This window comes from Manis pentadactyla, chromosome X, assembly GCF_030020395.1.
Source record: "Manis pentadactyla isolate mManPen7 chromosome X, mManPen7.hap1, whole genome shotgun sequence".
Taxonomy (NCBI): domain Eukaryota; kingdom Metazoa; phylum Chordata; class Mammalia; order Pholidota; family Manidae; genus Manis; species Manis pentadactyla.
Genome location: NC_080038.1, coordinates 40,495,381 through 40,639,559, shown reverse-complemented (window position 1 = coordinate 40,639,559; position 144,179 = coordinate 40,495,381).

The following is a 144,179-nucleotide window of genomic DNA, read 5'->3' as shown; positions in this document are numbered from 1 at the left end:
TGCAGACACGTGGATGCCTGGGGTCAAGAGATTACAAGTAGAGGAATACAATAGAAATTCTAACACCTCAGGAAGAAGCTAGGATGAGATGTCTTGGGATATTGAGATATTTAAAAGCAGTGGGGGAAATAAAATTTTAAAAGTGTACACATAGACCCAGAGAGGACACATCCCAAGAAAAGACCATAGAAGACCTCAAACCTTCATTCACCCTGGGCTGATCCTAAGGCTCAGGGGTGCTCTGAACGGTAAAGGGCTTCCATGTCACTCTTCGAAGACTGGGACAGATGGGCATTGTTTTCAGATGCCTAATTTTCAACAAGGTATCAAAAAGCATACAAAAAAACAAGGAATCCTGGCTCATTCAAAGGAACAAAATAAATGTCCAGGAATCATTCTTGAAGAGATACATGCATCAGCATTACTAGACAAGGACTTTAAAAGAGCTTTTTTTATGCTCAAAGAGCTAAAGGGAAACATGAACAGAGAAGTACATGAATTCAGGAGTTCACTCAATTTTATTTGATGAAACAAGAAACTCAGATGTCAAGGTAACCACAATAACATACCAAGGCAGTGTTATTACCCAGCCATTAAATGTTAAAATCCTTCAATGCTCTGTCCCAACTTCTCTGTTTGTATGCCCTACACAGACAGGAGAATTTTTCCCACATCCAGAGCTTCAACTATCATTTATATGCAGATGCCTCACAAATTTGTCTTCAATTATCTTCATGAGATCAATTATTTCATGCCTCAATGTCCCCTCAAACTTGACACATCCAAGACCAAATTCATGATTGGTAACCCCTTAAGTGGTTATTTCCCATCCATCCAATGAGCAAGCCATAATCAGGAACTTCATTCTCCTTTACATTCCATATCCTGTTATAAGCTCCCTGTACTTGTTGCCATCACTCATCTCATTAGCGCTTGACAGTCATTTCTGTGGGTATTAATGTCTGTCTCCCACATTAGAGTGCACATTTCAGTTGAGCAGAGACTGTTTTTTCTCATAATCCTATTCCCAGAATATATCATAGTGTGTGCTCTTTACATGGGTGTTTAGTAAACACGTGTTGAATAAATGTATCTTTAATCTGAACTCATAGTTGGGAAATAAGTCTGATAAGAAAAATGTATAAATGTAATTCCTCTCCTTCTTACCTGTGTGAATATGTGTGTTATTCCCTAAGCAGAGTTAGTGGGTTTCAGTTTGACACTCACCTTGAGAGTTGCTGTTTTCACTTCTGAGTTTTTAGTTAAGCGTCATTTTGTACATTTACCTGAATTTCTTGAACATTTTCTAACTTGTCTAGTACAGTTGTTCCTGTATCTTTGACCTCTCATTAATACTGATTCAAATATACTGTTCAATTTCTTGCGTGGAAAATATGCAATACTTAATGCTCACAAGTCAGCAAGTGGAGGCAGAGGTCCTAAGGATGGAGATGAGGTTGAAGAAATGGTGGAGTTTGTCCCAGGATGGCACTCTGGATTCAGGTCCTGCTTGTGCTACTAGTTTCAAATAAGTTCACTTAACACTGAATCTGTTCCTGCATTTCCAAAAGCAGACGCAGTATTAAAAATACCTGTAGAACAAAATTACTGTGAGAGTTATATTGGAAAATGTCTCTGCAATTCGTTTTTAAACTGGACAATGACACAAATGTACATAATTGTCCTAATGTGAACAGAGCTGGAGTGAATCCTGTAATAGCAATAGGTGCGTGGATATTCCCGGCAAAGGCTCACAAACAGTGGGTAGATTTTACAGTGCATTTCTATCTTGTTCTTGAACGTGTTTTTGAAGTGAATGGTGTGGTTGAGACAAAGACAAACATGTCTTAAAGAAAAAAAGAAGGGAGGAGTGCTTCCAAAATCTTGTATTCCACCAGTCAGTTTGGAGTCTGTATTTCTACCACGTTTCAGCTTCCCGGGAATCCCAAATCCCCCATCATGCCTCAACTCCCCTCTCTTAACTACCTGACTCAGTGAACGCCAGCGGGGGCTACCAAGTGCCGGCAGGTCTCCCTCCCGCCGGTTTTGCGTCACCACATTGCGGTTGTGACGTAGCGAGCATGCTCACTGTGAGGTCAGGCCCCCTGCAGGCTATTTAAGGCTGGGCACTGAAGCACCCCTCACACCAGGCAGAGCGGGACTGGCCCGTGCCTTCCCTAGACCTGGTGGCTAGTGTCCCCCCACCTTCCGACCGAGAGCTGAGTGCCCGCATTCCAGAGAAGGGGGACGAGACGTTGCTCAGGAACCATGCACATCCCGTTGGTCTTACTGAGCGTTTTCTTCACCTTGATATTCCTTCTCTCCAAATGGTGGCTTGAGGTAAAGTGTACTTGGAATTAGGTGAAGCTAGATGAATACATGGAGGGTGGGCCGGGGAGGGGGGGCATGTGTAAGAGAGTAGAAAGGTAGTAAAATTGTAAAGTGTAAGGGAAGGTCAATTCATTCCTCTGTTTCTCCTGAGAGCCCTCACTCTTCCCTCACATTGGCAGACCATTCGACGGCTAGGGTCCATCATAAAAAGCCCCTTCGCTAAGTGATACTGTCAGCTTTTCACCCCCTTGAAGAGCTGAAAGTGCCCACTCGCTACCACTACCTCCCCCTTTAAGAGTGTGTACCTTCTCTATCTGTGGCTTCTACTGCCCCTTATGTCACTGCTTGCCTTTCCCCCCGTATTTTCCTTTTCAGCCATATTTATGAGAGCGTTTTGAGCATTCACAAATAATTCAGGTCAAAATGTGGGTTTCCTGGTGATATTTAAGGTTGCAAATGAAGTAGTTTTAGATATGGGTCAGACACGGTAAAAAGGCCTACTAGACTGCTCAGAAATGTGAGCCAAGGCTATGGCATTTAGGCATTAAAAGGCTGCCTTCGTATTTTAGTGTAGTCATTCAACAGATTTTTAATCTCTGATTCTTAGGGGAGGACAGTCGTGTCACTTTGGTAACCAAGACTCAGCATATTATTTGGTAGTATTAGAAATTGCTAAACTCAGTAAACTACATATGTAAATGTCCTTCCCTGCCAGAGACACACTGATGAAATACCCGCAAGGTCAACTTCTCTCACCGCCATAGGGCCGTCCTCTTCTGCTGGGTCAATTAACAGCAGTACTGATAAGCTTTCACTCAAGAATGTCTCTCGGGATAGTTTAAGTAATTATTCTCGTTCAAGAGCCACGCAGAAGCAAGTACTGACAGGCCTCAAGATGATGCGATACAAACTGGCTAAACTAGAACAACTCCTAGTTACCAGGGGTTTAAATCTTCCATCAGTTAGCTCGGCATCCACCGACGAGCTTACAGACTGTACTGATGATGAAGGCACTCATTAAACGCACTCTGAGTGGATTCATTTGACCGTATGTGTTTATACCAAATAAATTATTGTTTAGAAGGGGAGGGGATGCCAAGTCAGATACAAAATCCAGACATTTATCAATTTGTCTACTCACATTAAAAGAACTGGTTATAGGTTGCTAATACATATTACTGGGGAAGGAATGAAAACACAGTAGAGAAAGAAAAACAGTCCAAAAGCTTTTTTTGACATAAAATACAGTAAAAATATAGTTAAGATAGTGATTTTAATTTCACTCAGTGTGAAAAACAGTTTTGTCTAATGATTTACAATACTGAAGATGTCTCCAAGTTTGCATTAGATGGGATTTGATGAGATTTTTTCCCATTATGCAGAATACTTTTTCTTAACCACTGTTGAATCTGTGTGATAATAAGAGCAATCATTGAGCCCCCTAAAATATGCTAGGCACTGTTGCAATCTGTACTTTACAAGCTTGTGAAGGGAGTCACACAAACTTGTAGTCAGCTCTTGAAGGGGACTTCTTCCCCATCACCCCCCACACCCCTATACACAACAATTAGATATTATTTCAGTAGAAGTGTGTGTAAATCTTCCCAGAATTGTGAGCCACCTATAGAAAATTGCATGCCTTTTTCTATTTGGTGAAAAAATAGCACCCCTCAAATAGCACCAAAATATCACAGTGGAATGCATGTAATGTATTATGGATTCACGTTAAGAAAAAGTATTTCTAAGGTCTTGTCAGCCATCTATTTCAAGTAATATTTTATAAGCTCCAGTATAACTAAAGAATTAACAATCTGTTGAAGTTCACTAACATCATTTGACCTACCCTCAAAGAAAACCCTCAAAATATCTAACGTGAGTTCATTTAATCTACACTTGACCCTTGAGCGATAGAAGGGATGGGGCTGCCGACCCTCTCCCACCACAGTTGAAAATGTGCATATAACTTTTTTGACTGACTAAAAACTTAACTATTGGTAGTATTAGAAATTGCTAAACTCAGGGAAAAAATTCTGGAAGTAAACAAATTTAGTAAACACATTATTTTCAAATCTGGTTGACATTCTCCATGAGTCTCAGAGCATATGGCTAAGATATTGGTTGAAACAGCTTCCAGAATTTGTTTACTGAACTCCTGGGTGTGAACTCATTTTACTAGTTTGGACATTGCAGGAACTTACGGAATTTAGAATGCCAGAAAAGAGGCCTTTAATTCAAAAGAGATAAACCAGAACTTACTACTGGGATTTCTTAGTTGTCCCCGAGATTTAAATTTTTTTTCAATTTTTAAATTTAAGATTCTCCTAGGCGACGTTGGCATGGAGAAACCCTTTACACAAGACTAGCCTTATTCTCCAAAGTTCTTAATTTCAAATGTTTCCTGATGTTGGTGTGTGAAATGCTCTTTCATGTGGTTGGTTAAAGCAAATGATGAACTGTGGCCACACGGCGGCAGCAGACACTTGCTTTTCTAGCTTTCTCTCCTGAAACTGAAAGATGGAGTCTTACATAGGATTTTCTTTGATCTAAATTTCTTTTCCAGACTGCCGAAGTGAAATGACTATCCTTAAAATATTAAAAACATTTGAAACGCACTGTTAATTAGAGATTGGCCAAAGCTTGCTTTTCTTGTGCAGTTCTAAAGGCTTGTTTTCCAGAGGTCTCTGAGACTATTTCTTAGTTATGGGATAGCCTCAGAGCATAGTGCCGTGCATCTAGTGAGAGCTTCATGAATGTTGGTCAATGCTAGTGTTTTTAGAAGGTAACTGTTCCAACTCACTGAAGCATAATCTCTAAGCTCTCAGACCACCTCATCCAGAGAGGGCTGCATCTCTTCAGCTAAGGCTGCTCACGTTGTGTAGCAGATCTGCACATTTTCTACAGTTCTGCAGTCATGAATCTAGACATGATCCAGTCCCTGGCTTCTCAAGGCACCTTAGAGAATCAGTGAGTCTGAGAAAAACATATCTGACATTGTTACTTACTCTTTATCTACACGGTGCTGGGGCAAGAAATGTGATTGGAGGTCTGAGGGTGGTAGGTGAGGCTGGGAGGGCCAACACTGCTATCCTGCGCTTACTGCTGCCACTAGCCTGTCTGTTCCCCTCCAGCCATCAATGCCAGGACCTTGTGGATGAGGTACATGCTGGCACCACGAGCTGCCTAGCTCCTTAGCTCTTTTGCTGACTCTGCCCAGTTTATCGAGCTCATCTGTTGAATGCCTACTCTTCTTAGGAGCTGCTCAACACATATCTCATTTAATATTCCCTTGCATTATAGGAAAGCTAATTCATGCCTATTTTTGCAGGTGCTGCTCCTTCTGCCTGGAATCCTTGTCCTCTCCTCTTGCTCTAATTTCTATGTGTCTTTATAGTCCAGTTCAAGGCATGCTGTGTTCTGGAAACCCCAGTACAGTTTAGATATGGCCCAAATGGACTCTTACAGCACCTGGTCTTACCCTCAGCACAGTGCTAGATCACAGGCTTGTTCGTCTCCCTCTCCTATGAGACCATGAGCTCCCTGAGGCCAGAGTCCTGCCTCATTTGGCTTTGCAGTCCCAGAGCCTAGCAGTTTCTGGCACATTGGAGCCACACCATACATATCTGTGGAATGAGTAAATGAATCAATCCATTTATCACAGAATAAGATGTTTCCCTTCCCTTCCTTTCACCAATGAAAATGCCTTGATATTAAAAAAAAACGTTAGGAAATTATTTTAAAACCAAGCAGTCAGCTCCTACCTCCTATACAAGGAACATCAGAGAATACCAATGAATCATAATTTATAAGTGGGACTTGCTGAAGGAGGAAGATTGTCATGTGCACCTCTCAGAGTCCCAGGTACTGAGGATTCCTATGGTGATATGGACCAAGCTCCAGGAGTGCAGCTCTGGGAGATGCCCACATCAGGCTTCCAGAAGCCTTGCAGGGTTCTGAGGATGGTATTTGTCAATTCTCATAGTGTCTCTGAATGAAAAGCAGGAGAAATGGAAGATTTCTCTCATTTCTTCCTGCTCTCTCTCTTTTCCTTCTCACAGTTGGAGAGCTAGAACCCAGAAAAAGACCTACTTAAATTGCCTAGAGTCACTTAGAAGAGAACAGTCATGCCAGGACACACCCTGGTGCTCATTCCACAAAGCTGGGCTTCCTGTAACTTAAACAGGTCTGTGCTTTAATGAATTCAAGGCATATGGGTCATAATAATCAAAGTGCCTGGCATTTCCTGGAATTTATAGTCAGGTGGGGGATAGGTGGTTTTCTACTTTTGAATGAATTCCTGCATGCCTTGCTTTGGCGTTGAGAAACAAGACGTGAGTGAAAGCAGTTTCTGGAGTAAGTGATACTTCTGTGTTTGTTCGGCTCGCTATATACCCTTATCTTCTCTTTCTCACCTCCAACCTCGTCCCTGCCTGTGAACTGCTATCCCTGTTTCTTCCCTGACATCTTAAGAATGAATGCCAAGATACTGTTCTCAAAGCCTGCGTCATAGGGGAAGAAGTCCTTGCTGTCTTCTCTGTGAACCGACAAGTTCGCTGTTCTTCACCATCCCCTATCCCCAGCTGTTGGACACTGGTCTGTAGACAAAGAACTTTCCTTCAGACTTGGCTTTCATTTGAGTTTCATTGAGTTTCTCAGGAGGGCCTTTTAAAGGAAAGCTTCCCATGCTTTTTTTTTCTCTTTCTAATATCTTATATGTGCAGTTCTTACCAGCTTACAGGATGTTTTTAAAATGGAATCTCTGAGTATGTCAGTGAAATGCATTCTTTTCTGAGACAGACTGTCCTGGGAGCTATTTAGAGTCTGCATCATTCTGTTTTAGAGCTGAATGATACACTTTTCCAAGCACATTCTTTTTTTTTTTTTGAGAGAGCATCACTCATATTTATTGATCAAATGGTTGTTAACAACAATAAAATTCTGTATAGGGGACTCAATGCAGAATCATTAATCAACCACAAGCCTTATTCTCAACAGTCTCCAATCTTCTGAAGCATAACGAACAAGTTCTTACATGGTGAACAAATTCTTACATAGTGAATAAGTTCTTACATGGTGAACAGTGCAAGGGCAGTCATCACAGAAACTTTCAGTTTTGATCACGCATCATGAACTATAAGCAATCAAGTCAGATGATTATTCGTTTGATTTTTATACTTGATTTATATGTGAATCCCACATTTCTCCCTTATTATTATTATTATTATTTTTAATAAAATGCTGAAGTGGTAGGTAGATGCAAGATAAAGGTAGAAAACATAATTTAGCCAAGCACATTCTTAAACAACAAAAGACCACAAGGTTGCTGAATATTTCCAGACCCAGGCAATTTGTCAGTGAACTGTAGATTTTTAGGGCCTTCTTTGCCCTAGGAGCCCTTTAGAAGAACCACTGGAATTTCCAGAATGAGTCCTCAGCATGTTGAAGCTGCCAGCATGACCCCGGGTTCACTGGTATCCAGGAAAGTCCTTTTCTTTGTGTTGAAGTACCTTGGTTAAAATATTTGGAATTCCTACCCTAATATGATAATAAGGAAACCTCTAAGTTTCAAAGATCCCAGTTCATATGTAAACATCAGGAAAGCTAGGAAGTAAGTCTCCCGGGAAGTAAGTCTCCCGGGATTGCGATTCGTTACAGATGTGCTAGCCTTGGCATGTGGGGGTGGGGGGCTCTCAAAGTCCTCCTCTCAGTGCGGGGAGAACAAGAAACTCTTCCCAGGGAACTCAGTTCGGGCAGGTGCAAGTGTCTACAGTGGATCTTGTTAGGGCTTGATGGGGCAATAGGGTTCCCATGGTAATTCCCTGAGGTTAACTAGCTGTGACAGGGGAAAGTGATAGCCACATGATTCATGAACATGTAGTCCCAGGCAAGGTTCACGGGGTCACATAGGGACCAGTGTCTGAGGTCAGGTTTCAGGCGGCTACATATAGTGACCTCTCAACAGACGGAAAGAAAAGCAGTAAGTACTGACTTGAATAATACCCCAACCCATGATTCCTAACACCAGTTAGGAAGGAATTTGTAGGGGAATAAGACAAAGTGGTTTATTTTTTCTTTCCTTTCCTGTCTCATGAGAATGGACTAGGAGAAAAAGCAGAAAGCTCCTAAGTGTAAGCTGGTATCATTTAATTTATTTGGCTCTTGTAGGGCTTTTCAGATTCACAACTGACATACCTGGTTTTGAACTGATCATTTTAAAATGGGAATGATGGATGGTAACATTCCACAGTTCATTGTGGGAAGAATTTAGAAGGGGGAGCAATGACCCATGGTGTAAGGCCATAGGTATGTCAAAATCAGAATCTGTACTAATTAAAATAACTTCCTCTTGAATCTCAGATTACCTTGGGAAAGTGTGTGATTTTCTGTACCAGCATTTCAAAACATTTAAGCTTCTCTAATGCTGGGCTTAATTCCAAATGCATTACCTCCTACAGATAGAACATGAGAGCAGGAATTGACTTTGTAAATAGTACAGGCCAAATGAGGCCCAGTGACTTGCCCAAGCTAATGAGTGGCAAGACCAAGACCAGAAAACCAAGGTAAGGCTTTGTTTTCTGAGCAAGCTTGCCTTGTTTTCACTGCGTTTGGTCATCCCAATGGCGTTAAATTTTGACTCAATGCGTTTATTGAATGGATTCTTCTTCAGTCATTTAATTTTACTTTTTACTCCTTTTCTTAAAAGAGTATAGCAAAGAAATTTGATATTGTGTTTTCTGCTTTTTTATCCACACGAGGCACATACAAAACTGAAGATGTCACTTTTGTGTGCTTTTCTGGTGTTAGGTTTAGAAATCTTACCTTAGTGGAATGAGCATGTTTATAAATATTCTTGAATTTTTTTTAAGTACATTTAGTTTTATTTTAGGAAACTGCTATTCAAGCCAGTAAGTCAAAAAACTTGCTTTCCTGTAGGCATTGGCTTAGAATAAGCTGAGACCAGATTGAAGCAGGCTTATCAACTGAAGTTCAAGAGGCATTGCTGATCTAATATTAACATGTCTCCATTTTGCCATTTAAGTTAGTGAATTCTTTACTCTTTAACAGATTCTATTAGCAATGCTTTATTATTTGAGATTGTTTGATCCAGCATAAGTTTGCTCTGTATTTTCAACCAGTCCCACAACTGACAGAAAAAAGTCTTGGTTTATAATATGAGACAATGCCTTTCATTCATTTTATTTATTTTGGGGTTTTATTTTCAAGTAATCATTTTATATTTTTGCTTGTATAGGAATTGTGGAATGCCCTCTATCTTTTCTCAGAGGATGGAAATCTTATTTGTGTTCCATGACTATGTTAGTTCCTTTGTGAGGCATTATTGAGTTCTACCCCTCCACAGAAATCAGAATAAATTCCTTCCCCTTCAATATTCTCAAAACTGTTTCATATATTATTATGATAGCACATGTATTCTAGTACTTAATTGAAATGTGCCTTCTGGGTTCACTTATTTGTTGGCTACCACTATGTGCTACGCACTGGTCTAGACCTCGGGATGGAACAGTAAACAAAACAGTCGGAGCATTCAGGCCCTTGGAGATTCTATTCCAGTGGGTGTAGACAGACAATAAATGAGTAAGTACTGAGAGGAAGAGAAGGAAGCTGAGGGAGTGAGGGTGTGCTGGGGAGAGGTGGGACACTATTTTTTTGCTGGGTGGTTGGGGAATGCCTTGCTGGGAAGGTGACATTTAAGCAAAAATCTTAAGGAGGGGGTGAGCTCCACAGATATTTTGGGGAACAGCATTCTAAGCAGAGGGAAGAACAAGTACAAAGAATCTAAGGCAGGCTTGCCCTTGGCCTTTTTGAGAGACAGCAAGGACAATGACATGGAATGAGTGAGGGGGAAGGCAGAAGGAGATAAGATTGGGTTACGGAAAGGACTTGGATTTAACTCTGGGTGTGATGTGAAGTCACTGGAAGGTGTTGAGAGAAGGAGTGACAGGGCTGCAGTGCTGAGAATAGGCTGTTGGCGGGCAAAGGGAGAAGAGGAGATAATGGTGGCTTGCACTGGGAAGTAGTAAGAAGAGGTCATATTCTGGATATATTTTGAAGGAGAGCAGCATTGCAGAATTGATGGATTGGACAGGGGGCGTCAGAAATCAAGGATGACTCTGATGTTTCTGCCCTGAATGGCTGGAAAAATGGAATTCCTAAACACTAAGATGGGAAAGATGGTGCAAGGAGCAAGTGAGGGAGGCAAGATCAAGAGTTCTGTTTTGCATTTGTTCCTTTTTTTTTACTTCAAAAAATAATTTTTAACTGAAATATTACATTTTAACAGAAAAATACTCTTTGAATTTTCACAGTGTGACTACACCTATTACCTGCATCCAGATAAAGGAATAAAGAAGTAGAGATTTCAAACAGGCATTTGGATACACAGGTCTGTAGTTCAGGGGAGATGTAAATTTGAGACTTATCAGCATGTGGGTGGTAGTTAAAGCCATGAAACAGGATGAAATCACCTTGGAAGTGGATGTGGATAGAGAGGAGGAGAGGTTTGAAGACTAAACTGTGGGACCTTCTAATACTGAATGATTGCAGAGAGGAAGCAGACACAGCAAAGGAGACTGAGAAGGAGCAGGCAGTGAAGTAGGAGGAGACACTAAAAGAGAGTGAGAAGAAGGAAAGAGCACCTACTAAGTATAAGAATTCTGCTAGGTAATGGGAACAAAGCAGGGAACAAGATGGATCATGTGCCTGCCCTCTTGGGGCTTATGGCAACTGGGGCATGCAGACAGGTAAAAAAAAAAATTATCTCTATCTATCATCTATGTGTCTATGTATCTATTTATCTATCATCTTTCTATCTCGATCTCATGAGTATAATAGAGGCTCTGAAGGAAAAGCATAATGAAATTATTGGTGGGGGGATCTGATTTAGTTAGGAATGGCATCTCTGAGGAAGAGCTATTTAAGTTGAAGCTTGTAGGATGGAAGGGGATTTTCCACAGTAAAACTTGGGGGATGTATTGGTTTGCTAGGGCTGCCATAAAAAAATACTATAAACGGAGTGGCCTAAGACAACAGAATTTATTCTCTTAAGACAGTTCTGGCAGCCAGAAGTCAGAAATCATGGCACAGCAAGGCCACACTCTCTCTAAAGGCCCTAAGGAAGGAGACATGCTTGCATTGTTCAGCTTCTAGTGGACCCAAGCATTCACTGGCATGTAGCAGCCTAACTCCAATCTGTGCCCAGGTCTTCACGGGGTCTTCTTCTCTGTGTGTGTGTGTCTCTATGTCTTCTCTTTTTAAAAGGTCACCAGTTATTGGATTTAAGGCCCACCTTAAATCTAGCATTTCATCCTGAAATCGTTAACTAATTACATCTGCAAAAACCTTATTTCCAAATATGGCCACATTTTGAAGTTCTGGGTAGACATGAATTTGCGGGGGACACTATAGGACATAACCAGAAGAAATACCATGTTTAAAGCAGTGATATGCTGCAGTTGGCTTGAACCTATTCTCAAGAGCCAATTATGAAATTTCCAGCAATTTTGTATCTGGTTGACTTTGCATTAGTAGCTTGAAATTGGCCATTAGGGGAGTATTTACACCATGGAAACTGGCAAGTTCTATGAATCAGGTTTGCTTATTTTTCTTCTAGAGAGGCAATTGTTAAATACTCAACTAGTGCACCACTGCTCTGAAGGCCTGAGTCCAAAAGGAGATGTATCCAGGATGGCTGGATCATAATGAAGTGTGTGGGTGGAAAGGAGGTAAAGGCCAAGGCATATAGGGCCTCAGAGACCACAGCAAAGATTTTGGGTCTTAACCAAAGTGCACCTGGGGGCTAGCTGAGAGTTTTAATCAGGAGAGTGGTAGGGCCAGATTTGTGTTATTATTTGAGGTGTTCATATACAAGTCTTTCCTCTCAAAAATCCCAAATGTAGTTGTAGGATGTGGCAAATGAAGGAGGAGGCATGGAGAGCTGCACGCAGGCATGACTTTTTATAAATTAAATGTAAGTACAAAAATATTTGTTAGAGTGAGAGCCCAACTTGGGCTGGAGTTTAGATTTTTACATTGGCCTCGAATGCCTTAATCTTGAATTCACTTATTCATGGTGTAAGAATGGGTTAGCATGAGAACGGCCATCTTAAGGGCTGAGAAGCCATTTTTTTGAGTGTGTGACTCAGGAAAGGAGGAATTGGATAAGGCTTGATAAATAGGTTTTGAAGAACAAGTTAATCATGGACACCAGGTTGTGGGCAGCTACGACACTGGTCAGATAATCATGGACACCAGGTTGTGGGCAGTTGCAACACTGGTCAGCTTATCTTGGTAAACCACCCTAACATTTGAGGAGTGGTCTTATCTTGCTCTTGCTTAACCCCCAGGATGTGGCATAAGCCAAAAATTATGTACTTGTGGAAAATTACTGTGAGTAAGTGCTTTTTGAAAATGCTATATAAACCCTTGGCTTTGAGTGCTCTGGGTCCTTGTTGAAACCCGCTGCATTGGGCAGACACTTGGACCCCAGCTAGCTGGAAATAAACTTCTCTGTGTGACTTGCATTATCATGAGGGTCTTCTGTCTATCTGAGAGGTGGTCGACTCCAGACCCTAACAATGGAATTGTGTGCCTTTGATCTTTTAAGAAATAAAACACTCTGTTAAAGGCTCAAAAGGCTTCTGTTAGGGGAGATCAGTAAGCAACTCTTAAAACCTTTTGAAGCGGAAATGATTTGAACTACCCAATACTTCACTTATGGGGGAGGGGATTTAGTGAGGCTCAACCCTAGGGGCTGTCTTTGACTATACCCTTAATGCTGTAAAGAAGTGCAAAGAGCATCAAAAGTCAGGAAAAAGAACTAATAAAACCTAGGTAAACCCTAGAGCAAGAGCCACCCAGTTTTAGTAGAAACTGCCCGAAGCTAACATGCCTGCCCTAAGTTAGATAACCAGAGGTGGGCAGTAGCCTTGGGACATAACCCATGATAAGTCACGTAGACACGCTTGTGTGAGCTAGAGATTACGGGAAGCGGTTAGGTAACCGGGGCGTTCTTGTTTCAACTCCATTGGTTAAAATATAGAATATATAGAATGTGTTTTAAAATTATTGGTTGTAGAAATGTGCGGGCTTCAGTGCAACGGCTGTGAAAACCCTATATAATCCCTACCTAAAGTTGCCTAGGGGTTGGCAGCTCGGACTCGGCCTGCGTGTCAGGGGAGGTGCTGTCGGCCCCAGCTAGCTGGCTGAATAAAAGACTTTGCTTGGACTTACATCTCCGTGCCCGTGTGTTTTGTTCTCTCAGGAAACCCCCGGATTCCTGGACCCTAACATTGTGAAGGCTCGTCCGGGATACGAGCGGCTTCCCTGAGAACAAAGGACGGCTGGAGGCAAGGTCGAATTGTCCGGACGGGGCAGTGTAATTTGAGGGTCGCCCCCTCGTGTCTGCATAAATCCATTATAAAGCGGGAGTCGCCATCCCGTGTATGGTCTCAGGTTAGTGACCCCGAGTGAGGAAGTCCGGGTTGGTAGTCCCGGCCCCCAGGTTAGCGACCCTGGGTGAAGTCCAGGTAACCAATCCTGGCCCTGGGGTCCGAGTGACTCGGCCTTGGGAAGGCAAGTCCGATCAGCAGGAACCTGGCGCCCGAGGAGGAAAGGATCGAGCTCGTCACCCTGCGGCAGTCCAAGTGGACGCCTTTCGGGAGAATCACGAGAGTTTTTGAGGATCCTGAAAGTGGTGAGTGTGGTGCGCACCAGAGTGAGAGAAGGACCAGTCCGAGCGAGTGCGATCAGATGTGGTGTGTGTGTTTAGTGTTATTGTTTTATTGTGTTTTGGTTTATATTTCTTTCTGCGCTTTTCCTTTTAAGTTTCTCCTGTTCTTTCCGTCCCTCCTTTCTGCTACTAAATGATTCCCTTGCGGGCACGGGTCAGGCAATTAAGAGCCTTTAGGGTGCCCGCTGCTAGAAGACTCCCGTGACAGGATAAGGGGGTCACAGCCGCGAATCCCAGATAAATTCGCGTCCCCCGCAGAAGAAAAACTGTGCAATGACAGGCACCCGTTCACAAGCACATACACCAGTCATCTTGTTTAAAGTGGCATCTCTATCCCTCGCCTCTGTCTTCCTCGCATTTTCACTATGGGCCAGACTCAGGCTACTCCTAAAGGTCTGATCCTTTCCCATTTTCCGAAGGTCAAGGAACAGGCCTTAAATATAGGTCTTAGCATCAAGAAAGGTAAGCTCGACACCCTTTGCTCGGCCAAGTGGCCTTCCTTTGGAGTAGGCTGGCCAATGCAGGGGTCTCTTTCCCTGGACCTTATCAACAAAGTCAAAACCATCATCTCCCAGCCAGACCCTGAGGGCCACCCCGACCAACTTCCCTATATTCTTGTCTGGGAAAATTTGGCTGAGAATCCCCCTTCCTGGCTGAGGCCCTTTTTGGTGGGGAAACCTCACACCAACCCACTAAAGACCTCTGTCCTAGTTGCCCGGGAAGATTTAAAGCCCTCTGATCACAGGGCCAGAACCCCGAGTGCGCCACCCGTTCTCCTGGACAGTTTTCCCCTCTACCCCCTGCTGCCGATTGAGCGGCCACCCCCGTATGTGGCTCCGAGGGAGGAATGTGGTGAAGCCGCCTGGTGGGGTAGAAAATGAGGTTGGGGAGCCCAGCAGGGACCAGGCGGCCGCAGCTTCTCCAGATTCTTCAGCAAGAGAAGACAGGAGGCCAGGGAGAGCGGGAGGAATGGCCGCAGCTTTTCCAGGCTCTCCAGCAAGAGAGGGCAAGAGGCCAGGGATAGCAGGAGGAATGCAGTTAAGGCCTCAGGGGGCCAGGGAACAAGAAGGGGAGGCTCCCTCCTCCACCTCAGAAGGAGTAGTGCCGGTCCTGCCTGTGCGTGCCATCGGTGCAGGCAGTCCGGACGGAGCTCAACAATATCAGTACTGGTCTTTTTCATCTAGTGACCTCTATAATTGGAGGACTCAGAACCCTCCCTTCTCGGAGGACCCCAAGTGTCTTATAGGTCTGGTAGAGTCCATTATGTTTACCCATTGTCCCACATGGGACGACTGCCAGCAATTGCTCCGCACCCTCTTCACAATGGAAGAGCGAGAGCGTATCCTCAATGAGGCCAGGAAAAATGTCCTTGGAGAAAATGGAAGACCCACAACCCTCCAGCCCATCATTGACGTGGCGTTCCCACTTGCACGCCCGAATTGGGACTTCGGGACTGCAGAAGGTAGGGAGCGTCTCCGGGTCTACCGCCAGACTCTGATGATTGGTCTCCAGGCGGCCGCCGGGTGACCCACTAACCTGGCTAAGGTAAAAACTATTGTTCAGGGGGAAATGGAAAGCCCGGCCGGGTATCTGGAAAGGCTGTTTGATGCTTACAGGCAATATACCCCAATAAACCCTGAAGCAGAGGAACATAGATCAGCTGTAGTCCTCTCATTCATCAACCAGGCAGCCCCTGATATCCGGAGGAAACTCCACAAGCGAGATGACCTGGGGGAAATATCTATTAGAGAAATGCTGCAGCAAGCGGAGAAGGTCTTCAATGCTAGAGAAACTCCAGAAGACAGAGAGGAAAGGCTGAGGAAAGAGAAATGGGTAATGCAGGAGAAAAATAGGAAAGAAGACAGAGAATTTCAGAGGAGGGAGAATAAGAAGCAGAGGGAGGAGATGGCCAGGATATTCCTGGCCGGGGTGAAGGAGAGCCCTAGATCACCTCAAAGAACGGGGCCCCGCCAATCCCGACTAGGATGAGATCAATGCACCCTGTGTAAGAGATATGGGCATTGGAAGAGGGAGTGCCCCAAAAGGAGGGAACAAGGAGGAGGGAACCCCATTAAGACTCTACACCTAGGAGAGGAGAATTGACGGGGACGGGGCTCGGCACCCCTCCCCGAGTCCTGGGTAACTCTGTGCATGGAGGGGCTCCCATTGGGTTCATGGTAGATACTGGGGCACAATATTCAGTTCTCAACCAAGCCCACGGTCCCCTGAACCCAGGATGCACAAGTATAGTCCAAGGAGTGACAGGATCCAAGAGATGTGCCTGGACTACTAACAGAAAAGTGGACCTAGGAAGGCATCAGGTCGCTCATTCATTTCTGGTTGTACCCGAGAGCCCCACACCATTGCTGGGCAGAGACTTACTAACCAAGGTCGGGGCGTGCATCCATTTTGAACCCGAGGGGATAAAGATCATGGACAAAGAAGGGCAGCCCCTACAACCGGTACATGTGTTGACTCTATCCCTGGCCGATGAACATCGCCTGTTTCAGGCGGATCAAGAAGAGGGGAGCCAGGGAGAACAGGGAGAAATTGACTTTTGGTTGCAGAGGTTCCCTTCTGCATGGGCCGAAACCGGAGGAATCGGTCTTGCCAAACATCTGCCCCCGGTTGTTGTTCAACTCAAAGCCATGGCCCTACCCGTCCGGGTCCGGCAGTATCCAATACCGGAAGAGGCTAGGAAAGGGATAGCACCCCATATCCACAAACTGTTAGAAGCAGAAATCCTTAAACCCTGCCGATCTGCATGGAATACGCCCCTGCTTCCAGTAAGGAAGCCTGGCAGTGGAGATTACAGACCGGTGCAGGACTTGTGAAAGGTCAATGAGAGAATAGAAGACATCCACCCTACAGTGCCCAACCCTTACACCCTACTCAGCCACCTGCCTCCCTCATATGTGTGGTATACTACTCTGGACCTGAAAGACGCCTTCTTCAGTATCCCACTCTCTGAAGTTAGTCAGCCTTTGTTTGCCTTTGAGTGGCAGGAGCCAGGGGGAGGAAGAAATGGGCAGCTTACCTGGACTAGACTGCCACAGGGCTTCAAGAACTCTCCCACCTTATTCAATGAAGCCCTAAACCAAGACCTGGAGCCCTTTCGCAGGAGCCACCCCCGCGTGACACTGCTGCAGTATGTGGATGACCTGTTGCTGGCCACAGAAACCTGTGAGGAGTGCGAAGAAGCCACGGGGAACTTGCTGGCTGAACTAGGCGAACTGGGATATCGGGCCAGTGCCAAGAAATCCCACATCTGTCAGAGGTCAGTGGTCTACCTGGGGTACAAAATATCTAATGGAGCCAGGTGGCTAACAGGCCATGAAACGAACTATTCTGACTATCCCCGTCCCTTCCTCACCCCGGGGAGTGAAGGAATTTCTTGGCTGAGCCGGTTTCTGCAAGCTCTGGATCCCAGGGTACGCAGAAATAGCCCGACCGCTATATGAAGCGACCAAAGAAGGGCCGGGCTGGCAATGGAATCAGGAACAACAAGAGGCTTTTGACAGGCTAAAAGAAGCCCTCCTCCGGGCCCCTGCCCTATCTCTGCCAGACCCAGAAAAACCCTTCATCCTGTTTGTAGATGAGAAAAAGGGAGTGGCTAAAGGAGTCCTGGCTCAGCAGCTGGGCCCGTGGAAAAGACCTGTGGCCTATTTGTCCAAGCGGCTGGACCCAGTGGCCTCTGGGTGGCCACCTTGTCTGCATATCCTGGCAGCCATCGCTCTACTAGTAAAAGAGGCAGACAAGCTGACTTTTGGCCAAAACCGGAGGGTAACAACCCCACATACTGTAGAGGGGATCCTCAGGCATCCTCCAGGAAAATGGATGATGAATACAAGACTCACCCACTACCAATCGCTCCTACTAGATTCTCCACGAATTGTCTTCTCTGACCCGGAGACCCTAAATCCGGCCACCCTTCTGCCAGACCCAGATCTGTCGACCCCCATCCATGACTGTATGGACATCCTTTCCGGAATTATCCAGGTGCGAGCAGACCTGAAAGACACACCGTTGCCAAACTGTGAGCTAAATTGGTACACAGATGGGAGCAGCTTTGTGCAAGAAGGGGTCAGGAGAGCAGGGGCAGCGGTAGTGACCCACGAAGGGGAAGTTGTCTGGAGCGCAGCTCTGCCCCCTGGCACCTCAGCACAGAAGGCGGAACTTATTGCTCTCGCTGAGGCCCTGGAGAGAGCAGAAGGCAAGCGGGCCAACATCTACACAGATAGCAGGTATGCCTTTGGCACTGTCCATGTCCACGGTGCCATCTACCGAGAAAGAGGATTCCGTTCCGCGGAAGGAAAGGAACTGAAGAATCTACAAGAAGTCCAAAGACTACTAGCCGCTATTGAAAAACCAAAGGCAGTAGCAGTTATACATGTACCGGGCCACCAACCAAAGAAGACACCTGAGGCCATCAGCAACAACCATGCTGATGTGGAAGCTAGGAGGGAGGCCCTCTCGGACTCCCTTGTACTTGCAGCCCTTGAGATACCCATACCTGAACTGCCTGCTCTGCCACCCAAACCTGAGTATTCCTCTCAGGACCTCGAGTGGATTAGGAAACAAGTCTCGGGGAAAGTGTTTGGGGAAGGAAATTGGGGTAGGGACCAAGAAGGTAGATTGATTCTGCCAGAAGCATTAGGACAATATATGCTTGCTAATCTGCATAAGTCCACCAATCTAGGCTGGAAAAAGCTGCTCAGCCTTTTCCAGTCTGCACAGTTGGTGTTTCCCCACCAGAATGAGGCAGCTCATCAGATCACGAAAGAATGTAGTAGCTGTGCAATGCTAAGACCAGCCCCAAGAGAGCTGCACCCGGCAGGTATTCGGGAAAGGGGGAGGGCTCCAGGGAGGAATTGGGAAATAGACTTCACCGAAGTAAAACCAGGGATGTATGGATATAAGTATTTGCTGGTTATGGTGGATACCTTCTCAGGGTGGGTGGAGGCTTTCCCAACCAAGCATGAGACCAGCCAGGTGGTAGCAAAAAAAATAATTGAAGAGATCGTCCCCAGATATGGGGTCCCTGAAGCCATAGGTTCCAATAATGGCCCGGCTTTCGTTAGCAAAGTCCTGCAGGGACTAGCCCTGGCTTTGGGGGTAGATTGGAAGTTACATTGTGCTTACAACCCACAAAGCTCTGGGCAGATAGAGAGAATGAATCGGACCTTGAAGGAGACCCTTTCTAAATTGGTATTAGAGACTGATGGGGACTGGGTGACCCTCCTTCCCTTAGCCATCTTCCACGCTCTGAACTCCCCCTATGTACATGGTTTAACTCCATTTGAGATAATGTATGGGGCAACTCCACCCATAACTTGGCGAGTGCAGCTTCCCAGTGCAGAGGACCTGGCCCCTGACTATCTGAATGTGTTGCAAGCTCTTGCTAAAGTGCAGCAGGAAATCTGGCCCTTGATCAGAGCATATTATGAGGGCGGAAAAATTCCGAGCCCAGAACATGGCATAGTCCCAGGGGATATGGTATGGGTCAAGAGACACCAAGTGAGGACTCTCGAGCCCAGGTGGAAGGGACCTTATGTTGTATTGTTTACCACCCCCACTGCTCTCAAGGCTGATGGTATTGCTCCCTGGGTGCATCACACCCACGTTTGGAAGGTCCTGCCTCACAAAAATCCAGGGGCCCGCAAGGAAGAGTGGAAGGTGCAGCAGCATCCTGTGAATCCCCTAAAACTACACCTAAGCTGAAGATGAAGGGGATCCTGCTGATAAGCACCTTAATATGGACCTTCAAGGGAACCACGCTCGAAGGCACCAACCCCCCTCAGCCATGGGACCTGACCTGGATGCTGGTTAACGGCGCAACTGGGGAGGTCATCAGTACCACAGAACACACTGCGCCACTCGGAACCTGGTGGCCTGACCTGTTTTTCTGCCTTCGACGGATCAATCAAGGTTACTGAACCCTTTGGGGGCAGCCCAACGTCCCTCAAAACTTGGCTCGCTCCCATGGATTTTATGCTTGCCCAGAAGCAGGTAAAGGAGAGTCATGTGGGTGGGGGCCCTTCTGGTGTGCCAACATAGGGGACTGTGTAACCTCGAACGATGGGGATCGGAGATGGCCAGTTACAAAAAAGGATGCTGTCAAATTTTCTTATGTCAACCGGGGCATCCCTCGTCACATGCCTATGGACAAGGCTTGTGACCGAAGGGACCAGGATTGGGTACGAATTCAATTCACCGAGACTGGTAAAAAGACTGAGGTATCATGTTGGAGGAAAGGACTAAAATGGGGGATAAAGTACTATAAATATGGGGGACATGGGGAACATGAAGGCTCAATCCTTACCATCAAATTAGCCGTGTCAACTCCCAGCACCGCCGTAGGTACCAACCCGGTTATACATCCCCAGACACCTTCGATCCAGGACAAGGGCCTGGGCCAAAGGGACGAGAAAATGTCGGCCGGACGTATGCCTGCGCCTCACGCCCATCTCAGCTCCCCGAGGGGCGCCCTGGCGGGCACCGACGGCCACATCCACCAGCCAACCGCCGGAACACATGCCCTGGACCCACCTGTAGTAGTAGCCGGGGCCGTAGCCGTAATAGCCATTGTGCGAGTAGTCAGAACTGCCATAGCCTGGCCTGTAGCCCTGCTGGTAGCCATAGCCCTGGTTCCAGTAGGTGCTGTAGCCCTGATTCCAGAGCCCACAAGAGGACCGGGTCTGGGTCCCTCCAGGTCAGATAACCCCATGTGGGAAATGGTGCAGGCAGTAGCAGAGACTCTTAACCACACCACTCCCTCCCTCACCAATCCCTGTTGGCTATGCTACCCAGGTTCACCCCCCTTCTATGAGGCAACTGGGATAAATGGCTCCTACACTATCAGCAACTCCCATCCCACTTACTGGGACGGGAAACCGTGGGGACTTACGATTGCTCAGGTTTCAGTCACTGGTACATGTGTAGGCACAGTCTCGATGGCCCAGGGCCAGTTATGCTCTTCCTACGCTAACACCATGTGGGAGCAGGAAAAGTGGATTATACCCTCCTCGGGCTGGTGGCTCTGCTCAAAGACAGGCCTCACTCCAGCCCTATCCACCTCTGTGTTCAGTGCTAACAGTGAGTTTTGTGTGCTGGTGGCCATTCTACCTCGCCTAATGTATCATTCTCATGAATCTCTCCTTTCTTATTGGGAAAAAAGGCCAAGCCCCTACCGGAGCAAGAGGGAGGTTGTTACCGCCCTGACCATTGGGACCCTCTTCTCCCTAGGGATAGCAGGGGCAGGCACTGGGGTCGCAGCCCTTGTAACTCGGGAAAAAGGGCTCACAGCCCTGAGGCTGGCAGTTGACAGGGACCTAGAACAACTCTGACAGTCAATATCAGACCTGGAGCAATCCCTCACCTCCCTGTCAGAGGTGGTCCTACAAAACCAAAGGGGCCTAGACCTCTTGTTCTTAAAGGAAGGTGGACTGTGTGCAGCCCTAAAGGAAGAGTGCTGTTTCTATGTAGATAAGACAGGTGCAGTCAGAGATTCCTTAGCCAAACTAAAAACGGATCTAGAGAAGAGACATAAAGAATATTAAAGTAATGAAAGCTGGTTTGAGTCTTGGTTCAAATACAAACCTTGGTTCGCTACCCTTCTCTCAGCCGTTGCGGGGCCATTAGTTATCCTGCTGTTGTTGCTTACAATCGGTCCATGCATAATAAACAGGCTGCTTAGGTTTGTACGGGAAAGGGTTAACACCGTCCAACTTCTGGTCCTTCGTCAAAAGTATCAGGCCCTAGGTGCCACTGTGGAAGATTCCTCAGTCTGATCAAGAAAAGGGGGGAATGTAAAGAAGTGCAAAGAGCATCAAAAGTCAGGAAAAAGAACTAATAAAACCTAGCTAAACCCTAGAGCAAGAGCCACCCAGTTTTAGTAGAAACTGCCCGAAGCTAACACGCCTGCCCTAAGTTAGATAACCAGAGGTGGGCAGTAGCCTCGGGACATAACCCATGATAAGTCACGTAGACACGCTTGTGTGAGCTAGAGATTACGGGAAGCGGTTAGGTAACCGGGGCGTTCTCGTTTCAACTCCCACCGGGGCGTTCTCGTTTCAACTCCATTGGTTAAAATATAGAATATATAGAATGTGTTTTAAAATTATTGATTGTAGAAATGCGCGGGCTTCGGTGCAACGGCTGTGAAAACCCTATATAATCCCTACCTAAAGTTGCCTAGGGGTCGGCAGCTCGGACTCGGCCTGCATGTCAGGGGAGGTGCTGTCGGCCCCAGCTAGCTGGCTGAATAAAAGACTTTGCTTGGACTTACATCTCCGTGCCCGTGTGTTTTGTTCTCTCAGGAAACCTCCGAATTCCTGGACCCTAACAATGCTTATAACAGCTGGGAATTTAACCTAAAGGTATTTGAGCATATGTGTGTTTATGGGATCAATTAATATTTATTTAATTTTAGATAACTCAATTGAGAAAGACCAGAGGTATAAAAGGTGTGTGTGTGTTTACATGTCTGCATGGTACTCTTATTCTTAGTTTGATACCAGTCTAAGGAAACCTACTTGATCTGTGGAGAAGTTGAATTTGAGGGTAGAAGTTAAAGTTCTCCAGTTTTCCTAAATGCCTTGAAATCAGTCCTAATGAGACAGGACCATGGGTGTAGTCAGAATAGGGTGAAGGCCTCCGGGAAAAGCAAGGCAAGAGATTTACAGTCAGAGCAATGTAACTACATTCAAGGAAACCGCCTACCAAAACTCTGTGTTAAACATTAAGCTCTAGAGTCATTCTTCAGTGAGATCAGTTGATACTCCCCAGATAAAGGAAAGCAGCCCATGTTTTTATTATGCTAATTGTTTGTAATCATGTGTAAGATTCACTTTAGCATGCTAAAGGGGATTTAATATCTCATCAAGGACAAACATCCTAAGGCCGTTTTTAACAAGTCCACACCCTAAGCCCTTCATCAGTTCCCCCAAATCCTCAACTGCCTATAAATCCCCTAGGCAACGCATCACCCCGGGCTCTCTTGTCCCCCTCTGGTGGGAGCCAGGAGCTCTGTCCTCTCACTGTATCTCTCAATAAAAGCCTCTGCCCTGGCTCTTCTACCTTGACTGTTTGCTAAATTCATTCTTGGGCTCTGCAAACAAGAACCCTGGCATCACACATTTCCAGGGACAGAAAGACCGACAACCTTATAGTTTTATATTTAGGAAATCCTTCTGTGCCTTGGTTTGGAAAGAGCTTAGGAGTAACCTTTCATTTTTTTTTTGTTTGAACTGTTTGAAACTAGAACCTGATAGCAGAGAGACTTTGAAGATTTCTAAGGAAGGGGTAGACTCCTGTCTTATAGGAGTAGTGTCTGTGTCATGCTTTGTGGGTGTGGGCTAAGTCAGGGTTTTGAGATACATCTAGAGTGGTCTGCCCAATCATCCCTCACTCATGTTCTCAAGAGAAGGGACGGGGCTGGAAAAGGTTTTGCTTGGGTATCCCTTAATGGAATTCAAATATTCTGGGAGCCTGTCACACTTTTAATTCTGATCAATTAACAGGGATTAAGGAGATTGACACTAGAGTGGGTAAGATGGGAACCTAGGAGGGAAAAAAGGGATGATGTCAGACATGGTGGGCTCGTGCCAAAGGGTAGACTTTGACCGCTTCAGAGTTTTGCCTATAGCCCACTCCTCCATCTCTGATGCAGCAGGCCCTACATGACAGTGGTGGAGTATTTGGGAAGGGCTCAGGTTATTTTGACTAGATACTGGCTCTGCAGTGATGTCCTCTTGATGAAACTTTTTTGTTTGTGTTGTATGGAATAAATACCCACCTGACATCATCTTCTGAGACACTTCTCCCATGTGTCCAACAGCTACAGGATGTGTTTTTCCCCTCCAGGAGGTTGTACTGGAGGACCCATTCTCCTCATGTCTCCTTTCATCTCCCTTCCTGCTCTCAAAACTCCCTGGAGTCTACCTCCATGAGGAAAATTTGTCTTTCTTCCAGGATGGAAAATTTACAATGCAGGTACTGCTGGCAAACCAGGGAGGTAAGAGACAAGCAACTTGGCCTATGACATCAAACAGAGCTGGACCAAAAGTTTAGCTCCATGCTTACAAGGTCTGTACCATCAGGTCCCCTTTGTCAGTAAGAGTTAAGAGAACAAAACAGAAATCACTCAAAAATCGATCAAAAAGGGTGATAACACATAGCTTTAGGAGCTTATATGACTGTTGGAAGGGCTGCAGGAGCAAAGGTCAGGGACAGCCACTGCTAGCTCTCCAGCGACTCAGGAAGTTGCTTCAGCTGTCCAGGAAAGGAATTGCAGGAGACTGTCACCAATGGTCACAGCGGCCAGCAGTGTTAAGGAAGGTGATTAGCAGAGAAGCACCTGGAGACTAATGAGAAAAATTCATATCTGTTGACAAATAGAGGTCTACCTGCTGGTGTCTTTGCCTCACATACCACATTTTGTGCATATCTATGTCATTAGGGGAACCTAAAATCAATCCAGAATCCTACTGGCAAGGAAGTCTGAGAATCTGGTTCCCAGATTTCAAACTCCTGAAGACCAAGAAAAGCGTAAAAAGATGTGCAAAAAGTGCTGAGTGCCAATATAGTATATGTCCAGCACAACAAGGCCTTATGCCCTTGAGCCTGTGTCATCATCAGGAAAATAAAGAGATCATATCTGCAATTAGAGTTATCACCAAAAAAGATATGCAAGGTAATGGATACAGAGCTCAAACACCATTTGTATCTAGTCTTCCATTGGGAAAAATTAACATGTGATTGCAGAAAACCAAAACACTCTTTGAAAGGGTCTTTTGTGCTACTCATTTTTTAAAAATATAAGAATAATGAAGGTGTCCAGAGTATGCCACCCCAAAACATGCTACTCTGGCATAAGGGTGATTTTGAGCTGAAGGCAACTGAGAAGCAGCAGACACAAGAAAAACTCTCTGCCCAGGAAGATTCTTAATCCCTGCAGACAACTCCAGATCCTGTCAGCCCAGAGATGGCACCAGAGGGATCTCCATAACAAACGTGACTAAATAGCCCTTGTTTTCTGTTAGTTTCCCCCTATATTTACCTTCCCACAAATTACTGCCCCACAACAACTCACAGTCCTTTTCCTTTGTCTTGTCACTACTCTAACATATATTGTACTTTTGTTAAGATGCTGTATAAGCCCAATTGCTAACCACCCTTTTAGTTACTCGTCACTGAGTATTCCTGTGTATATGTGCAATGCACGTGTGAATAAACTGTTTTTCTCATGTTAATGTGTCTTTTGCCAGTCTAATTTGCAGGACCCCCAACCACAGAACCTATGAGGCTGGAGGAAAACAATCGAGTTTTTCCTCTCTTATAATATTGCTGATTGTAAAAATTTAAAAATACCATCAAAGACAAAATGAGGAGATGATTTTATCTTCAGGCTATTGCAAAAGGGAGAATGTTCATTAATTAGGAAACTTTTAAGGAAGAAAGGGAATACCTGAAGTTTTATAGAGACAAGTAGACAAGGGAGTCATGGGATAGGGTGGCCAGGGAGTCTTCTGGGAGTCATGAGGAGCCACAGAAAGGGTGCAGATGGGTCTTATCTCTGAGCACCAATGGCAGGGTGGTCCTTTGCATTTACTCTTTCCTGGAAAAAGACAGGCAATTTCTTAACTGTTGCTACCTTCTAGGACCACAGGGCCCCAATAAAATTCAGTGCGGTGAGTCCCCCGTTTTGTTCAAGACAAATATCATGAGTCACTTAACAACTCAGAGGTGATCATAAACCTCCCGAGTGGAGGAAGCAGGGGTTAAGAAATAGTCTTTCCAAGACTCTTGTTTGCATTGTTCCCGTAAAACCATTTAAGCTTTCTGTTGAGATTTGTTGACAAAGGTAAGTTGTTCTAGGGTCCTGGAGATTAGGCATTTCAAAAGAGGGTCGCCTGAAGTGAAACAGAACAACACTGATATAAAAATAAAAAGTTATGCTAAAGAGCCAGGAGTTGAACACTGAGGGTAAGCAGTCCCCCGGATTCTAAGAAATGGACAGAGGAAAATCTTTAGCTTGGGTGTCAGAACTGCAGATACTTGACAGATTTCTTTGCTGGCATCTTAAATGTGATGCCAGAAAAGTTTTGAGGAACAAATGTATAGCAGTTGCTTCCAGCTACTGCACATGCACCCTTGCTGGAGGTCAGAATTCTGTAAGCACCAGTCAATTAGGCAGCACAGCACATTGGCTCTCTTGAAGGTCTCGGGTTAATATGTTTGTGCTCTTGGTCATGTTGTCCACAGTCGTGGTTGCCTCTCCTGTAAGGGCATGCATGACCTGAGCATTTCACTGGACTTCCTTAGTGGTCTAGACAGTGGTTTGTCCATGCAGAATTCCAGCCCATGCCTCCCGGTCTGCTATGATAGTGAGTCATTCGAGGTTTATATCAAGTCTTTGTGATTCAGCTTGCAAGGTTCTGTCAAGTTCTAGAGGAAAAGGCCAGCTGCAAAGGGAGCCCAGAGTCTCAACAGGGATCTGCGCTGTCAGATTTTAGTTCTTGTTGATGCTGAGTCGGATGGGAGGGAGTAAATTGCATATGTTAATTCAGAGGACTGTAGCTAGATCTTGAAGAAAACAGGAACAATGACAATTTGGTAAGCTTGGACAGTTTGGGCAAAGTAAGAGGATCCAGTCCAATTTGCAAGTAGGAACCTAAACTGGTTTTTCCAGTGGGAGAGGAAGTCAGTTACATCTGTCAGACAAGGTAGAATTTGTACATCTATCAGTTATCTGCAACTTAGAAAGAGATGTAGACTAGTTCAAAGACAATGAACAGGACAAGAATCTGATAGCCCAGAAGTGGGTGCTATAAAGGATGCAGAATTCTCCACTGAAACAAAGTTTTTCTCTGTAATACAGTAAAGTATTCACTTGCCAATTCTGTGAACATTTTTTATATACTTGAGACCATAATGAATATTCAATTCAGTGTTTTGATTTATTCCTAATGTGCCTTTTCCTCTCAATTAAAAAGGAATTCTTTAGAAGGGGAAAATGTCGTGTATGTATAGAATGGCATATCACTCTGGAAACAGAATCTATTTTCAATGTCAAAAATCAGCAAACAAAGCTCAAAAAAATCAACAGGGTATAAATTGGGAAATAGAGATGAAGGAAATGATACAACAAAATGCCAAATATTTATGTTCTGGACTCTCACAAATGACTTCACATATTTATTTTTGCATCCTTTCAGCAGGAACATAGACTTCGGCACTGAGAGCCCTTTATTGAGGTACAGGCATGAATGTGTTTTGATCCTAATTGGAAACAGAATTTTGTCTGCCTCAGTGAAATGAGGAGCTGAAGAAACACAGCAGTCATTGTTCCTGCTAATTTGATGTTATGATTCAATACAGGGTTGGAAAATTATGCCCTTTGTGCCAAATCCAATTTTCAGGGAGAAAAACTCTTTTTCTCTACCGTGGTAGGTTCAGTACTTGGAGACCTGCAAATTAAATGGACAAAAGACAGATTAGTAAAAAGAGACAGATTTTTATTCACATAGGTACTCTGTAGTTCACAGAAAAGTGTGACTCAAGGAGGCAAAATTTGGAGTTTATATACCGTCTCAACAGGGAATGGGAAGGGGCAGAGGGGCACTCCTGGGAGGACAAATACCTTCTTAGAAGCAGGCTGAGGGGGCCATAAGGCTAGTAATGGAAACATAAATGACCTTTTGGAAAGATAAGTGGGTCTTTAGGAGAAGAGATGGGAGTTATGTTAGTTTTGTGACAATGTACGAGGCCCCATACTTGGAACATAACCTTTACCTCTGCCTTCCAGGGGTGTTTCTAGCAGGAGAACCAGAGGCAGGAGAGCTTGTAGTCTGAGGTGGCTCATGGAAGTGTTAGAACAGAGAAGGACCAAACAAGGGATGTGCATAGCCAAGGGAACAGGCACTGTGAGGATCGTCAGGAAAGGACTGTGGAGGAGGAATGATTTAAGTGATGCACAAAAGGAACTGATAGTATATGGAAGTAAGGATGGGAGAAAAAAAACACTCCACACAGGGAGAACACCATTCATTCAGTCGTTCATTTAACAAATATTTATAATGCACCAAAGTTTCTGTCTTCACAGAATTTAACATGTGAGATGGTGATAAGTGTTTTAAAGCAAAATATATTCTGGTAGGAGAATGCAAAGCATCTGGGGGAGTTGTTGCATTGTTTCCTGTGACCACAAAGTAGAGTTCAGGGTGATATGTGTTAGGAAGCCATGTTGTCTGGACAAATAAACAGAGACCAGACCATGGAGGACCTTTAATGACAAACTAAGAACTGTGTTTTGCTTTGCATTTTGTTTTGTATTGTCCTGCTTGTTTCTGGCTTGGCAATAGGGAACCCCTGGAGGGTTTGAAGGTGATCTGTAGTATTTATATTAATGGACTGATGTTCTTTAGAAGACAAACTCTGGCTTAATATAAGATAGAGTAGGAAGAACTAGGGGCAGAGAAGGAAGCCACTTCAGAGGCAAGAGTTAGGAAGGATCTGAACTAGAATACAGGTGGTTGCAACAGAAAGGGAGAGGGAAGCAAAACATTGTAGAGATAGAATTACAGTGATTAGTAATTGACATAACATGCATATGTTTCGGAGGCTTTAAGCATGAGGGAGAAGTTATTGTTATTCAAGATGCTGGAAGCACAGAGGGGTAAGTTGAGGTATGCATTATAATAGATTCTTCCCTGCCCAAGAACAATCCAGAACTTCACAATGCCAAGACTGTAAGCCTCATCTGGATATACCCACTAAAAAATGATTCAATTAGTTGTTCCCAGCTCTGGTTTGAGACTTCCTAATCTAAAAAAAATAATTTTGAGCACTGTCATGATATCTTAGCTTTGAAACCTATATTTTTTTCCATTTTAATTTAAAACAAAAATATCAGCTATACAACACTTTTAGGAATGGGATATATTAGCAAATAAAAAATGTACCCAGTCCTTAAGACATGGTAAATTAATGTTGGATTGACTGTGAATTTTATTTTTCATACTGATATTTTATAGACTTTCTCTAGCCTACAGAGAGCCTCTGATTTTTATAATGACATTTTCCGAGCAGTATGAGCTAATCATGATGGTGTCCTTTGAATGTCAGTGAAAGAAGAGACCATGAAGAGGTCTGGGAGTGAAGAGTCAGTTCCCAGCGCAGGGAGGCAGAGTTGCTTCAAGGGATGAGTCCGAAAGGCCTGGGGTAATGCCTGACTGTCCCTTGCTAGTCACGTTAGCATCTATACAGCAAGCTTGACAGATGAGTTAGCCTCTTGATGCCTCTGTCTCCTCATTTGAAGATGGAAATAAAAACACCTATTTCAAATGGTTGCCATAAGAGTTAAATGATCACATGCAGCTATAAAGCAGCTGGGGTAGGGCCTGGCTGATAGTAAACATCAGCTATGGCTGTATTCTGTTGGGTATGCTCAGCCCTGGGCTCATGATCAGGGCTGCTGTTGAAACAGGCTGTTACTGTGCGTGTCTCTGCCCAGTCAACCCAAAGGCTTCTCATTTTTGTTTTCTGCACGTCATCAATGTAATGAAGCAGAATCTTGGTGTGACAGCAGGAAATTCTTTTCAGAGATGTTATCTTTTTCTCCTTTTCTCTCATTTTCTCCTTTAAGTATGCTGTGTTGGCTCTGCTGTCTCTTTGGGGAAAATAGTTTAGGTAGGAGAAAGATTTTTTCTTGACAAGTTTGATTTTTACTTCCTGGTAGGGTTCTGTCCCCACATTTCCAAGTATAGCTAATCACTCTTACTTAAGCTCAGGTATTTAGAAGGCGAAATTGAGGCCAGTGTCAGGATGAGCTACCTACAGACTAATGCTTTAGAAAAGTCTGTGGTGAGTTTTTATGTCTTCAGTATGGATATTGTAACAGTTTGAACATGCCCATCCTCTCCCACTGTCACTTTCTACTTTAAAAGTTTGGGGTCAGTCTTCTAAGAATATGTCACCAGATGATATAAAAAGCCATCTTCCCACATTGCACATAAACATTGGTGTATTATTCAGGATTCTCTAGAGAAACAGAACCATGAGGAGTGTGGGAGGGCTGCAGTCCTGAAACTCATGCTATTGAAAGCTGGATAACTCTGGTCAGACAAGCCAAAAAATTAGAAGAAAAAGGCCTAATGCTAGAATTATCTCTTCAATGAAAATTCATCATCTTTCCCCAACTGGAGAAATAATTAACATGAACAGTCATATGGGCGTCAGTTGACTGTCAAATCCAAGTTGTTACCTATGTGTTCTCCCCACTATGTTTTCAGAGAATGGCAAGTTCTACCATTTGGGGGAGCACTGGCTTTTGAGATAAAGAGATTTAAAATAGGGGCAGAGCCAAGATGGTGGTGTGAGTAGAGCAGCGGAAATCTCCTCCCAAAACCACATATATTTTTGAAAATACAACAAAGAAAACTCTTCCTAAAAGAGAGACCAGAAGACACAGGACAACAGCCAGACCACACCCACACCTGTGAGAACCCAGCGCCTCAAGAAGGGGGTAAGATACAAGCCTTGGCCCAGTGGGACCCAAGCGCCCCACACCCCAGCTCCTGGGGGGAGGAGAGGAGGTGGAGCGGGGAGAGAGAGGGAGCCCAGGACTGCTAAATACCCAGCCCCAGACATCCGCACCAGAGCGCAGACACAGTGCATGCGTGAGGTGCTGGAAACTAGGGAAACAGGATAGTAAGACCTGTGAGCGGGTCCCTGCAGACCTTGCACCCGGGACAAAGAAAAGCGAGTGCTTTTTGGAAGTCTTAAAGGGACAGGGACCTCACAGCCAGACGGAAGCATCCTGGGACACTTAGTCCAGCAGCAGGGAATCTGGGGATCTCTGGGCACTCTAACCCCCTGGGCAACAGGGAGCACGGAGGCCCCTCACGGAGATAAATAGCCTCCCAGCTGTTCCCCCTCCAACACGGCTCCACCATATTGGAGCAGCTGCCCGAGGCAGGCCACGCCCACAGCAGCAGCAGAGATAAACTCCATAGCAACCGGGCAAGAATCAGAAGCCCTTTCTGCGTGCAGCTGCCCAGCACAAGCTGCTAGAGGTCACTGTTCTCCCAGGACAGGAAGGCCACAAACCAACAAGAAGGGAGGTTCTTCAGCTATCACTCGTCCCAGCTCTGCAAACTATCTCTATCACCATGAAAGGGCAAAATTACAGGCAAACCAAAATCACAGAGACAACACCAGAGAAGGAGACAGACCTAACCAGTCTTCCAGGAAAAGAATTCAAAATAAAAATCATAAACATGCTGACGGAGATGCAGAGAAATATGCAAGAGCTAAGGGATGAAGTCTGGAGGGAGATCACAGATGCTAGGAAGGAGATTACAGAAGTGAAACAAACTCTGGAAGGATTTATAAGCAGAATGGATAAGATGCAAGAGGCCATTGATGGAATAGAAACCAGAGAACAGGAATGCATAGAAGCTGACACAGAGAGTGATAAAAGGATCTCCAGGAATGAAACAATATTAAGAGAACTGTGTGACCAATCCAAAAGGAACAATATCTGTATTATTGGGGTACCAGAAGAAGAAGAGTGAAAAAGGGATAGAAAGTGTCTTTGAAGAAATAATTGCTGAAAACTTCCCCACCTGGGGGAGGAAATAATCGATCAGACCACGGAAGTACTCAGAACTCCTAACAGAAAGGACCCAATAAGGACAACACCAAGAAACATAATAACTAAAATGGCAAAGATCAAGGACAAGGAAAGAGTTTTAAAGGCAGCTAGAGAGAAAAAGGTCACCTATAAGGGAAAACCCATCAGGCTATCATCAGACTTCTCAACAGAAACCTTACACGCCAGAAGAGAATGGCATGATATATTTAATGCAATGAAAAAGAAGGGCCTTGAGCCAAGGATACTGTATCCAGCACGATTATCATTTAAATATGAAGGAGGGATTAAACAATTCCCAGACAAGCAAAAGTTGAGGGAATTTGTCTCCCACAAGCCACCAGTACAGGGTATTTTACAGGGACTGTTCTAGACGGGAGCACTCCTAAGACTAAACAGATGTCACCAGAGAAAATAAAATCACAGTAAAGAAAGCAGACCAACCAAATACTAACTAAAGGCAAAAAATAAAATCAACTACCCACTAAAAGCAGTTAAAGGAAACACGAAAGAGCACAGACTAAAACAAACAACATATAAAGAATGGAGGAGGAGGAAAAAGAAAGGAGAGAAGAAAAGAATCTCCAGACAGTATATATAACACCTCAATAAGTGAGCTAAGTTAGGCAGTAAGATACTAAAGAAGCTAACCCTGAACCTTTGGTAACCACGAATCTAAAGCCTGCAATGGCAATAAATACATATCTTTCAATAGTCACCCTAAATGTAAATGGACTGAATGCACCAATCAAAAGACACAGAGTAACAGAATGGATAAAAAAGCAAGACCCATCTATATGCTGCATACAAGAAACTCACCCCAAACCCAAAGACATGCACAGACTAAAAGTCAAGGGATGGAAAAACATATTTCAGGCAAACAACAGAGAGAAGAAAGCAGGGGTTGCAGTACTAGTATCAGACAAAATAGACTTCAAAACAAAGAAAGTAACAAGAGACAAAGAAGGACATTACATAATGACAAAGGGGTCAGTCCAACAAGAGGATATAACCATTATAAATATATATGCACCCAACACAGGAGCACCAGCATATGTGAAACAAATACGAACAGAACGAAACGAGGAAATAGAATGCAAATGCATACATTTTAGGAGACTTCAACACGCCACTCACGCCAACGGACAGATCCACTGGACAGAAAATAAGTAAGGACATGGAGCACTGAACAACACACTAGAACAGATGGACCTAATAGGCATCTATAGAACTCTACATCCAAAAGCAACAGGATACACATTCTTCTCAAGTGCACATGGAACATTCTCCAGAATAGACCACATACTAGGTCACAAAAAGAACCTCAGTAAATTCCAAAAGATTGAAATTCTACCAACCAACTTTTCAGACCACAAAAGTATAAAACTAGAAATAAATTCTACAAAGAAAACAAAAAGGCTCACAGACACATGGAGGCTTAACAACATGCTCCTATATAATCAATGGATCAATGAACAAATTAAAATAGAGATCTAGGAATATATGGAAACAAATGACAACAACAACACAAAGGCCCAACTTCTGTGGGACGCAGAGAAAGCAGTCTTAAGAGGAAAGTATATAGCAATCCAGGCACACTTAAAGAAGGAAGAACAATCCCAAATGAATAGTCTAATATCACAATTATCGAAACTGGAAAAAGAAGAACAAATGAGGCCTAAAGTCATCAGAAGGAGAGACATAATAAAGATCAGAGAAGAAATAAACAAAATTGAGAAGAATAAAACAATAGAAAAATCAATGAAACCAAGAGCTGGTTCTTCGAGAAAATAAACAAAACAGATAAGCCTCTAGCCAAACTTATTAGGGGAAAAAAGAGAATCAACACACATCAACAGAATCAGAAACGAGAATGGAAAAATCACTACAGACTCCAGAGAAATACAAAGAATTATTAAAGACTACTATGAAAACCTATATGCTAACAAGCTGGAAAACCTAGAAGAAATGGACAACTTCCTAGAAAAATACAACCTTCCAAGACTGACCAAGGAAGAAACACAAAAGTTAAACAAACCAATTATGAGCAAAGAAATTGAAGCGGTAATCAAAAAACTACCCAAGAACAAAACCACCGGACCAGACGGATTTACCTCGGAATTTTATCAGACACACAGAGAAGACATAATACCCATTCTCCTTAAAGTTTTCCAAAAAATAGAAGAGGAGGGAATACTCCCAAACTCACTCTATGAAGCCAACATCACCCTAATACCAAAACCAGGCAAAGACCCAACCAAAAAAGAAAATTACAGACCAATATCCCTGATGAATGTAGATGCAAAAATACTCAATAAAATATTAGCAAACCGAATTCAAAAACATATCAAAAGGATCATACACCATGACCAAGTGGGATCCATCCCAGGGAAGCAAGGATGGTACAACATTCAAAAATCCATCAACATCATCCACCACATCAACAAAAAGAAGGACAAGAACCACATGATCATCTCCATAGATTCTGAAAAAGCATTTGACAAAATTCACCATCCATTCATGATAAAAACTCTCAGCAAAATGGGTATAGAGGGCAAGTACCTCAACATAATAAAGGCCATATATGATAAACCCACAGCCAACATCATACTGAACGGCAGGAAGCTGAAAGCTTTTCCTCTGAGATCAGGAACAAGACAGGGATGCCCACTCTCCCCACTGTTATTTAACATAGTACTGGAGGTCCTAGCCACGGCAATTAGACAAAACAAAGAAATACAAGGAATCCAGATTGGTAAAGAAGAAGTTAAACTGTCACTATTTGCAGATGACATGATGTTGTACATAAAAAATCCCAAAGACTCCATTCCAATACTACTAGAACTGATATCAGAATACAGCAAAGTTGCAGGATATAAAATTAACACACAGAAATCTGTGGCTTTCCTATACACTAACAATGAACCAATAGAAGGAGAAATCAGGGAAACAACTCCATTCACCATTGCATCAAAAAGAATAAAATACCTAGGAATAAACCTAACCAAAGAAGTGAAAGACGTATACCCTGAAAACTACAAGACACTCTTAATAGAAATTAAAGCAGACACTAACAAATGGAAACTCATCCCATGCTCTTGGCTAGGAAGAATTAATATCGTCAAAATGGCCAGCCTGCCCAACGCAATATACAGATTTGATGCAATCCCTATCAAATTACCAGCAACATTCTTCAATGAACTGGAGCAAATAGTTCAAAAATTCATATGGAAACACCAAAGACCCCGAATAGCCAAAGCAATCCTGAGAAGGAAGAATAAAGTGGGAGGATCTCACCCCCCAACTTCAAGCTCTACTACAAAGCCACAGTAATCAAGACAATTTGGTACTGGCACAAGAACAGAGCCACAGACCAGTGGAACAGATTAGAGACTCCAGACATTAACCCAAACATATATGGTCAATTAATATTTGATAAAGGAGCCATGGACATACAATGGGTAAATGACAGTCTCTTCAACAGATGGTGCTGGCAAAACTGGACAGCTACATGTAAGAGAATGAAACTGGACCACTGTCTAACCCCATACACAAAAGTAAATTCGAAATGGATCAAAGACCTGAATGTAAGTCATGAAACCATAAAACTCTTAGAAAAAAACATAGGCAAAAATCTCTTAGACATAAACATGAGTGACCTCTTCTTGAACATATCTCCCTGGGCAAGTAAAACAAAAGCAAAAATGAACAAGTGGGACTATATTAAGCTGAAAAGCTTCTGTACAGCAAAAGATACCATCAATAGAACAAAAAGGTACCCTACAGTATGGGAGAATATATTTGTAAATGACAGATCCAATAAAGGCTTGAAATCCAAAATATATAAAGAGCTCACGCACTCAACAAACAAAAAACAAGTAATCCAATTAAAAAATGGGCAGAGGAACTGAACAGACAGTTCTCCAAAAAAGAAATTCAGATGGCCAACAGACACATGAAAAGATGCTCCACATCGCTAATTATCAGAGAAATGCAAATTAAATCCACAATGAGATATCACCTCACACCAGTAAGGATGGCTACCATCCAAAAGACAAACAACAACAAATGTTGGTGAGGTTGTGGAGAGAGGGGAGCCGTCCTACACTGCTGGTGGGAATGTAAATTAGTTCAACCACTCCAGCAGTATGGAGGTTCTCAAAATGCTCAAAATAGACTTACCATTTGACCCAGGAATTCCACTTCTAGGAATTTACGCTAAGGATGCAGCACTCCAGTTTGAAAAAGACAGATGCACCCCTATGTTTATCGCAGCACTATTTACAATAGCCAAGATATGGAAGCAACCTCAGTGTCCATCAGTAGATGAATGGATAAAGAAGATGTGGTACATATACACAATGGAATATTATTCAGCCATAAGAAGAAAACAAATCCTACCATTTGCAACAACATGGATGGAGCTAGAGGGTATTATGCTCAGTGAAATAAGCCAAGCGGAGAAAGAGAAATACCAAATGATTTCACTCATCTGTGGAGTATAAGAACAAAGGAAAAACTGAAGGAACAAAACAGCAGCAGACTCACAGAATCGAAGAATGGACTACTATGTACCAAAGGGAAAGGGACCGGGGGGGATGGGTGGGTAGGGAGGGATAAGGGGGGAAGAAGAGAGTTTGTATTATGATTAACATGCATAATGTGGGGGTGGGAGAAAGGGGAGGGCTGTGCAACACAGAGAAGACAAGTAGTGATTCTACAACATTTTGCTATGCTGATGGACAGTGACTGTAATGGGGTTTGTGGGGGAGACTTGGTATAGGGGAGAGCCTAGGAAAAATAATATTCTTCATGTAATTGTAGATTAATGATAACAAAAAAAAAGAGAAAGAAAAGGGGGATTACTCCCTGTTAGGATAAAACTAACTGCAAATCAGTGATTAATGCATGCTTTACATATCCTTAATTTTGATCTTTTAAAGGGTGTCAGATGATCAGCTATGGAAGTACATTTTTCTGATAATATTCCTTTCTCTTAAAAAAAAAGCAGTTCCTGTGTGGTGATCTCCAATAGGTTCTTCTCAATGGTATAAAGGTCATATCAAAGTGTGGGCGAAGGGTTTGTTTGTGTTTATACAGAGGATCAAAGCCTAATTTGGCTACACAGAAAACGAATTAAGATTTGATATGAAGAAGAACTCCCAACATCAACATCCTCTGGAAGAGTCATTCCAGAAGATGAACATCAAAAACCTTCAACAAGGATCCTGGCGCTGCTGCAGTTGTAGCTGCATTCATCCCACCGGTTCCTCGACTTGCCATTGGAATGAAGAAGGAGATATCTAAGCTGGCCTGTGCATACAGTAAAACAACAAATTTGACTGGATCTATACTGTCGGAACTCAACCAAGAATTAGGAGAAGTACAAGTTGCAGTGCTCCAAAATCGTGCGACTATAGACTATCTACTGTTAAAGGAACACATGGGATGTGAACAGTTCCCAGGAATGTGTTGTTTTAATTTGTCTGATTTTTCTCAAACTATACAAATTCAGTTAGACAATATCCATCATATCATTCATAAGTTTTCACAAATACCTAGGGTACCTAACTGGTTTTCTTGGTTTCACTGGATATGGCTGGTAATTGTAGGTCTGCTTTTGTTATGTAGCTCTATTCCTATTATGTTAATGTATGTGCACAATTTAATTAGTAGTTTAAAACCTATACATGCTTATGTTACCCTACAAGAAGATATGTCAAAGAAATAATCAATCTTCCCATGTTTTCTTCCGTCTGCTCCTCCTATAGCTTTTCTTCTTCCCTCCTAATTACAACCCTTTAGAAGAATTAGTGCCTCATATTGAAAATTACCGAGTATCACAATTCTTCCAAGTGGTAAAGATATCTCAAGACAAATGCTGGGCATAGAAGCCACAGGGCATAAATCTGCAAAGAAGTAAAAAGCTAACCTTTTCAAAGAATATTGCTTCTCTCTCACTTACCAACTTTACATTTCCCTGTATGGCCCCGGAAGATGACTGGTTAGCCAGAGACGGGTAAGATTCCTCAAGGGAGGAACAACCTAAGACAGGCACAGTCGCAGGGAGGCCATCAGGAGAGAAATTGGGGACCAACAGAGGTGAGGCTTAGAACCTCACCCCTCCTGTTTTGAGAGAAATCTTCTGCATCCGTGGATGTTTTGTTGCCCTTGTCTAGGTTGGATTAATACTTAGTCTATAGGCACAGACCTGATCATCTACATTTGCCCTCTTACAGCACTAAATTATGTTTTCTACATTTATCTTGCATCTACCTACCTTTTCAGCATTTTATTAAAAGTAATAATAATAATAAGGGAGAAATGTGGGACTCACATATAAATCAAGTATAAAAATCAAACGAATAATCATATCTGACTTGATTGTTTATAGTTCATGATGCGTGATCAAAACCGAAAGTTTCTGTGATATGATTGCCCTTGCACTGTTCACCATGTAAGAACTTATTCACTATGTAAGACCTTGTGCACCATGTAAGAACTTGTTTGTTATGCTTCAGAAGATTGGAGACTGTTGAGAATTAGGCTTGGGGTTGATTAATGACTCTGAATTGAGTACCCTATACAGAACTTTATTGTTGTTAACAACCATTTGATCAATAAATATGAGAGATGCCCTCTCAAAAAAAAAAGTGAGCAGAGATCTGAACATTTTTCCAAGGAGCACATACAGATGGCCATCAGGCACATGAAGAGATGCTCCACATCACTAATAATCAGGGAAATACAAATCAAAACCACAGTGAGATATCACCTCATACCAGTCAGAATGGCCACTATCCAAAGGACAAGCAGTAACAAGTGTTGGTGGGTATTAAGAGAGAAGGGAAACCTCAGGCACTGTTAGTGGGAATGTAAATTGGTGCAATGTGGGAAACAACATTGAGATTCCTCTAAAAATAAAAACAGAAAAAAAACATGTAACCCAGCAATTCCACTTCTGGGCATTTATATGAAGAAAGCAAAATTGTTAATTCAAATATATATATGCTTACCTATGTTCATAGAACCATTATTTACATACAGTAACCAAGACATGGAAGCAACCCAAATACCAATAGACTGATGAATGGACATAGAAGATTAGCACATATACCCAATGGACTATTACTCAGTCACAAAAAAGAAGGAAATTTGCCATTTGTGACATGGTTGGACCTAGTGGGTAATATGCTATGTGAAAAACACCAGGGAGAAAAAGACAACTACCATATGATATCACTTATATGTGGAATCTAAAAACAAAAAACCACAAATGAAAAAGAAATAGTCCTATAAACATGGAAAACAGACAGCAGTTACCAGAGGGAAGGACTGGATTGATGGGGGAAATACATGAAGGGGACAAAATGGTCCACACATTTTTATGCTAAATTATACTTCATTGTGACAATCAATTCCATGCATTATCCACACTTGCTACATGTCTTTATTCATTGGTTGAAAGACATTTAGCTGGCTGTTGTCTTTATTTTTTTAAATGAATTAAAGAATTAATTTAATTTCATTGACATACAATATTTCATTGGTTTCCAATGTACAACACAGTGGTTCAACAGTTACCCATATCACCAAATCCTCACCTGCACTACTAAAGTTACCATGTGTTTCTTTTAGTGAATAATCCTTGCAATAAACATAAAAGCACAGGTATAAGCTTAATATTAAACTGTCATAATGTTTGTATCAATTTATATTCTTATGAACAATGTAAAAGTGTTCCCTGTTCCCTGTATCTTCACCAACATTATGTGTTTTTTATTAATACAGGATATTGTAATAAAAAAAGAGATTAAAAAAAAGATGTGTCTAGAGCGAGATCTAGAAGGTTTTTCATGTCTTTTGCCTACTTTGAAATCAGAGCACAGTGTGTCTGAGGATGGTTAGCTGTGAGGGGGAAATTGTAAACTTTGCTCCCTGCCCAGATCTCATTTCTGTACTATTTTGAGCATGCTCTTCACTCAGAATTCTTGGTACAGTTAGGGGCAGAAAGTGATTCTGTTTATTCTTACTTGTATTAAGGCATGTTTAGCTTTTATATAGTCCTCATAACTGAATTTTAAGACCAACATTATCTCGTCTGTTGTAGCAATTGTATGTATTAATTTTTCTCTTCCACGTTGATTTGCATTTGCATTTTTTCCTCTCTCATGAGTATTCTTTGAGGATAACATCTCTACTGAAAACTCTTTATTTTCCCAGTTACTTTTGTGTGAATTAACTAAACCTGTATTTAACTCAACAAAATACTTCAGTTCATTTAACTGTATGAAAGTCGCTTTTCTCTTTCTTAGTGAGAAATAATTCTTTCCTCATCTCTTTAATATTGAATTTTCCTATTAGTTTCTTTGTTATTATGTAAGGGGGCCTAATTAATGACCTACAAAAGGTCATTCATGGGAATTAAGAAACTGACCTTGTCAAAGATGCCTTAAGGGGAGGAAAATTTGACGTCTTCCCCACGTGCAGCCAATGGTTTGGACATATTAGTTTATGTTCCTGGAGGCCTGGTTTTCTTGTTTTGTTTTTAAATTTGAGTTTTTACATTCTGTAAACAACCATCTCAGCTCATGCATGTATAACACACACACACACACACACACACACACACACACACACTCACACAACACAAACCAGCTCATTTGGTAAATGAAAATGAGAAACTGGACAGTTAGGTTTTTCAAAGTTGTGTTAGGTTGTCTGACACTTAAGGGGAAAAAAAGCTGTTATGCCATCAGTTTTTTGCTCAAAGGCAGGCATGAGGGAGTAGGGCCCCAAGTTCAGAGCAGCCATCCTGACGCTTGCTGATACATGTTACAGATTTCAGCAGAAGAAAGGCCTATACTCAAGGATGCTGTGATAATGCATCAAGCAACTGTGGAATGATGGTTCTGGAAACCAAAAATAGATATATTCTTCTTGTAATCATGTATTACTCTCCTAGAAACAATGGTTTGTGGGAGAGCAATTGTTAATCGAGCACATAAATCTTTATTTGAGGAAGACATTGTGAAGCTGTCTCTCAAAAGAAGCATTTCAAAAATAAAAAGGTCAACACTTGTAATAAAAGAGAGCTAGGTTACAATCTACTGCACATGTTTTTGTAGATATTTGACTTAAATGTTGACATTTTGGATCACTGAATATAAATGGAGAACAGCCATGAACAACGTTATTGATTGAGATCATATTTCTATTTCTATTATAATTTCAATTAAATGTTTAAAGATGAGTTCTCTTTAGTTTTATCTTAATGATGCAGCCAATCAGTAAGATAGGATAACAAGCTAATATTTCATATTTGCAGGAACTTAATGCTGTTTTCCTTCCTTAATACGAAACTATCTTCTATGTGTGTCGTGACTGAATGGCAGATTATTACCTGGCAAAAACATTACCTTTCTCAATTCATTCAACCAATCAGTGATACTTTCTGAGCACCTACTATGGTAAGGCACGGTATCAGGCACATTAAAGAATATAGTTGAGAACTTTTCCTGTTTCCTGCTCCTGGAACATGTCTTGTTCTTTTCTATCTCAATTCTTCATTTACTTCCCTCCTGTGCACCTAAATACCCTCTTCTCCATCTATCTAAATCCTACCTATTCCCTTTGACCTAAGTCAAGTATCTTCTTGGTAAATCCTTTCCAAAGTACTTCAGGGTTCAGTGATATCTCCCTTCTCTAAGTTTTCATGCAATTAACTAATTACTGGCAGCATTTCTTCTACCATGGAATATTTTTGTTTTGTTTCTTTGGCCTAATAGGAAAGCCCTTGGGTAGGGTGAGCATGAGGTGAGGGAAAGGGATAGTGTCATATTTGTGCTCCTCACAGTGACTTGCTCTCAGTGAATTGCCCCTGAAAAGTGATTTGGGAATTCAGAGAAGACAGTGATCCTGGGGCAAGGTCAGAGAAGGGTTCAAAATGGTGAGATTTGATCTGTACTTAGAAGGGTAGGTAAGATTAGGTAAGGAGAGAAGGTGGAGATCATATTTCAAAGGACTGTTGACTGAAGGACAAGTATAAGGGAAACTGAGGACTTTGAGTGCATCAAACAGAAATGTATACTCTCAAAACGGTTAAAACTTGCCAAAGAGATGTATGAGTTATGGAGCATACTGGAGCATTAGCCTCCTAAGCATGCGGTAAAGTATTTAACCCCAGAAAGTGATGCAGAACAAGAGTTGCCCCATGCAGTTTTTTCCCATTGGCTTTTTCTTATAGGACAGGCTCTGCTATATTTAACTCTCCTGGAATATACCATTTCTCTATCTCTTTGTTTCCACCTTGATTTAAGGGATTATTTACTTAGACTATTAGGTAAGGGATTCAAAGCTCTCCCATTTAATCATAGGATAAACTAAGAATGACCTTTTCATGAAAATAAATAATCCTTTGACTGATATACCCTAGAAGAGGTGTCAAGCCCTAGTTAGGGGCACACAGAACATAGAAACAGTTATTCAACAGTAAACAAGTTTTCTGATTCATTCCTGCTGGAAAAATAAGGGTTTTATGATATCAAAGGATAGCATGAAGTTCTACCTCCCTCTTGCCTTGAGTGCCGTGATGAAGAATGCTTATGGGCTTTTTAGAACAGGGAAGATGACAATCAGGATTAACAGAAGCTATGGGATTTGAAAAATTAAGGAGTTACAAATCAATAATTTTTCACCCACTAAGCTAGGGAAATTGCCACATAGATTTGGCAACACGAATTGAAGATGAATTAATTTGCCCTGGAAAAATCTGCAAGTAAATAATTATGTACTTCATCCATGTAAAATTTTTTTCAGTGGGACACCACCAGTGAAAATTTTTATGATACTCAAGAGTGAGAGGTTAAATACTTAAGGGAATAAAAAGATATCAAATATGTTTAGTTGTTTGTCATCAGCAAATTACTGATTTGCAATTGCTTGTCACTGCAAATTACAAACATATATCATGTCATCCTTGAAGCAGACCTCCTAATGATTTTCCTACTCAACTCTTTTTCTCAGTACAGCAGAGTTACCTGAAAGAAATGTTTCTGCCCTTCATTTGTTCACTTATTTGTTCATCCGAAAAACATTTATCTAATACTTACTATGTGTCAGGCATTCATTGTCCCAGCAGTTGGTGACACAGCAGTGGATAAGAAAAAGAATGTGCTCTCATGAAGCTTACTTCTAAGAACGAAAACAAGTACAAGAGAAAACCAATAAATATGTAATATAAAGTTGTGCTTTGTTGTTTACTTATGAAGAATAGAGCAAATTGAGGGGCTAGAGTATTACAAAAGAAGGGGGCAAGGATAATTTTTGATAGGGTGGAGAAGGCATCTCGAGGAGGTTACATTTGAGAAGAAAACATAGAAATATGAAAGTTTTATTGAACATTGCAGATTTATGGTGGGGAGAGCCAAAGCCTTTACAATATCAAGTCTTACTACCCAGGAACTTAGTATATCTGTTTGCTCCATCAGATCTTCTTTGATGAAGTTTCATACTTACTTTAATATAGGTCTATCCATTTCTTGTTAAAATTATTCTCAGGTTTTAAAATAGGTTTGCTTCAATTGTAAATGGAGTATTTTTTCATTAAATTTCTATCTGATAATAAGAATAGGAAAGCAATTATTTTTTTGATGTTTATTTTCTATAAGACAGTTACTCAGCTTACTAGGTCTGCCTTGGGGGGTGGCAACTGTATCATTTTTTTATTGCATTGGCTGTCTCTTGGGGCAAAGTGGAGTAATAGTGGCCATAATGATCATCTTTTTAAATTATCCTGACATTAACAGGAACCCTTATGATGTTTATTTCACCAATAAATGGGATGTTTAATGTTGCTTTCCTATATAAACTGTTTTTTTCAAGTTCAGAAAGTTTATTTTAATTTTTTGTTTCCTAAGAGATTTGGCAGGAGTGAGTGTGGAATTTTACTATACTTTTTGGTGACTTTTAATACTAACGTAAGATTTTTTTCTCATTTAATCTATGTGAGGTTTTAGATTAATTTATTAAATGTTGACACACTGTTTTGTGGGATAAACCATTTTTGGCCAAAATAGATGAATCCTGGAATGTAATGGGTAATGTTTTTTATTTGCTATATTTGCTAGTGAAATTGGTATATAATTTTTGGTTGTGTGTATGCTTGTATGCTGTGTGCTCACCATGTCTGATTTTGATGTCAGTTATGGTAGCCATATAGAACGAGTTGTGCATCCTTTAATTCTTTCCAGATTTAGATTGGAGCCTTTAAGTAACTGTCCTTGAAGTTTTGATAGAACTTTCCCATAAAATCATCTTTATGTGGTGTCTTTGTTTGGGAGAGCGTAGCACTTTGGGTAACTTCAAGTTTTCCTATGTCATTAGATAACTCAGGTGTTCTGCCTCATCTTAAATCAGTATTTGTGATTTGAATGGGAAGGGTTATTTGTAAGCATATGTGGCCGAAAAAAGATTAGTAGCCAGATATATAAAGAATGCTTCCAGTGGTTATTTTCTTCAATCTGGTTTTTTAGTTTGTTCCAACCCTTTTTATCTTTATTCAAATATTGATAAGAGGCTGGAATTAATTTTACTGAATCACAATTATGATTTTTCTCTGGGGTGAAAGCAAAGGGGGCATAGAGATATGCATCTTACAGATTTTGACACAATGGTGTCAAAATGGTGTCTTTATTCATAAATATTTATAAATATTTCATAAAATTTATTTTACTCAAATTTACTTTATTTATAAATATTTCAGTAAACACACACAGGTATCTTTATTCATAAATATTTCATAATTTCAGTTTTTATTGCTTCTTTAACTTGAGTCATTTAGCAGTTAAAAAAAATTATTTATAGTTTCTTAGCACATAGCTCCTTTTTGTCTGTTCTTTTGTTGTTAATGTCTAATTTTATCACATGTTGTGAAAGAATGGGCCTATATGATACTGACCTTTTGGAACTTATTGAGATTTTCTTTGAGCCATAATGCATGGTTTGTTTTAGTAATTACCCCATTAATTGAAAAGAGTAAGAAGTCTCTATTTGTTGGATTCTATATTCTATATGTATAGATTTGTTAAGTCAAGCTTGTTAACTGGGTTCAGGTCCTTTATATTCAAATGTATTTTAAGTCACTAAATCTTGTCTACATATGAGCAAGCACGTAAATTACCCTTTAGGATTCACTCATCAGTTCAACAAATATTTTTAGCAAGGACCTACAAGGTGCCCATCCCTGTTTTAGGTACTGAGAATGCAGCAGTGAATGAAACAAAGACTGTGCTCTCATGGAACTTATATTCTGGTTCAAGGAGACAGACAATAAATAAGTAAGCATAAATATCTGTAACATTTCAGATGGTAAGAAGTGGTAAGAAGAAAAATAGGACTGATAAAGGGGTAGAGAATGACAGGGATAGTGGAAATGAGAGATGAGTGCTCTTTCAGACAGGATGTGAGAACAGGCCTCTGTGATAACATATGAGCAGGAAGGACAAGAGAGATGCAGAATCCAGTACAAGTAGCTGAAACTCAGTGTTCCAGAAGGGAGTCCAAGACCCAATTAAGTTAAATACCAATAAAAATTCCATTAAATGTTTTTACCTCATTGCAGCTCCGGTGGGGAAAACCCTGGGGAAAAATACCATTGAAACCAAAATCAGTCAAACAGAGAAATAAAGTGGGAGAACTCCATTTATTGCCTACAAGCAGTCATCCACTTCTGCTCTCCTGTGTCTCTCATGACCTGGCTGCAGAAGAAGGGACCCCACCCAACCTCTCAGGTCCAGATATGCCCTAGCTCGCCCTTGTAATCACCTATTGATATGGAGATGGACTTCTCTCCACCCGCTGGAAACACCTATTGATATGGAGATGAACTAAGGTCAGGCAAGAGATTCTGGAAATATTACAATTTTACCCACACTCATCTATTTGTGCAGAGCCTTGAACCTGCTCTCAGGGGCTTAGCATTTGAGGAGAGACTTGAATAAAGGGAGAGAGGGAAGGCATGTGATTATCTAGGGAAGGATGTTCTAAGCAGAGGAAACAGTCTAGGCAAAGGTGGGGGTGAGAGTATGCTTGTTGAAATAGAGTGAACCAGAGGGAGTGTCGTCGGTACCATGGTGAGGGAGAGGTATGCCACGGCTCTGAAGGCCAAAGTAAAGTCATAGCAAAGCTTTGGATTTATGCTTTTGCCAGTTGTTTTCCTTGTATCAGTCAGTTTTTACTTTATATAGTTCAGTCCTCTTAAAAACGTTTTGGTCTGTACATACAGATTCAAGTCTTACATAGCTTCTTTGTAGACCATACTTTTACTGGTATAAAAATACGTTTCTTTCTCTAATGTTTTTTGACTCAAACTTAATTTCATCTGATGCTATTGCTTGTATTTGATAGAATTTTTATGGTATCTCATTGACAATTCATTTATTTTCATTATTTTGACATTTTGCCTTTTAAGATATCAAAAAGTCCAGTATTTCTTTTTGTTTCTTTAAATCTTAATTTGTTTTATAAAAAAAACTTTCATTGAAATATAATTGATAAACAATGTTATATATTACATTTCAGGAGGACAAATAGGACAAATGCCAAAAATGTCTGTCCTTACTTTAGAGGGCTTCAAAGAGGGGTGAGGTCACAGTCGATTGAGCTTCTTAGGAGAAGATAAACAGGTAGTATTTTAATGTAGTTGGAATTAATAGGGGAAGGAATAAGGAAAGGGGTAGGGAGAGCAGCATGAACTAAGATGAGTGGCAGCAAAGCCTGAACAGGCTGATTGATGAGCAAGTGGTCCTTTTAGGGATATATTTTACCCTTTAGGATTAACCCTTAGGATACGACCTTCTACCCTTTAGGATAGAAGATGGATTTAGGAAGACTCAGTAGAGGGATATTTGGCTGGAAAGGGTACATACTACAGAGGACCTTGAAGTCCTAGCAGTGATTTGGGTAGCACTTTGGTGAAAGGGATCAAGCAAACATTGCAATCTGGTGACCCCATGGTGTGGCACTTGTATAATTGTGCAAGTTGACATTGATGAACCCTAGGGGTACTATTTACATTATATTCTAAAGGAGTAATGCTTACCAGGTTGTGCAGTACACAGCCTACACAACCATACACAAAAACTCTGGCCCATAGGCTCTATTCAAAAGCTACACATGTTTAGCCCCTACACCAATGGCTTACATGGAGATTGTTTCAGTTAGTTGCCAGTATTTAAAGTAAGATATAACATAATAATCTAGATATCAGCATATTACTGCACACAAGTGGCGTACTCCATCCTTAGAGTCAGCCATTTCTCCAAGGAACCCAGGTTCCTTTTATTAGAGAATAGTATTTAAAAACCAAGATCTGGGCACGGGGTATTCTCACTGGCACTGAGGTGTCATTGGTTCTAGACTTTTTTGGCAGACAAAGCAAGGACATACATGTACGTATATTAACTCTTATATATACAATACCTATAATTCCATATCTATTTATCTGTAAATATATATTTATATACTTATTCTGATATTTCTGATTCTAATCCAGCACCTTAGGGTTCAGGCTAGCCTACCCCACTTGCTTATTTGTAAATTCTTTCTCTGACAGGGAGGGATCTGGGTCCTATTACCCACAATTTGTTTACTGCAGTCTCCTCTTATCCCTAGTTTCACTTTCTTTAGTTTCTGTTACTAAGAGTCAACAGCAGTCTCAAGCAAGAGAATCCTCCTAGCCTAACATTAGGTCAGCCATGCCTACGTCATTCACCTCACTTTATCTAGTCACATAGGCATTTTATCATCTCACATCACCACAAGAAGAAGGATGAATACAGTACAGTAAGATATTCCAAGAGAGGCAGGCCATAGTCACATAACTTTTATTATGGTAATTGTTATAATTATTCTATTTTATTCAGTGAGACTGGAAATTTGTATTTCACTTTATTTCACTTCATAAGTTATTTTAGGGTTGATAGGACACAGACATGCTGGAGAAGTTTTTCAAAGGTCGTAGTCAGATTTCTAGCATGAGATGAGAAACCAATGCTTGTATTCACCTTGCCTTTTTTCCAAAATCCTAGTGAAGCATCTGAATAAATATTGTAAAAAATATTGAGTCATGAAAGTTCATAAAAAAGAAGGGTACCCTCAGTGGACCAGAAATTTTAAGCAATTTTTGGAAGATGAAAAGTGGAAAGGTCCCTATCGATGGGAAAAACCAAAAGAGGACAGCTGCCTGGAGGGGACCCCCTTCTTTCCCAGAGACCCAAAGTCAGCCAAGCTGAGTCCACAAGCACAGGGAGGAAGAGTGGGGCCATTATTGTAGTAAGGAGGTACTCTAGCGAAGACATAATTTGTATATTTAGTGCCTCCTAGTTTATACGACACCTTTGTGTGCACAGAATGGTGCCCCTTCTGGCAAGTGAATTACAAAATGGTACATCTTCCTCATGAATTTGCCCACAGAAGGGCGCAAAGTTTTGAAAGGGGAATGTGACTGGATTTCAGCCCTACTCACTCACTGCCTCAGTGGGCTGCATCTGCTCAGGACAAAACCTCTACATGCAGGAGTTCCTCTATCTTTCCTAGGGGAGGTGATTCTTCAGCACTGTGTGGGAAGGCTCCTCTAAGGCAACACAGACAATATACTGTTTTTAACATCCTGGCCCTCCTTAGAGGCTCTCAAATCTATTATTCACTTGCAGTTCTGTCCAAGATGGAGTAGCCCACTCCTCCCAGGTCCTACTTCTTACACCTAGAAACCCCTGAAAATGGCACACAGACAAACATAGAAGACTTCGAAAGATGGAAAGAAGGCAGACTGCCTAGGGAACTCAGGATTTGAGGAGCAAGCAGCACGGTAGTACATTTCCTTCGCTTCCTTATTGCCTCCCATTTACCCTGGACAAGCTGCAGAAACCTCCAATCCGAAACTGCCCGTTGGGAAAAAAAAGCTCCATGAAAAGCCTGTGTCCGCTAGCCAAACGAACAGGAAAAGGGTGGCCTTACAGACCAGAAAGTCTTTCTGACAAGATCCACCCTGCGCCAGCCAACCACACCCCACCCCCACTGCGGTTTTGGGGGCAAGCATGGGGCTGATCTTCCAAGGAACACCCACCCCTGGACCTATGCAAGCAGGCAGTGGCACTCCAGTGTCCCTACCCAGTGGTGTCAGAGTGCCAGGCAGATGACATTATGTAGGACCTTTTAGATGATTGTTAAGGACTTGGATTTTTGCTCTGAGAAACCAGTGGAGGGTTTTGAGCAAGGAGTGACATGATCTGCCTTAGTTTTAACAGGATCTGACTGGTAAGTTGAGAAAAGACAGAAACGGGGAGGGACAGAAGCAAGTGGTATTTTCTTTGTTGAACTGCAAGACGAGGAAGTTGTCAGGGCACATTTTACCCTGTGGTTAAGATAACAGACTCAGAGAGGTAAGGGGCATGTTCAAGGTCACACAGTTAGAATAGGGCAGAGCTGCATCTAGTACCCAGATCATCAAACTTCTGTGAAAGGAGTAGCTAAAGTTACAGCATGCAGTATCACTTCAGAAAGATTTTTTAGGGTCCCTGCTAAAATACTGTTAAGTGTTTGTGAAAATTGCATCAGAAAGGAGGGAGAAGGGAGAATAGAGAAAGAACTGGGAGGAAGGATGCTAAATGTAGGCCTGCATTGTCTCCCTTCCACCATTAGATGGAAATTTTTTATCTGTTACACAGGAAATGGCACCAGTTTCCTTGGCAATTGACAGAAACGAAGGAATTAAGGGCTTGAGACTAATGAACAAGTGGATTGAGGCTTTGAAAAAACAAAATCCAATCGATCCAGTACATGTGTGGGGCGGTGGGTGAGGGGGATCAGGCCTTTGAGAACAGTGGTAGAATGAATAAAAATTGACAATCACAGCTGACAGCACAAATTAAAACAGTGATTTTCAAACAGGCTGTAAAGAAGAGTAGTTCTTCAAGTCATTTCAGTGAGTAGCAACTAGCAGTCTTTTAATTTAAAAGAACAGAATAAAATAGGAAATAACAGAATAACAAATGTCAGAATACACTGCATATAGTAAGATCAGAATTAATTTGTGGAAGTTGTCTGGGTTTACAACAAAAGACATGTGTGTATTGAGCCACAATGCAAAATGAATTTAAATTTTTAAAAAATCTTAAGTATGGTCCAAAATGTTGGCAAGACACTGGACTAGATGAAATGTAAATGAGCAGAAGGATTGTATCTAGTTGAATCACACATAATTTTTGGAGGTGTTTATCTTGATTATAACCTTTTTTTCCCCAGTCTCAGGGCCTGTTATGAACTGAATTGTGTCCCTCATCTCCCAGTTCATACACTGAAGTCCTAACCCCCAGTACCTCAGAATGTGACTGAATTTGGAGACAGGGTCTTTAAGGAGGTAAGTTAACATGATGCCGTTAAGGTGAGAGCCCTGATCCAGTCAGACTGGTGTCACAGGAAAATTTGAACATAAAAACAGACAACAGAGATGTGCATATGAGGACCCAGAGACCATGTGAGGACCCAGGGAGAAGGTGGCTGTTAATGAGTCAAGGAGAGAGGCCTCTGAAGAAACCAAACCTACTAACATCTTGATCTTGGACTTCCAGCCTCCAGAAGTGTGAGAAAATTAATATCTCTTGTTGAGCCACCCAGTTGGTGCCATTTTGTTATGGGAGCCTTTGCAAACTAATACTGGGCCAGAGTCTATTTCTGAGACCTTGGACAAGAAAAGACCCAGGCCAACTGAATGTCCAGCTGATTTCCAAATGAGAGTTTCTGGATTCAGTTCAGTTCTTCACAGAGGAAAGTGCATAATAAGCTCTTATTCCAAATGTACCTGCATTATTAGAGCCACTCCATCACTTTCATGAAGGCATGATTTTGGCTTGTTAACCTCTCCAAGATTACATTTCCTCATTTATAAAGTTGGACTAGTAATACCTTTCCTGCAAGGCTGATGTAAAGCTTAAGTGATGTAATTATCTAGAATCCCTAGCAGTGAATAAATCATTGAAGTTTTTCCTGTTGTCACTGTGGTTGATGTTTATTAGTGTTATTTATTCATTTTGTGGCTGTTGCAATTTCTGTCTTTCTTTCAAAGGTATGGTGTCTCCTGGAAACGTAAACCAAAATGGTTAAGACGTAGAAAGTGGCAATGACAGAAGCTGAAAAGAGCAAATATATTTGTTTCAATGTACAAAGGGTTGGCTGGGGAAAGAGATGGTTGTCACACGGTTGTGCAATGCAACACCAGTTCAAGAGATTAAGAGGTTGATTAGTAAGTGGATCAGAGATCTAAATAATAATACAGAATAAGACTATACAAAAAATAGAAGAAAATATGAATGAATTAATTTTTTTAAATTTTAAGATAATTGTGGATTCACATGCAGTTGTAAGAAATAATACAGAGAGATCTTGTGTACCCTTCACCCAGTTTTTCCCCAATGGTGACATCTTGCAAAACTATAGTACAAACAGCAAATTCAGAGACAGAAAGTAGAATAGAGGTTACCAGGGACTAGTGGGAAGGAAGCAATGGGGAGTTATTACTTAATGGTTATAGAGTTTTTGTTTTGAGTGATGAAAAAATTTTGGAAATACATAGTGGTGATGATTATACCACAGTATGAATATGCTTAATGCCACTGAATTGTACCCTTGCTCAAATGGTAAACTTTATGCTTTGTATTTTATCACAATTAAAAAAAACCATTGCAGTAGACTGAATGTTTGTGCCCACCCAAAGTGGGTATGTTGAAGCCACAACCCCAATGTGGTGGTATTTGCAGGTGGGGCCCTTTGCAAGTTAATTAGGTTTAGATGAGGTCATGAGAGTGGGGTCCCCTGGATGGGATTACAACCCTTATAAAAAGAGACACCAGAGCTCTCTCTTGGCCATGTGAGGATACAGCAAGAAGGTGGCCATCTGTAAGCCAGGAAGAGGGCCCTTACAAGGAACTTAATCTGCCAGCACCTTGGCCATGGCCTTCCCAGCCCTCAGAACTGTGAGAAAAAACTGTCTGTTGTTTAAGCCACTTAGTTTTTAGCATTTTGTTACAGAGGCCCAAGTTGACTAACACCTATAGGACAATATCACAACCAGGATATTGACATTGATACAGTCAAGATAAAGAACAGCTCATCTCTACAGGGATCCCTCCTGTTGCCTTTTATTGTCACACCCTCCTTATCCCTGATCTATGGCAACTACTAATCTGTTTCCATTTCTATAATTTTGTCATTTTAAGAATGTTATGTAGATACAATCATATACTGTGTTGCTTTTCGGGATTGGCTTTTTTCTCTTAGATTAATTCCCGTCAAATCTATCCAATTATTCTGCTTTCTTTGGGTTTATTTTGCTCTTCTATTTCTAATTTCTTGTTTTTACCCATTTAGATGTTCATATTTCCTTTCTGAATTTCCAAATGCTACAGATGCATTTCATGAAAAGGCTATTCTTCCTCCATTGAGTTTTGTTTGCACCTTTGTCAACAAGCAGTTGAACATATTTATGCAGGTGTATTTCTGGGTTCTTTGTTCTATTCCATTCATCTGTATGTCTTCCACCACCAATACCAACACTGTCTTGATTACTGTAACCATATATTAGGCTTTAATATTGGGGAGAGTCATTCCTGCCACTTTATTCTACTTTCCCAATATTGTTTTAGCTATGCTAGGGCCTGTGCCTTTCCAAATAGATTTTAGAATAAGCTTTTCTATGCCTACAAAAAACTTTATCGATATTTTGATTGGAATTGCAATAAGTCTATAGATTAATTTTGGGGAAAATTAGCATCTTTACTATGTTGAATATCCCAGTCAATAAACATTGTATGTTTCTCTATTTATTTAGTTTTCTTTGATTTCTTTGCTCAGCATGTAATTTTCAGCATGCAGATCTCTTACATGCTTTCTTAGGTGTATACTTAAGTATTTCCTTTTCTTTGGTGACAATGTAAATGGTATTATATTTTGAATATTGGTTTCTATGTTTGTTGTTAGTATGTAGAAATACAATCAGATTTATTTAATTTAAATTTTAACTCAAATTTCAAAAAATTTACATGAAAAAAATCAATGGTAATTCTATTAATTTTTAATAATTAAACAAAATTAATAATTTAATTTAAATTTAAATTTAAAAATAATTAAAATTAAAATTTAATCTGAAAACCTTAAATTAATTTTTTGTGCTGATCTTGTATCCTGCAAACTTGCTAAGTTCACTATTTCTAGGAGTTTTTGTATGTTCTTTAGGATTTTCTATATACATAATCATGCTGTCTGCAAATAGAGATAGTTTCATTTCTTTCTTTGCAATCCAAATGCCTTTTCTGTCTTTTTCTTGTCTTTTTGCAGTGGTCAAAACTTCCAGCACTTTCTGAGTGTGAGTGTTAAGAATGGACATTCTTGCCTTGTTCCCAATCTCAGGAGGAAAGCATTCAGTTTTTTACCATGAAGTAAGATGTTAACTATAGGTTTTTTTAGATATTCCTTAACAAATTGAGATGGTTCCCCTTTGTTCCTAGTTTGCTGAAAGTTTTTATCATCAGTGGGTGTTGGGTTTTGTCAAATGCCTTTTTGTGTCAGTTGATATGATCATATGATTTGCTTTCTCTAGGCTGTTGATGTGGTTGATCACAATGACTTATTTTTAAATGTTGAAAACCAGTCTTTCATACTTGAAATAATTCCCACTTGGTTGTAGTGTATAATTCTCTTTATATATTACTGGATTAGATTTGCTAATGTTTTATTTAGGATTTTTTGTGTCAAAGTTCATCAGAGATATTGTTCTGTAGTTTTTCTTTTCTGTACTGTCTTTGGTTTTGGTATCTGGGTAATATTAGTATCATAAAATGAGTTGGAAAGTGCTCCCATCTCTGCTGTTTTCTGGAAGACAGTGTGTAAAATTGGTGTTAATTTTTCTTTAAGTGTTTGGAAGAATTCTCCAGTGAAACCATTTGGAAGTTTTTAAATTACAAATCCATTTTTTTCAGAGGTTATAGGACTATTCAGTTGCCCATTTTATTGTGTTAGTGTGATAGTTTGTGGATTTGGAGGAATTGGTCCACTTTTAACTTTTTGAATTTATGAGCATATAGTTGTTCATAGTACTTTTTTATTATCATTTTAATGGCCTCAGGATCTGCTGTGATATCCTACACTTTATTTCTTATATTGGTGATTTGGACTTCTCTCTGTTTTATCTTTGTCTGTCTTGCTAGAGGTTTATCAGTCTTATTAATTTCTTAAAAAGAACTTTCTTTTTGTTTCATTATTTTCTATGTTGTCTGTTTTTGATGTTATTGATTTCTTTATTATTCCCCTTCTTCTGCTTTCTTTGGGTTTATTTTGCTCTTCTATTTCTAATTTCTTGTTTTTACCCATTTAGATGTTCATCTTTCCTTTTGGAAGTTCCAAGCCTTCTTCTGTTATCATTCTTTTCTGTTTGGAGAATCTCCTTTAGCCATTCTTCAAGGGTAGGCTTGCTAGTAATAACTTCTTTTGCTTTCCTTTGACTAAGAGTGTCTTTACTTCCTCTTCATTCCTGAATGGTATTTTCACTTAATATAGATTCACAATTGACAGGTCTTTTCTTCCAGTACTTGAAAAATGTACTATTTCCTGCCATGGTTTCACATGAGAAATACCTTGTGATTCAAATCAGTGTTCCACTGTAAGGAATGCATTATTTCTCTCTGGCTGGTTTCATGATTTCTGAAAAAAATCTCTTTGGTTTTCAGAGCTTTTCAGAAATTTTGTGTCTTGGCATGGATTTCTTTAGGTTTGTCCTGTTTGGGATTCAGTCAGGTTCTTGAGTCTTCTTGAATTTACCAAATTTGGGAAGTTTCCAGCCATTATTTCTTCAAATACATTTTCAGTCCTATTCCCTCTCTCTCCTTTCTGGTATCCCATAATAGTAATGTTAGATCTTTTGTTATTATTCCAGCAGTCCCTGAGACTTCTGTTCATTCATTCTTTTGTTCAAATTAGGGAAATTCTATGATGTATCCTCAAATTCACAGATTTTATATTCTGTCATCTCCACCCTTTCAGTTATTGTATCTTTTCAGTTCTATAACCTCTATTTGGTTCTTGCATATAACTTCTATTTCTTTGCCAAGATTTTCTGTATTTTTTAATTTGTTTGAAGAGAATTTGTAATTGCCTACTAAAACATTTTTATGATGGTTACTTTAAAACCCTTGTCAGATAATTCCATCATCTGAATCATCTTCATGTTGGTGTCTGTTGATTGTCTTTTCTCACTCATGTTGTGATTTTCCTGGTTCTTGGTATGATGAGTGACTTTTGATAATATCCTGTACATTTTGGATATTATATTAGTAGACTCTGGATCCTATTATTTTTTTTAGAAAAAATACAGGCAGTCCCTTGGTTGAGGTATAGCAGGAGGGCTGAGTGGATGTATATGTTCAGCTTCTCTTTGGTCTCTGATGATATTCCCCTGGCAAAAGTAGGCACTGAGTCTCTCTGCCTCATTGTAGATGTATGGGGTAGAAGTTCAGCTCTCACCTTGGCTTCATCAACACCTTCTCAATGAAAATGGGGTATTGACTCATGACACCTCTCTGCCTCCTAGTGTGGAGGTGAACTTGGTTCCCCACTGGTCCCCACTGACATTAGTGTGGAGGAAAGTTGAGGCTTGGCTCACTGTGTTTTTTGCTCTAGGATAGGGGCAGTAGCTCAGCTTTGTGCTGGGTCCCTCAGACACAAAGGGAGGGGATGGGGAAAGTAAAATGCCAACAAACCACCTCCTGCTGCCCCAGTGATGCCTGTTGGGGATGGAGGTTCATCTCCCTGCTGGGTCCACTGACACTGGGGAATAAGGAAGCAAAGTTTGGATTAACCCACTTGCACCATGTCATTCTGCCTCACTAATGCTGGGTGGTGCTGGAAGCCCACCTCTCTGCTGGAACCTGCTAATGCAGGGGTGGGGGGAAGAGGAATACCTACTAGACTTGTTTTATACCCTGTTATTCAATCTTGCTGCTACTGGGTTGTAGTGAAGATTCAGCTTCCTACTGGGCCCTGCCAACACCAGAGGCAGGGGAATAGTGGATAGTGGAGCATTGACTGGATCCAAATGGTACCAGGTAGCAGTGGATACTTAGCTCCTAACTGCTGGGCCCTGCTAACACTTGGGATGAGGGGCAATCCAAGTACTGACTAGCCCCATATTTCTCTGCCTCATTAAGTCCCCTTGCTGCCCAGTGGGGGTGGAGGCTCAGCTTGCTGCTGGACCTGCTGACACTAACCTGCAGATGAATCAGCACTGCCTACTTCTTCCCCAGGGATAGAAACTCAGCTCTTTGATCAGCTTCAGTAGCACCTCTACAGGGGAATCAGAGTACCACCTGCTTCTACCAGTGGGGGTGGAAGATTCCACAGGATGGAGGGGGAGAGTTTTTGGTTGGAATAGTGCAGGTATTGCTAAAAAAACCTTTCCTGTTGTTATGCCATACTTTTCCTGGTCCTTTAGCTAAGGGTATCAGGCTTTTCTTGGAGTTATTATTATTATTATTATTATTGTCTGTGCTTGTTGGTAGTTCTCTATTCGAGGTCGAGGTTTCTGTAGGGCCCTGTCTGGGTATAAGGGAGGCAATCAGGAAGCCCAGGGAATTCCATTTTGCTGTCAAGTTTGAAGCCCCTAGAAAATATGTCTTCTTTCCACCTTTCAGAGTCTTCCATGCTTGTTGGTTGAGTTAGGTCCAGGGTTTCTTAAGTTGTAAGGTGAAGGCACCAGGAAGAATGGGGTGCTCCATCTTGGCCAGAACTGAAAGTTCCTTGTATTTAATTTTAACATGGGAGTGGAGAAACCTTTTTGAACTATGACTCAAAATTTAGAATCAATAAATGAAAGATTAACAAATTTATTTACATGAAAAAACACAGAATCAAAATCAAGTATAAAAGGACAAACCTGGAGAACATATTTGACATGTACGTGGCATACAAAAGATTAATCTCCCTAACAAATAGAGAAGTTAGTTATTAGGAAGAAAAAGACAAAAATATTGATAGAAAAAATTGGCAAATGGCAGAGTTCACAGAGAAAAGCAAATGAACATTTGAAAAGACATTTACTTTCCCTCACAATAATAGAAATGCCAATTAAAACTACATGGTGGAGGGAGCCAAGATGGCAGCATGAGTAGAGCAGCGGAAATCTCCTCCCAAAACCACATATATCTATGAAAATATAACAAAAAGACAACTCTTCCTAGAATAAAGACCAGAGGACACAGGACAACATACAGACCACATCCACACCTGTGAGAACCCAATGCCTCGTAAAGGGGGTAAGATACAAGCCCCGGCCCAGTGGGACCCGAGTGCCCCTCCCCCCAGCTCCCGGTGGGAGAAGAGTAGGCAGAGCGGGAAGGAGAAGGAGCCCAGGACTGCTGAACACAGAGCCCCAGCCATCCGGGCCAGAGTGCAGACACAGTGCATGCACGGGGGGCCATGGATACTAGGCAAACAGGGCAGCAAGAACAGTGAGCGGGTACCGGAGGCCTGGCGCCGGAGGACATAAGAAAAGCGAGCGGCCATTTTTTTTTTCTGTTTTGTTTTGGTGAGCACTTTTTGGAAGTCTTAAAGGGATAGGGACCCCAATACTAGGGAAACAGGGCAGCAAGACTGGTGAGCAGATGCCTGAGGATGGCACCAGAGAATAAAGAAAAACGAGCGGCCTTTGTTTATTTTTATTTTTATTTTTTTATTTTTTTAATTTTAATTTTTTAATTTTTATTTTTTTGTGGTGATTTTTTTGTTTTGGCGGGTGCTTTTTGGAGTCTTAAAGGGGCAGGGCGGGACACTTAATAAAGAGGTAGAGAATCCGGGGATCTCTGGGCACCCTAATCCCCTGGGCTGCAGGGAGCTCGGAGGCCCCTCACGGAGATAATAGCCTCCAGGCCGCGCCCCCCTCCAATGCGACTCCACCATTTTGGAGAGGCAACCCGAGCCAGGCCATGTCCACAGCAACAGCGGAGATAAACTCCATAGCAGCGGGGCAGGAAGCAGAAGCTCTGTCTGTGCGCAGCTACCCAGCACAAGCCACTAGAGGTCGTTGTTCTCCCAGGAGAGGAGGGCCACAAACCAACAAGAAGGGAAGTTCTTCCAGCGGTCACTCATCTCAGCTCTGCAAACTATACCTAATACCATGAAAAGGCAAAACTACAGGCAGACAAAGAGCACAGAGACAACACCAGAGAAGGAGACAGACCTAACCAGTCTTCCTGACAAATAATTCCAAATAAGAATCATAAACATGCTGACAGAGATGCAGAGAAATACACAAGAGATATGGGATGAAGTCCGGAGGGAGATCACAGATGCCAGAAAGGAGATTACAGAAATGAAACAAACTCTGGAAGGGTTTATAAGCATAATGGATAGAATGCAAGAGGCCATTGATGGAATTGAAACCAGAGAACAGGAATGCAAAGAAGCTGACATAGAGAGAGATAAAAGGGTCTACAGGAATGAAACAATGTTAAGAGAACTGTGTGACCAATCCAAAAGGAACAATATCCATATTATAGGGGTACCAGAAGAAGAATAGAGAGGAAAAGGGATGGAAAGTATCTTGGAAGAAATAATTGCTGAAAACTTCCCCAAACTGGGGGAGGAAATAATCGAACAGACCACAGAAATACACAGAACCCCCAACAGAAACGACCCAAGAAGGACAACACCAAGACACATAACAATTAAAATGGCAAAGATCAAGGACAAGGAAAGAGTTTTAAAGGCAGCTAGAGAGAAAAAGGTCACATATAAAGTAAAACCCATCAGGCTAACATCAGACTTCTCGACAGAAACCCTACAGGCCAGAAAAGAATGGCATGACATATTAAATGCAATGAAACAGAAGGGCCTTGAACCAATGATACTGTATCCAGCACGACTATCATTCAAATATGATGGTGGGATTAAACAATTCCCAGACAAACAAAAGCGGAGGGAATTTGCTTCCCACAAACCACCTCTGCAGGACATCTTACAGGGACTGCTCTAGATGGGAGCACTCCTGAAAGAGCATAGCACAAAACACCCAACATATGAAGAATCGAGGAGGAGGAATAAGAAGGGAGAGAAGAAAAGAATCTCCAGACAGTGTATATAACAGCTCAATAAGCGAGCTAAGTTAGGCAGTAAGATACTAAAGAGGCTAACCTTGAACCTTTGGTAACCACGAATTTAAAGCCTGCAATGGCAATAAGTACATATCTTTCAATAGTCACCCTAAATGTTAATGGGTTGAATGCACCAATCAAAAGACACAGAGTAACAGAATGGATAAAAAAGCAAGACCCATCTATATGCTGCTTACAAGAAACTCACCTCAAACCCAAAGACATGTACAGACTAAAAGTCAAGGGATGGAAAAACACATTTCAGGCAAACAACAGCGAGAAGAAAGCAGGGGTTGCAGTACTAATATCAGACAAAATAGACTTCAAAACAAAGAAAGTAACGAGATAAAGAAGGACACTACATAATGATAAAGGGCTCAGTCCAACAAGAGGATATAACCATTCTAAATATATATGCCCCCAACACAGGAGTACCAGCATATGTGAAACAAATACTAACAGAATTAAAGGGGGAAATAGACTGCAATGCATTCATTCTAGGAGACTTCAACACACCACTCACCCCAAAGGATAGATCCACCGGGCAGAAAATAAGTAGGAACACGGAAGCACTGAACAACACAGTAGAGCAGATGGACCTAATAGATATCTATAGAACTCTACATCCAAAGGCAACAGAATATATATTCTTCTCAAGTGCACATGGAACATTCTCCAGAATAGACCACATACTAGGCCACAAAAAGAGCCTTAGTAAATTCCAAAAGATTGAAATCCTACCAACCAACTTTTCAGACCACAATGGCATAAAACTAGAAATAAACTGTACAAAGAAAGCAAAAAGGCTCACAAACACATGGAGGCTTAACAACACGCTCCTAAATAATCAATGGATCAATGACCAAATTAAAATGGAGATCCAGCAATATATGGAAACAAATGACAACAACAACACTAAGCCCCAACTTCTGTGGGACACAGCAAAAACAGTCTTAAGAGGAAAGTATATAGCAATCCGAGCATATTTAAAAAAGGAAGAACAATCCCAAATGAATGTTCTAATGTCACAATTATCGAAATTGGAAAAAGAAGAACAAATGAGGCCTAAGGTCAGCTGAAGGAAGGACATAATAAAGATCAGAGACGAAATAAATAAAATTGAGAAGAATAAAACAATAGAAAAAATCAATGAAACCAAGAGCTGGTTCTTCGAGAAAATAAACAAAATAGATAAGCCTCTAGCCAGACTTATTAAGTGGAAAAGAGAGTCAACACAAATCAACAGTATCAGAAATGAGAAAGGAAAAATCACGATGGACCCCACAGAAATACAAAGAATTATTAGAGAATACTATGAAAATCTATATGCTAACAAGGTGGGAAACCTAGGAGAAATGGACAACTTCCTAGAAAAATACAACCTTCCAAGACTGACCCAGAAAGAAACAGAAAATCTAAACAGACCAATTACCAGCAACGAAATTGAAGCGGTAATCAAAAAACTACCCAGGAACAAAGCCCCTGGCCAAGATGTATTTACCTCGGAATTTTATCAGACATACGGAGAAGACATAATACCCATTCTCCTTAAAGTTTTCCAAAAAATAGAAGAGGAGGGAATACTCCCAAACTCATTCTATGAAGCTAACATCACCCTAATACCAAAACCAGGCAAAGACCCCACCAAAAAAGAAAACTACAGACCAATATCCCTGATGAACGTAGATGCAAAAATACTCAACAAAATATTAGCAAACCGAATTCAAAAATACATCAAAAGGATCATACACCATGACCAAGTGGGATTCATCCCAGGGATGCAAGGATGGTACAACATTCGAAAGTCCATCAACATCATCCACCACATCAACAAAAAGAAAGACAAAAACCACATGATCATCTCCATAGATGCTGAAAAAGCATTTGACAAAGTTCAACATCCATTCATGATAAAAACTCTCAGCAAAATGGGAATAGAGGGCAAGTACCTCAACATAATAAAGGCCATATATGATAAACCCACAGCCAACATTATACTGAACAGCGAGAAGCTGAAAGCGTTTCCTCTGAGATCGGGAACTAGACAGGGATGCCCTCTCTCCCCACTGTTATTCAACATAGTACTGGAGGTCCTAGCCACAGCAATCAGACAAAACAAAAACATACAAGGAATCCAGATTGGTAAAGAAGAAGTTAAACTGTCACTATTTGCAGATGACATGATACTGTACATAAAAAACCCTAAAGACTCCACCCCAAAACTACTAGAACTGATATCAGAATACAGCAAAGTTGCAGGATACAAAATCAACAAACAGAAATCTGTGGCTTTCCTATACACTAACAATGAACGAACAGAAAGAGAAATCAGGAAAACAACTCCATTCACAATTGCATCAAAAAAAATAAAATACCTAGGAATAAACCTAACCAAAGAAGTGAAAGACTTATACTCTGAAAACTACAAGTCACTCTTAAGAGAAATTAAAGGGGACACTAACAGATGGAAACTCATCCCATGCTCGTGGCTAGGAAGAATTAATATCGTCAAAATGGCCATCCTGCCCAAAGCAATATACAGATTTGATGCAATCCCTATGAAACTACCAGCAACATTCTTCAATGAACTGGAACAAATAATTCAAAAATTCATATGGAAACACCAAAAACCCCGAATAGCCAAAGCAATCCTGAGAAAGAAGAATAAAGTAGGGGGGATCTCACTCCCCAACTTCAAGCTCTACTATAAAGCCATAGTAATCAAGACAATTTGGTACTGGCACAAGAGCAGAGCCACAGACCAATGGAACAGACTAGAGAATCCAGACATTAACCCAAACATATATGGTCAATTAATATTTGATAAAGGAGCCATGGACATACAATGGCGAAGTGACAGTCTCTTCAACAGATGGTGCTGGCAAAACTGGACAGCTACATGTAGGAGAATGAAACTGGACCATTGTCTAACCCCATATACAAAAGTAAACTCAAAGTGGATCAAAGACCTGAATATAAGTCATGAAACCATTAAACTCTTGGAAGAAAACATAGGCAAAAACATCTTAGACATAAACATGAATGACCTCTTCTTGAACATATCTCCCTGGGCAAGTAAAACAAAAGCAAAAATGAACAAGTGGGACTATATTAAGCTGATAAGCTTCTGTACAGCAAAAGATACCATCAATAGAACAAAAAGGTATCCTGCAGTATGGGAGAATATATTTGTAAATGACAGATCCGATAAAGGCTTGACATCCAAAATATATAAAGAGCTCACCCACCTCAACAAACAAAAAACAAGTAATCCAATTAAAAAATGGGCAGAGGAACTGAACAGTTCTCCAAAAAAGAAATTCAGATGGCCAACAGACACAGGAAAAGATGCTCCACATCGCTAATTATCAGAGAAATGCAAATTAAAACCACAATGAGATATCACCTCACACCAGTAAGGATGGCTACCATCCAAAAGACAAACAACAACAGATGTTGGCAAGGCTGTGGAGAAAGGGGAACCCTCCTACACTGCTTTTGGGAATGTAAATTAGTTCAACCATTGTGGAAAGCAGTATGGAGGTTCCTCAAAATGCTCAAAATAGACTTACCATTTGACCCAGGAATTCCACTTCTAGGAATTTACGCTAAGGATGCAGCACTCCAGTTTGAAAAAGACAGATGCACCCCTATGTTTATCACAGCACTATTTACAATAGACAAGATATGGAAGCAACGTCAGTGTCCATCAGTAGATGAATGGATAAAGAAGATGTGGTACATACACAATGGAATATTATTCAGCCATAAGAAGAAAACAAATCCTACCATTTGCGACAACATGGATGGAGCTAGAGGGTATTATGCTCAGTGAAATAAGTCAAGCGGAGAAAGAGAAATACCAAATGATTTCACTCATCTGTGGAATATAAGAAGAAAGGAAAAACTGAAGGAAGAAAACAGTAGCAGAATCACAGAACTCAAGAATGAACTAACAGGTATCAAAGGGAAAGGGACTGGGGAGGATGGGTGGGTAGGGAGGGATAAATGGGGGGAGAAGAAGGGGGGTATTAAGATTAGCATGCATGGGGGGTGGGAGAAAGGGGAGTGCTGTACAACACAGAGAAGGCAAGTAGTGATTCTACAACATTTGCTATGCTGATGGACAGTGACTGTAAAGGGGTTTATAGGGGGGACCTGGTATAGGGGAGAGCCGAGTTAACATAATATTCGTCATGTAAGTGTAGATTAATGATACTCAAAAAAAAAAGGCAGTTCCTGTGTGGTGACCTCCAATGAGTTCTACACAATGATATAAAGGGCATATAAAAGTGTAGGCAAAGGGTCTGTTTGTGTTTATACAGAGGATCAAAGCCTAATTTGGCTACCCCGAAAATGAACTAAGATACGATATGAAAAAGAACTTCCAACATCAGCACTCTGTGGAAGACTCATGCCATAGGATGATTATCAAAAAAAACCCAACAAAGATCCACACACTGCTACAGGTGTAGATGCACTCATCCCACCAGTTCCTGGACTTGCCATGGGAATTAAGAAGGAGATATCTAAGCTGGCCTGTGCATACAGTAAAACAACAAATTTGACTGGATCTATACTGTTGAAACTCAACCAAGAATTAGGAGAAGTGCAAATTGTAGTGCTCCAAAATCTTACAACTACAGACTATTTACTGTTAAAAGAACATATGGGATCTGAACAGTCCCCAGGAATGGGTTGTTTTAATTTGTCTGATTTCTCTCAGACTGTTCAAGTTCAGTTGGACAATATCCACCATATCATAGATAAGTTTTCACAAATGCCTAAGGTGCCTAACTGGTTTTCTTGGTTTCCCTGGAGATGGCTGGTAATTACAGGTATGCTTTGGTTATGTAACTATACTCCTATTATGTTAATGTGTGTGCGCAATTTAAGTAGTAGTTTAAAACCTATACATTCTGAAGTTACTCTACAAGAAGATATGTCAAAGAAATAATCAATCTTCCCATGTTTTCTTCCGCCTGCTACTTCTACAGCTTTTCTTCTTCCTTCCTAATTACAACCCTTAAATAGAATTCATGCCTCATATCAAATTTACCGAGTATCATAATTCTTCCAAGTGGTAAAGATACCTCAAGACAAATGCTGGGCATAGAAGCCACAGGGCATAAATATGCAAAGAAGTAAAAAGCTAACCTTTTCAAACAATAAGGCTTCTCTCTCACTTACCAACTTTACATTTCCCTTTATGGCCCCGGAAGATGACTGGTTAGCCAGAGACGGGTAAGATTCCTCAAGGGAGGAACAACCTAAGACAGGCACAGTCGCAGGGGGGCCATCAGGTGAGAAATTGGGGATCAACAGAGGTGAGGCTTAGAACCTCACCCCCTCTGTTCTGAGAGAAATCTTCTGCATCCGTGGATGTTTTGTTGCCCTTGTCTAGCTTGGATTAACACATAGTCTACAGGCACACACCTGATCATCTACATTTGCTCTCTTACAACACTAAACTATGTTTTCTACCTTTATCTTGTATCTACCTACCACTTTAGCATTTTATTAAAAAAAATAATAATAGAGAAATGTGGTATCCACATATAAATCAAGTATAAATATCAAATGAGTATTCATATTTGAACTGACTGTTTATAGTTCATAATGCATGAGCAAAACCAAAAGTTTCTGTGATGACTGCCCTTGTACTGTTCACCATGTAACTTATTCACTATGTAAGAATTTGTTCTCCATGTAAGAACTTGTTCGTTATGCTTCAGAAGATTGGAGACTGATGAAAATTATGCTTGGGTTGGATTAATGATTCTGCATTGAGCTTTGACTCCCCTATACAGAATTTTATTGTTTTTAACAACCATTTGATCAATAAATATGAGAGATGCCCTCACAACAACAACAACAACAACAACAAAAAAGTACACACTTCCAATTGTAAAATAAATAAGTAACCGGGATGTAATGTATAGCATAAGAAATATAGTCAAAATATTGTAACAACTTGGTATGGTGATACCTGGTACCTAGAATTATCATGTATATAAATGTTGAATCACTGTGTTGTACACCTGAAATTAATGTAATGTAATACTGTGTATCAACTACCCTTCAATAAAAAATAATTATCTAAAAAAAAAACAAAAACCAAAAAAAACTACATGTTTACCATTTTGCCCAAATCACATTGGCCAAAATACCAAAGTTGGACAAACCACAGTGTTAACAGGGCTTTGGAGAGCCCAGGACTCTCATATGTTGCTGGTGGAAGCTTAACATGGTAGGATTCCCAAGGAAGGGGTTTGGAAATATAAAAAAATTATACTTGCCCCTGACCCAGCAATCACACATCTAGAGATTTACCCCAAAGGTATGCTTCTATGACTATGAAATAATCAATGCATGGGATTACTTCTTGTGGCATTATTTTTTTGTATTCAGCTTTTTTCCTTATTGAAATATGGTTGACATACACTATTATATTGATTTCAGGTGTACAATATAGTGATTTGACAGTTACCTATACATTGCTAAATGCTCGTTATGATAAGTGCAGTTACTGTCTGCCATTACTTCTGATAATGAAGACTGGGACTGTCTGAAATGTCCACCAATAAAGGGCCTGTTCAGTAAATGAGGGAATAGCCTCACGACATGGGGCATGGGGTGTGGACACTCCAGCCTGATGGTTGCCAGTTCCCCCTCTTGCCAGTCTCTAGAGTAATCAGTGAGATGTACTCCCCAGGCTGGGGGCAGGGAATCAAGCCAGGCATCTCCCCTTCCCACGGCCTGCTCCCTCAACCCAATAGCTAATGGGAGATCTCCAAACATGTTGCAACCTCAGTGCTGGGATGCACTAGGGACCTGGATTGGTGGTGGGTGAGAGGCCACCCTTTCCAAGTTACCTGCTGAATGTGAGGTGGCACTGCTAGCCTGGGGTGGGGCACTACCACAATGCCTTGTCCCAAGATGTTGCAGGGCAAGTGCCCTCAACCCTGACCTGCCCTGCACTCACACACAGGCTCCCACTGGGGACAGACGGCAACAGTGATTGCTGGGAAAGGTTCAAGGTGGGGAGGCTGAGCAGGGATGAGTATGCTGGTCAGGGATGTAGCCATCAAGAACCTGTCTTAGGGAGCCGTGAATGTACCGATGCATGCTCCATTATCCCATTAGGTTCCACTTACCAGACACAATCATAAATATAAAATTTCAATGAATTTTAAGGCAGTGATTACAGAGCATTAAAGCTCAAGCACAAGGCCTTTCTGAGCATGAGTGCCAGAGTAACTGTACTGGTAGCTCACCCATGAAGCTGGTCCTTCTATTTCGTGGTGCTGTTCACTGGACTGGCCTGGAAGTAATGACATCCCAGTAGCAATAATCTAACACTGAAACCAGATCTTGGTTTCTAAAGACCATTCCCTAATAAAATGAAACAGTACTTCTTGGAGCAATGGCTTACTCCTGGCTTGGTATAGGCAAAAAGTATAAGGTTAGGCTGGGGCTTCTTATACCAGAAATCAAGGAAGCACACGAAGACCAAAGACCTGTGTCAAAAGGACAAAGGAGGCAGCTTAGAGGGGCTTTACTTTGTCAAATTTGGGTCAATTGAACATCAAAAAGAATAATGACCGTACTTGCTTATAATGGTTAAGTAAAACCATAAATCCATCATGTTGGTGAAAGTAGACAAAAACTTTTTAGTGACTGGTGATGACTATTATACCAATACTTTGTCCTGAACACTGGTAACTCAAAGATTAAAAAATTAAAGAGTTAAGCATTTACCCTTACTTTTTAGGAAAAGCTTTAGTTCATCTCCATTTGACTCTTCTTTATAGAGGAACGCCAGCTACCAGTTGCAAATGAATTTCCATAATAGTATTATCTTTCCATCTTCTAAGAATATAATGCACTCAAATTGGGTGACAGGTTGTTGGAGGCAGAAGCATACTTATGTGGTACGTAAGTATCACCCCTCAAATTTCTTTTTAATTGCAAAGGGAAAAAACTTCTCTTGGTTGTCATGACCTTAACCCAGTGATCACTTAACATCACTTATAGTGAGACAGCCTGATGCTGAATGATGTTGCATGATGTAATGAAATGTAAAGTGTGTAACATCACCTGAGTAGTATTCTTTACAAAAATGTTTAACCTGAATCTAATTGAGCCTCTAGACCTGACATCCAGTTTACAGGCATATTAGTTTGCTAGGGCTGCTGTAACAAAGTACCACAAATGGACTGATTTGAATAACAGAAATGTATCATCTCACAGTTCTGGAGGAACGTAAGATTAAAGTGTCAGCAGTGTTGGTTCCTTCTCAGAGTGGTGAGGGAAGGATCTGTTCCATGCCTCTTGCCTAGCTTCCTTCTGGTGGTTTGCTGGCTGCCTTTCACATGCCTTGATGTGTAGAAACATCTCCCTGATCTCTTCATCTTCATATGGCATTCTCCCTGTGTGAATGTCTGTCTCTGCACTTCCCCTTTTTATAAGGACACCAGTCATTTTGGATTAGGGAACCACCCTATGCAGTATGACCCGATCATAACTAATTACATCTACTACAACCCTATTTCCAAATAAGGTCACATTCTAAAGCACTGGGGTTTAGGGCTTCAACATATAATTTCAGGGGAGAACACAATTCAACTTACAACAACCAGAAATCTAGGAGATAGAAGAATAAGTTAAATACCACTACAAGGAAATAATTAGACAAATCCAGAATGTGGACTTTCTATGAAGTCTCTTCAAAAAGATAACATCATAAAAAAAGCAAGGGGACTATTACAAAAAGTCTAAAGAAACCAAATGTATGAACTATAATTGGATTCTGGTTTAAAAAAAGAAACTGTTATAAGACATGATGGAAATTGGGGAGAATTGAATATGGACTAGGTAGTCTGAGAGTTAAATGATATTAGGGAATTACTGTTAGTTTTCTAAGACGTGCTAATGGTATGATAGCTGTTAGCGTTCAGGACTCCGGGCCTTCTCCAGAGAACAAACCACACAGGCACGGAGATGTAAATCCAAGCAAAGTCTTTATTCAGCCAGCTAGCTGGGGCCGACAGCACCTCCCCTGACACGCAGGTCGAGTCCGAGCTGTCGACCCCCAAGCAACTTTAGGTATAGATTATATAGGATTTTCACAGCCGTTGCACCAAAGCCCACACATTACCACAACCAATGAAATTAAAACACATCCCATACTTTAACCAATAAAGTTGAAACGGGGACCCGCCGCTTGCCTGACCTTTGCACAAGCATTCCTTAACATCTTATCACGAGTTTCGTCCCATTTAGGGTTGCCCACTCCTAGTTATCTAGCTTAGGGCAGGGGTCAGGGATGTTAGCCTCGAGTATTTTCTATGGAAGCTGGGTGGCTCTTGCTCTAGGGTGTTTCCTGCATTCGTTTACATTCCCCCCTTTTCTTGATTAAACTGAGGAATCTTCCACAGCGGCATCTAGGGCCTGATACCTTTGACGAAGGACTAAAAGTTGGACAGTGTCAATCCTTTCCCGCACAAACCTAACAAGCCTGTTAATTATGCATGGGCCAATTGTAAGCAGCAACAGCAGGGTGACCAGTGGCCCTGCAATGGCCGAGAGGAGGGTAGCGACCAAGGTTTGTATTTGAACCAAGACTCAAACCATCCTTCGCTACTTTCATATTCTCTATGTCTCTTCTCTAGATCTTTTTTCAGTTTGGCCAGGGAGTCTCTTACTGAACCTGTTTTGTCTACATAGAAACAACATTTTTCTTTTAAGGCTGCGCACAGCCCACCTTCTCTGAAGAACAGGAGGTCCAGGCCTCTTCGGTTCTGTAGAACCACCTCAGACAAGGAAGTGAGGGATTGCTCCAGGTCTGACATTGTCTGTTGGAGTTGTTCTAGGTCCCTATCAATTGCCATCCTCAGGGCTGTGAGCCCTTGTTCCCGAGTTACAAGGGCTGCGACCCCAGTGCCTGCCCCTGCTATCCCTGGGGAGAAGAGGGCCCCAATTATCAGGGCAGTAACAGGCTCCCTCTTTCTCCGGTGGGGGCTCGACACTTCTTCCCAAAAAGAAAGGAGGGATTCATGAGAACGATATATTAGGCGAGGTAGAATGGCCACGAGCACACAAAACTCACTGCTAGCATTGAACACAAGGGTGGATAGGGCCGGGGTGAGGCCTGTCTTTGAACAGAGCCACCAACCCGAGGAGGGTATAATCCACTTTCCCGGCTCCCACGTGGTGTTATTATAGGAGAAGCATAACTGACTCTGGGCCGTAGGGACTGTGCCCACACATGTACCAGCGATTGAGACCTGAGCGATCGTAAGTCCCCTTGGTCCCCTGTCCCAAGGAGTGCGATAGGAGTTGTTGATGGTGTAGGAGCCATTTTTCCCGACTGCCTCATAGAAGGGGGGTGAACCTGGGTAGCATAACCAACAGGGATCAGTGAAGGAGGGAATGGTGTGGTTCAGAATTTCTGCTACTGCCTGCACCATCTCCCACAAGGGGTTATCTAACCCGGACGGACCCAAACCCGGTCTTCCTGCGGGTTCTGGAATCAGCTTCACAGAGTGGTTCCCTCGAAAGTCCATATTAAGGTCCTTATCAGCAGGATCCCCTTCATCTTCGGCTTAGGTGTAGTTTTAGAAGATTCCCAGGATGCTGCTGCACCTTCCACTCTTCCTCACGGGCTCCTGGATCCTTATGAGGCAGGACCTTCTGAACGTGGGTGTGATGCACCCAGGGAGCGATACCATCTACCTTGAGGGCAGTGGGGGTGGTAAACAATACAACGTAAGGTCCCTTCCACCTGGGCTCGAGTGTCCTCACTCGGTGTCTCTTGACCCACACCATGTCCCCTGGGACTATGCTATGTTCCGGGCTCGGAATCTTCCCGCCCTCATAATATGCTCTAATCAGGGGCCAGATTTCCTGTTGCATTTTAGCGAGAGCTTGCAACACATTCAGGTAGTCAGGGGCTGGGTCCCCTGCCCTGGAAAGCTGTACTCACTGAGTTTTGGGTGGAGGAGCCCCAAACATTATCTCAAATGGAGTTAAACCATGTACATAGGGGGACTTTCGAGCACGGAAGATGGCTAAGGGAAGGAGGGTCACCCAGTCACCGCCAGTCTCTAATACTAATTTAGAAAGGGTCTCCTTCAAGGTCCGATTCATTCTCTCTACTTGCCCAGAGCTTTGTGGGTTATAAGCACAATGTAACTTCCAATCTACCCCCAAAGCCTGGGCCAGTCCCTGCAGGATCTTGCTAACGAAAGCCGGGCCGTTATCTGAACCTATGGCTTCAGGGACCCCATATCGGGGGATAATTTCTTCAATTAATCTTTTTGCTACTACCTGGCTTGTCTCATGCTTGGTTGGAAAAGCCTCCACCCACCCTGAGAAGGTGTCTACCATAACTAGCAAATACTTGTACCCATACTTCCCTGGTTTTACTTTGGTGAAGTCTATTTCCCAGCTCCTCCCTGGAGTCCTCCCCCTTTCCCGAGTACCTGTTGGGTGGGGCCCTCTTGGGGCTGGTTTCAGCCTCGCACAGCTGCTGCATTCTCTTGTGATCTGACGAGCTGCCTCATTCTGGTGGGGAAACACCAACTGCGCAGACTGGAAAAGGCTGAGAAGTTTTTTTCCAGCCTAGATTGGTGGACTTATGCAGATTAGCAAGCATGTACTGTCCTAATGCTTCTGGCAGGATCAATCTACCTTCTTGGTCCCTACTCCAATTTCTCTCCTCAAACACTTTACCCAAGACTTGTTTCCTAATCCACTGAAGATCCTGAGGGGAATACTCAGGTTTGGGTGGCAAGGTGGGCAGTTCAGGTATGGGTACCTCGAGGGCTGCAAGTACAAGGGAGTCCGAGAGGGCCACCCTCCTAGCTTCCGCATCAGCATGTTTGTTGCCGATGGCCTCAGGCGTCTTCTTTGATTGGTGGCCCGGTACATATATAACTGCTACTGCCTTTGGTTTTTCGATAGCAGCTAGTAATCTTTGGACTTCTTGTAGATTCCTCAGCTCCTTTCCTTCTGCAGAGCAGAATTCTCTTTCCCGGTAAATGGCACCGTGGACATGGACAGTGCCAAAGGCATATCTGCTATCTGTGTAGATGTTGGCCCGCTTGCCTTCTGCTCTCTCCAGGGCCTCAGCAAGAGCAATAAGTTCCGCCTTCTGTGCTGAGGTGCCAGGGGGCAGGGCTGTGCTCCAGACTACTTCCCCCTCGTGGGTCACCACCGCTGCCCCTGCTCTCCTGACTCCCTCCTGCACAAAGCTGCTCCCATCTGTGTACCAATTTAGCTCACAGTTTGGTAATGGTGTGTCCTTCAAGTCTGCTCACATCTGGATGATTCCGGAGAGGATGTCGCTACAGTCATGGACGGGGGTCAACAGATCTGGGTCCGGCAGAAGGGTGGCAGGATTTAAGGTCACAGGGTCGGAGAAGGCAATTCGTGGAGAATCTAGTAGGAGCCCTTGGTAGTGGGTAAGTCTTGTATTCGTCATCCATTTTCCTGGAGGATGTCTGAGGATCCCCTCCACTGTATGTGGGGTTTTTACTCTCAAGTTCTGGCCAAAAGTGAGCTTGTCTGCCTCTTTTACCAGTAGAGCAATGGCTGCTAGGATACGCAGACAAGGTGGCCATCCGGAGGCCATGGGGTCTAGTCGCTTGGACAAATAGGCCACAGGTCTTTTCCATGGGCCTTGCTGCTGAGCCAAGACTCCTTTAGCCACTCCTTTCTTTTCATCTACAAACAGGATGAAGGGTTTTTCTGGGTCTGGCAAAGATAAGGCAGGGGCCCAGAGGAGAGCTTCTTTTAGTCTGTCAAAAGCCTCTTGTTGTTCTTGAGTCCATTGCCAGCCCTGCCCTTCTTTGGTCACCTCATATAGCGGTCGGGCTATTTCTGCGTACCCTGGAATCCAGAGCCTGCAGAACCCGGTTGAGCCAAGAAATTCCCTCACTCCCCGGGGTGAGAAAGGGACGGGGATAGTCAGAATAGTTAGTTTCATGGCTGGCGTTAGCCATCTGGCTCCGTTAGATATTTTGTACCCCAGGTAGATCACTGACCTTTGACAGATGTGGGCTTTCTTGGCACTGGCTCGATATCCCAGTTCAGCCAGTTCAGCCAACAAGTTCCCTGTGGCTTCTTCGCACTCCTCACGGGTTTCTGTGGCCAGCAACAAGTCATCCACATACTGCAGCAATGTCACGCGGGGGTGGCTCCTGCGAAAGGGCTCCAGGTCCTGGCTTAGGGCTTCGTTGAATAAAGTGGGAGAGTTTTTGAAACCCTGTGGCAGTCTAGTCCAGGTAAGCTGCCCGTTTCTTCCTCCCCCTGGTTCCTGCCACTCAAAGGCAAACAAAGGCTGACTAACTTCAGAAAGGGGGATACTGAAGAAGGCATCTTTCAGGTCCATAGTAGTATACCACACATGTGAGGGTGGCAGGTGGCTGAGCAAGGTGTAAGGGTTGGGCACTGTGGGGTGGATGTCCTCGATCCTTTCATTAACCTTTCGCAAGTCTTGCACTGGTCGGTATTCTCTGCCGCCAGGCTTCCTTACTGGAAGCAGGGGCGTATTCCATGCAGATTGGCAGGATTTAAGGACTCCAGCCTCTAACAGTCTGTGGATATGGGGTGCTATCCCTTTCCTAGCCTCTTACAATATTGGATACTGCCGGACTCGGATGGACAGGGCCGCGGCTTTGAGCTGAACAACAACTGGGGGCAGATGTTTGGCGAGACCAATTCCTCCGGTTTCGGCCCATGCAGAAGGGAACTTCTGCAACCAAGAGTCTATGTCTCCCTGGCCCCCCTTTTCTTGATCTGCCAGAAATAGGCGATGCTCGTCGGCTAGGGATAGGGTTAGCACATGCACCGGTTGTAAGGACTGCCCTTCTTTGCCCATGATCTTTATACCTTCGGGTTCAAAATGAATGTGCGCCCACACCTTGGTCAATAAGTCTCTGCCCAGTAACGGTGCGGGGCTTTCGGGTACAATCAGGAATGAGTGAGAGACGTGATGTCTTCCTAGGTCCACTTTTCTATTAGTAGTCCAGGCACATTTCTTGGACCCTGTTACTCCCTGGACTACACTGGTGCGTCCTGGGTTTAGGGGGCCGTGGGCTTGGTTGAGAACTGAATACTGTGCCCCCGTAGCTACCATAAACCCAATAGGAGTCCCCTTCACACACACGGTTACCCAGGACTCAGGGAGGGGTGCCAAATCCCGTCCCCGTCAATTCTCCTCTCCTAGGTGCAGGGTCTTAACGGTTTTCCCTCCTCCTTGTTCCTTCCTTTTGGGGCACTCTCTTTTCCAGTGCCCATATCCCTTACACAGGGCGCACTGATCTCGTCCTAGCCGGGATGGGCGGGGTCCCTTTCTTCGAGGAGATCTAGGGCTCACCTTTACTCCAGCTAAGAATATCCTAGCCATCTCCTCTCTCTGCTTCTTGTTCTCCCTCTTCTGAAATTCTCTGTCTTCCTTCCTATTTCTCTCCTGCACTTCCCATTTCTCTTTCTTCAGCCTTTCTTCCCTATCTTCCGGAGTCTCTCTAGCATTGAAGACTTTCTCTGCTTGCTGCAGCATTTCTCTAATAGAGATCTCTCCTAAGTCATCCCGCTTGTGGAGTTTCCTCCGGATATTGGGGGCTGCCTGGTTGATGAATGAGAGGACTACAGCTGATCTGTGTTCCTCTGCCTCTGGGTTTATGGGGGTATATTGCCTGTAAGCATCAAACAACCTCTCCAGATACGCAGCCGGGCTTTCCTTTTCTCCCTGAAGAATAGTTTTTACCTTAGCTAGGTTAGTGGGCCATCTGGCGGCCACCTGGAGACCAGTCATCAAAGTCTGGCGGTAGAACCAGAGACGCTCCCTACCTTCTGCAGTCCCGAAGTCCCAGTTTGGGCGTGTAAGTGGAAACGCCTCGTCAATGATGGGCTGGAGGGGAGTAGGTCTTCCATTTTCTCCGAGGACATTTTTCCTGGCTTCATTGAGGATGCGCTCTCGCTCTTCTGTTGTGAAGAGGGTGCGGAGCAACTGCTGGCAGTCGTCCCATGTGGGACAATGGGTGAACATAATGGACTCTACCAGACCTATAAGACACTTGGGGTCTTCCGAGAAGGGAGGGTTCTGAGTCCTCCAATTATAAAGGTCACTAGATGAAAAGGGCCAATACTGATATTGCTGAGCTCCGCCCGGACCGCCTGCACCGACGGCACGCACGGGCAGAACCGGCACTGCTTCTTCTGAGGTGGAGGAGGGGGCCTCCCTTTCTTGCTCCCTCTCCCCTCGAGGCCTCAACTGCATTCCTCCCGCTCTACCTGGCGCCCAGCGTGGAGACAGGGTGGGAGAGAGTGAGGAAGCTCTTTCCGGCCTCCTGCCTTCTCCTGCTGAAGAGTCTGGGGAAGCTGTGGCCGCCAGATCCCTGCTGGGCTCCCCAACCTCGTTCTCTACCCCTCCGGCAGCTTCACCCCCTTCTCCTGCATATGGAGGTGGCCGCTCAATCGGCAGAGGGGGGTAGAGGGGGGAACTGTCAGGGAGAACAGGCGGCGCACTCAGGCGCACAGGGTTTCTGACCCTATGATCAGGGGGTTTTAGATCTTCCTGGGCAACTAAGACGGAGGTTTTTAGTGGGTCAGTGTGAAATTTCCCCACCAGAAAAGGCCTCAACCAGGAAGGGGGATTCTTGGCCAAATTTTTCCATACAAGAATATAGGGAAGCTGGTCAGGGTGGCCCTCAGGGTCTGGCCGGGAGATGACGGCTTTGACCTTGCCAATAAGGTCCAGGGAAAGAGACCCCTGGGTCGGCCAGCCTACTCCAAAGGAGGGCCACTCGGCTGAACAAAAGGTATCAAGCTTACTTTTCTTGATACTAAGACTCATGTTTAGGGCCTGTTCCTTGACCTTCAGAAAGTGGGAAAGGATCAGACCTTTAGGAGTAGCCCGAGTCTGGCCCATGGTAAATAATGCAAGGAAGACAATAGGCGAAAAGTAGAAGTGCCACTTTAAACAAGATGATGACTGTTGTATGTGCTTGTGGATGGGTGCCTGTCATTGCACAGTTTTTCTTCTGCAAGGGATGCGAATTTATCTGGGATTCGTGGCTGTGACCCCCTTATCCTGTCATGGGAGTCTTCCAGCAGTGGGCGCCCTAATGGCTCTTAATTGCCCGACCTGTTCCCGCAGGGGAATGATTTAGTGGCAGAAAGGAGGAATGGAAAGAACAGGAACAGGAGAGCCTCAGAGTAAGAAAAACTTAAAGGGAAAAGCGCAAAAAGAAATATAAACCAATACACAATAAAACAATCAACAATAACACCAAACACACACACCACATTTGATCGCACTCGCTCGGACCAGTCCTTCTCTCACTCTGGTGCGCACCACACTCACCACTTTCAGGTTCCTCAAAAACTCTCGTGATTCTCCCAAAAGGCGTCCACTCGGACTGCCGCAGGGTGACGAGCTCGATCCTTTCCTCCTTGGGCGCCAGGTTCCTGCCGCTCGGACTTCCTTCCTAAGGCCGAATCACTCGGACCTTAGGGCCAGGATTGGTTACCTGGGCTTCACCCAGGGTCACTAACCTGGGGACTGGGACTACCAACCCGGACTTCCTTACTCGGGATCACTAACCCGAGACCAGACACGGGATGGCGACTCCCACTTTATACTGGATTTATGCAGACACGAGGGGGCGAACCTCGAATTACACTGCCCCATCTGGACAATCAGTCCTTGCCTCCAGCTGTCCCTTGTTCTCCGGGAAGTCACTCGGATCCCGGACGAGCCCCCAAAATGTTAGGGTTCGGGACTCCGGGGCTTCTCCAGAGAACAAACCACACAGGCACGGAGATGTAAATCCAAGCAAAGTCTTTATTCAGCCAGCTAGCTGGGGCCGACAGCACCTCCCCTGACACGCAGGTCGAGTCCGAGCTGTCGACCCCCAGCAACTTTAGGTATAGATTATATAGGATTTTCACAGCCGTTGCACCAAAGCCCACACATTACCACAACCAATGAATTTAAAACACATCCCATACTTTAACCAATAAAGTTGAAACGGGGACCCGCCGCTTGCCTGACCTTTGCACAAGCATTCCTTAACGTCTTATCACGAGTTTCGTCCCCCTTAGGGTTGCCCACTCCTAGTTATCTAGCTTAGGGCAGGGGTCAGGGATGTTAGCCTCGAGTATTTTCTATGGAAGCTGGGTGGCTCTCGCTCTAGGGTGTTTCCTGCATTCCTTTACAATAGCTATATAAGAGAATGACCTTAGGATATGCAGAGTGAGGTATTTGAGGTGCAGTCTCATCGAGTCTCCAATTTACTTTTAAATAGATCAGCAAAAATATACATATACATACACGAACAAATCGGCATGTATTGTTGTATATATAAGATAAAGCAAATACATCAAAAGTTAACATTTGTTGAATTTAAATGGTGGGGATTTGGGCTGGTCATTGTATTATTCTTTCAACTTGCCTGCATATTTGAAGCTTTTCATAGCAAAAAGCTCACAGCAAATGAAGAAAAAGTTTTTTGTTCATTTTTCAAAGCAAAGAGTCTGCTCACCTTTCCATTGAAAGTGGAGAGTGAAAAAAGAAATCTAACAGGCTGAAGGTAAAGAAGATGAAAATGTAATCAGTGAAAAAGAAAAATTTGCTGTTAGGGTTGTTAAACAGTTGGGCTGGTTTCCAAATGATTCCTTCCCTCAAAGTCTTTATTACCAAGAGTTGGAGGCTAGAGCACAACGCTGTCAATCAAGAATGATTTGAGGGCCCCCAAAAGACCTGCTGACCTCTAAATATCCCCCCTACTGGCTTCCCATGTGGCCTGAAATCCCTGTAACCAGGTCAGTTCTTAGGAATCAAGCATTTTCTCACTCTTCTGGGGCCCCCTTTTAAAATGCAAAGCTGGGAGGATGCTGGGGCCTATTAAGTGGGGACAATTGTCTGAGGAGCCAGCACCCGCCCATAGGCCCTTAATTCTTATGGCTCCTTTCCCAACCCCTTACCACAGCTAAGACTGGACAATGCATGCTCTAGGAAACTGAAATTGGATAATATGTGCTCTAAGAATCTTCCTAGGTGAAGATACCATTTCAAGAAAGCTTATTTTCCTTGAATAAAATGGGGTGCATGAGGTCATTGGTGTTTCCACTTTGTAAACTGGGTGGCCTCTGAAAGCTGCTTAGAATACTTCAAAGGAAACCTCCTCAACACTTTGAGTCCCCCACCCCTTCCCTTTGTAACCGAATTCTTACTGACCCAAACGCTTTTCACTGAATGAAGAGTTTCCAAGGGGTCTAAAAAATACCTGAGACAATTAGAGGAGAGAAAACCAGGGGGTCAAGATGAGTTGACCCTTGGCAGAGGATTTACATAAATAGGTCCTAACCTCTGGCTGTGAATAAAAGGCAAACGTCCCATTAGGGTCAGAACTACAGTTCAAGGGCATTTGCAGGGCCAAGCCTGGCTTCTCTGCTATGTCAGGAATTTCAGGAATGTCACTGATCATTGTGTGTTGGCAGAGAGTAGTGGGTTGCATCCGGGCTAACAGAAACCCATCCCTGCCCACTGGATGAAACTGCAACTCTCCCACACAGCGATCTGGGAGTCACCTGCGGGATGGGAGAGGATCCAGAAATAATGCCTTCGAAAGGGGAAGGATACCTACTCCTGAAAGGTGACCGAATTCATGTTTTAGTTAGTAGTATTAACTTGCAAGGTTGGAGGGAGAAAGGACGTGTCCCCCATCAAGAGCTATTTTTGCTCCCTCTGTGGAGCCCAGCTCTGTGAGCAGCATCTGTCTCTTACCTGGAGATCAGGTGACCCAGGATGAGCCTTCTTCAGCCTGAAGGCTTCCACTATTTCATTCTGCTCCTACCCAAGAAAAATGTCTTACAAGGGTATTCCAAGAGCATTTTTAGAAAAAAGAAAATGGTGACCCTCATACAGATATAAAAACAAACATGTATTAAAGACTTTATTTTACTCATAATAACTAAGTGAACTAGGCACATTTTATAACTCAATTAAAAAAGAAGCAGCCCAGATTTATGTGGAGTAAGGGATGTTAAAATGAATTGCAAATGGAGGCAAACTGTTTTTTTTAAAACCCCCCAGGGGAGAAGGAAGTCAGTTCGATCAGGCAGGACAGAATTTGCCTGTCTATTCCTTACCTACAATTTATAGTTACAAAATAGCATCTGTAGGAAGCAAGTGCCTCAGCCAGTAAAGAGTTTTCCATTGGAGTATGATTTTCTTTAAAGGGGCAAGAAATTTTGCTTTCTAAATATTGCCTTAAGAGAAGTGTCCCCTCCAGCTGCTTACCTTTTACTCCTGCCTTGCCACCTGCTCCCCCCACCAACCTCAACCAAAAAGTGTTTATACTTTGTAAACCGAAGAGCATTGCAGACTTGAGAATCTTTGCCTTGAGTTGATTACCACCCTATACAGTTTTCTCCCTTACGTTATTTCCCTATCACTTGAAAGCGCATGCAGTCATGTTTGGGTTGGCCCTTAGGCAAATCAGGATGACAAAGTTTCTGCCTTGACCATCTCGTCTTCCTCTCCATTGCACTTCTTGCTCTAAAGAGAAAACATTAGCAGAATGGGAACTCAGGACAGAGAATCCACTTGAATGCCCTAATCTTGATGGCTATCCTGGACTCATTTTGCTGAGTCTCCAAAGTGACCCACCTCATCATGGAAACAAAGAGCAGGGATGTCCTGGGTTTTACTGTCAGTATGTTTTTCTTTCCTGTTGCATCCGAGAGGTCTGTTAAATTTTCTACAAGTACTAACTCTAACCTGCTATCTTTGTAACTAATGGAAATTTGGGCTTTTTAGGTGGTGTTTCTTCCCCATACCTGCATTGAGGTAAAGAGGTGGAGATTCAAAACAAAGTCATGTTGGAGAATTACTTTTCATGCTTGCATTTAACTTCTTATTTTTATATTGTTGCATAAGAAAAGAGTGTTTTCGGATTTGGAAAGTCTTGTTCTAGGCTCATTTACCATAAAGACAAACAAACAAAAACACCAAAACCCCAGCCCGGGCTTTCTCTGACCACTTCTCCCCCCATCCTCCTCTGGAGCAGGGATTGTGGGGCCACTGCATGAATTTTACTCTATTATTTAATGAACAAAGCCAAGGCTGGTGATGCTGAGAAAGCATGAGAGAAAACAAGATGTCACAGTGACAGCACATTTCTGCCGAGCTCCATCTAAAAGAAAGTAAGTGACCTACTTACTGTTCTACAAAACACAAGGCAGATTCTCACGTGGAAAAATGGCCCTCAGAATTATGTGAGACCCTGGCATGTGCGTGAAGGAATTTATGTAGGGCTCTCTTCACACTGGCACACAGGTATGTGACTGCAGGTTGGCAGACATCCCTTCCTGATCCCTTACCCATTTGGCCCCTGCCCTCTCCCTCCTTAGTGCTTGAGGTACTTTTTTCCTGCTTCCTGTGGGCTGGGACAGAGATTGATGGCATCTTGGCCCTCTCCAAAGAGAAGCTGACTGGGCCCCTTTGTGCTTTCCTTTTGTGGTTAGTTGTTAAGACTTGCTGCTAAGCTTTCAGAAGGCTGGCACAGCTGCCTCTGAGCTGAGAGCTCTTGTCTTTCACAGGCTGTGGCACATGTAGACATTTTTAGCAGTCTGTCAGTCACTGGGCATTTATCAACGAGGCAGACAGTGAGACAGACAGTAATGTAGGGAAGGATAAACTTTTACTCTACCCTCTTAAGTTCAGCACAGGAGACCTGTGAATTAAACTGACAAACACTAGATTAACGGGAGAAATTGGTGTTAATAATTTTTACATTCACAGAGTTTTCATGTAAAAGAAATGAAAACCTAAAGAAGTGATTAGGTTTAGGTGCTTAACTGACATTTTTAACAAAGGGTGATAAATTATGGAGAAATGAATAGATAAAGGAAAGGGGAGTGGGTTTTTAGGGGTGATGAATTGTGGGAAGGTGACTAGGGAACATATGGGAGAAATTATTGGTAGATTAGGGCTATTTAATAAAGTTTGTTTGTGCAGACTTGTCTTGGTGTCTTCTCTGGCTCCAGTGATGAGTGTTGGTCTCCTCTTGCTGGTATGGGAGAGGGGGACACCTTCACAAGGAAAATTCATGCCTTGTTTTTAGGCAGAAAACTCTTCCTGAATTTGCTTTTTCTCCATTGCCTTTGGTTCAGAATAATTCTTATGCCAAAATGGCATAATTTGGGGTGTCATATTCTGATCCCCTTCAGTGAGAAGGACTTTATTCACTAGAATAAGGAAGTGAAATTCTAGTGTGACCTAGAGATCCAGAGGCCATGGCAGATGAGGCCAACTTCCCCCATCTGAGTAGAGGGCTCAGAGGCCTAGGGGAGCCAAAAGCAGGGATGGGAGTCAAGGATGAGGAGGAGTTGCAGGAAGGGCCTGAGAGAGAGGGTCCTTGATCAAAAGTTGCCCGTGGGCCCTAGCTGCCCCTATTGCCCCAAAGCTATATCTTGAGAATAGGGTGAAGAAAGAGTCAAAGTTTAGCATCTTATGTCCTGCAAAGAGGCTAAGAGAGAGAGAAGAAGAAGGAAAAAGGAGTAACGTGATATGAACCTGCCCACTGCCTCAAGTTACTGGAAGTTTCTTGTTGGTTCCAAACTCCCTTTCCTTTGTATAGTTGCTTCTTCACAACTTATTTCCCTTTGTTAAAAGATCTTACTGCCTTTGGGTTCCACATCTTTCCTGTGAAGTCCCTGTGCACATAAACTATTTATATCAAAAAAGAAACACATGTTTTTTCTCCTGTTAATCTGTCTTTTGTCAGTTTAATTCACAGGCCCAAGTAACTGAACAGAAGAGGGTAGAGGAAGTTTTCCCCTGCTACATCACCATTAGTATTGCTTTGCTTGACTTTGGCTGCTCAGGAAAAGAGTTACAGGCTCCCTCCAACACTTTCTATATGGTTTAACATTGTACTAGATGAGCAACAATTAGATATTTCCACAGACGGCCCTCTAACGTCACATTCTGGGAGACAGTAAGTAAGGCCCTCATGACCATGTGTTCAGGGTGTGCTTCTCTGAGGGTTACCACTTTATCCTTTGCAGTGCTGCTTTGCCAAGTCCCAGTACTACAGGAAAATTCCCTGCATTCAGATAGTACCATTATTCTGGAAATCCATTTTTTCCCCCCACATGGGCCTGCTTACAATGAGTGACTGTAGACCACTCACTATAAATAAAGTCATGGTCAATTAAAGAAAGTGACTTCTCCATTCTATGTCTTCAGGGTAATGAGAGAGGCCCAGGGACTCCTGAGCTACCCAGAGGGAGTGTGGGGAAGTTGGGGTTTCTATGGCTAGGATCCTCACTGAACTTGAACCACCTGATGATATAACTGGCCTGTTGCTAAGCTACCACTTCCAAACCTTTAGGCAATAAGCCTTTATTGTGCTACATAGGGAGCTCAGCCCAGTGTTCTCGGTGGACGCAGAGATGCTAGTGCTTGACCTCCCGCCGGGAGAACAATCAGAGTAATAAACCCTTTCACCCCAAGAACTTTTGCTGTCAATTTCGTTGGTCACACTGAATCCATAGCGAACTTCCCCAGGGCTGAAACCCATTGGCAAGACAATTGGCAAAAGTTGGCAGGGTTCATTGTTGACCAAGGAAAAAGACAGGCTGCCCTTATGGGAGGGATGCTTAGTGGGCTGCCCCTGTGAATGGGGAAACAGTGGATCGTCCCCCAGTGGGTATGTGGTCTGAGGTGGCTTGCCTCCTAGAGGACTGGGTCCCACCCCAGGACTGGAGGCAAGTGGAGGTGACACCTGAGGCAGTAGGGTGGCCCTTGGTATAGTAAGCAGACCCTTAGAGAAGCAGAGTGCCTGTGAGGCAGCGGGGACTGTGGGTTGGCTGCTTCTCACAGTCTTAAAAAGTCTACAGAGGAGACCCAAGAAATGGCGGCAAGAAAACTCAAGCTGCAAACTTCTGTGGATTCCCTGAGGAGGGAAACGGCATTGATACAAGAGGAGGTGGCACAAGAACGCAAGCTACAAACTTCTGTGGATTCCATGAAGAAAGAGATGGCATTGATATGAGAGCACCAGCAGCAAGGTGCCATTGGAGATGAGACAGCAGCGCTGCCAGGTGTTCTGAAGGAGGAAGAGGCCACCAAGGAAAAAGACAAACTCCTGAGGGAAGCACAGGCAGAGGTGGTACTAGAACGTCAGTTGCGAAGCATTGAGCTGAAGGTAAGAGACCTTCTGAAGACTGAGCTAGCATTGCTGCGAAGCACAGTAGAAAAGGTAAAGGTTGTAGCAGAGGAGGCACTCGGGGGAGGGGAGAGAAAGGTGCCATCAGCCCCAAAAAGGGAGGAGCTGGAGAAAGATGAAGGGGTGATACAGGAGGCACTGGTGCCTCCTGTATTGAAAGCACGCCCAGTGGTTGTAAAGAAAATAAAGACCCAGCAGCTGAAAGTTCCCCAAGGAGAGGAGCAGCCCCCTCCCCAGGTCGTGGAGCACTCTATGGTCCGCCCCTATACTCAGGCTGAGCTGGTGGATTTGGGCTCCCGGTTTAGGCAGAAGCCCTCAGAGTCAGTATTAGCTTAGCTCCTGTGTCTGTGGGACTTAGGGGTGGATGGAATTGTTCTGTCAGGATCAGAGATGGGAAAGCTGTCTTCCCAGACAGTGCAGCCTGCCTTGAGGCAGCGGTTACAAAATGCACATCAGACCCCAGGGAGTAACTCCCTCCTCGACTGGCTTATGGCTGCACTTCGTGCTGTGTGGCCCAATCCGGATGACCTACCATCCTCTCCTGTTAGATGGCAGACATATACTGAACTCCAACAGGTACTATGAGAGCTACGCATAAGAAATGCTGTCTATAGTCCAGAGAATTATAACCCAGATGAAGAGATTTTCACTACTGGGCTGAGAAATACTGTACTTCAAATGGCTCCTACATCCCTGTTTGGGTCTCTAGTGGCCATTCTTTCCCCTCACTTAGGGCAGCCCATAAGCGAGGTGACATGTACAGTAGCAGACTTAGGAGAGGCAGAAGCAATGAGAATCTGGAAAGAAATAAGACCTGTTACTCACAAGAAAAATTTACATGGCCCCATGAAGGTTATGAGGACCCAGATGTAGGTTGATTTAATACAGGCAGGAGCAGATGGAAGAAAATTAGATGGGAAGTCAAATAGGATCTTATTAGAAAGCTATGGCAACAGCTGAAACCAGAGCAGCAGTTCCAGCCATTAAGACCAAAGAGGAAGAGGTCAGAGACAGAGCCATGAGTCTGGCCTGCGTGTTTGCAAGACTTCCTGCTGGAAAGCGAGCCAATCTCACTTGAGCCCACACAGGAAGGTGATTGGGGAACATGGTTTGACTGAGGGGAAGGTCAAGGTATCTTCCCTGAGGGACCAGGGGGGGACCGGAGGCCACACGTTGAAATAGCTATCCATTGGTCCCCAGTGAACATACAACGTGTCCTGGCTCTGGTGGACACAGGGGCTGAATGTTCACTGATTTATGGTAAGACTGAGCAGTTTCCCAGGACCCCCACTATCATAGACAGATATGGGGGTAAGGTTATTAGAGTGGAAAAAGCCCAAATCCCTTTGGGAATAGCACGTCTACCCCCAAAAGAGTGTACTGTGTATATATCTCCTATCCCTGAGTATATTTTTGAGATTGATGCCCTGCAGGGTCTATGGTTGCAGACCACTGCAGGTGAGTTCAGACTCAGAGTACGTGTGGTGAAGGCAGTTCTGAGGGGACATGCTAGGCACCCACCTATAGCTTTGCCTGTGCCTCAGCGGGTGACTAATACCAAACAATGCAAACTGCTTGTGGGAAGGATGGCAATGGACTTTCACCATCCTCCCAAAGGGATACCTCCACAGCCCCACCATCTGTCATGGACTTGCAGCCCAGGACTTGGCTACATGGGAGAAACTGCCAATGGTGCGGCTGTACCATTATATTGATGATGTTATGCTCACGTCCGATTCTCCTTCAGACCTAGAAGGTGTAGCACCTAGACTGCTGCAACATTTACAGGAGAAAGGATGGGCTGTGAACAGCACCAAGGTTCAGGGACCTGGTTTGTCTCTCAAATTCTTGGGGGTCATTTGGTTGGGTAAGACCAAAGTGATACCAGAAGCAGTTATAGACAAAGTCCAGGCCTTTCCTACCCCCACAACTGTAGCATTGCTACAGGAATTTTTGGGTCTTCTAGGCTACTAGAGAGTGTTTATCCCGCACTTGGCACAAATTCTGAAGCCCTCATACCAGTTAGTATGAAAAGGCGTCAGGTGAGACTGTGATGAGACATGTGCATCTGCCTTTACAACAGCAAAATGGGCAGTCAAGGCTGTGTAGGCCTTGAATGGATAGACCCACCAAGGCCCTATGACTGGATGTTCATGTGACTGAAGATGGTTATGGCTGGGGTCTCTGGCAGAGGCTTGAATGAACTCACCAACCCAGTGGATTCTGGTCACAACTCTGGAAAGGAGCAGAGGTATGATGCACTTTGACAGAAAAACAACTGGCTGCTGTGTATCATTCCTTGCTGGCTACATAACCCATCACTGGAATGGCCCCAATAAATGTAATAACCACCTATCCCATCTTGGGGTGGGAACGAGATTGGACCCAAAAGTCAAGGAGTGGTGTGGCACAAATGCCCACACTAGCCAAGTGGGATGCTTACCTGCAGCAGTGTAGTGCCCTCTCTAGTAGCCCATTGAGTGAGGAACTCCAATGCTTGTTGGGGCTGGTGACATATACTAGTGAAAAGCAGGAAGAACTTGCTTTTGAACCATTAGTAGCAGAGAGTCCCTATCGGGAGGGAACAGCCCCTATACCCAAAGATGACACAGATGGCTTCAGCTGTGGGCAGCCCCAAAAATGGAGGGCCATAGCTTTCCATCCTAAGACTGAGACAATATGGATGGAAGATGTTGAGGGGTAGAGCAGCCAATGGGCAGAGTTGCAGGCTGTGTGGCTTGTGATCAGCCAAGAGCCCTCCCTTATAGTTTTCTGCACTGACAGCTGGGCTGTCTATCAGGGCTTGACCCTGTGGCCACCAACCTGGTACTATGCCAACTGGCTGGTTGGTCACCGACCCCTTTGGGGGCAAGAATTATGGCAAGACTTATGGCTCTGTGGTCAGACTAAAATAATTACAGTATACCATGTGACACGTCATTTGCCACCGGCATCCCCAGGAAATGATGAATCAGATAAATTGGCCCAGATACGTTGGTTAGAAGGGAAGCCTGCCTCTGATGTAGCCCAATGGCTACATCAGCATTTGTTGCATGTAGGGCAAAAGACCATGTGGGCTGTAGCCCGTCAGTGGGGCTTGCCTTTGACCTTTGAAGATATTAGTAGAGCCTGGCAGGAGTGTGTCGTATGCTCCAAAAGGGACTTACACCGAGTTCCACAGCAACATGGAACAATAGCTAAGGGGCATATACCCCTCGTCAGGTGGCAGATAGAGTATATTGGGCCTCTACCTGAGTCAGAAGGATATTGGTATGCGATGCCTTGTGTGGACACAGCTTCTGGACTTCTGGTTGCTTTTCCTACCCATTGTGCAGACCTGTAGAGGACCAAAAGAGGCCTGGAGTGTCTCTTTGCTGCCTATGGCCAACCACTGGTAATTGAGAGTGATCAGGGCATCCATTTTACTGGTGGATATACACTGCAAGAATGGGTGCGACAGCTGGGAATCAAGTGGAAGTTTCATGGGCCATACAATCCTACCACAGCAGGCATGATAGAGAGGCACAATGGCTTGTTAAAATGTGGAGTAAAGTCAGATACCAATAGTCTGCGGGGATGGTCAGTCAGCTTATGGACCGTGCTACGGCATTTGAACAAGAGACCCCAAAATGGAGCCCTGAACCCCACAGACATGTTAACACATATGGCTGCCTCCCCTATACAACTGCAAGTACAAACCAAGGAGGAATCACTGAAGCCGAGGTTTGGCCACCAGAATAACATCTTGCCGCCAGCTACAACTGCACTGAACCCTGGAGACTCCATTGAGTGGACGTGGCCTTGGACCTTTTGATACATGGACCAATGATGGCTGGCTCTCCTGGCACCTTGTGGACAAGGCCTGGAAGCTGGCTTCTGTGTATTCCTGGAATAACAGCACAGTGGTCACCAAAGGTCACAGTAGTATATCCTGAATGGCCAGAAGGTAGGAGCATCTTACTGGGGAGTTTTATCATTATGGCCAGTGCATGCACCTCCAGTAGCACTATATACAGACCCTTCAGTAACCCCCACGGGGAAAGGAGTAAAAGTATGGTATACTAGACCTGGAAGGGCTCCCTTCCTGCTACAGTCCTATCAAAGGACCACTCTCTTGCTTGCATCCTACCTGATGGACAAGATTTGCCTATGTTGGTGGCATTAATACATGTGTCTTATCGCCCCTAAATTCTTTGTGGATTGGGAACTTCCTCTGGCTTGAGGATTATTATAATTGTTGTTACCTGTATCTTAATTTTTTATTATCTCTAAGTTGTTGTCATCCTCTGTTTCTATTGTGGAATCCGGTTACAGTGCTCCAGCTTTCTCACACCGGGACCATTGTGGAAGATTAAAAGTATTTAGATTGTAAGGCGGGAATCCTGGAGAGGTGGTGTATGGGGAAGTTGGGGTTTCTTTGGCCAGGACTCACTGAACTTAAACCACCTGATGATGTAACTGGCCTGTTGCTAGGCTACTGTTCCCACACCTTCAGACAATAAGCCATTATTGTGCTATATAGAGAGCTCGGCCCAGTGCTCTGAGCAGAGGCAGAGACGCTAGTGCTTGACCTACTGCTGGAGAACAAACTGGGTAATAAACCCTTTCACCCCAAAGAACATTCTGCTGTCATTTCTTTGGTCACATTGAATCCATAGCGAACTTGCCAGGGGCTGAAACCCATTGGCAAGACAGGGTGGCACTAGGGTAGTCTCCCAGTGAAACTGAGCAGGGAGAAGCAACGTGAGGACACATCAGGAGAGTCATAATATTGTTTGGATGTTATGTTTGTAATTTAATTCTAAGAATCAAGAAAAGGAAATTCACAGTGGTTCTGTGTAACATGTGATAAACCACAGCATTGGTATCAACAGTTTTCTTCTCTCTTTGTGATCAGTGGCCTTTTAGTAAAAGCGCATATTTTGAGTTTTGCAAGACCTGACACATGAGTTGTAAATAGGGGGAGCTTTTCCCAGGCTAAAGGGTATGAGGAAAGCAGTGATCTCTTATATCTGGGACATTTCTAAGGGGCATATGCTTATCAGAGTGTTCAGTTATTCTATGACTAACTTAATTTTCTATGGTTTTTCTTAAGAAAACATTTGTGAGAATATCCAGCTATGATCACGAACTACTTCCTGTAAATTATCTGTGGTGTCTATATTGATTTCTCCTGAATATTTATAGAACCAGGTTGCTTGAAAAGCTTGGGCATCATCTCCTCTGATGTGAGCGATTTTCTGTGCGACTGTTTCATGTACCTGATTCTCAAACCTCATACAAATTTAATGTACTCTCTTTTTCCACAAAATGTCTTTGATGCTGTTTTGCTGTTATTCTCAATGTATACACTCTTTTCTCCTAACCATGGGCCCAAACCCCACACAGTGAGGGTGAACCACAGAGTAACAGAGAGAAAAGAACATTGCTTTTATTCCAGGAAGACTTCCCATCAAATTCCACCTTTCTCTTCTATGGACACTATTTTGTTGCTGGGGAAATAGTAGCATCCACAATTTGGTCTTCTGGATTTAATTTGTAACTGTTTCAATTGGTGCCTTTTTCTAAACCTCAAGAAAGCAAATGGCAAACCCTAAATGCCCGTTTTTCTCATCCCTTTGCCCAAAGGGTGCCCCAGGCTCAGAACCCATCCATCATTACCCACATACGGCTTTGCATATGTTTTTGAGAGACAGAGTTGACTTTGTAATATTTCACAGGCCTGGTCCAGAGCTCTGTGTCTTTTTCTTTTTGATAGTCAGCTTGTATTTGTGACAACAACAGTCACCACGTGGACAAAAGTAAGTTCAGAGCCAGAAAGCAACAAAAAATAAAGATTCCCATAACTTGGGAGAACCCTCCAAATTCTGACCACCTGACAATCTCATCTTTATGCCTCCCAGTCTCTAGTGATCATAAAAGTGATCGAAGCCCTGAGCTCCTGACATTATCACCAAGCCATTTTTCTTTGCGGGTACCTTGGAGCTGGAGATAGAGAATCCTCTGATCAGATAAAGCCAAGTCGGAGGCCAAAAGTTTGCTGGAATGATGTGCAGGGTGCAGTTTACGCTTTTGGAGAATTTCCTGTGTGCTCTTTGAAACCTCTGAACTCAGCTCTTCAAAGTGAGAGCTAACTTAATCTCTCTTTCCCCTGAACAAATAAAGTTGCCGCTTATCGTCTATCCTATGCCACCCCCACCCTAATTGACTTAGCTAACATTGATTTATCAAAGCAAAAGCATTGCCCTGACTGACTCATAAGTTGCACTTTTTACCCGACATTATCTGGCATTTTTGAAATGAAAGCATAAAAAGAATGGAGGTTTTGTATATAGGTCCACACATACACACATACATGTGTCTCTGTTTGCTTCATCAAGCTTTCTGGATGCCCACTGTTTCTGTCTCCCACCCACTCTCACCCACAGTGGAGAGAATTGTGTTGTTATGTTTTCTTATGAGTGACTGGGTAATTTTTCAAGCTGAGCCCTATTAACATCAGCTCAAAATGCTTGCTTGTCAGAAGTTCCTTTTGGCAGAACTTGTTTTTTGGTAAGAAAATTTCTCTTTCAAGAGCCAGTGTGACATGAGGAAAACCAAAGCTAGTCTCTGGGTGTGTGTTTGTGCTAATTTGCTGTACAATCAAATATGGATGTAGGTCAATAAAAGCTGTCGTTTGATCTAGTGCCACAAAGGATTCATTGTCAATACATTACTGCTTAAGAGGGTTTATGACTGCATAACTGCCCCTTGCAAATGGTGCCCTCTGCCACCCTGAACATGTGCGAGAAGTGACAGATCTGGCTTCAGCCTGTCTGGGTTCTTTTATATTATTATTGTGGTATAAAATGCATAACATACAATGTTCCATCTTAGCCATTTTTAAGTGTGTATTTCAGTAGTGTTAAGTAGAGTCTCCCTGGGTTTTACTTCACTGATTGTTGTTTTTAAATAAATAGCCACAGTATCATTTCATTTGGGGGTGTCCCCATGAAAGGACAACGTTTAGGCAGAGAAAGAGCCTTGAAAGAGCAATAATGATAGAGGCAACAAAAACTTAGTGATAAGATGTGAATAAAACCAGCAAGGCCAGCATTCCTATAGATGAACACTTTGAGTCAGCTCTTGTTATAATCCTGTGTTGAGCCCTGGATGGAGGAAAGGAATTGCCTTTTTCTGGTTCACACTGGACATCAAACTGGGTCCATCTCTCCTCCAGTCTGAGTCAGTGACTCTCATGTTCCCTTTTCATTGTAAAGAATGCAGAGAGGCGTGGTCAACGACCTCAAGGGGTTTATGCTCCTGTTGTGGGATGAAGGTATCAGAGTAAATCACAGTCACTAAGATGGGAATCAAGACTTCAATCTTATCTAGCTCACACAGTGTTTGTGTATGGAGGCACATTTCCTTTTACCCATAAATGTATAGTCTGTGTAATCAAGTACCAAAGCAGAGCAGCCATTTGAAAAGGTCATTGTTTGAAGTCACAGGACCTACCTAGGTTTGACAAACAGCCCATGGTGGAAGGGGATTTGGAACCAGCCTCCGCCTGAGTGCTGGTGTGGGGCCAGTGCAGCCCATAGGAGTCTCAGTGGGAGAATAAGGAAGAGGCTTTGGTTCTGGAAAGAAAGTGATGTGAACTTGACTGTGTATTTCAGGTTTGGACAGTCAGTGTCTAAGCCTTCTTCCTCTCAGCTGCCTTCTGATACTGGGAGGCAAACTGGAACCCAAAAGATATAACACCTGCCCCCAAATTGCTAGATTGTCAAGACAAATAAAGGAAGACAATCTCCTTCCTTCCTGCTTTCTCCTTCCATTTCTCTCTTCTTTGCTTCCTTCCTGCCTTCCTCTTTTTGAAGATATGTCTGGCTGTGTGATGAACTATTTGAAAATGTGCATCATGAAATCCCTAAAACAAAGCTGGTGTGTGTTCCATGGATAAAGACTCTACCTCTGAGATCCCATTTAGATTGTATCCTTGCAGAGTTTATGCTGCTTGCTGTTATAGTCAGTCTGCAACTGCAGGCCATTCACTGAGGCCAAGGTAATCGTCTAACAAGTGGTAACACACGTGAAAGCATTTATAATCTTTAAAGTGCTCAGCAAATATGAATGATATGGCTTCAGTTGTTATGTTATTAAAATCAACCTTTCAAAAGTAATTTTCCTGCTATTCCTATAAAGGCAGTGTTGTCCACCCAGGGTCCTGGGGGGAAAGATGGAGGAAAGGAATTGCCTTTTTCTGGTTCACACTGGACATCGAACTGGGTCCACCTCTCCTCCAGTCTGAGTCAGTTACTCTAATGTTCTCTTTTCATTGTTTGCCTTGACCTATGCTGCAATCAGGGGTACATGTGTGCCACACCCCACCCCTCACCCACCAAGCCAACACACTTAACAAAGCATGTTGAACCACGTTATTGCTATAGTGATAACCTTGAATCTGTTCTACTCTGGGAAAGAACACATCATTCAGAAACTGTCATCCTTTATTATCACTAACAAATTACTTATGACTCACTGCATAAACGACCCAAGCAACTCCTGTGATTGGGATGAAATGTTCCCAGCTTCAGTCTGGTGCTTTAGCAATGGAATTGTTCCATTTTCCCTTGCACTGATTCCAGTTCTGGGAAGCTTCCAGATCTTTTCAGTTCAATGATTTCTATTCAGTTCCATTGACATTGAGCACCTATGTTCAGGTGCTTGGGTGGGTTCAGGGCACACAGACATAAAGCAGATCTGGGTTCCAGCTTCCTGATGCTCATAGTCTAGCAGCAATGGTCTTCCCAGCTTCCTCTTGCCTTTTTCCCTTGGGGCTTTCTGGTCCCAGGTTTCTCTTTTCTGCAACTGAGGTCCCAGCAAGGCTTGTAAGAGAACTTTCAGGGGGTGTCTGAGACTCCTCTTTGCTCTTATACTGGACTTATATTAACAAAGGTACCTTGTATTGCATCTTAGCCTATGTGCCAGGTGCTATATGCTTAGCCCTATTTAATCCTTACAACCCAGTGAAGTAGGTGCAGATGGGGAAACAAGTTAAAAAAGCCAAGTAGCTTGTCCAAGGTCACATAAGCAGTATCAGAAGAGCCCTGGCCTGAACTAGTCAGTCTGATTCCAGAATCTTTGTACTATGCTAAGAGTTAAGTAAAACTTGGTACCCATGATTTTTAACCATCAGCAAGTTTACAGCATTTAAATTATATTCTGACCATGATTATTTGAAGACCCTATAGTTTTTTCCATTTCCATCTATCCCTGATTCATGACACTGGGTCTTAAGAATATTTTATGACAGCTATGTTTGCTGAAATCTTAATACATATATGACAAGGAGTAAAAAGAATACAAATAACTTCTAAAATACCCAGTGTTTATCAATCCCCACCCCCACCTGCTAAAGTGTACCAGGATTCTAGCCTAATTGACGAACACTTCCGATGAGGCCCATCAGCCTGCTGATGACAGAGCATCCCATGCCAGAGCCCACAGAATGGATTCAAGCAGGGGGCAGAGCCCCAGAAGCTTTTGTGGAGAAACAGCCTCCACTTTCTATGTGAAGAGGCTTGGCTTTGCTTTTTCTTTGTGTCTCACCTGAGGGGCTTGCCCCCAGACAAGTTCACTCTGGATTCGTTGAGACCAAATAACAATGGAATGTTAGGGGTAAAAGAGTTTATACCAAGCTTTATTCTCATGGTGGCAGGTCGAGTGCTGGAATCACGTCTGCTTCTGGCAAGTTCATAATCTGTCTCCATCTCTGCCTCCTGGCAGAGCACTGGGCAGAGTTCTATATAGTAACACTGACAATAGTGGCTCATTGCCAATGGGTGTGTAAGCATCTGCCTACTCAGTAGGCCAACTACATCATCAAGTAGTTCAGGGTTAGGCGAGGATTGTGGCCATAGGTACTTTCATTTTCAATATACTCCACCCCGCAGGATTCTTGCCTCACAATCTACATGCCCTCAGTCTTTTACAATAATCCCTATATGAGAAAGCTGGAGCATTGTAACCAGATTCCACAACAGCAACAGAGGATAACACCAACATACAGATAACAACGAAAATTATGATACAGATAACAACAAAAATTATAATAATCCTCAAGCTTGAGGAGACTGATTGCCACCAAGTGGCCATACCAACTGTAGTCAAACCAGTTCTACTCAGATGAGTTCATGACTCACTTTCCATGGGAGAAATCAAACTTCTGTGATGGTCCCTGTGTGAGAAAGCTGGAACCTTGTAACAACAAAAATTATAATAAAATAGTTGTCCTCCAGCCTGAGGAGATTGATTGCCATCAAGGGGCCATTCCAGCTCTATTAAACCAGTCCCAGTTCATGATTCACACTTTCCACAGGAGGCCAGTAGTGGTACTGATAGGGAACTCCATGCACACTTAGTGAGTAGCAGTTTTTGTGACAGTGTGTGCCCAATCCAGAGAGATGTAAGAGGGGACTAACTTTAAGGGTGATAAGACATGTTTCAGTGACACCAACATAGGCAAATCTTGTCCATCAGGTAGGATGCATGCAAGAGAGTGGTTCTGTGATAGGACTGTGGCAGGAAGGGGATCCCATCCAGGTCTAGCATACCATAGCTTTACTCCTCTCCCCATGGGGGTTACTGAGGGGTCTGTATATAGTGCTATTGGAGGTGCATGCACTGGCCATAATGATAAAACAAAACTCCCCAGTAAGATGCTCCTACCTTCTGGCTGTTCAGGATATAATACTGTGATCCTTGGGGGCCACTCTGCTTTTACTACAGGAATACACAAAAGACCAGCTTCCAGGCCTTGTACCCAAGATTCCAGGAGGGTCCGCCATCACTGGTCCATGTGTTGAAACATCCAAGACCATGTTCACTGAATGGAGTCTCCAGGGTTTATTGCAGCTGGTGCTGGCAGCAAGATATTATTCTGGTGGCCAAACCCTGGCTTCAACAATTCCTCCTTGATTTGTACTTGCAGTTGTACAGGGGAGGCAGTAATGTGTGTTAACATGACTACTGGGCTCAATGGCCCTTTCTGGTGGCTTCTCATTTGAATGCCATTGTGCTGTCTGTAAGCGGACTGACCATCCTCATAGACTATTGGTGTCTAACTTTGGGCCAGCTTTTAACAAACCATTATATCTCTCTATAAAGTCTGCACTGGTAGGATTATATGGTACATGAAACTTCTATTTTATCCTTAGTTGTTGAACCCATTCTTGTAGTGCATGTCCAGTAAAATGGGTACCTTGATTACTCTCAGTTATCTGTGGTCAGCCATAGGCTGCAGAGAGATGGTCTAGGCATTTTTTCGTTGTTTGCTTGTCTGCGCAATGTGCAGGAAAGGCAACCAGAAGTTCAGTAGCTGTGTCCATGTCAGTCATGACATATTGATACCCCTCTGACATGGGCAGAAGCCCAATATAGTCTGTCTATCACCTGATGTGTGGCATCGACCACTTAGCTATTGTCCCATGTTGCTGTAGGACTTGGTGTAAGTCTCCTTTTCAGCACACAATGCACTCCTGCTGGGCTCTGCTGATTTCTTCAAAGGTTAAAGGTAGCCTCCACCAATGAGCTACAGCCCACACTGTCTTATGCCCCACATGCAAGAAATGTTGTAACTGTTGGGCCAGGTCAGTGGCAGGCTTTCCTTCTAGCCAGCGTACCTGGGCCAGTTCATCTGCTTCATCATTTCCTAAGGAAGCCAGCGGCAAATGGCCTGTCACATGACATACCATGACTGACTTAGTCTGACCAGAGGCCCTTAAGTCTTGCTACAACTCTTGTCCCCAGAGGAGTCTGTGACCAATCAACCAGTTGGCATGGTACCATGTTGGTAGCCAGAGTCAAGCATTGATAGGCAGCTGAGATGTCAATATAGACAAGTATAGGGGAGGGCTCCTGGGTGATCACAAGCCACACTGCCCACAGCTCTGCCCATTGACTGCTCTTTCCCTCACCATCTTCCAGCCATATTGTCTCAGTCTTAGGATGGAAAGCTATGGCCCTCCATTCTGGGGGCTGCCCATGGCTGGAGCTGTCTATACACTATGTATCTTCAGGTATAGTGGCCCTTTCCTCCTGATAAGGACACTCTGCTACTAATGGCTCTACAGGAAATTCTTCCTGCCTTTCACTGGTATATGTCACTGGCCCCAGTAGCATTGGAGTTATTCAGTCCAGGAGCAAGTAGAGAGGGCACTGCACTGCTGTAGGTGTGCACCCCACTTGGGAAGTATAGGCGTCTGTGTCATGCCACTCTGAAGTTGGGTCCAGTCTTGTATCCACCCCATGATGGAACAGGTGGTTATTATCTTTATCGGGATCATTCCAGTAATGAGCTCCGTAGCCAACAAGGCGTGGTACATGACAGCCAATTGTTTCTCTGTTAAGGTGTACTGTACCTCTGCTCCTTTCCAGAGTTGTAACCACAATCCATTAGGTTGGTGAGATTGTTCGAGGTGCTGCTGGAGACCCCAGCCTTAACTATCTTTGGTAACATGTACATCCAGCTCACAGGGCCTTGATGGGTCTATCACACTCAAGGCCCTCATGGCCTTGACCGCCCACTTTGCAGGGGTAAAGTAGACACACATGTTTCATCCCTGTCCCACCTGACACCCTTTCACACCAAATGGTATAAAGGTTTTAGAATTTGTGCCAAGTACTGGATAAATACTCTCCAGTAGCCCAAAAGACCCCCAAACTCTTGTAATAGTGCCACAGTTGTAGGGATGAGGAAGGCCTGGACTTTACCTATGATTGCTTCAGGGATAACTTTAGTCTTACCTGACTAGACACCCCCAAGAATTTGACTGAAAAGCCAGGTCCCCAACCCTTGGTGCTGTTCACAGCCCATCCTTTCCCTTGTAGATGTTGCAGCAGTCTAGGTGCTGCATCTTCCAGATCTGAAAGAGAATAAGACATGAGCATGATATCATCAATATAATGGTACAGCCGCACTGTTGGTGGTTTCTCCCATGCTGCCAAGTACAGAGCTACAAGTCTGTGACAGATGGTGGGACTGTGGAGGTATCCCTGTGGAAGGACAAAGTCTATTGCCATCCATCCCACTTGTAGGCAAACTGTTCCTGACTTTCTTGTTCTATGTCAATGGAAAAGAAGGCCTTAGCAAGGTCTACAATGTCATGATATGTCCTTAGTTCATGACCATAAGGCCTACAATAGAGGGGACAGCAGCATGCAAAGGGTGTATGACTTTATTCAGTTCTCTGTAATCCATGGTCATATGTCAGGAGCTGTCTGGCTTTTTTACTGGACACACTGGGGAATTTAAAGGGCTATGGTTGGGCTTTATAATATCCACCTTCTCCAGTTCCTGGAGGGTTTCTCTAATTTCTTTATGCCTTCCAGGAAATTTGTATTGTTTGGTATTAGTCACCCACCAAGGCACAGGCAAAACTATGGGTGGGTGCCTAGTATGTCTCCTCAGAACTGCCATCACCATACGTATCCTCAGTCTGAACTCACCTGCTGTGGTCTGCAACCATAATCCCTGCAGGATATCTATCCCCAAAATATATTCAGGAATGGGAGAGATATATGCAGTATACTTCTTTGGGGGTGTATGTCCTATTCCCACTGGGATCTGGGCTTATTTTACTCTGACAGCCTTACCTCTGTATCCATCTATAACAGTGGGGGTCCTGGGAAACTTCTCAGGGTTGCCATAAATCAGTGAGCATTCAGATCCTGTGTCTACCAGAGCCAGGACATGTTGTACATTCTCCAGGGACCAATGAATTGATATTTCAAAATGTGGCCTCAGGTTCCCAGCTAGTTCCCTGAGGCAGTTACCTTGGCACCCCTCAATCAAACCATATTGCCTAATCTTCTTACTGTGCAGGTTCAGGTGAGGTTGGCTCACCCTCTATCAGGAAGTCTTACAGGTGCACAGGCTGGGATTGTGGCTTTGTGTCCAGCCTTTGCTTCTTGGTCCTTAGTGGCCAAAACCACTGCTCTGGCTTCAATTCTTGCCACAGCTCCAGTATGTTCTGTTTGTTTTCCCATCTAATTTCTCTCTGTCTGCTCCTGCCCCTATTAAATCAATGCACATCTGGGTCCTTATGATCTTCACAGAGCCATTTAGACCCTTCCTTTTAGTAGTGGCCTGTACTTCTTTCTGTACCCACATCGCTTCTCCCTCCTCCAAATCTGCCACAGTACGGGTAACCACATTTGTGGCTTACCTGAGCGAGGGACAAGAATGGCCACTAAGGCCCACTAAGAGGGATGAGGGAGCCATTTGCAGCACTATATCCCTCATCCTTGCAGTAAACAGCTCCTTGGCTGGGCCACAATTTATTGGGTTATAAACTGCATTTTTCATGCCTTTTACTCCCATAACACCTGTTGGCTCTCTGTTTATGTCTTCCATGTAGTGAGGGAGGATGGTAAGTCACCCTGATTGGGCCATACAATGCAAAGCACAGCCATTACCCACTCAAGAGGTAAATGATTCCCTGGAGTCTGGTGTGTATTCTGCAGTCAGTGCTGCAAGGGAGGATGAGTTGCCAGAGAAGCCAGCTTTCCCATCTCTGAACCAGACAGAATGATCCCTTCCATCCTGTGGGGAATATGGAAGTTTTCGACCAGAATTCCCACCTGGCCTTGACAGTGCCCATTGTATACACAAATAAGAGCCTGTTTGCACATCAGTGGGGTGTTTGCTGGTAGCAGAGCCGTTAGTCAGTCATGGAAGTTCTGGCCCTGGGGGGTGGGATGGAGAGGCTGTCCTCTCCTGAGTTCCTATATGTAATTGGGTGGGCTCCTGCCAGTCACCTGGGACTCACTCAGAGTTCTTCTGGGGAAAGGAGTGGGGGTTTGGAGCAGAACACAGTGTAGCAGGAGAAAGAGAGCTTGGGAGCTGAGTGAGAAGGGGTAGAATGCACTGGGAGAGAGCCAAGCAGTTGGGATTTGGAGTGTGTGGGACGAGACTGAGCTATGAGAGTAAATCTTTAACCCTTTCATTTCCAATCCCTCAATCTTGTTTTCCTTTGATCTCACTGGTTTCATATATAGAACTTGCCTCAGGTGGGGAACCCCCTTCCTCCCAGAACTACACACCACTACATCCCTAAGGCACAGGAGCCAGGCTCATATGGACTCAGAGGATTTCTGCCAAAACCAGGAGCCCAAATCTACCAGCTCCACCTGTGTATAGGGGCAGAGCACAGAGTGCTTCACAACCTGGGGCAGTGGCTGCACCTCTCCTGGAGGATCCCATGGTTGCTGTGTCTTTATTGTTTTGACTATAAGTGAGTGGGATTTCTATAGAGGAGGGGTTGGTGCCTCTGGAATCACTCTACCTCCTTGTTCTTCCCCAGGTCCTTTGCCATTTCCAGGGCTGATGGCAGCTCTCTGTTCTCTGGGTGCTTCTCACAGGAGCAGGTTCTTTTCCTTTATTGCCTTTCTTAACGCTGTGAGGAATAGCCAATCCACAGTTCCTGCTGCCTCCTAGGCAATCTGTTTCTTTAAGGAATTCCCTCTTTTGCAGAGGGTCTCCTCTACTGCATCAGGCACCACCTCCCACCCCCCCACTGGTCTTGGGGTGGGGCCCAGTCCTTTAGGAGGCAAGCCACCTTGGACCACGTGCCCACTGGAGGATACCAGAGTGTCTTCCCATCCATAGGAGCAGTCTGAAGTACCCCTCCCATGAGGGCAGCTTATTCTATTGTTGTTGTTTTTTTTTTGGTTTGCAGCAAATCCTGCTGACTATGCCAATTGTCTCGCCATAGGAATTTTCATTTTCCCTACAGTTTGTTATGAGAAATGGCCAGAGAGCTGCCTGATATATTAAGTAAGATAGAATCAATGAGAAAGACATTTCAGGAATGGAGGCACCAACATTAGCTGGGTGGTTAATCTGTAGCACCTGCCACCATGTGAGCCTTTGTGAAGCTTTGAATCCTGTAAATACAAATGGATTTTTCAATGCACTTTGCATTTAAAACCACCCAGATCTGGAAGAAATTGATTGTTACTATGGTAGCCAGCCTGCATAACAGAAATTTTCTAATGTATTATTTTCTTAGCCAAGGCTTTAATTAATTACTTGTGGAGGGCTTCTACAGACCATGATTATGCTGTGATCCACAGTCTAACAACTGAGCACATATCACGTCTTTCATCCACTTATGAAAGGCTAAGGCTAAGGCTAAGGACTGGATGGGCCATACAGGGAATCTGGAAGGTTTCAACTGTGTTTATTTTTTTTGGTGTGAGTAGTGTTAAGATACAATCAGAGCTAGCAAAAAACCCCAGAGGAATACACACCCGCCGTTGTGTTCAAGAATACTTACAAATACTCAAAAAGATCGGCCCAGTGTTGGAAAAAATCATGCCTCTCTTCTTGTTAAAAATCTTACTGATAAAGCAGAATGCATTGCCCGAGATCACTGAAGATTGTGTTGTTTTATCCTATTCTGCATAAAGCAAAACAGATAAAGAAATGGGGTTAGACACTTTTCCTACATGTTCCCCCAGGATTCCCTCTATTGTAATTATCTATTGACCTGCTTCCAAGCCAGATTGCTAATTTCACAGGGACCAGGGCTGGACCTGTCTTGTTTGTACCATAGCAAGGGTTCACTAAATATTTGCTGAAATGATGAAATGACTGAATGAATAAGCTTTAAAAATGCTAATTTGATGAACAATTGATAATAGACCACATTCTGTATGTAATTCAGTGATTTGATTAGAGCCAGCAGAGAGAGAAAGGAAAGCTGTTGAAAGAATCTGAGGCTCAGGGTACATGCCATTTTACTTAAAGAGTTGTGGTGAACACTGGGAAAGGAACTTCTTGGCTGATCAGAGGCAAATCAATAAGAAAGGCAGGATGGGGTTTAGATATGCAAAAGAGAAAAGGCCCAGGTGAATGTGATTTTTAATTTGGGGAGCATAGAAGCACAGTGGGAAGGGGTGTGCAGAGACAATCCAGACTGAAATGAAATCCTAGAGAGCTGGCCTATGGCTGGAGCAGGGAGAGCAGGACAGGAAATTAGCTGAGAAAAAAACTGAGCAAACTGAGCAGCATCCAGCTGGTTCCATGAGCAGCCAGGTATTGCTCATGCCTGACGCACTCCTGAGATAAGTTCACAGCCAGATTTACACCAAGGAGCTGACTCAGTGGTGAGAGTCCTGGAGGGGCTGCCTGCATCCCAAGGGTGTAGACCCATGGTAGGCAAACTAGGGCCCACCAGTCTGACATCTGTTTCTATAAATAATGTTTTATTGGCACACAGCCATGCCCATTTGTTCACATACTGTCTGTGGCTGCTTTCCTGCTACAGTGGCACAGTAGTGACAGTGATCATATGGCTCACTGTCTTGCCAATGGGTTTCAGCCCCAGGCAAGTTCACTATGGATTCAATGTGACCAAAGAAAATGACAGCAAAATGTCCTTGGGGTAGAAGGGTTAGACCCAACTTTATTCCCAGGTGGCAGGTCAGTCATGAAAATCCCATTCACTCACAGCGAGTCTGCATGCAGCAAGGCGGTCTATGCCTCTGGGCCCCTCTGTCTGCATAGCCGTCATGCACAGCCATCCTCCAGGCCTCTCTGCACAGTTGTCCCACACAGCCATCCTCTGGGCCTCTGTTCTTGGCGCTGCCACCACTCCAGCCTCTGCTCTGCTCTCCTGCACCCTTGCAGCCCTGCCACCATGTCGCGCCCAGAGCACTGGGCAGAGCTCTTTTTATAGAATCAATAGCCATGTATTGCCCACAGGTGTGCAGTGAGCTAGTCAGCCACAGCCAGGTGAGAATCCTGACCACAGGAACTCTCATTTTATCCACACTCCACCCCTCCAGGATTCTCTCCTCTCAATCTATGTGCCCTTAGTCCTCTGCAATGGTCCCTGTGTAAGGAAGCTCAAACATTGTTCTCCAGCCTCTCCAACAAAAAGTCTTGCAGACACACAGGCCAGACTCATGGCTCTGTCTCTGACCTCTGCCTCTTTGGTCTTAATGGATGGAACTGCTGCTCTGGTTTCAGTTGTTGCCATAGCTCCAGTAAGATCCTATTTGGCTTCCTGTCTAATTTCCTTCCATCTACTCCTGCCCATATCAAATCAACCCAGATCTGGATCCTTGTAACCCTCACGAGGCCCCTCCAATTCCTCCTGTGAGTAACAGGTCTTATTTCTTTCTGGGTTCTCGTTGCTTCAGCTACTGTACGTGCCACCTCGCATTTTGTAATCGCTGCTTCAAGGCAGGCTGCACTGTCAGGGAGAAGAGAGCTTCCCCATCTCTGATCCCGACACAACAATTCCACCCACCCCTAAGTCCCACAGCCACCGCTCAGCCTGAGTATAGGGGTGGACCACAGAGTGCTCCACGACCTGGGGAGGGGGCTGCTCCTCTCCTTGGGGAACTTTCAGCTGCTGGGTCTTTATTTTCTTTACAACTACTGGGCATGCTTTCAGTACAGGAGGGGCCAGTGCCTCCAGCACCACCCCTTCATCCTTCCCCAGCTCCTCCATTTCTGGGGCTGATGGCACCTTTCTCTCCACTCCCCCAAGTGCCTCCTCTGCTACAGTGCCAGCTCAGTCTTCAGAAGCTCTCTTACCTTCAGCTCAATGCTTCGCAGCTGACGTTCTCATGCCACCTCCGCCTGTGCTTCCCTCAGGAGTTCATCTTTTTCCTTGATGGCCTCTTCCTCCTTCAGAACACCTGGCAGCACTGCCATCTCATCTCCACAGGCACACTCCCGGCGCTCTCATGCTCCTTCCTCAGGGCATCCACAGAAGTTTGCAGCTTGCGTTCTCGTGCCGCCATTTCTTGGGTCTCCTCTGTAGACTTTTTTAATACTGTGAGAAGCAGCCAATCCACAGTCCCCACTGCCTCCCGGGCACTCTGCTTCTCAAAGTATCTACTTATTATGTGAGGGGCCACCCCTACAGCCTCAGGTGTCACATCCACTTGCCTCCAGTCCTGGGGTGGGGCCCAGTCCTCTAGGAGGCAAGCCACCTCAGACCACATACCCACTGGGGGACGATCCACTGTCTCCCCATTCACAGGGGCAGCCTGCTGAAGCACCCCTCCCACAAGGGCAGCCTGTCTTTTCCCTTGGTCAACAATGAATCCTGCTGACTTTCATCAATTGTCTTGCCAATGGGTTTCAGCCCCGGGCAAGTTCGCTATGGATTCAATGTGACCAAAGAAAATGACAGCAAAACATTCTTGGGGTGAAAGGGTTATACCCAACTTTATTCCCAGGTGGCAGGTCAGTCACTAGAATCTCGTTCACTCAGAGCGAGTCTGCATGCAGCAAGCTGGTCTCTGCCTCTGGGCCCCTCTGTCCACAGGGCCATCCCGCACAGCCATCCTCTAGGCCTCTCTGTACAGTCATCCTGCACAGCCATCCTCTGGGCCTCTCTGCACAGCCATCCCACACAGCCATCCTCTAGGCCTCTATCCTTGGCGCTGCCACCACTCCAGCCTCTGCTCTGCTCTCCTGCACCCTTGCAGCCCTGCTACTGTGTTGCGTCCAGAGCAGTGGGTGGAGCTCTTTTTATAGAGTCAACAGCCATGTATTGCCCACAGGTGTGCAGCGAGCTAGTCAACCACAGCCAGGTGAGAATCCTGGCCACAGGAACTCTGATTTTATCCACACTCACAAAGCCTAAACTATTTAATATTGGCTCTTTACAGAAAAAGTTTGCTGATCTTGGTGTAGACGATCAGTCCTTAGGGCCTCTCTGTGTCTTTCATTATAATGAGCAGGGAGTGGACTGAGTACAGTATGTGGTATGGAGGTGACCTTCCTGTCCCTGGCTTCATACAAGTCACTTAACTTCCCTGAAGCATGCTTTGCCAGTCATGGTATGGATCATAATTACCACCCTTTCTACTTTGCAGGGTTCTGTGAAAAGCAAATAGGAGAATCTGTGGGAAAATGACCCACAAAGTGCTCCAGTATATTGTCCTCCAGGACGCCAGCCCAAGCATTAAGGAGCTGTTTGCTGCATGGGGCAGGCATGGAATTTTTGTGTAATACAGCTTATCTTCACAAATCTATGTCAAAACGTTTATCCCATGATTTTTTTTCATTGTTGTAGAGTACACACAACAAAAAGTTTACCACCTTAAACATTTAAATATACAGATCAGTGGTATTAAATACATTCCTAATGTTGTGCAACCATCACCACCATCAATTTCCAGAACTCTTCTCATCTTATAAAATTTAAAGTCTGTATTCATTGAACACTTAATACCCATTCTTGTCTTCTCTAGGTCTTCGAAGCCACCATTGTACTTTGTGTCTCTATGATTTTGATTACTCTAAGTACCTTATATAGGTGGACTTATACAGTCTTTGTCTTTTTGTGACTGCCTTATTTCACTTACATAATGTCCTCAAGGTTCATCTATGTTGTAGCATATGTCAGAATTTCCTTTTTATGGCTGAATAATATTCCACTGTATGGGTAGACCATGTTTGCTTATTCATTTATTTGTTGATGGACACTTGGATTGCTTCCATGTCTTAGCTATTGTGAATAATGCTGTTATGAACATGGGTGTACAAATATCTCTTCCAGACCCTGCTTTTAATTCTTTTGGGTATATATTGATTTTTTGATTGAGTTTCATCACAGAAAACTGGGAGTTATTCATAAAGCTTGGGAATTTTCAACCATTATTTCTTTAAGTATTTTGTCTGCCCCTTTCTCCCTTTCTTTTCTTTCCAGCACTCCCATTATGCATTGTTGCATGCTTAATGGTGTCTAAACTGTCTCTAAGACTCCATTTATTTCTTTCATTCTTTCTTTTCTTCAGATTGCATAATCTCTTTTGATTTATCTTCAACCTCCATGATTATTTCTTCTGCCAGCTTAAATCAACTGTTGAGCCTCTCTAGTGACTTTCATGTATCAGTTATTGTACTTTTCAATGTTGTACTTTTTCTTTGGTTCTTTAAAAAATGTTTATCTCTATTGATATTCCTTATTTCATGAGCCATGTCATCATGCTTTCTTTATTTCTTTAAACATGCTTTCCATTGGTTTTTCAACATATATATAATAGGTGCTTTGAAGTCTTTGTCTACTAAGTCCAACATCTTGGCTCCTTCAATGGCAGTGTCTATTGCATGATTTGCCCTGTGCATGGGTCAGTTTTCTATTTCTTTGACTATCTTACCATTTTTTGGGAAAATTGGACATTGTTATAGCATGTTACACTAACTCTGTATTCTGATTACCTTGTTCCATTTACCTCCTGCCCCCTCTTACCAGGCTTCTTGTTGTTGATGCTAATTTTATGTTGCTTATTTGTTTAGTGATTTGCCTGGGCTAATTCTGTGAAATCTACTTCTCTTGCAGTGTGCAGCTTGTGATATGACTGTGATAATGTGGTAAGAATAAAGTTTTTTCCTTATTCTTATTTTGAGCCTGGCATCTTAGGGGTCATGCCTGGTCAGCAGAGCTTATTGGCCAGTCAGTGATTGGCCAGAGGTTGTGTTTATGCCCCATGAGCTAGTAAGCTTTCTGCCCTTCACTGTTGGATCTGTGTGCAACTTGAGGACTACTTTCAAAGTTCAGAGATTTTACAAATATATTTTATATTTCATCAGAGACTGGAAGCCCACAACCACCTTCTCTGGCTGCACCTAAGAGGGCATGGTCTTGCACATGCACACAGCTTTCTGGAGTACCAAGGATGACTATGATTTCAGCAGGGCTCTTTGTCTCTTTTCTTGGATCTTCCTGTGAAATTTCTGGCTGCTCTGCCATTTTGTTTGCCTGTAATAGTATCATGGGGCTGTTATCCTTCTCTGATTGCTAGCCAGTATGATCTCCATTGTTTCCAGCAGTATTCCTGGGTATAGATTTCTCCATACTGTTTCAAATAAAGTCATCCCTCTTAGGCAGGGCCTCAGATCTCCCAGTCTTCATAGTTTCCCATGCCCTCTCCTCACCTCTTCCCACCCCAGGGAGAGTTGCAGCCATAGGGATATACAGGACCTGCTATTCTTCACAGCCTGCTTTTCCTTCCCAGAGTTAACCCTCTGTGCTACAGATCTGGAGTTGTAAGGTGGATGTGGATGGGAAAGCCACCTGGCTTCATGTGCTGCCCCACCTGGAGTGGAACCTCCAGTCTGTGGAACCAGAGCTGGAGGAGGATGGGAGCTGCTGGTCTTCATGGGCTACCCTACACACTCAGAATAGATCCACAACACAGAGCTGGTCGGGATGAGAGCAGCCCCTGGCTCAGATGTCACAGGTTCCCATTGTTCTTATTGAGATTCAGTAGAGTTTCTTGAATAAATGCTTCCCAATTTATTGCTGTTTTTTATTTTCCCAGGTTTTTCACTGTTTTGCCATGGAGAGGACTTGCTGAATTCTTTATACAGTGACTCTGGAAGTCCCAACTCCTACCCCATGTTTTGACAGCAACAGCTGAATACTTCCTGTCCTGTGAAAGCATCTGGTTCATGGAATTTGGGGGAATATCTTCAAAGTTTATATGGAAACTGGCAGGTTAGTTCTCTCAGGTTATATTCCCTGGTAAGGCATGTTATTTGAGCCCTTTACTGAACTAGACAGTTTTTGTCATACCCTGTGGGGCCCCAAGTGATCCTTTGCATCTCTGTTACAAGTGTTTGGCTTAGTGGATAGTATCTGTGCATCTCTAGTTCAGGAAAGATTGACAACCTGATAACAAAAGACTGTTCACATCCTTTTAGGAGGCCCTGGTTAGGCTATCCCGACCTTTGCATACACCTCTCAGCAAGTTCAGTGAGCACACACCCAGGTCATCTGTGTCTCCATTCTCTGCATCTTGCTCTCCTCCCATTTGCTTTGCCCAGATTGATTACTCCAGATACTCCTGGTCCAGCAAGTATCACACAACAGATATTGCTATAAATCGGTTATGCCTCTGCCTCTCTCTCGCCAGACTTGCAGCCTCTTTGAGGCAGAGAACCTCATCCAGGAGAGTACCTGATGTATCACTGAAGTAATTTTTATATTAGTAATGAAGTATTATTATAATGATATCTAAAGTTAAGCACTAACTGGAACTGTTCTAAACACTTGACACTTATTAACTTACGGAAGTCTCGCAATAACCCTATGAGAGGTGTATTATGATTATCTCCATTTTGCAGATGAGGAAATTCAGGCACAGAGCATGTAAGTAATCTTTCAATAAACCTTTCCTAAACTATATCTGCTAATGAAATAATAATTTTAAGAAAAAAAGTCAGATGCAGGAAAGCAGCCAGGCCACCTCAGGTCTCTATATAATAAAGCCCAGGGGTGCAAGGGGGACAATGGAGTTTGCTGAGCTTGCTCTGATGTTGGGGCAACAATGATTTTGTGGCTCTAAGGCTTTGAAGCAGCACCATCTCTCAAGGGTTGGTCTGTGGCTTGGCTCTTTTATTCAGGGGCTTTGGGGTGCTAGTTGGTGGGGAGTGGGTGTTGGAGTCCCCCTGCTGCTCTCTCCCAGAATTGTCAGGGCAACCTCCTGAGCGTGGGCTACTCCGGTCATGAACCAACTCCTTGCAAGGGGCACATGTGCTTTCAGGCCTGAAATCTTTTGCCATTTAAACTTCTTGGTGGTGGAGCAGCCATTTAGTTTTGAAACTAGTTTTTTCTTTTTCTTTTTTTTTAAAGTTTAAGCTAGAAACCTGTGACAGACTTGGAGCCCTTTCTTTTCTGGTTTCTAGCTTTTTGAAAAAAAAGTGTAAGAAGAGTTAAGCATCAGTGAGACAGGCGTAAACTAGACAGATGGAGGAATGCAGAGGTGGGCCTTCACACCAGTCTGATCATTGTGTGTCCCGGGTCAGAGCCCTGACATGATGTCGACTTTTTTTCATTCACCTTATGCATTATTAACCATTCGCTTTGCTATGGTAACCCCACAGCTTTCTCAAGCGGTGATGTGGAAGAGCCTGTAGGAAAGCATTGCTCTTTCCTTGCAGCTGTGACCATTTTATTAATTTCCAGGCACAGAAGGCATGAAGCACCAGTCTTCACTCTGCCTTTCTTCTTGGTTGCCAGAGACCAAAGTGCATGACAAATCAAAAACTTTAGAGACCCAGAGATCTATGAAAGAAAAGGGTTTATTGAGCCATTACAGATCCTCGCCAGAAAAGGGGCTGAGTCCTGGGACAGGAAGTTTCTGCTTCACCAGCAGCAAGGACAGTTCATAGAAACAACTTGTCTGCCAGATTCAAGACACAGGGCACATTTAGGAGGGATCTCAAGGAAAGACCCTTGTTTAAATTCACATGGACTACAGATAAGGAAGGGGGGCTAATGCCAAGTGGGGGAAGTCAGGAATAGGTGGTTAATCCACAGAGAAGGCACACGTTTGGTTGTTGATGATGGTCAGACACTGATCATGCCCAAGAGGAATGTGGTGCTTCTGGAGACCTTCTAGATGATTGTTGAATCACTTCACCCAGGGACTTGGAGTCAGCCAGAGCCCATGGCTATTGACTGACAACCTTCCCTTGTCTCTTTCCCTCTCATTCTCCCATCCTTATGTCACTTTATTTTAGGACATCTCAGAATTGTCCTTATCATACACTTAGTTGCTGCTGCTCACTCTGCCTACAAAAAAGAAAAACTGGAAGAGATTTTACCCTTCAGGGTCACAGGTACTTTTTGGGCAGGGGGGCAATTGCAGCTGTGAAATGGTAGAGTCAGGGAATTTCCTGTCTTTAAGATGACAATGCTAAGGGCTGGTGTCATTGGTGACCTGAAGCCTTCCCTCTCACCCCTTAGTCCCCCAAATACCTCTTATTGAAATATCTGTCTTATATTCCCAACTCCTTCCTCTTGAAGGCCCTTTCTATTATATAACAGAAGTCAGATTGTTTCATTTTCTTGAATTGAACCATATGGAATGGCTGGTATTTGATCACTTCTTACGTACAAAATGGTTCAACCTCATCTAGTTTGAGGTTTTCTTTTGAGCAGGAGAGAGAAACATCCCAGTGAATGAGAACTGAAGACAGCACCACCTCTTGGAGGGAGGCAGTGAGGCCAGAGGAAGGGATTCCCAGCACCATTCCCAGGTGTGAGCACTGCCGATGGACCACCCAATGCCCTGACTTCAGCCTCAGTCTGACAGGTACATGCTGGTTGAAATGGAGAGGAGAAACACCAGGCTCCAAGGGACATCGGTTTCACTGATGAGTCACGCACCCCTACTAAGTCAAAGCAGGTTGTTGTGGTTGAAAAATGCAAAACAACTGTGTCTTCAGTGGAGTTACAAAACATTGCCTATATGCACACACGCAGGAGCACTTTCAACCTGCTGTATTACTCTTGCTTGGGCAGATGTCGAGCTTCAATTTTTTTTTTCTCCCATGTTCTTTCTGGCAGTTGCTTTCCTAGATTAGTAAAGTTTGCATTTCCTCACATCTTTGTCTCAGGCTAAACATGGCTATTACATTACTTGAATAATAACAAAACAAAACAAAACAAAACAAAATGCCAATAGCTCTGATAGAGCACACAGAAACTAGTTGGTTGGGGAATGAGTGTAACCTACTAATCTGTAAAGGAGTGAGTTCTAAGTTGATCATGCCAATGAATAACCAGGAAAATGAAGATCACAGTTTGAAATGGCAGACCTTTGCTTTGCTTGCATAGCACCCCATTGCAGTGTGGTCCATGCCTGTGTTGTTTGTAGCATTGGACACAGAGGCTTTTATTGGGATTTATTTACCTAAAGGCCACTGATTGCCAGAATTCTTTGGATTTCATATCTCCTTCAGCAACCAGCATGCTAAAAATGATAGATCCTCTTCTTGTGTCCTCATGAAATTTACACCAAGTAGCGAGAGACACCAAAGAAAGCATTCCATTCTTGGGCTGGGTTCCCACCAAACACTGTACTGAAGGCCTCTCTGTAGTGTCTCAGGAAACTGACTATTCTCTGGTTGTGGTTCTTTTTCAGCAAACTAAATTATGCAGCACCACATTAGTGATCCTGATCCTGATCCTGGTTCTGCTGTAGAAAACCTGTTACTTGAACTGAGCACCTCAGAGCACTCATGAAAATAGTTGGCTGGACTAGATAACCACACGCTCTCTAGTCATCCCCTGTAAGGGTTGTTATCACTGGAATAGGAATTGTAGTTGTAGTTTGACTATTCTCTCAATTAATTAATTAAACGTTTTTTCTTCCTTAATACTGGTATAATGATACTGCCTTAGAAAGTTGTTGCTGTGAAAATTAAGATAAGGTTAGTTTGAAAAAGAGCTGGAAATGGGCTGACACAAGACAGATGCTCAAGAACTGTTTATTATTGTCAACTAAAAATAAAAGAAAGGAACCCACCAATAAGGCATTCATTGTGAGATAACATATGGCAACTGAAGTGAAGGGAAATTCTACTTCACTTCACTTGGATGCTGGTTCCCTAACAATCACAGAACTTGGACACCTCGTGGGGCCTCGTGGGCCCCAAGCTCAAGCTCATAAGTGCACGTTCCTGTGCAGCAAGCCCCAGTATGTGGCTCACCAGCTCTCCTGTAGGGCAGCTGTTCTCACAAGTGTGTGTGTGGGGGGAGGTGTACGGTGGGGGATAGGGGTGGGGACCAACAGCAGCAGCAGCAGCACCTAGGAACTTGTTAGAGACATAGATTCTTGGTTCCTATCCAGACCTACTCAGTCAGACACCCTCGGGTGGGGGCCCAGCAGGTTTTGACAAGCTCTGCAGGTAATTCTCATGTACTGACTGTGACAACCACTGCTTTCAAGTGTGGACCACAGAGAGAGCTAAGGGCAGTGGGGGAAGTCACTGCTTCTTTCCTCTGGGGGGTCCTTTCTTCTTCCTTATCTTGAGAGAAAAAGAAACCCCCTTGCTATTACTAACAGATATCAGGAAATGCCTTTCACCTACCCCTCAGTTCCTAAATGTTTCCTGTCCCTCCAGCAACCTTGAGTTGCAGCTCCAAGGTCCCCTGGCTGGCGTGTTCTGGGAACCAGCAGTTCACCTCTGGATGTTGGGCTTTGGGCAAGAATGACTCTTCTCTGATTTTCCTGCCTGTATTATGATCAGAGTCTGGCACATTTCCCCTCAAAGGCCTGACTTCCTGCCCAGCCCTGCCGTGTCTCTCATCAGTGCTTAGAGTCCTAGGAGGTAGGGGAAAGGGGGAGAACTGGACAAGGGGAAGGGTAGATGTCTAGAAAAATGGGGAAGGAATGTAACCTATTAATGTCCAAAGGAGTGAGTTCTAAGTTGATTCATGCCAATTAATACCTAGGAAAATGAAGATCACACTTTCAAACAGCAGACCTTTGCTTTGCTCCCATAGCATCCCAAACAAAACCCCTGGGTTCCGCTATTTAATGGTGAATAAGAATTTTCAGACCAACTTCTTGTCCTGGATTTCATTTCAGGTTGTCTTATCTAAGGCCCTTTGAAGCCCTCCCTTCTACTCCCTCCCCATCCAACCTCCAGAACACTACTTCACATACTTTAGGAGTGAGTCTGTCAGCTGACATGATTAAATCAGGGGATACAAAGGCAATGCCCATCTGAAAACAGGTGCTCTCAAGGAGGGAATAAAAGAGGCCTGGTTTTTCCCCCAGAGTGGACTTTTTTATTCTGATCAAAACAAAACAGAGAAACAAGACAAACAAACAGAGTGCTAAGATTCAGGATTAAAGATGGTGGCGTGAGAGGTGAGACAGAGGCTTCCTCCTAAAACTGCATATAATACGAAAATATAATTATTACAACTAACCCTGAAAGAGAAACAGGAAAGAGGACTGCACCAGACTGCATACACCTGGAGAAAAGAGCAGAACTTACAGAACAGGGGAATATACCAAAGCTGTAGCCTGGTGGGACTCAAGCCCTTCCCCCACCCCAGCTCACTGGCTGGAGAAGAGAAATGGAGTGGGGAGGAAGTGGAGGCCTGGAACTTCTGAATACCTAGCTCTGGAGATCTGCTCTGGGAGCACAAACCTACATTTCATGGTGCTTTCATGATACTCTCATGATTAGGGGACTGGAAAGCTAAGACAGGCAGAATTCCTGGAGAGATTGAGATTCCAGCCGCTTGAGGAAAGCAGGGATCCATATCTGGCTGCTCTGGGACAAAAGAAAGGCAGGTAGTCTGAGAGAATTCCTAACAAGGAAGCCCTTAGCAAGAGGGCTGGTAAAGGGGCAAGGATTGCACAGAGCTTACTGGGCAGGAGAAAGGACAGGTAGACAAAATTGTCCAGGTGCACTCTGCCCAGCAGGTTGGGAGTTCTCATGATTTCCAGGTACTCCAGCGCCCTGGCTGGCTACACAGCTCCAAGTACCCCCTCCGTGATATGCAGCCTACTGCTCCTTCCTCCCAGCCAGGCCCACCTGGCTCGCAAACCGGCAAACCCTACCCTGGTGTTAGGCCAGCAAGAGAGAAGATCTGTCTATAGCAACTACAAACACAAAGCATAGAGGTTTATAACTACACAGGCCCACTGGTTCAGGCAGTGGAGACAGGCATAGCGGCCGGGAAGCAGGAAACAGCTCTTTCCTCCCCTCAGGCACCAATACCACTCCCCTGCAACCCCTAACCTTGCTTCAGGGCTGGGCAGATCCAGAGAGAAGAGCTTCAGGACACTAGATGGCGCTATTTACAAATATGAAATGCCAAAGGAACCTGGTTCAGAGTAAAATTAATATAACTCCTGGGAAAGATGACATAGACCTCATGACTCTTCCTGAAATGGAGTTGAAAATAAAAATCATTAACATGCTAATGGAGGTATGGAAAGATATTCAAGAACTCAGGGATGAATTCCAGTCAGAGATCCAATCATTGAAGAGAAATATGGAGGGTATTAAAAGCAGATTGGATACAGTGGAGGAGACGATAAATGAAATAGAAACTAGAGAAGAGGAATACAAAGAAGCTGAGGCACAGAGAGGTAATAGGATCTCTAATAATGAAAGAATACTGAGAGAACTGTGTGACCAATCCAAACAGAAAATATTCGCATTATAGAGGCACCACAAGAAGAAGAGAGAGAAAGGGATAGAAAGTGTCTTTGAGGAGGTAGTTGCTGAAAACTTACCCAATCTGGGGAAGGAGATAGTCTCTCAGGCCATGGAGATCCACAGATCTCCCAACACAAAGGACCGAAGGAAGACAACACCAAGACATATAGTAATTAAAATGCCAAAGATCAAGAATAAGGACAGACTATTAAAAGCAGTCAGACAGAGAAATAAGATCACATACAAAGGAAAGCCCATCAGGCTAACATCAGACTTCTCAGTAGAAACCTTACAGGCCAGAAGGGAGTGGCAAGATGTATTTAATGCAATGAAGCAGAAGGGCCTGCAACCAAGATTACTTTATCTGGCAAGATTATCATTTAAATTTGAAGGAGGGACTAAACAATTTCCAGATAAGCAAAAGCTAAGAGAATTTAGCTCTCACAAACCATCTGTACACTCTATTTTGGAGGGACTTCTATAGATGGAAGTGTTCCTAAGGTTTAATAGCTGTCACCAGAGGTAATAAAACCACAGTAAAAAAAGTAGAACAGCTAATTACTAAGGAAATGCAAAATTAAATTAACTATCCCCAAAGTCAATCAATTGATTGATTTATCAAAGAGTACAGAGTATGATACCTAATATATAAAGAATGGAGGAAGAATAAAAAGGGGGAGAAAAAGAAAAGAAACTTTAGATTGTGTTTGTAATAGCATATTATGTGAGTTAAGTTAGAATCTTAGATAGTAAGGAAGTGAACCTTGAACCTTTGTTAAACACAAATCTAAAGTCTGCAATGGCAATAAGTACATACCTATTGATAATCACCCTAACTGTAAATGGACTGAATGCACCAATCAAAAGACATAGAGTCACTGAATGGATAAAAAAACAAGACCCATCCATATGCTGCCTACAAGAGACTCACTTTAAACCCAAAGACATACACAGACTAAAAGTGAAGGGATGGAAAAAGATATTTCATGCAACTAATAGAGAGAAAAAAGCAGGAGTTGCAGTACTTGTATCAGACAAAATAGACTTCAAAACAAAGAAAGTCACAAGAGACAAAGATGAACATTACATAATGGTAAAGGGGTCAATCCAACAAGAAGATATAACCATTATAATTATCTATGCTCCCAACACAGGAACACCTACATATGTGAAACAAATACTAACTGAATTAAAAGGGGATATAGATGGCAACGCATTCATTCTAGCAGACTTCAACACTTCACTCACTCCAAAAGACAGATCAACCAGACAGAAAATAAGTAAGGACACAGAGGCACTGAACAACACATTAGAACAGATGGACCTAACAGACATCTACAGAACTCTACACCCAAAAGCAGCAGGATACACATTCTTCTCAAGTGCACATGGAACATTTTGCAGAATAGATCATATACTAGGCCACAAAAAGAGCCTCAGTAAATTCAAAAACATTGAAATTCTACCAACCAGTTTCTCAGACCATAAAGGTATGAAACTAGAAATAAATTATGCAAAGAAAATGAAAAATCCCACAAACACATGGAGGCTTCACAACATGCTCCTAAATAATCAATGGATCAATGACCAAATAAAAGCAGAGATCAAGCAATATATTGAGACAAATGACAACAATAATTCAACACCGCAAAATCTGTGGGATGCAGTCAAGGCTGTACTAAGAGGAAAGTATATTGCAATACAGGCCTACCTCAGGAAAGAAGAACAATCCTATATAAGCAGTCTAAACTCACAATTAATGAAACTGGAAAAAGAAGAACAAGTGAGACCCAACGTCAGTAGAAGGAGAGACACAATAAAGATTAGAGCAGAAATAAATAAAATTCAGAAGAATAAACAATAGAAAGAATCAATGAAAGCAAGAACTGGTTCTTCAAAAAAATAAACAAAATAGATAAACCCCTAGCCAGACTTATCAAGAAAAAAAGAGAGTCTACACACATAAACAGAATTAGAAATGAGAAAGGAAAAATCACTATGGACACCACAGAAATACAAAGAATTATTAAAGAATACTATGAAAAATTATATGTTAACAAACTGGATAACTTAGAAGAAATGGCTAACTTTCTAGAAAAATACAACCTTCCAAGGCTGACCAAGGAAGAAACAGAAAATCTGAACAGACCAATTACCATCAACGAAATAGAACTGGTAATAAAAAAACTACCTAAGAACAAAAGGCCTGGACCAGATGGCTTAACCACTGAATTTTATCAAACATTTAGTGAAGACCTAATACCCATTCTCCTTAACGTTTTCCAAAAAATAGAAGAGTAGGGAATACTTTCAAACTCATTCTATGAGGCCACCATCACTCTAATACCAAAACCAGGCAAAGGGACCACAAAAAAAGAAAATTACAGACCAATATCCCTGATGAACATAGATGCAAAAATACTCAACAAAATATTAGCAAACCAAATTCAAAAATACATCAAAGCAATCATCCATGATAATAAAGTAGGATTTATTCCAGGGATGCAAGCATAGTACAACATTCGAAAATCCATCAACCTCATCCACCACATCAACAATAAGAAGGACAAAAACCACATGTTCATCTCCATACATGCTGGAAAAGCATTTGACAAAATTCAACAGCCATTCATGATAAAAACTCCAAAAAAAATGGGTATAGAGGGAAAGTACCTCAACATAAGAAATGCCATATATGACAAACCCACAGCCAACATTATACTTAACAGTGAGAAGCTGAAAGCATTTCCTTTAAGATTGGGAATAAGACAAGGATGCCCACTTTCCCCACTTCTATTCAACAAAGTACTGGAGGTCCTAGCCATGGCAAGAAGACAACACAAAGAAATAAAAGGCATCCAGATTGGCAAGGAAGAAGTTAAACTGTCACTATGTGCAGATGACATGATATTGTACATAAAAAACTCTAAAGAATCCACTTCAAAACTGCTATATCTAATATCTGAATTCAGCAAAGTTGCAGGATACAAAATTAATACACAGGAATCTGTGGCATTCCTATACACTAACAATGAACTAGCAGAGAGAGAAATCAGAAAGAAAAATTCCATTCACAATTGCATCAAAAAGAATAAAATACCTAGGAATAAACCTAACCAAGGAAGTGAAAGACCTATACTCTGAAAACTACAAGACACTCATGAGAGTAATTAAAGAAGATACCAATAAATGGAAACACATCCCATGTTCATGGATAGGAAGAATTAATATTGTTAAAACGGCCATCCTGCCTAAAGCAATCTATAGATTCAATGCAATTCCTATCAAAATACCAACAGCATTTTTCAATGAATTAGAGAAAATTGTTCTAAAATTCATATGGAACCACAAAAGACCTCGAATAGCCAAAGCAATCCTGAGAAGGAAGAATAAAGCAGGGGGAATTACCCTCCCCAGTTTCAAGCTCTACTACAAAGCCACAGTAATCGAGACAATTTGGTACTGCACAAGAACAGACCCATAGACCAATGGAACAGAGTAGAGAGCCCTGATATAAACCCAAACATATATGGTCAATTAATACATGATAAAGGAGCCATGGACATACAATGGGGAAATGACTGCGTCTTCAACAGCTGGTGTTGGCAAAACTGGACAGCTACATGCAAGATAATGAAACTGGATTATTGTTTTACTCCATACACAAAAGTAAACTTGAAATGAATTAAAGACTTAAATGTAAATCATGAAACGATAAAACTCTTAGAAGACAGCATAGGCAAACATCTCCTGAATATAAGCATGAGCAACTTCTTCCTGAATGCATCTCCTCGAGAAAGGGAAACAAAAGCAAAAATGAACTCATGGGACTACATCAAACTAAAAAGTTTCTGTATGGCAAAGGACACCATCAACAGAATAAAAAGGCCTCCTACAGTATGGGAGAATATATTTGTAAATGACATATCTGACAAGGGGTTAACATCCAAAATATATAAAGAACTTACATGCCTCAAGACCCAAAAAGCAAATAACCCAATTAACAAATGGGCAGAGGATATGAAGAGACAGTTCTCCAAAGAATAAATTCAGATGGCCAACAGACACATGAAAAGATGCTCCACATCACTAATCATCAGGGAAATGCAAATGAAAACCACAATGAGATATCACCTCACACCAGTAAGGATGGCCAGCATGGAAAATACTAAGAACTACAAATGCTGTTGAGGATGCAGAGAAAGGGGAAGCCTCCTACACTGCTGGTGGGAATGTAAGCTAGTTCAACCATTGTGGAAAACAATATGGAGGTTCCTCAATAAACTGAAAATAGAAATACCATTTGACCCAGGAATCCCACTCCTTGGAATTTACAACTTCTCAGATTCAAAGAGACAAATGCACCCCTATGTTTATCACAGCACTGTTTACAATAGCCAAGATATGGAAGCAACCTAAGTGTCCATCAGTAGATGAATGGATAAAGAAGAGGTGGTATATATACACAATGGAATACTACTCAGCCATAAGAAAGAAACAAATCCTACCATTTGCAACAACATGGATGGAGTTGGAGGACATTATGCTCAGTGAAATATGCCAGGCAGAGAAAGACAAATGCCAAATCATTTCCCTCATTTGTGGGGTATAACAATGCAGCAAAACTGAAGGAACAAAATGGCAGCAGACTCAGAGACTCCAAGAATGAATTAGTGGTTACCAAAGGGGAGGGGTGGGGGGGGGCGGGTGGGGAGGGAGGGAGAAGGGGATTGAGGCGTATTATGTTTAGTACCCATGGTGTGGGGGATCACGGGGAGAACAGTGCAGCACAGAGAAGGCACATAATGAATCTGTGGCATCTTACTACACTGATGGACAGTGACTGCTTTGGGGTATGGGGGGGAACTTGATAACATGGGTAAATGTAGTAACCAGATTGTTTTTTCATGTGAAACCTTCATAAGAGGGTATATCCATCATACCTTAGTAAAAAAAAGACTAACAAAAACACAAAAACTGAACAAAAAACAAACAAAAGTTTGCTTTTTCCCAGCACATCTCTGTGTCACCTACTGCTCAAAAATGGTTCCATTTAAATGTTAACCCATGAATGGTGATAAGGGATGAAAATCACATGTGTAAAACATATGGAATATATATGCATATATCTTTACTATTTATTTTGAAAACTCCCTTGTTTCATTTATGTCTCCTTCCGCATGTCTCCTTCCCACACTTTTTTTAAGCAAATCTCAAATGTCGTATTTTATCTGTCACTACTTCAGCATGGATCTCTAAAAGGTAAGGGCTTTACAAATATATATACAGCCACAATACATTATCATAAAAAAGGTAGAAAAGTTCCTTAATGTCATCAAATATTCATTATGCAAATTTACAGTTTTCTCACAAATAGCGTAAATTATTTGTTTTAGTCAACATCCAAATCGCATCCACACACTTTAAGTGGTTATTTGGCTTTTAGGTCTCTTTTAAATCTATAAATCTCTCTCTTCTTGCAATTGATATGTCATTTAACATGTTTTATCCTCTGTATTTCCTGTAAAATGTTATTTGAACTAGACTTTATCATATTCAGGCTTGATTTTTTGGTAAGAATATTTCATATGTGACATTGTGTATAGCATATTTCACAAAAAAATATTAGGGATTATAGGCTTCTCAGGTATTTTGAGTTACTTGAATCACTATTTTATGTCCATCACAGCAGATTCTTGAGAATCTGTAGTATTTCCCAGTGTATTTTAAATCAATTTTAATTCTTCAGAAATTTAATGATTTTTTTTTCTGCTGAAGAATTCTGTGTGGTTGTGTGGGGTGTGAGGGCATGAAGTTTTCCAGAGGCAAAAATGTAGCATAAATCTAACAAACAAAAGGTCATGCAATTTTCATCAGGGTTCTAATTCAGAATGTCTAACGGTATTCCTGACAGCAATAAACTATTCATCTATAACAACTTATTAATGTTTTCTACAACCTCAATTTCCGTATCTAAAACAGGATGATGTTTGAGAATGCCACCCAAATCTGCTATTGACTAATTGTAGAACAGTTCCTAAGGCTTTATCTTCCTAAATTTTTACCTGGGAATAAAGCTGGTCCAAATTATGCTTGCAAATGAATGTGTGTCCGTGTTGTTGGGTCACAGACAAAGGAAATAAGATTCTAATAATGTTTGATCATAAAGGGCAAATGCCTATCTGTAGGACTGATTCAAATTTCTATTAACTTCACATGTGAGCTTGGAAAATCATTTTCTAGTTGTATTAGTTTTCTATGTCTACTGTGACAAGTTACTACACACTTAGCGGTTTAAAACAACACAAGTTTATCGTCTTCCAGTTCTGGAAGTCAGGAATCGAATATGGGTCTCATTGGGCTAAAAGCAAAGCTTTGGTAGGGCTGCGATCCTTCTGGAGGCTCTATGATAGAGCCCATCTCCTTGCCTTTTCCAGCTTCTAAGGGCCATCCGCACTCCTTTCCTCATGTTCCCCTTCCTCCATCTTCAAAGCCAGCAAACAACAGGTTGAGTTCTCTGTGTCATTTCAACCTCCCTTTCTGAATCCCTCTTCCTCTTTTAAGTACTCTTGTGATTACATTGGGACTCCCAGATACTACACATAATCTCCTAATTAAGGTTGGCTGATCAGCAACCCTAATTCCATCTGTAATCTTAATTTCCCTTTGCCATGTAACATAACACATTCAGAGGTTCTGGAGATTAGGATTTGGACATCCTTGGGGTGATGGCATTATTCTGCCTAGCATACCAGCCAAAAAATATTTGAGATCGTTTTAGACTTAATGAAACCAAGTAGCTGGGTTAAATATTGGAATTAATTTCTTTTTGTGATCTGTCTTATATTCCTTTGAGTAAGGCAGGGTATAAATAACCAAACCAACTGTTGTTTTGATACTGAAGATAAACATAAGTAATTATCCTAGTTTGTACCAAATAAGAATGAGCATGGGTCTTTACCTTGCATCCTTGTTTCTGTTTATTGCCTTTTATTTTCCAAAAGAAACCTTAAGTAAAGTTAAATAGATCTCTCTGAATTTCCAATTAAAAACACAAATTTTTGTTGTCTTTAGCTTTCAGAAATTCGATTTCAATTTGGTATGGATATGGGTTTAATCTATTTGGGTTTTTCTCAGATTCTGGAATTTGTTCGTTAATGTTTTTCACTGAATTTGGAAAAATTTCAGCCATTATTCCTTTGAATATTTTTTTCAGCCCCACCTTCTTCTTTTTCTTCTTCAGAGGATATGACTGTTAGATGTTTTGTTATTTTCACACAGCTGTCTGAGGCTCTGTTCTCTGTCTCTCTCTTTTTTTTCCAATCTATTTTTTCTCTGTCATTTGGATTAGGTAATTTCTTTTTTATCTATCTTAACATTTACTGATTATTTCCTCTATCATCTCCATTTTGCTACTGAGCCCTTCTGATGAGTTTTAAATTTTGGTCAATGTATTTTTCAGTTCTGAAATTTCCATTAGTTTCTTCTTTATATTTTCTAATTTTTTTGCTGGGACTTTCCATTTTTTCATTTGTTTCAAGAATGTTCATAACTAGCTGGTTATTAAGCATTTTTATAATAGCTGTCTCTGTAGATTTTTTTTTTGTTTTTTTACCTATACATCCTGTCAGCTGGGAATAAAGACAATTTTATTTCTTCTTTTCTAGTCTGTATGCTATTTGTTTTCCTTGCCTTATTGCTCTAAGTAGTAATTACAATACAATTTTCAGTAGGAGTTGTGAGAGAAGATAATCTTGCCTTGTTTCTGATCTTGGGGAGAAAGCATCCAATCTCTCATCATTAATTATAATGTTAGCTATGGGTTTTCACAGATAACCTTTATTTAGTTAAAGATGTTCCCTTCTGTTCTTAGTTTGTCAAGAGTTTTTATCATGTGTGGATATTGAATTTTGTTGAAAGCTTTTTCTGCATCTGTCAGTAAGATCATGTTTTTTCTTATATAGGTTTTTAATACATTTAAAAAGTTTTAATACTAAGTTTTGAATGTTGAACCAGCTTTCTATTACTAGTATGAATCCCACTTGGTCTTTATATATTATCACTTTTATATACATGGATGGACTCAATCTGCTAATATTTTATTAAGAATTTTTGCATCTATGTTTGTGAGAGATACTGGTCTGTAATTTTCTTGCAACATCAGAGTGTGCTTTTGATATTAGGATAACGCTAACCTCATAAAATGAGTTGGAAAGTATTCATTCTTCTTTGATTTTCTATGAAATATTGTACAGTATTGATATTGTTTCTTTCCTAAATGTTTGGCAGAAGTCACCAATGAAACTATATGGGCCAGAATTGTTTTTTGGGGAAAGTTTTAAACTACCAATTCAATTTCATCAATAGATATTGAGCTATTTAGGTTTTCTGTTTCTCCTTGAATGGTATTTGGCAGTTTGTGTCTTTTATCAAAGTCATTCAATTTATGGTCATAGTGATGTTCACGGTATTCTTTTATTAACCTTTCAGCATGGTTGACTGTTACCTCTCTTTTTTATTCCTGATATTGACCATTTGTGTCTTCTTTTAAATTTTCTTAGGCTGGCTAAAGGTAACCAATTTTGTTGATCTTTTCAAAGAGTTAGCTTTTGATTTTATTGATTTTTCTCTATTTTTTCATTTTCAATTTCTTTGACTTCTGCTTTAATTGTTGTTATTGCTTTCCTTCTGCTTGCTGTAGGTTTAATTTTACTTTTTCTTCTCTTATTTCCTAAAGTCTAAGCTTAGGTTACTGATTTTAGATATTTATTTTCTAACATTTTCATTTAATGCTATGTTATAAATTTCCTTCTCAGCACTGTTTTATCAGCATCCCACACATTTTTTTTACACTTTCCTAATTATGGTATGATATAGATAACACAAAAGTTACCACTTTAATGATTTTTCAGTGTACAATTCAATGGTATTAAGTACATTCACAGTGTTGTGCAACCATCAACACTATCCTTTTCCAGAACTTTCTATCATCATCTCCCCTGAGCCCCTGGTAACCTCTATTCTACTTTCTGTGTATGAATTTGCCTATTCCGGGTACGTCAGAGAAGTGGAACTATATAACATTTGTCCTTTTGTGTCTGGCTTTTTTTCACTTTGCATAACATTTTAAAGGTTTATCCATGTTGTAGAATAACACATTTTTATATATTGTATTTTTATTTTCATTTTAATTTAAAATGTTTTAAAGTTTCTCTTAAGATGGCTTCCTTTGACCCATGAGTTACTTAGAAATGTATTGTTTAATATCTTCATATCTGGTGATTTACCAGGTATCTTTCCATTATTGATTTCTAATTTAATTTTGTTATGGTCTGAGAACGTACTTTGTATGATTTCTATTCTTTTTATTTTGTTAAGGTTTGCTATATGTCCCAAAATGTGATCTATCTTGGTGAATGTTCCATGCAAAGTTGGGAGAATGTGTATTCTGCTCTTGTTGGATGAAATGTTGCATAAATGTTGATCAAGTTGTTTGGTAAAGGTTGTTTGATAGTCCTGTCCAGACCATCTATATTTCAGTGATTTTCTGTTTACTTGTTCTATCAATTACTGAGAGAAATGTTGAATCCTCCAATGATAATTGTGGATTTGTCTGTTGCTTCTTTCAGATCTATCAGTTTTTGACACTTGTTAGGATGTTTAGGAAGTCTTCTTCGTTCATTTTGAAAATTTGGTTCTTTAGGACATGACTAACGAAACACATGGGGAAAAAACCTCTTAAACTATAACTGGAAGCACAGAGTCTTGAACCTGGAGTTGCATGGTCATTTGGTGAACCATTCTTTTGTTTTACTAAGTCCCTCTAGTATGAAAAGGAATCCAGAAACTGCATGTCTCATGGAATTGTTCACCTTCAAGTTCTTAATCATGTGGCCAAAGTAAATTTAGGACTAGTAGAGCCAGTTCAGTGGTACAGATTTACCAAACCAAGACTCTTAAGTGTTTGAAGGTTATAGCAACTGGTTTATGTCCCAGAAAGGGGACACAGAGTGGCTTCCTGGGGTCAGGGTCAGTGGTGAGGTGACAGTTTTTCTGTGGCTATTTTGTATGATTTATCTTTCACTGATTGCAATCAGCAGAACGAGAATACAAAGCACTTACCATCTCTCCTCTAGCTTGTTACAGTGACTGTATGCCTCTTACAAATATGGCATAGCTATGTGACTTGACCTTGGCCCCAACTCTCCTGCAGTTCTGGGATCCAGAAGAGATCCAGAGTATATGCTATGCTTCCCTACAGCTCTGTTGTTCCAACAGGGATTCGCAGTGGGTCTTCAGGGCAGTGGTTTCCTTTGAAGGAAACATATCTTCTGTACCATGCATTAAATGTGGCTGTACGTTCTTTTCCACTTCCGCCACCAAGAGATGGAGTTGATTTTCCCTCCTCTTCAGTTTGGCCTAGTCTGTGACTTGCTTTGACAAATAGAATATAGTTTAAGTGACACCATGTAACTTCCAAGGCTGGGTCTTAAGAAAGGTGCAATTTCTGCTTTTGTATACTTGGAAGACTCCCTCTTAAGACTCCTCTGCCATGTAACTAGAAGGCCAAGTTACATGGGAAGGCCGTATTTAAGATGTTCAGTCAGTAGCCAGTACCAACTGCCACCATGTGAGTGAGTCATTTTGGATGTTTCAATAGAATTCAGTCTTCATATGTCTCCAGCCCCAGAAGACATTATGTGGATATGCAACAAAGGATAGGCTTTACCCAAAAAAGGCTTTGATTCTTGCCCAGCTTCTGAAGGCGTAACCTCTAAGGCCTTGGAATGTCTTGTCTGTTAAGAGTGTCTTTGTTTATCTGGGGGGCATGGGCCATGCCAGATAGTTTTTGCTAATAATGTGATTTATGGTGGGGCCCTTGGGCCATGAGGTATCAGCTTGATCTCTGAAGGGGCCAGAGAGTAAGGTCAATCACGTGGGAGGTCAGCCATACCTACATGACTGAGCCCCAAGAAAATATGGACACCAAGGCTCAAGTTAACTTCCCTGGTTGGCAATATTATGTGCATGGTGCTACACATCATGGGAGAATTAAAGTTCTGGCCATACAACTTCACCAGGAGAGGACAACTGAAAGCTGCATGTCTGGTCTCTCCTAGACTCTGCCCTATGTGCTTGTACTGTTGCTGATTTCAATCTGTATCCTTTCACTATAATGAACCATAACTGTGAGTATGATGGCTTTTCTGAGTTCTGTGAGTCCTTCTCATTGAACTTGAGGATAGTCTTGGGGACCCCTGAATGGCATGGAGAATTACTGTCAAGCTGAGCCTAGCCAACATACAGAATCATGAGCAATAGTAAATAAATGGTTGTTGTTTTCTTAAGCCATTACTTTTGGGGTGGTTTGTTATGCAGCAATAGATAACTAAGACACCTGTCTTCTCTATAGATTTTTGAGAGACAAGATAACAATAATTTCTAACTCTTTTAGTATAACACCTTATACATTGCAGGTATACAGTAAACATTTGTTAATGTTAAATTGGGATAGTTAGAGACACCTTTATAGACTGAGATGGGGATTTGTAGAAATATTATATTATTTCTATCTGTTTATAAAATAAGGGAATCTCCACCATTTTGCATGAAATCTAAAGATAATTGCAGTTTTTCAGGATTGCTGTGTTAGTAATGATTTGTTCTTTCTTCTTTCAGAATAGTTGTACCATGGTATAAAGAGTACTGCTTGAAATATAGCAGTTCAAGCCCCAGTCCTGCCTTTGTTCAGCACTCTTAGGGACTTGGCTGAGTCTCTTCACCTTACCAAATTTCATCTTGAAGTAGTGATAATAATGGCAATCCTACAGAGTTGTCGTGAGGTTTTAATGCATAAACAATGCTTTGGGGAATGTAAAGTGCTATGTAGGTCTAAAGTACAGTTGTGTGGAGACTTTGGATTGATGGTACTTGCTTAATTTTTGTCATTTTCAGCGCTTCTAGGCCATCATCTCATAAATACTTTGAAATCTGACTGGCATCTTAATAGCATAGGGGATATGAAAATTTGTAAAATAGCAATAAAATGACTTTTAAACAGTAGTTTTCCCTCTATTTTTCTTACATCACATCTTCACCACCACAAACTACTCCATTTACTTTTTTTTCAGATAAGAATGGAGAAAAATAATCAGAGAAGCTGCCACTGAAGCAGGATTTCTTTTCTCCCACTCACATCATGTCTCCCTACCTCACCTTCTCACTTTGCATATCAACACGCCTTTTTTTTAGTTCCACAAATAGCAACTGCAAGGTACTGACAAGATATTGCTTGTTATGCCCCAACAACATTAATGAACTCTGGGCCCTTCTCAGTTTTCCAAAGTGGCTGAATCACTTATATTTTCCTCAGCAATGTATGAGAGCTTTCATTTATCCATATCCTTGTGAACACTTCTTACTGTCTCTTTGATTATAGCCATTCCTGTGGATGTGATATGGTATTTCATTGTGATTTTAATTTGCATTTTCTAGTGATTTGGAATGACTAGTGATGGTGAGCATTTTTTCATGTGCTTATTGGCTATTCATATATTTTCTTTGGGGAAATATCTGTTCAAATCATTTGCCAGTTTTTAACTTTTCTTTGTCTTATTGAGTTGTAAGAGCTGTTTGTGTATTCTGGACACAGGCCTTTTATTGGATATGCATTTTCTCCCAGGCTGTGGCTTGTCTTTTTATTTTCTTAATGGTATCTTTAACACAACAGTTTAAAATTTTAATGAAGTACAATTTATTAATTTTATCAATTTTAATCAATGTTTTTCTTTTATGAATCATGCTTTGAGTTTTTACTTAACACAGATCTGTAGAATCCAAGGTCTTGAAAATTTTCTTCTAAAAGTTTTAGAGTTTAGCTCTAACATTTAAGTCTACAATTCATTTTGAATTAATTTTGTTTATGGTTTTGGGTAAGGGTCCAAGTTCATCTTTTGGCTTGTGGATGTCTACATGTACCAACACCATTTGTTGAAAAGACAATTCTTTCCTGATGAACTGCCTTGGTACTTTTGTTGAAAATCAGTTTATCATAAATATAAGACTAGTTCTGGACTCCCAGTTCTGTTCCATTGATCTATATGTCTATCTTTAATGTAGTACCATATTATCTTGATTGGTGTACCTTCATGGTGGGTTTTTAAACTTTTGTCATGAAAATCTTCCATATTTCTATTTAAAAAATTGTTTTAGCTACTCCAGGGCTTTTGGTTTTTCATACATATTTTAGGATACTCTTATCAATTACAGAGAGAAAGAAAGAAAGAAAGAGAAACCCTGCTGGAATTTTGATGGGCATTACAATGAGCCTATTGATCAATTTTGAAAGAACTGCCATTTTTAGCAATAAGGAGACTTTTAGATTTTCTTTAATTTCCTTCACTAATATTTTGTAATTTTCAGTGTACTTGTCTTACAATTCTTTTAAGTCTATTCCTAAATTTTTATTCTTTTTGATGATATTTTAAATGGAATTATTTTCTTAATTTCACTTCTGGATTATTCATTCTTCATATATATAAAACAGAATTGATTTTCATAAATTGGTGTTGTGTTTTGTAACCTTGCTGAACTTATCAGTTCTAACAGTGTTTGGGAATTTCTTAGGAGTTTCAGTACACAGGATTATGTCATCTATGAAGTTTTATTTCTTCCTTTACAACCTTAATGCTTTGTACTTTTTTTCTTATATGATTGCACTGGCCAGACCTCAAGTGCAATATTAAATACAAGTAGTGAGATGGACATCCCTTTCTTGTTCCTGATCTTAGGGGGTAAGCATTCAGTCTTTCACCATGAAATATGATAGCTATAGTGTTTTCACAGATGCCCTTTCTCAGCTTGAGGAAATTTCCTTCTATTTCAAGTTTGTAGAGAGTTTTTATTATGAATGGGTATTGGATTTTGTGAAATATCTGATTTATGTCTGTTGAGATGATCATGTGGTATTTGCCCTTTATTCTCTTAATATGTTTGTTAAATTAATTGGTTCACCTTTAAACCAATTTACACTCCTGGGATAAACCTCACCTGATTGTGATATATAACCCTTTTTATATCTAACTAGATTTGTTTTAATATATTCATGAGGATTATAGTGTCTATATTCATGACGCATGTTGGTCTATAATTTTGTTTTCTTGTGATGTCTTTGCCTGACTTTGGTATGGTGGTAATACTGCTTCATAGAATGAATTGGGAATTTTTCCCTTTTCCTCTATTTTCTGGAAGAGTTTGTATAGGATTGGAATCATTTCATCTTTAAATGTTTGATAGAATTTGCCATTGAATCCATCTGGTCCTGGGTTTTGCTCTGTGGGAAGACTTTAAATTACCAATTCTATTTCTTTACCTGTTGTAGATCTGTTCAGATTTTCTATTTTTTTCTGAATCTGTGTCTTTCTTGTACATTTCATCTAAACTGTCTAATTTGTTGTCATAAATTTGTTCATGGTATTCCCTTATAATTCTATATTCTGCAAGGGCGGTAGTAATGTCCTCTCTTTTTCATCCTGATTTTGGTGATCCGTGTCTTTTCTGTTTTCTCTTGATCACTGCAGCTAAAGCTTTATCAGTTTTGTTGATCTTTTCAAAGAATTAACTTTGGTTTGTTGATTTTTCTTTAATGATTTTTCTGTTTTGTGTTTCATTGATTTCCACTGTAATCTATTATTTTCTTCCTCTTCCTTTTCTTATGTTTAATTAGCTCTTTTTTGGGGATTCTTATAGTGAAAGCTTACTATATTGACATCTTTGTTCTTTCCTAACATAACTGTTTCTGGATATAAATTCCCCTTTAGCATTGTTTTAGCTGTATCCCATACATTCTTATGTGGTGTGATTTAATTTTCATTCAGCTCAAAAATACTTTCCCTTGTAATTTCTTCTTTGACTCACAGGTAATTTAGAAAAGTGATATTTAATCACCAAATATAGGTAGATTTCACAATTTTTTTGTCTTTTATTTTTAATTTAATTCCATTGTGTTTCAGAGAATACACTTTAAATTATTTCAACCCTTTTCCATTTGTTGGTGCTAGTTTTATTGCTGAGAAATGATTTATCCTGCAGAAAGTTCTATGTGTACTTGAAAAGAATGTGTATTGTTTTGTGGAGTGTTCTAGTGATGTCATTTTCATGTTAAGTTGTTTGATAGTATTGTACATATAAGGCACAGCAAGTCTTATATAACCTTGCTGATTTTTCTGCCTAATTGTTCTTCAGTTTTGGGGAGTCAATATTGAAATCTCCACATTTATAGTTGAATTATATATTTCTCCAATTTTCTATCATATATGTAGGCATAATTATGGTTCCCCAAAAGATATCCAAGTCATAATCTCTAGAATCTGTGAATATGGTATGTTATGTGGTAAAAGAAAGTTAAGGTTGCAAATGGAATTAAGATTGCAAATCAGCTGCCTTTATAGTATCTGAAGTAGCTCTTAGTCTAAAAATGAATCATCATCCCTTCCTGCCTACAAAACCACAGAGAAAAACACCAAATTAGAAAACGTTATAGAGTAAGGGAACAAGATCCAGAATCCCATTCATTATATCAAGCAGCAACAGATTTGGACTCTTCTATAGCATTTTGTGTGACATTGAGCAAACTACTTAATTTCACTGAACTTCAATTTTGCATCCTTAAAATATTTTGTACCTATTGCAGGATACTGTATATTAAATACTTGAGCTCCTCAAAGAGATGTTAAGAAGTAAAGAGAAAATAATCTCAAACTCATTTCATGCAATGAGAACAGTGGTGTGTTTGAAAATGTTCACTGCCTGGGCACTGGGAGGCAGCAACTCTTTTTTACAAAAATGCCAAGGGCAAAAAATAGAGAAAAGCTTGATACTGCTCTATATCTCACAACAAATGACATTCACAACCAATTCTGGTTTTCTTTCACATCCTGTACATTTAGCTCCAAGGGAAAACTGCCTCACTCAGGCATCTGAACAACTTTGTGCTGCCATGCTGAAGCAGAAATTCTACCCACACCCCCATCTCTTCATCATTTGACTTAGAAAATTTAAGATGGTAATATCTCAGCTTTGTGTCTTTGTCTTTAATACTGAGAGTGAGCCCCTCAGAGAATCCAACTACCACCTTTTTCTGAAACCCCTCTGCGTGCCCTTACTTTGGACTTGCCACTGTCAGTCTGCTTTCCAGCACCTTCCCCACCTTGCCCAGCCCTTGCTAACACGCACTCGCTCATGCAATTTACACCCACACTATAACTCCAACATAAAGTGTAGGCTTGTGAAGCAGCAGACTTTTTGAAAACCGCAAATGCAGATATCAAGGCAACCCGCAGTTACATAAATTGCAAGGCCCAGTGAAAAAGAAAAATCTGGGCCTCTTGTTCAAAAGGCAGGAACTAAGTGCCATTAAAGGTACTAAAAGGTAAAGCTTTGTCTTTTCTTTCCCGGTCTCTCTCTCTCTCTCTCTTATCTTGTTGTAATGTTTTTTACTTGCTATTTAATGTAGTTCTAAATAAAGAAAAATAAATCATTTGAATTATTCACATGAATTTTACCACTCACCTTTGTATCACCCAATGTTACTTTTAAATGCAAGTCTAAGAGTATTTAACCCATATGCAGAATCACCAAAATTGCACAATTAATGTTTTGTAGCTCGCATGTGCACAGGTTGCTCATTCTTACCACAACCATGGAAATTCCACACAAAATGAAGGCAGATATTTTCATTTCACTTTTTGATATGGTCACCTTCTATCAGTGTTCTGCCTTTGGCTTCCTGATAAGCAAGGAAAAACTGAAAGGAAGCATATTGTGCCTCTGTTCTCTGCTCATGCACCATTGTTCCATCAGATTTCTCTTATAAAACACAAGTGTGAAGATAAAATTATTAAGACAGTGACAGTACATTATCAAGCACAAGACACTTCTGAATATGGGGCCCTGTTTGACTGCATAGGTCACTGTCCCTGGGGGGAAAATCCTGGGGCAAAATACCTTTGAAACCAAAATCAGTCAAGGGGAGAAATAAAGTGGGAGAAACCCATTTATTTCTTACAAGCAGTCGTCCCGCATCTCTCTGGACGGGCTACAGAAGAAGAGAGCTCCACCCAACCTCTCCTGTCCAGGTAAGCCCTTGCTCACCCATGTAACTACCTATTGATATGGAGATGGCTACTCTCCACCTCTTGGAAACACTTATTGATATGGAGATGCACTAAAGGCAGGCAAGAGATACTGGAAATATTGCAGTTTTACCCACAGTCTCACATCCAGGAATTCCTCCCTACAGCAGTCTTGTCCTTCAACTTCCTCTCCTTTAGCAGGTGTGTTAGCTTTGCTGCTTACTTCCTGTCTGAATCATTTTTTGAAGCAGTTTATAAAGACACATATGTATCTATCATCATCAGTTGGCATGCCAAGGGATAGGTGCTTAAGCAGTATTGTTCTTTCTCCTCATTTGCCCCCACAAATTGCATTCGGGCTGGAAGTTTTAGGAGACTTTCGTGAAAAGAACACCCTTTATGATCTTGTATTGTGCCATGTGTAAGGCTGGAGATACCGGAGGGAGAAGGGCGAGGACAATGCAGGCGGAACAGAGACAGCACCAAGTAGCTCTGTGCCGTAATGTGCCGACAAACCCCGGATGCAGACCCCCTCCATCCAGAGGGAGGAGACCTCTGGCTGTCCATCATCCGACCCTGAGCCAATAAAAATTCCCCACATACCCCTAGTGCGGCCCACTTTCCCCTCCCTTCCCTGTTCTCTTAAAGACTCCCCACCTCCCCTCCTGGGCACGACTTCCCCACACTGTGTTTCAGAATGGTGAACCTCGCCCGAGAGTTGCGCTCAAATAAACTGCCTGGCCCTTTGTTGCCTCTCGTTGCCTCCTTATTTTGGCTAGAATTTATCTTACACCATGGAGCTACACAGATGGGTTTAAGGAATGTTGTAAGTAGCCTGAGGGCTTTGGCCTTGATGTCCCCCAGCAGATCATGTGACTGCCTATACAAAGGTTGTAGATGGCAAGTATTCTTGCCTCATCTATTTTTTTCTGGTTTTTTATTATTATTTATTATACTTTCATAACAGCTGTTCAAGATATAATTCACATACTATAAAATTCATCCTTTTAGAGCATACAATTCAATGGTTCTCAGTATATTCACAAAGTTGTACAACCATTGCCACTATCTAATTCTAGAATATTTGCATCATCCTCCCAAGAAATTCCATATCCATCAGTAGCCATTGTCTATTCCCTTTTCCCCCACCCAGCCCCTGGAAATCACGAATCTATCATCTGTCTATGGATTTGACTATTCTAAACATTTAATATAAATGGAATCATATAATATGTAGCTTTTAATGCCTTTAACAGCATAATGCTGTCCAGGTTCCTTCATGTTACAGCTTGTATCAGAACTTTATTACTCTTCACAGCTGAATAATATTCCACCATATGGATATACCAGTTTTGTTTGCCCATCCATCACTGGGTTGCTACCATGTTTCAGTCATTATGAAAAATGCTCCTATAAACATTCATGTGCAAGTTTTTGCATGAACATATGGTTTCAGTTCTCTTGAGTATTCAACTAGGAGTAAAATTACTGGGTCATATGGTAACTATATGTTTAACTTTTTGAGAGGAACTGAGAGTGTTTTTCCTGTGGCTGCACCATTTACATTCCCACCAGCAGTATAAGAAGGTTCCAATTTCTTCTAATTCTTGCTAGCACTTGTTATTGTCTGTCTTTTTGATTATGGCCATCCTGGTGAGTGTGAAGAGCTATCTCATTGTGATTTTGAAGTTTATTTTGCTAATGACATTGAGCATCTTTTCTTGTGTTTATTGGCCATTCATATGTCTTCTTTGGACAAATGTTGATTCAAACCTTTGCCCAATTTTTAATTGGGTCATTTGTCTATTTTTATGTTGTAACCTCTTTTGTTAAGTTTATTTCTTTTTATTCTTTTGGATGGTATTCTAAATAGTGTCATCTTAATTTTATTTTCAGATTGTTCATTGTTAGTATGTAGAAATACTAATAATTTTGTATATTGATTTTGTATCTTGCAAACTTTTTGAACTCATTTATTAGTTCTAATAATTTTGGTGTCAGGTCCTCTTGATTTTCTGCATATAAGACCATGTCATTTGTGAATAGACATAGTTTTACCTCTTCCTTTATTATCTGTGTGTCTTTCATTTCTTCTTCTTTCGTGATTGCCCTGGCTATAATCTCCATTACAATATTGGATAGAAGTTGTGAGAATGGACATCTTTGTCTTGTTTCTGACCTTAGGGAGAAAGCATTCAGTCCTTCACCATTATGTTAGCTGTGGGTTTTTTGTAGATGTCCTTTCTTAGGTTGAATAAGATCTCTTCTATTTCTAGTTTCTTGAGTGTTTTTATCATAAAAGTGTGCTGGGTTTTGTCAAATGCTTTTTCTATTGAGATAATCATGTGTTTTTTGTCCTCTACTATATCAATACACTGTATTAAATCAATTTTTTTATGTTAAACTAACTTTGCATACTGTGATAAATACTTGGCCATGGTACATAATCCTTTTTATGCATTGCTGGATTCAGTTTAGTATTTTTTAAAGGATTTTTGCATCTATATTCATAACTGATATTAATTTGTGATCAGTGACTTTCCTGGACTCATTCTATAAAATCTATACTATTTGTTGTATGTGGCCACTGAAATCTGCGTGGTTAGTGTAATAGTTACCTATCTGTGGAGCATGGATTTTCTTTAATGCTTTGAACCAATAAGTCTTCCAGCATTTACTGACAGGCTATATACATATGTTGGGGCATGTTTTGAATGCTCCATCAGACTGTTTCGTCTTCTGCATTAGCCTTCATCTCCTGCTCAAGATAAACCAGAAGTGAGAGTTTAGGGCCTTCTCTGAGGTCTTTTATGGGCATGGGCACAACCCAGCATTTCCACATGGCATTCTAGATTCCTGAGAACATGTCAGAGCTTTACAAAAACACCTTATGGAAATCTAATTTCCCAGTTTTTTTTTGAAAATTTTTCAGTCAGCCTCTTGTTAGCCACAGTTGGTAATATTATCTCAGGCAGCAATGATATGTCAAACAATTGCCAATGATTGCTTTCAAATGTGCCACAGTTAGGGCTGTTTGCATGGAGAAGGTTTTGAGTTAGGTCAAATAAAGATGAACCTTAAGAATGGAGCATTTTAGTGAACTGCCAGACAGGTCAAACAGTGACAATTCTCTGGGCTTGGGTCTTTTGGGGACTTTCAAGCTTATTCTGCTTACTCCAATGAAAGCTAGGCTGTTGGGTCTTCCAGATCCTAGAGTTGTGCTTTTGTTGGTCTTCAAGGCTACTACGGGGATGGATCAGGGCAAGTTAAAATGCCATAATACTTGGTGTTCTTACCAAGATTCAGCCACTTTTCTTCAATAAACATTCCTAAGATTGTTGTAAACCTCTAATTAATTTCCAGAGTCCTGAAAAAGTTTATTATGATAGTCTTTACTAGTATTCTCTTTGCTTTTATAAGGAGTGGATTTTTGGATTTCACTTTTCCAGAAGTTCAGGTTGAGCTGCCTCACCTTTCTTAGAAAAAAAAGAGGGAAGGCAGGCAGGCAGGCAGGCAGGCAGGACATGGAAGGAAGGAAGGAAGGAAAGAGGGAGGGAGGGAGGGAGGAAGGGAGGGAGGGAAGAAGGAAGGAAGGAAAGAGGGAGGGAAGGAGGAAGGGAGGGAGGGAGGAAGGAAGGAAAAAAAAGAAAAGAAATTTCGTCTGTACTCACATAAAAAGGAAATCCTAATTTTTCTTTGCTCCCTGTGCTCACACCTGGTGCCTATCAGAAATAAAGGGTATTCTCAGGCATTTTTCTACTAGCTACCTTTCATTAGGCTTGGGACTGGGCCAAGAGTGGGGAGACCATAAGGCATGGCACTGTTCTCCAGGATCCCATCCTCTACTGAGCTTCAGTCTCTTCTTAAAACCACCTTGACTAACAATCAGTCAGTTACATGTTTTATGACAATTCTCAACCTTTTTTCTGCTAGGATGTAAATGACATACACCATACTCTCATGGAGGTACTCAGGATAATGAATGCCTGCTTTATAGTCCATTGGCTTTCCCACCCAGGAAAGTATGTAGGTATCTTAGTTTGATTTACCCCAGAATAGACCTTGAGAAAAGGATTAGAGGGCTAATTATTAATTTGGGAGTGAATCCCACAGAGCACTGATTGGGGATTGGGTGTAGAGGACAGGGAAGGAAAGGAAGCCAACAAAGGGTGTATTTTTGTAAGTTACCACTGTGGGAAACTAGAGGTCAATTCTATTGGAGAACTTTAGGAGCAGTGTAGAAGATATACCTTAGAGTTATCTCAACCAAGGGGACAGATATGTAACTTTCTGGGGTATTTAACTGCTGACTCTTTGGATGAGGGCTTTCTAGGGAACATTCATTCTTTAGCACTTGCATTTTGCCATGCATAGGGTCTTGAATGCTCTGGTAGCCAGCAAAATACTCTTTGGGAGAGAGTCACAGATATTCACAGTAAATAGCCTTTAGTGTGTGGAGATGAGGGCCAGTGGGATTTGGACAGGGCACCAAGTGTCTGCTACAGTGCTAATAACATTATTATTGGGATAACTTCAGATTCTGTATAATAAGAAGTAAATAATGTATTTAACTCTTATTAGTAACATATAACTTAAGATTATTTTACAGGAGAAGAAGAGGCTTACTGCTTTACAACAAATATTATTAAAAAATGGACCAAACACAGCTGCATTAGGGAGTTTGGTGACAGCCACTTTGAGCTAGCAATTATAACTATAATAAGAATGGAGTTGTTCAACAGGCTTATGCCATCATAATGAGTTTATGATAGACTCACTTGAGTTTGCAACAGACTCACTTGTTGTAACCATTGAATGATAATTATATTCATTTGTGCCTTTCCACTGACTGATTCAATATCTTCACAGACCTTCACGGACCTTCTGGATGGAAATACATAGTGACATCTGTCTCTTGCTGCTCACACATAGCATAGCCAGTCAGACCATTTCCTGAGACCTTCCCTTGGCCATTGCCTTTATCTCAGTTCTGGCATCCCACTTCAGCTCTTGAAGTTATTGTGTAGGTGTTGGAATGCTTCTACAGTGCAGGACTGGCAAATTCTCAGAATGCTAGCATTCTAGGAATAAGCAGGAGAGCGGTGGGTCCTCTTCACAAACTTCAGAGCCTCTGCAGGGCTCAAACACTCAGCTCCTTGATGTACGCATGTTTGATGCTAAGGTAAGCCCAGTAAAACCCTCTGCTTATTCCAAACCTTTTTCCAGGAAACTCTGACCACCACACATTGCCAATCTCTGGTCAACGCCCAGAGTTCATGAGACTGAGATATTTGCTGCACTCAAAATGGGAATGTTTCTATAGCTATCTTGGGATAGCCATAGATTTTCCTCACAAGGTGAAAACTTGCCTACCTGCTTTTAGTAATGTGCTGTTGTTTTGCTCCATATACTTTCCTTTTCCAACAGGTTCTTGCATAAAATATATTATTACTTCTTTGTTGTTTCTGCTAGCATCCTTATTAGATCTTCCTCTACTCCTCAAACTTCACAGAACTTTTTACTGCTAATTTCTCCTGGTTATTTGTGACAACACATTCTGTTATCTTTCAAGAGCTCGAAGGATAGGAAAAATTTCAGGGTAACCATTTCACTTTCGAATTACACATCCTCTCTCCTTCCTCATCTTTATCATCTTTATCAATCTATGGCAGGAATCCAGCAATATGGGCCTTTGGAAGGGAGCTTAAGAGAAATGAATTTGACTTTGGTGGTTGGCTGTAAAGGACATTGAGAAGGCCCACTGCTGGTTTAAAAGTCAATCTATGTGGCATCTAATCTAGCTGATGGGGCACAGCCCTGAGACAGTTTGTGCAGTAGGAAATTCTGCAATTCTTATGAGCAGAAGCTCCATGGTTATAGGTAACCAATCCATCCATGACCCTAAGCATGGCAAGAATTAGGGAAAATATGAGGGTCTTAGCCAAGAGAAAAAGTTTCAGGGGATGATAGATAACCACATGGATTTGGAAATCAACAGACTTGGGTTTGAATCTAAGGTCCAGCCAGTAGTAGTCCTGGTAGTTCAGGGATTTGTTGGACCTCAGTTTCTACATTTACAAAATGGGAAGAGCAATAGTATTTACTATTATTACAGGCTTTTTGGAAAGGTTACATGGGGCCTAGCACATATTAAATGCTCAGAGATGTCAACTGTATGGTAGATAGGTCTCCTATCTCAGCTGAGGAATACGAGGGCCAGTCAGGGAAACAGAGGCCGAAGCCATGGCGTTTGAACTGGGGCCACAGCAGTGGAGACTTTGGTGTGGGAGAAACATGAGCATTTCAGCTACACCAGGCAATGGAGCAGGGCATCTAATTTATCCACTACAGTGGGGAAGATGGCTCAACAAGCTGATAGAGCTGGGGCTGTTCCTGAATGGTATGACTGAATGTCTCTGCTGGAAGGACAGAGACTACATGGAATGACTCTTTCTTCTTGTTTCTTTTTGAATGACTATGCAGCAGTTCTTCACAAACTTTTCCCAAACAGGGTAACTGTAATCTCACATGATCTTGAGTTCATCTAATAGTGGAATTATAGAATTTTAGACTGGAAGGGACCCAGTGTTACGTGCTATCTGCATCAAGCCAGATACTTACTGCTTTGAAGGTAATCTGTTTTATTAACAGGCAGCTTGAGTAAATTTTGGTTCAATTCAGCAAATCCATTTTATGTGTGTAATATAGGATAACAATAATACTCACCTCATAAAATGGAGGGAGGACTAAATGAGAAATTCCATGGCACAAGGTAAGTGTTCAACAATGTTATTATTTAGATCACTACCTTCCTAAAGTGCTCGTGAGTGCTTTCTCAAATGTTGAGAAATATGAAATATGTTCCCCTCTGATGTGATGTTCCTTCCCCAGTGTTGCCATATAGAAGAAGTGTGATCCATCAGATATTTGGGGATAACTGTCATGTTCTGTTTCTTGTGCAGGACAGTCCCAATTCCCTCCTCTGTTTCCAATGAGACCTGGCAACAAAAAGTCCTTCCTTAAAGGGAGATACCCATCTTGTCTCAGGTGTGGTCCATCCAAGGCAGAACAATGTGACGCTGGCACAGCTCATGTCTCGGGCAGAAATCCTTCGGTGTCCTGTAAGACTGTGTTCAACTTGCACTCAAAATGCCTTGGTCTTTCTTAAAAAATTAACTTTATTTTCTGAACAATTTAAGAATCTCGGCAAAATTGAGCAGAAGGCACCACATCCCATATGCCCCCATGCATGCAGAGCTTTCCACATTACCAACATCCTCTACGAGAATGGTACATTTGTTACAAATGATGAATCTATAATGACACATCATCATCACCCAGGCACCACAGTTATGTTAGGAGTCACTCTTGGTGTTGTATATTCTATGAGTTTGGACAAACATGTAATGACACACATCCACCATTATAATTTCATACAGAGTAGTTTTACTGCCCTAAAAATCCTCTGTGCTTAGCCTATTTCTTTTTCCCTCCCCCTAAACCAGAAATCACTGACCTTTTTATCATCTTCAGAGTTTTGCCTTTTCCAGAATGTTATATGGCTGGAATCATACCGTATGTAGCCTTTTCAGATTGGCTGCTTTCACTTAGTATATGCGTTAAGTTCCTCAATGTCTTTTTATGGCTTGATAGCTCATTTCTTTTCAGCACTGAATAACACTCCATTGTCTGGATGTACCACCACTTATTTATCCATTCATCTACTGAAGCAAATCTTGACTGCTTCCAAATTTTGGCAATTGTGAATGAAGCTGCTATAAACATCCATGTGCATATTTTTGTGTGGACAAAATTTTAAACTCCTTTAGGTAAATACCAAGGAACATGATTGCTGGATCATATAGTAAAAGTATGTTTAGTTTTGTAAGAAACCACCAAACTGTCTTCCCAAATGGCTGTACCATTCTGCATTCTTATTAACAATGAATGAGAATCCTGTTGTTCCACATCCTCTCTCCAGCACTGGGCATTGTCAGTGTTCTGGATTTTGCCATTCTAATAGATGTGTAGTGGAATCACATTGTTGTTTTAATTTTTATTTCTCTAATGACATATAATGTGGAGAATCTTTATTTTTATTTATTTATTTATTTTGGTATCATTAATCTACAATTACATGAAGAACACTATGTTTACCAGGCTCCCCTCTCACCAAGTCCCCCCAAACACCCCACTACAGTAAATGTCCATCAGCGTAGCAAGATGCTGTATGATCACCACCTGTCTTCTCTGGGTTGCACAGCCCTCGCCTTAACCCCCCTCACACTATACATGCTAATCATAATGCCCCCTTTCTTTTTCCCTGCCCTTATCCCTCCCTTTCCACCCATCCTCCCCAGTGTCTTTCCCTTCAGTAACTGTTAGTCCATTCTTGGGTTCTGTGAGTCTGCTTCTGTTTTGTTCCTTCAGTTTTTCTTTGTTCTTATACTCCACAGATGAGTGAAATCATTTGGTATTGTCTTTCTCTGCCTGGCTTATTTCACTGAGCATACTACCCTCTAGCTCCATCCATGTTGTTGCAAATGGTAGGATTTGTTTTCTTCTTATGGCTGAATAATATTCCATTGTGTATATGTACCACATCTTCTCTATCCATTCATCTACTGATGGACCTAAGTAGGTTGCTTCCATTTCTTGGCTATTGTAAATAGTGCTGCGATAAACATAGGGGTGCATCTGTCTTTTTCAAACTGGGCTGCTACATTCTTAGGGTAAATTCCTAGGAGTGGAATTCCTGGGTCAAATGGTATTTCTATTTTGAGCATTTTGAGGAACCTCCATACTGTTTTCCACAATGGTTGAACTAATTTGCATTCCCACCAGCAGTGTAGGAGGGTTCCCCTTTCTCCACAACCTCGCCAACATTTGTTGTTTATCTTTTGGATGGTGGCGATCCTTACTGGTGTGAGGTGATATTCTTTGTGGTTTTAATTTGCATTTCTCTGATGACAAGTGATGTGGAGCATCTTTTCATGTGTCTGTTGGCCATCTGAATTTCTTCTTTAGAGAACTGTCTATTCAGCTCTTCTGCCTATTTTTTAATTGGATTATTTGCTTTTTGTTTGTTGAGGTGTGTGAGCTCTTTATATATTTTGGATGTCAACCCTTTATCGGATCTGTCAATTATGAATATATTCTCCCTTATTGTAGGATACCTTTTTGTTCTATTGATGGTGTCCTTTGCTGTACAGAAGCTTTTCAGCTTCATATAGTCCCACTTGTTAATTTTTGCTTTTGTTTCCCTTGCCCGGGGAGATATGTTCAAGAAGAAGTCACTCATATTTATGTCTAAGAGATTTTTGCCTATGTTTTTTTCTAAGAGTTTTATGGTTTCATGACATACATTCAGGTCTTTGATCCATTTAAAATTTACTTTTGTGTATGGGGTTAGACAGTGATCCAGTTTCATTCTCTTACATGTAGCTGTCCAGTTTCGCCAGCACCATCTGTTGAAGAGACTGTCATTTCCCCATTGTATGTTCCTGGCTCCTTTATTGTATATTAATTGACCATATATGTTTGGGTTAATGTTTGGAGTCTGTATTTTTGTTCCATTGGTCTGTGGCTCTCTTCTTGTGCCAGTACCAAATTGTCTTGATTACTGTGACTTTGTAGTAGAGCTTGAAGTTGGGGAGTGAGATCCCCCACACTTTATTGTCCCGACCCGCGGGACTATCAACGGGGGTCGACAACCTGGAGGAGAGAATGAAGGGGCAAGGGACACAAAGAACGGACAGCAAGACAGGATGTCTGATCAAGCTGGCACAGTTTATTGTTTGCAGGCTCAATTTATACAGGTAGTGAGGAAGGGGTGGGTCAGAAGGTGATTGGGCTTTAGGTGGCGCCGGCGGGAAGGTGCAGAGGGGTGATTGAGCCTTGGCTGGAACCGGCAGGAGCAGAGGACCCGGAAGAGAAGCAGGGAGTTCGCCATTTTGTGGGTGGGGGCCCTTGGGAGGGAGGTTTTAAGGGTGGGGCTTTTCCCTGGGGCAGAGGGTGTTTTCTGATTAACAAAGGACAGGAAAGTGCATGTTGCTAGGTAGCCTAACCACTAGTTCTAACTTAGGAGTTTACTAAATGCGTTTCTTGGTAATAGCGAATAGCGGAAAACTTGTTTCTAACGCGTGGATGGATTCATTGTTGCTGACTTTACAGGAGAGACTTTACTTAAAGGTTGCTGTTGTCTTAAGGCTTTCGTAACTGAGCCTGCCTAAAGGCCCACAGGTTTGCTCCCAACACTTTATTCTTCCTTCTCAGGGTTGCTTTGGCTATTCAGGGTTTTTGGTGGTTCCATATGAATTTTTGAACTATTTGTTCCAGTTCATTGAAGAATGCTGTTGGTAATTTGATAGGGATTGCATCGAATCTGTATATTGCTTTGGGCAGGATGGCCATTTTGACGATATTAATTCTTCCTAGCCAGGAGCATGGGATGAGTTTCCATTTGTTAGTGACCTCTTTAATTTCTCTTAAGAGTGTCTTACAGTTTTCAGGGTATAGGTTGGAGTATCTTTTTATATGCTTATTTTCCATCTCTGCATCTTCTTTGGTGAGGTGTCTTTTAAGGTCTTTGGTCCATTTTTAATCAGATTCTTTGACTTTTTATTAAGTTTTCAGAGTTATTTGTGTATTTAGGATAATAGTCCTTTATCTGACATGTCTTTTTCAAATATTTTCTCGCAGTTTGTGGTGTGTCTTTTAATTCTCTTGACAGTATCTTTTGTAGATCAGAAATTTTAATTTTAATGAAACCCAGTTTATCAATTATTTCCTTTATTATTTATTTTATGGATCCTGCCTTTACTGTTTCATCTAAAGAGTCATCACCAAACTCAAGGTCATGTAGATTTTTCCTGTGTTATTTTCTAGGACTTTTATAGATTTCCATTTTCCATTTAGATCTATGATCCATTTTGAGTTAATTTTTGTGAACAGTGTAAAGTCTGTACCTAGGTTAATTTTTTTCTTTTTTGCATATCGATGTTCAGTTGTTGTGGCACTGTTTGTTGAAAAGACATTTGCTCCATTGTACTACCTTTGCTCCTTTGTCAAAGATCAGTTGATTACATTTATGTAGGTCTATTTCTAGGCTCTCTATTCTGTTTCATTGTTCTATTTGTCTATTCTTTTCCCAATACTGCACTGTCTCAATTACTGTAGCTTTATAGTAAGTCTTGAAGTTGGGCAGTCTTCCAACTTTGTTTTCTCCTTCAGTATTGTGTTGGCTATTCTAGGTCTTTTGGCTCTCCATATAAACTTTAGAATCAGTTTGTCAATATCCACAAAATAACTGCTGGAATTTTGATTAAGGCTGTATTGAATCTAAAGATCAAGCTGGGAAGAACTGACATCTTGACAATGCTGAACACTTGGTCTTACTTCAAGATAGTTACCATCTCATCAACAAAATTTTCTTGTCTCTCCACCACTGCTCTTTGTGAAAGCCCCTGGCAAAGTCTTTCTTGTGTTTGACCCCCAGTGCCCAGTATTTTATATACATATATATGCCTGGGCCAGAGAATGTATAGTCAAAGCTTATTAAGTTGAATCAGAAATATTCTCTCTTTTAGAGGATAAGTCAATGAAATGTGGAGTTTATCCTAATAGCTAGATAGAATTAGATTAAAACCCATTTTGTCTTGAATTCTAGACTTCTTTTTAACTTTCTTGTTAACTTTATTTAACTTAAATTACTTTATTTTAAAAATTAAATTTCAATATAAAACTGCCTATTTGTGAAAAAGGATAGAAAGTAAAAATTAAAAAAACAATTAGCTGACCTCTCATCCATATATCTAGGAGGAGTGTACATGTCACCAAAGGTAAGAAAGACAGAATTTTAGAACATGGGCAGTAAACAGCTACATCAAATGCCTCCAAGTTTAATACCAGTGAGGACAAAAATGGTGTGTCCATTTTAGCAATAAGAAAGTCCCCGGTGACTTTTTCCGGGGTGGTTTCAGTGGAATGATGAAGGGCAATGCAGTAGCACAGAGACAATGAGGGAAGAAGTAGACACAATGAATGGAGACTATTCTTTAGAGCAACATACCCTGCTCTGTGATTCTCAAAACACTGAGATCAGATCACAAAAGTTCAAGGTTCTGGCTATTCTGGGTTTTGAAAAGCTCACTTGTAGGAAGTTAAGTGAAGGCAGAGACATTTCTGCCTTGTTCATACTCATTCACAATACCTACTTAGTGCAGTACCTGGCACATAGTACATGCTCAGAAAATATTTGTTGAACACTAAAATCTCACCACAGGCAGAGGGAAGGGAAAAGAAACTGAGATTCCAGTGGTTAGCAGCTCAAGGTTACTGTATTGACATAATTTTGGGAGACACTGGGTCAAAATGATTCCCCAGTGACTAGGTCTGGGTTTTCCTTGCCATGTTTCTTGTGTCAGACCCTATCTATCACCCTGGCCATGGAGAAGGGAAAGAGGGGTGAAAGACCTATGGATGGGCACATCCTCCAATTTTTTTCTCATACCTTCTTATGTAGTCCAGGAAAGAAATGATCCCCTTTCTTGGTTTGAGTCTAGAACTGTCAGAGGCCATGTTCCCTGGCACAGAAATAAAGTCCACCAAGAGTAAGACAGCTCAAAGCCAAAATGTTGAATAAGCAGGGGGCAGGTTCTAAAGAGTTTGAGCTCCTGGAACTGTTGCCCATGAGACCAGCCCACCCATGATTAGGTTGCTTGAGCAACCTACTCTATTTTCCTTGAGCTCATTGATACCTGCATCTGGAAAAGTGGGAATAGACAGGGCTGCGGTTAGAAACCCAACCTTTTCCACCACAGTCCACATCTGCCTCTCATACCTGGTGCCAGTGACAGACCAAGATCACTCCTGGTCTCCAAAGTACAGGCAGAGAACACATTTGCCTGTTTCTGCAAATAAAATTTTTTTGGAACACAGCCTTGTCCATTCATTTACGTTGTATCTACAGCTACTTTTGTGGTACAATGACAGCACTGAGTGGTGTGACAGGGACCATATGATAAAAGCTTAAACTTTTTCCTATTTGGCGCTTTACAGAAAAGAGTGTGCTAACTCTTGGTTCAGAAGATAATGATGGAGGAAGTGGTGGTAGGGGCTGCTGATGCCTCACCCAGATTCCCTTTTCCTGCCTTTGCACTCATATTCCAGCTGCTGTGACTGTTGGCTGATAATTTATGCATGCCTTCTTCTCTAGCTGCCCTTTTCTCCAGCAAAAATTGCCCAGCAATCTCAGCAGAACTTGACCAATATGGGACTGATAGAGGAGTATGTTTGGCACTATAGAGCTTCCCTGTGGCATCAGGCTGAAGCTGGTCTTCCTGTGTTGGCCACTGCAGATGGGAACTCTACTGGAGGCAGGAGGCAAAGGATCTTTTGCAGGTATGGCTTAGTCTTGGAAGTATACTTCATGGAGACTGATTATGACCTTTTTAATGTTTGTGGATCAGTAAGCTGGACCGAAGAAATCACCCCACACATATTGTATTCCCTTATGTGTTAAAGCCTCTTCTTGACGCAAGGTGCTTCAGAATTAAATATAAAAAGAAAAAAACATCACCTTTCTAGAATTAGAACCAGAACAAGTATAACGCCAGCAAAGGGGTTAGGGATGTATCAGTGGCTTCTAGAAGAACTGGCATTGTGAGTGGAGTCATTAGTTAAGAAGTTAGAATTCTCAGGTTCTGTCTTTCCTCCTTATCTTTGAGCTCTCCCATCCTTACACAAAACTTCTAGACTTTGAACTTCTTTATGATCTGATATTCAAATCGTATGAATGGTGGCTTTTGCCATTTCTGAACATGGCTGAGAAAAAAAATTGTATGAGTAACGCTAAGTTTATCAGCTCTTTATTCATAGCTTGGTGTTATTCATTTTTGTATTCACTGAGGCTGCCTCAGAGTAGCTGCCCAATGTTTGCTTGCCGATGCGTCAGCCTCTGCCCTGCTGCTGGGCGGGGAAATGCAAGACTGTGTGAGCTTCTCATCTTTGTAGCCTCTAGGAGGAGGGATCAAGCTAGCTCATTTCCTCATAGACACAGGTGTTCCTCAGTTCTGAACTTGGCTGTGGCTTTTGTGTGAATTCCATGTTCGGGAGTGGCCATTGCCTCCAGGTGGGGGCAAAGGTGTGGCTGGGCAGAATTCAGGAATGCATTGTTCCAGAAAATTTGTCCAAACAGTTTTTCTGTCTCCCTTTCACTTGCTGGCTGCAGTTTCAGTAATAGAAAACCTGCTAGTTAGGGGTTTGCTAATTTAGCTGCTACTCTGGTAGCCAAAGGACTCTTGCTGTATTTGGGAGGGCCATTGCCAAGAGCCTACTAGAGGCAAATCACAGACTCAAACCCATTTCTTACCACATGGTTCAAGGAGCAATGTCCTGGGTGAGTCATGCCCCTCAATGAACCCAGGTTATTAAGTTGACCCTTGAACAAAGCAGGGGTTAAAGGCCCCAAAACCCCGTGCAATAAAAAATCCATATATAACTTTCGACTCTCCCCAAACTTAACTACTAATAGCCTACTGTTGACTGGAAGCCTTACTGATGACATAAACAGTCATTTAACACATATTTTACATGTTATATGTATTATATACAGTATTCTTACAATAAAGTAAACCAGAGAAAAGAAAATGTTTTTTTCAAATTGTCACAAATCTCCAAAAAGTTTTCCAATACATTTACTGAAAAAAATCCATGCATAAGTTGGACTCATGCAGTTCAAACCCATGTTCAAGGGTCAACTGTACTTATTATTGTAAAAAGTTAGAACAGACCACAGTTTTTCTTGCTTAGACTTTTGTCTCATTTCCTTTCCCCCATCTTCTCTCTTGCCCTTTTCTTCTTTTCTATCTCCTACTCCCCTGAATCTTAACTAGCATTAGACAACGAACAGAAAACCATCAAAGCTTACAAAGAGTTTTCAAAAGAGTTGTTGTGTCAGCCATCGAAATGAGATTGCACTAGAGACTTGAGAAACTGGCGTGAAAATCAACCTATCCTAAATTTTCCAGCAGCAAGTTTTGCAGCAATTGAAAATAAAGAAAACTGTAACCCAGGACAAAACCAAAGTCACGTGATCCTCTCTGCTTGTTCTATCACAGCTCCAATCCTACCTCAGTTCACAGTGTTACCTAATTTTGAGTTGCTCCCTGATGTGCATCAGCTGAATCAAACCTTTGACTTCTAGTTGGATCACTTAACTATTTTTCTTTCTCTTGACAGTTTGATGCCATGACTTGGATAGAGTCTATATGAGCCCTGGATCCTTCTGAGATTACAGAGAAGGACAGAGTGCACTGAGGAACCCTTCATTCCTCCCTTCTTGCTGACTGCTATTGGGTCCAGAAGCAATTTCTTCTCTGATCCTGTACTCCAGATTTTCCTTGTTGTATGAAAGTTCCAGGGTTGCATTCTTTGAAAGGTTAACTTATTGTCTGACCAACCAATGCATCTATCTTCCTTTTGTCTTTTGAGATTCTCTGGGCAAGGAGAGAATTAGGTGATGGTCCTAAGGTATAAAGTATAAGGACTTCTTATACTATGGGAAACACCATCTACCCAAGCTCCTTCCACCCCCGTGTACTCTCAGCAGACATATGTTCTGGCACTATGATCCTAATTTTTAAATTCCTCTCTGTGGGACTTCAGGAAAGACTACATTGAATCTCAGTGGGGGGCTCCAAAGGGAGGCTCATGGGATAAGTCAAAACTTGTATATTGGCATGGTACCTTAGAACAAAATAAAATAAAATAACTAACTTAAAATGGGTGGTTTATTTAATATGTAAGGGGATGCCAGTGAAAAAAGAAATAATTCAAGCAGACTTCCATCTATGGAGGTCTCAGGCTTCTCCTGCCACAAAGACTGCCTCCCTTCT